The sequence below is a fragment of the Balaenoptera borealis genome, assembly GCF_965194805.1.
Source record: "Balaenoptera borealis genome assembly, chromosome: 1".
Taxonomy (NCBI): Eukaryota; Metazoa; Chordata; class Mammalia; order Artiodactyla; family Balaenopteridae; genus Balaenoptera; species Balaenoptera borealis.
In genome coordinates, this window is record NC_138860.1 from 35,428,517 (window position 1) to 35,572,695 (window position 144,179).

General features: G+C 43.6%; 4 protein-coding genes and 1 long non-coding RNA gene across 29 annotated transcripts; 3 read left to right on the top strand and 2 right to left on the bottom strand.

Moving 5' to 3' along the window:
* Positions 1 to 7,637: 7,637 nt before the first annotated feature.
* Positions 7,638 to 96,145, top strand: LOC309628449 (uncharacterized protein). Of its 25 annotated transcripts, none has more exons than XM_082391560.1 (10): positions 7,646 to 8,142; positions 20,362 to 20,405; positions 22,081 to 22,115; positions 22,514 to 22,616; positions 28,993 to 29,493; positions 32,616 to 32,788; positions 49,697 to 50,104; positions 51,002 to 51,105; positions 61,932 to 62,022; positions 95,874 to 96,145. In XM_082391560.1, exons 5-6 carry the CDS (start codon positions 29,026 to 29,028, stop codon positions 32,658 to 32,660), a joined length of 513 nt encoding a protein of 170 aa, XP_082247686.1. In that variant the 5' UTR covers positions 7,646 to 8,142; positions 20,362 to 20,405; positions 22,081 to 22,115; positions 22,514 to 22,616; positions 28,993 to 29,025; the 3' UTR covers positions 32,661 to 32,788; positions 49,697 to 50,104; positions 51,002 to 51,105; positions 61,932 to 62,022; positions 95,874 to 96,145. The 25 variants fall into 25 exon arrangements, 19 of the variants coding, with proteins under 19 accessions (XP_082247700.1, XP_082247696.1, XP_082247686.1 ...); XM_082391576.1 differs by lacking the exon at positions 95,874 to 96,145 and adding an exon at positions 92,461 to 94,113; XM_082391575.1 differs by lacking the exon at positions 95,874 to 96,145 and adding an exon at positions 67,698 to 74,826.
* On the bottom strand, positions 95,840 to 114,096 carry LOC309606328 (centrosomal protein of 78 kDa-like; the record flags this gene model as incomplete). Its single annotated transcript, XM_082343255.1, has 5 exons — positions 111,583 to 114,096; positions 110,347 to 110,391; positions 108,796 to 108,925; positions 96,609 to 96,656; positions 95,840 to 96,064 (listed from the first exon to the last, which is right to left on the bottom strand). The coding sequence occupies exons 1-5, from the start codon at positions 111,849 to 111,851 to the stop codon at positions 95,840 to 95,842; spliced, it is 717 nt and encodes a 238-aa protein (XP_082199381.1). The 5' UTR covers positions 111,852 to 114,096.
* LOC309628575 lies at positions 102,316 to 103,833 on the top strand. Its single transcript, XR_014244549.1, has 2 exons — positions 102,316 to 103,434; positions 103,742 to 103,833. It is a non-coding gene; the product is annotated as an uncharacterized lncRNA (long non-coding RNA).
* A 9,892-nt stretch (positions 114,097 to 123,988) lies between the features above and the next one.
* CHIT1 (chitinase 1) lies at positions 123,989 to 137,277 on the top strand. Its single transcript, XM_082391727.1, is given in 14 exon segments — positions 123,989 to 126,047; positions 128,287 to 128,488; positions 129,073 to 129,129; positions 130,501 to 130,666; positions 130,873 to 130,997; positions 131,669 to 131,742; positions 131,745 to 131,791; positions 133,751 to 133,781; positions 133,784 to 133,824; positions 133,828 to 133,935; positions 134,246 to 134,359; positions 135,665 to 135,791; positions 136,262 to 136,323; positions 136,327 to 137,277. Coding segments are annotated over 14 exon segments (1,359 nt in total). The 5' UTR covers positions 123,989 to 126,022; the 3' UTR covers positions 136,507 to 137,277.
* A 1-nt stretch (position 137,278) lies between these two features.
* LOC309628549 (transmembrane protein 80-like) lies at positions 137,279 to 141,104 on the bottom strand. Its single transcript, XM_082391712.1, has 2 exons — positions 139,842 to 141,104; positions 137,279 to 139,526 (listed from the first exon to the last, which is right to left on the bottom strand). The coding sequence occupies exons 1-2, from the start codon at positions 139,917 to 139,919 to the stop codon at positions 139,233 to 139,235; spliced, it is 372 nt and encodes a 123-aa protein (XP_082247838.1). The 5' UTR covers positions 139,920 to 141,104; the 3' UTR covers positions 137,279 to 139,232.
* Between the last annotated feature and the right edge of the window lie 3,075 nt (positions 141,105 to 144,179).

Sequence of the window (144,179 nt, forward strand, 5' to 3'; positions counted from 1 at the left end):
ATGGAAACAACACTGGCAAACATTGAAAAGGCTTTCAGTAGCTGGGATATGGTAGGCAGCTGTAGTTAAGCAAGCAGTCTTTAAAAGGTGCTGTGAACACAAGCCAGCAGGTAAAAATGAAAGCTGCACCCTTACCCTAGATTAGAGGTTTAAAAATTCCACTAGTCTTCACACTGGACAAGAGGTTGTCCAGTGAGTTTAGAATCTAAGAAGTTTCAAGGAAGTTAATTTACCTTTGATTTAGGTCATAAGTCCCCTGTGTGATTGCTGTACATGAATACATAGCTCTTTGTAATATTTTTTGGAAATTTGAGATTATCAAGATACCAATGTCCTGCCACATTAAGAGTATATTGTAGAGCTGAACTTTGAGTTACTGTGCAATTTTTTTTTCACGCTGTCATTTGTAATATGTTTTGTGAGAATCCTTGGGATTAAAGTTTTGGTTCCAAAAGAAAAAAAGAAAAGAAAAGAATCCGCCTGCCAATGCAGGGGACACGGGTTCAAGCCCTGGTCCGGGAAGATCCCACGTGCTGCAGATCAACTAAGCCCGTGGGCCACAACTACTGAGCCTGCGCTCTAGATCCTGGGAGCCAGAACTACTGAGCCCCCGTGCCACAAATACAGAAGCCCGCACGCAACGAAGACCCAATGCAGCAAAAAAAAAAAAAAAAAAAAAAAAAAAAAGACGATACTGGCCAGGTGATCAAGGGTAAAATCGTTTGTCATAAGTCCCGCTGATGGTCTGTATCCTTGATGTGACCTGAGGAGAATGGCATTTTTATCTCTGTCTGGATCTTCCACCCCAAACCCCACAACTCCAGACCAACCATAAGAAAACATCAGAAAACAAACAGACAAACAAATTGAGGGACAAAATACCTGACCAGTCCTCCTCAAAACTTTCAAGGTATCAAAACCCAGGGATGTCTGAGAAATGTCACAGCCCAGAGGAGACTGGGACAGAAAAAGGATGTTAGGGGAAAACTAGGGAAATTCTAATAAAGTGTGGACTTTAGTTAATAACAATGTATCCATCTTGGTTCCTTAGTTGGATAAACATGTCGTACTAAGGTACTAACGTGTTGGAAATAGGGGTGCTGGGTCAGGGTCCACGGCACTCTGTACACTCTGTACAGATCTTGGCAACTTTTTTGTAACTCTAAGCTATTCTAAAATTAAGTGAGTACTAAACAGAGATAAGAATGTTATTTCCCTGATTTGAACATGCCTGGGTTTCTTTTCATGGTCACATTTTTGCTATCTGGATGTGTCTTGGAATCAGTAGCAAAGGAGAGTTGCCAGCCCCTGGGAAGATGTGGGTGGTTTGCAGGTGGCTTGCTCTGGAGCTGAAGACCACGGTGGGAGGTCTGCAGCCTCGGGCTGCACTTAGAACCATGGGAGGGGATGGGCCAGCTCAGTTAGGGATGGAACCTATAAATAAAACTTTTTTCTTTTCCATTATTGCTTATCACAGGATATTGAATATAGTTCCCTGTGCTAGACAGTAGGACATTGTAGTTTATCCATCCTATATTTAATAGTTTGCATCTGCTAACCCCAAACTCCCAATCCAACCCTCCCTCACTCTTTCTCCCCCTTGGCAACCACAAGTCTGTTCTCTATGTCTGTGAGTCTGTTTTTGTTTCGTAGACGAGTTCATTTGTGTCGTATTTTAGATTTCACATATAAGTGAGATCATATGATATTTGTCTTTCTCTTCTGACTTACTTCACTTAGTATGATAATCTCTAGGTCCATCCACGTTGCTGCAAATAGCATTATTTCATTCTTTTTATGGCTGAATAATATTCCATTGTATATATGTACCACATCTTCTTTATCCATTCATCCATCAGTGGACATTTAGGTAGCTTCCATGTCTTGGATATTGTAAATAGTGCTGCAATGAACATTGGGGTGCATGTATCTTTTCTTTCTTTTTTCTTTCTTTCTTTCTTTCTTTCTCTCTTTCTTTCTTTCTTTCTTTCTTCCTTCCTTCTTTCCTTCCTTCCTTCCTTTCTTTCTTTCTTTCTTTCTTTCTTTCTTTCTTTCTTTCTTTCTTTCTTTCTTTCTTTCTCTTTCTCTCTTTCTTCTTTTTTTGTCACACGGCATGTGAGATCTTAGTTCCCTGACCAGAGATGGAACCCATGCCCCGTGCACTGGAAGTGTGGAGTCTTAACCACTGGACCACCAGGGAAATCCCAGGGGTGTATGTATAGTTTTGAATTAGAGTTTTCTCCGGATCTATGCCCAGGAGTGGAATTGCGGGACCCTATGGCAGCTGTATCTGTTCCTGCACGTCTCACATCAACCACCTGCACTCCAGTCCTTGCTCTCAACGTCATCTTCGGGGAACCCAACCTGCGACAGGGACCTTGACAAGAAGAAATGGCTCAGGGAAAAGCTACCTGCACAGGGAGGAGATAGAGGCCATCACCCCTGGGGTGCGGTGGGGAGAGTGGGCACAGAGATTTGTCATTTCACCCCCGATACTCATCTCAGCCCTCCTGGCTGCCCCACTCTAGGTCACCTCGGGATACAGAGGTGACCCGGTTAGAATCCCTGCCTGTGCAGGAATCTGGGGGCACCAGCGGGTCTGAATAATATTAGTGCAGGGTCTCCCCCGCGGCACTGGGGTTATTCAGGGCGGGTCATCCTCTGCTGAGGGCCCCTCCTGGGCACTGTGTGGGGTTTAGCAGCATCCCTGGCCGCACCCATTTGATTCCAGGGGCCCCTCCCCCCCAGTTGAGACAACCACAGATTTTCCCCACACATCACAGAAGAACTGGGTGAGGCGGGGGCGGGATGGCCCTGGGCAAGGACAGCTGTGTTGAAGCAACCAGCCTGGCCCAGGGCAAGGTCTGCCCCAATCCCGTCAGCGCCTGCATTTAGAACTGCCCCTTTCGTCTCCCACCTCCCCTGCCCTGCAGTGGTCTCCGAGACATCATCCCCATGTAATAAATCACACCTTCTCAGTTTACTGTTTGCTGCCCTCGCTAGAACGTGAGCTCTTTGAGGACAGGGATGCTGTTATGTCCCAGCACCTAGAAGAGTGTCTGCTGTGTAGTAGATGCTTCATAAATACTTGCTGAATAAAGGAGTTGAATAAAGGGATGAGTGGATGAATGAATGAAGGTTACAATGGAAGGAGGGGGGAGATTCCCTTTGTGGCTCTCGGGGGTTGGGAGATCAAGTGAAAGATCTGTCCTAAATAGGCTGACCAGCCTTCTGGGGTTCCCCGGGACTGAGGGTTTCCCCAGAGTTCCAGCACGCAAACCTGAGCGGTCCTGGGCAAACTGGGGGCGGGTGTTAGTCACCCTATCTAAACACAGTAACAATTCCAGCTGCAATAGCAATGGCCAATGACCTCTACGGTCTTATTGACCATGCACAGTTCTTTACCTGGCGGGGAAGGGTGGGCCGGGATTGGAATTCTGGTGATCCAGGGCGGGTGAGGGCACCCTCCGGGCTTTAGTAGGGGAGTCCAGGAAGGTTCTGGAGGAAGTGACAGTGACACAGGAGGGAGGGAGGAGTCTAAGGAAGAACGTCCCACATGACATCGTGTGCCAATGGCCCTGGGCCCAAGGTCACACCTGACCAGGGCTTGCTTTTTTTTTTTTCCTAATTTACTTTTCCCCACATGGATATGCAATTGTCCTAATGCCATTTATTGAAAACTCCTTAATTTCCCCACTTTCTGTCATATCAAGTTCTCATATATCTGTTTCTGGACCTTTATTCTATACCATAGAGCTATACGTCCCATCCTTGCACCACTAGGGCTGTTTCATCACTATAACTTTATTTTTTATTCATTTATTTTTTTTGGCCGTGCCGTGCGGCATGTAGGATCTTATTTCCCTGATCAGGGATTGAACCCGTGCCCCCTGCAGTGGAAGCTCGGAGTCTTAATCACTGGACCTCCAGGGAAGTCCCCAGGGCTTGCTTTGACATCCATCGAATGGTGGCAGATGGGCACGGGGAGCAGCTGTCTGTGAGCCATCCTGTGTAGAAATGCAGGGTGGAGGGGAGGACAGATGGAGCGGGAGGGGAAGAAACGGAGGAGGGAGGGAGGAAGGGCGGGCGAGAGACAGACAGAGCATGAAAGCTGAAAATAGCTCTTAGTGCCGGGAGCCTTGGAGCCGGAGCCTGGGAGCCAGGGTGACTGGCTCTCCTCCCTGGTGTGTGTGTGGGGGGGTGGCTCTGGGCTTCTCAGGCTGGGAATGGGGTGCACAGAGCAGGGACGGAGCAGGGACCCTTCTTTTTGGGACCTCATGGGCCATCCTCAGCTCACAAAGCTGAGCCACTCCTGGCCCTACGAGTGGGGGGCTTGTCCTCCCTGTCCCCTGGATCATAGCCCCTCACACACAACTTCCCTGTGTGTGTTCCCAGCAACCAAGAGAATCTGTTTTTAAAAGATTTGACTGTATGACATGAATCACAGCAAGATCCTTTTTGACCCAACTCCTAGAGAAATGGAAATAAAAACACAAATAAACAAATGGGACCTAATGAAACTTAAAAGCTTTTGCACAGCAAAGGAAACCATAAACAAGACCAAAAGACAACCCTCAGAATGGGAGAAAATATTTGCAAATGAAGCAACTGACAAAGGATTAATCTCCAAGATTTACAAGCAGCTCATGCAGCTCAATAACAAAAAAACAAACAACCCAATCCAAAAATGGGCAGAAGACCTAAATAGACATTTCTCCAAAGAAGATATACAGATGGCCTACAGACACATGAAAGAATGCTCAACGTCATTAATCATTAGAGAAATGCAAATCAAAACTACAATGAGATATCATCTCACACCGGTCAGAATGGCCATCATCAAAAAATCTAGAAACAATAAATGCTGGAGAGGGTGTGGAGGAAAGGGAACTCTCTTGCACTGTTGGTGGGAATGTAAATTGATACAGCCACTATGGAGAACAGTATGGAGGTTCCTTAAAAAACTACAAATAGAACTACCATACGATCCAGCAACCCCACTACTGGGCATATACCCTGAGAAAACCATAGTTCAAAAAGAGTCATGTACCAAAATGTTCATCGCAGCTCTATTTACAATAGCCAGGACATGGAAGCAACCTAAATGTCCATCGACAGATGAATGGATAAAGAAGATGTGGCACATATATACAATGGAATATTACTCAGCCATAAAAAGAAATGAAATGGAGGTATTTGTAATGAGGTGGATGGAGTTAGAGTCTGTCATACAGAGTGAAGTAAGTCAGAAAGAGAAAAACAAATACAGTATGCTAACACATATATACGGAATCTAAGGAAAAAAAAAAAAAGGCCATGAAGAACCTAGTGGCAAGAGGGGAATAAAGACACAGACCTACTAGAGAATGGACTTGAGGATATGGGGAGGGGGTGGGGCGAGATGTGACAGGGTGAGAGAGTGTCATGGACATATATACACTACCAAATGTAAAATAGATAGCTAGTGGGAAGCAGCCACTTAGCACAGGGAGATCAGCTCGGTGCTTTGTGACCACCTAGAGGGGTGGGATGGGGAGGGTGGGAGGGAGGGAGATGCAAGAGGGAAGAGATATGGGGAACATATTGTATATGTATAACTGATTAACTTTGTTATAAAGCAGAAGCTAACACACCATTGTAAGGCAATTATACTTCAATAAAGATGTTTAAAAAAAAAAAAGATTTGGGGGAGGGGGGTAAACATACAAACAAGAGCAGAATGGATACTTTTTCAGAATGTGAATGGCTCTGTGTAAGCCCACCCCCAGGATAACCACAGTCCTGACCTCTAACACCCTTGACGAGTCAGCCTTGGTCTGGGCTTGCGGACCCACGGAAGCTTCCTCATCCCCTCCTTCAGATCCCATCTCTCCCTCGGCATCTTTGTGAGAAGCACCCGGGGAAGTGGGACTTCTAGGCTGTACTGCTGCTAGAACTCCACCTGGGCTCCACCAGGCTCCAGCGCCCCGCCCTGTGCGCCTCTCTGACCCTGAGGCACCTCAACTGGTAGGAGCCGCATCCCCTTCCCTCCTGGGACTTGTGACACTTAAGGGAGACACCGAAAGGACAAGCCTTTGGCTCCCTGGCTGGCAAAGAGCAGGTACTCAATTGTCATAAGTGTCCGTATCAGTGAGGGTTCTCCAGACAAACAGAATCCATAGGGTGTGTGTGTGTATATACACACACACGTACATATGTACACGCATACAAAAATATACAGCTGTGTATATATGCAGTATGCATACATACATATACACATATAGTATATACAATACACACATACATACATACACACATATAAAATGCATAGTTTGTACATATACAGTATGTAAACATACGTATAACATATGCAATATACACACCTAGGTACATATATATCATACATATATACACACATACAAAGATATTTAGGTGTGTATATAGACAGTATATATACATACACATATAATATATGCAATACATACACGTACATACATATAGACACACATATACACCTACATATAAAAGCATATAGCATAAAAATAAATATGTACTGTATATATAAATTCATCATATATATACATATATCATATATATAAGATATATACACATACATATATACAATGTATACACACACATACACACCTATATGTAAATATGCGCATGTACATACACATATAATACATACGCAAATGTGTATATAATAGTATATACATATATACATATAATACCTAGAAACATATACACATACAGGTATACAACATATATACACATCTATATATAAATATACACTGTATACATACATACATACAGTGTACATATACTGTATATATACACACCCATATATCAATATATGGGTGTGTGTATATATACAGCATGTTCACATTTATAATATGTATACTATATATATATATACACATACATACATGTATACAATATATACACACAAATATATAGGCTTGTATGTATACTGTATATAGTACTTACACATATACTACAAACGCACGCAAATATAAACATATGTGTATACATATATATAATATGTATACACACATATACAAGTTAATAGGCTTGTATATATTCAGTATTTTTACATATATAGTTTTGTTTTAAGGAGTTGACTCATGTGACCGTGAGGCAGGCAAGTCAGGGCAGGACTCTGGGCTGGAGACACAGGGAAGAGCTGATGTCCCAAGGCCATTGGAGGAACAGTTCCCTCTTTCTAGGGAAATTCATTTTTCTCTCCAGTCCTTCAACTGATGGACGAGGCCCACCCACGCCACGGCATTGACAATCTCCTTTACGCAAAGTGGACCAATTTCAGTGTTCATCTCTTCTGAAAAATACCTTCCTGGCCACATCTGGAATAATGTTTGTGGTTGCCGGGGCCCCACGCAGTGCGCACATGAGATTAACCATCCCCGTGGCGATGATGACAATTTATTTTCTCTCTTGACCATTGTCACTACTATTCCAATTAAAATGACAGCGCCATGAGGGTAGGGCATTTCCTTTTCTGCCAGTACTGAGCGTCCAGGGTCTGGTGCCTAGCATAGGCTAAACACACGGCATTTTTGTGAACAGAAGCCGGGATTCCGGCTGTCATACTTAATGACGAATTATAGTCTTATTATTTGGGGGGGGGGTGGTCACAGTACGTCAAGGCGGGAGTCGAACCCGCCACCCCAGGCCCTGAGGGGTCTCCCCGGGTCCCCACTTCGGGCCGGTGGGGGTGGCCGGGGGGGAGCCAAAGACGTTCGTGCGTGCGTGCGTGAGAGCGGGCGAGTCCACGGGGACGGCGGCGCGTGCGCCGCGAGTGAGTGGTTCAGCCGGGCCTTGGCTCATTGTGCTCGCCTCACGCTGGCCCGAGTTGGCGGCAGCGCTGGAGGTCACGGGCCTGTGAGCACAAAGAGGGAGCCGGGGGCCAAACGGGAGCGCGGCGGCGGCGCCGGCTGAGGCCCAGGCCAGACCCCCTCCCCTCAGCCTCACGCCCGCCTGCCCGCCTGCCCCGCCCCCGCCGGCGGCGCCCCGCCCCTCCCCCAACCGCCAGGCTAGCCTGGTGCGGGGGCCGCGCGCGAAGACCTGGGGGAGAGGTTGGAGCTGAGGCTGGAGTCGCCCGTGGGGGCCGAGCCCGCCGTCTACCCGTGGCCGCTGCCGGTCTACGTAAGTGCCGCCCATCCCCTCTTCCCAGACCCCTGCCCCTCTTCCCTCACGGCGCGCGCTGAGCCCACCGAGAAACGGAGCGACTCGAGTCGCCAGACCCTCTTTGGGGTCCCCCTTCCCGCCCTGCCGTGGTTCTCCGCGGCCGTTTCCAGCCCCCGCGCGCAGGGTGGGCAGAGGGGAGCCGGGCCCGGCCGGGGGCACAGACTCGGCCGCGGGGACCCCGCGCTTCCGAGGGGCGCCCGAGCCGGGCTGCCGTTGGCTCTGTAGGGCTGGGGACCCCGGTTTCCCCGGGCCTGGACTGCCGGCGGGCTTGCCCTTCCGTACTTTATGATCTGACATGTAGGGTTTCTTTTTCCTGGTAGTTTATCCTTAGCGCTGTCAATGTGCTTAGCTTTTTTATTTTTGAGGACACCCTTTCCTCCCTCTCTCCAGTTTTTTGTGTTTTTGTTTTGTTTTGTTTTAGTTAGGCATTTTGTCCCTCTGATCTTGAGTGGGTGGGCTGGCTGGACCCTTGGAGAGGAGGCGTTGTCTCCCCTAATTTGAGTGGGTGGGCTGGCAGGCCCCTTGGAACGGAGGCATTGTGTCCCGTAATTTGAGTGGGTGGGCTGGCTGGACCCTTGGAGAGGAGGCATCCTGTCCCCTGATCTTGAGTGGCCTTTGGAAAATGACACGCTGAACGGAAATTTACACAGGCTTCCGGTGATTCCAGAAATGCAGGGTGTCTGGGCAGGTGGACGCCCGGCCTCTCGTCCCCCGTGGCGGCGTGGTGCGCGTGTTCTTGTCTCAGGGTTTACGCTTGGGCCCCGCAGCCCACCTTTGGGAGGGAAAGCGCAGCGGGCGCCTTGGGCCGGCGCCTTTGGGGCGCCCTTTCGTGCGCTCTGCTTGCGGGGGACCGGCCTCCAGGGGACCCGGCGGGGAAGCCTGCGCGACCCGCCCCTTGCGCGGGCTCCAGTGTGTGTCAATTTGTGGAAACTGTGTCGCGGCCGGGGGCGGGGGCGGGGGCGGGACGCTGGGACCGCCTGGGAGCCGTTGTTGACTCCGGTCCCCGGTTCTCCGCAGTTCTCCGAGGTCGGAGGGTTTCCAGCCCGCCACTGCGCACTGGCGCTTTCTATTTTTGCTCTTCCTGTGCCCGGAGGCGCGGCTGAGCCTGGGCTCTGGCTTTTTCGGTTGGGTAACTCTGGGTGGCCCGGGTGGGCGGCCTGAGCAGTGGGCAGGGCGGGGAGAGATCCCAGGGGTGGGAAACTGAAAGTGGGGAGAACCTTCAGAACTCCAGCTGATCCACTTGCCTCGCCTCCCCGCCCCTCTTACTGCACTTGTCATGTACGGGTTGGCTGGCCGGCGCATTTTTCAAAATGTAATAATTTGTTTATCCTTAGTAGCCGTGAAGCATAGTTCACTTGTAGTGCACAGTTGTAGGAGTTTTGACAGATGATCGCCGTCAGGTGGCAGAGCAATCGCGTCATCCCATTTGCTGCCCTTTGGCGCCAGCGCGCCTCTAGCCTCTTGGCCACTAATCTCCTCTCTGTCCCTAAGGTTTTGGCTTTTCCAGAAAGTCAGATAAATGGAACAACAGCATGTAGCTTTTTGATTCTGGCTGCTTTGGCTCAGCAAAACCTATGCGAGATTCATCCCTGGTTTGTTTGTTGTTGTTGTTGTTGTTTTAAATATTTATTTATTTCGTTATTTACTTAGCTGTGCCGGGTCTTAGTTGCGGCACATGGGATCTTCATTGCCGCGTGCAGTATGTTTTAGTTGTGGCGTGCGGGATCTAGTTCCCTGAGCAGGGGTGGACCCCGGGCCCCCTGCATTTGGAGCACGGAGTCTTAGCCACTGGACCACCAGGGAAGTCCGTCATCCCTGTTGTTGCGGGTATGAGAAGTCACTCCTTTTTCTTGATGTGTTGTATTCCATTTTCCGTTTGTCCATTTGCCTGCGGGTGGCAGGACTTGTGGGATGTTTCCAGTTTTGAGGGGATCAGGAATAAAGCTGCTGTAAACATCCCAGGGCAGGTTTCCATGTGAACTTGGGTTTTTACCTGACTCGAGAAAATACCCAGGAGTGGGACTGGGGTCTGTGCTAAGTGTATGTTTAACAACCCTTCTGCATCTTAGAAATTGGTATTTTTGAGTATTGGAAGAGTTTAGAAATCCACTGTGACCCAGCACCCAGGCACTTGAAACGAAGTTGAAAGTTCATCTGGAGATGGTCACGTTGTCCCCATCACTGTCTTTTATTCGAGGCAGAGCAAGGCCACAGATTTGTAACCCTTGTAAGGGAGGCGTCGTGTGCCCAGGCCTTGGCAGGACCTGGCTTTCTAGTGGTGGGCGGTTCTGAAGTGGAGAGTGTCTTTCCCTTGCTGGCCGGACCTCGCTTGGCAGAGTGCGGGGTGTGCTGCCTGCCTGGCCGGGCGCTCTTTCTGCCGGTCAGCAGCCGTTCCTGGTGTGTCTGTCCTACTACCAGGCAGGCGGTCAGGGGCCCTAGTGAAGTGCTCAGCGAGCCGCAGCCTTCCTAAAGCTTTGCGGGTAACGTCTGTTACCCTCCCATTTCCCTGCTGAGGAATTTTGCTTTCTCATGGGAAGTGAGGGGGCAGTACTTTATAAGAGTTCATATTTTGTGATGACTTGATGCTGAATACATTAAGAAAATGGGCTCCTTCCAGAAGCTTAACTTCTGAGAAGGTCAGATTACTCATGTGACCGCACGTTTGAAATGAGTGAGCTTGTACACAGAAGTTCAGCTGAGGTGTAGTGCCCCGTATATGGGATCAGCTGAGTTCCCAGAGGGTGGGGCTGCCAGATTTTCCCTGGGGGAGGTGTGGGTGGCTTCTCTGAGGAGGGGACACCTGCAGGAGGAAGTGCAAACAGCCACAACCACCTGTACGCGGAAATGTCCAGCCTCCAAAATGGGCTTTTGCGCAATTGACAAATAGGAGGGCGGGGTGCAGGGCGAGTTTTGTTCCTTCCGTGACTGAGAGTTCCCAGATATCCACTTATAGCTCACGGTGGCATTTCTAAAGCAGGATGGCCCTTCTTTTGGTGGGAAAACCGGGTCTCAGCTCAGGAGGAAGCAGGTGGTATCTTCGGCTGCCTGATGGCAGGGCAGGAGCCAGCGAGGGTGTGCAGTGGTCCTTCCCCTCCGTGACTCACTGAGGCTGTGGGCGTGGAGCGGCCCCAGCGTGACTGTCCCCTCCTGCTTCTGGCTTCCTCCTGAGAGCCCATGAGTCTCTGATGAATGCCCGCTGAGCAGTCACGCCCTTCACTCGACTGTGAGTAGTAGCTGAAGTGGGCGGCCGAGTGAGCCATCCCTCCCTGTGACTCAAAAAATATTTTCTGATCTGACCTCTGCTGGTGTGAGTCCTGCCTAATCTGAGCTCAGGTGGAAGGCAGGTTAACCCTTTGACGACTTTACGTGGGTGAAGTAGCCTCTTTAAAGAGGAAGGGATCACCGGAAAAGCCTGGTATTCCGTATGTACGTGGCTGTTAGCTTTCGTGCTTCGGTCCCTAACATCCAAATGCCCCTTGTATGCTCTGTTCCTGGTGGGAGGAGCCAGAGGCAGACGGCCCTTTGGATATTCACTAGGCAGGAGGTGGCAGAGCTGCAGGGGACCCGCCCCCAGTCTACCTCTAGGAGCTGCGTCCTTTTTTCCTTAATTAAATTAAACTTTTTATTTTGAGATGATCATAGATTCTTGCACAGACGTCAGAAATAAGTCGGATACATCCCACGTTCTCTTTACTCAGTTTCTCCCGATGGTGGCATCTTACAAAGCTACGCACCGATGTAATGATTTCATTGGCATTGGTACAATCAAGATACAGAGTGTTTGGTGTCCCTTTTGAATTCGGGGACCTGTAGGGTGCGACTGGCTGTGTCTGCGCATCCCTGGGTCCCGGGCCGGCGCACGTCTCCCAGGAAACCCCTCTCCTCCCTCTTTCTTTCTGCCGTGTCCTCCTCTCGTGGTCCTGGCGCTCTTCCCCAGTGCGTGCGCCTTGTCTCCCTGGCTGTGGGATGACAGTCCTGTTTCCTTCCTCCCACTCAGGGTGCTGCCTGGGGGCCTCTTTGGCATCTTCTCTGTCCCTTCAAGCTGTCCCTGCCGTTCCCACCAGCCGGGTCTCCTGCCGAGGCTGTTCACAGAGGACGTGCTGGGTGTCTGTGCGCGGTCCTCTGCAGCTCATGCGTGGCTCTGTAGTGCCTCCCTCACCGCCCGCCTTTCTCTTCCTTCCCGGACTCTCTCTCCCCACCCACGGCCGCTGTCGCGGTGCCTAGCCCGGGGCTCTGTTCCTCGGCGCCCCCGTGTGGGACCGGGCCCTCTTCCTGTCCATGGCGCCTGGCAGGGCTGCCGAGTCACAGGTTCCCGTGAGCTGCAGTTGGGAGGTCGGTGGCTGTGTGCTTCACTGAGTATTGACCTTGGATGACGATGCCTCCTCATCTCTGAGGGGCTTCCGTTTGAATCCCCTCAGTTAGTCATGGGGTGCGTGGCCGATGCCCGGAAAGCATGTCAGACTCACACCAGGTGCACAGGCAGCCGGTGTGTGAGAGAGGTTACCTCTGAGAACGCTGGTCCTTTGAAAACCTGACGCGTCTTTTCCCGGGTGGGGAAGGGGTTTTGCAGGCTGTGTGCTGGGGGGCGGGGGGCCGCCACGGGGTGGTGCCCACGGGGACGGCGGGAGTCGTGGGGCTCGGGGCGGGGAGCTCTCGGGAAGGATTTGCACATCGCGTGGTGGTGGTGACTCACATTTCCCCTGGTGTGCAGGTGGCTCCCTGGCGTCTGCTCTGTGCTCACCCTGCGCGCTGAGTGAGGCTCCCACCGGGGAGCAGGTGCTGGGGCCGCAGGACACGCTGGGCCCACACCTGGTCTGGGACAGACACTCGGTGAAGGGGCGGGACAAGGGGAGGAGGAGCCACGCTGGGTCTTGTGGGTTTTGTGTCTTTTTAAATAACAGCTTTGTTGAGATCGCATTCACACACCAGAGAACTCAGCCATATGAAGTGTACAATTTAATGGCTTTTACTATATTCACAGAGCTGTGCAGCCATCACCTCTAATTCCAGAACATTCCATCAGCGCAAAGGGCCCGCAGTCCCCTGCCCCAGCCCCTGATACTAGGAACCTCCTCTCTGTGTCTGTGGATCTGCCTGTTCTGGACGTTTCCCATCAATGGAATCACACACTGTGTGTCCTTCTGTGTCTGGCTTCTCTCACTGAGCATCGTGTTCTCAGGGTCCGTCCACGTTGTTGTGCGTGGCAGGGCTTCTCCCCTTTGTATGGCTGAGTGATGCTCCCGTGCATGTGGCCCAGGTCGTGGGGTCTCGAGGCCCCTGGAGAGGCGTTCGTTTGGCTTGGTCCTGGGGTGGGGTGACGCCAGTTGCACTGATACGGTGCTAACAGGACCCCTTGCTGGAGTGGGAGACAGCTGGAAGGCTGAGGGTGCGGCTCGCCTTGGCCTTTGAGACCGTGGGGTGGAGGCCATGCTGCCGCTTGTCGCTCGGGGAGCGCCAGGCGAGTCCTTCTCCAGCTGTGCCCCCTTGGAAGGGCCTCCTCCGTCCCTGGGCTTTCCCTCCCTTCCCTTCCCGGCCTCGGCCTCGGCCTCAGGCCAGACTGCTCTGTGGCAGTAAAGCATTTTCTTTGGTGAGGGCGACAAAAGTTCTGGTGGTGAACTTTTGGTCGTCGTGTTCCCCCGTCCCACCAGGGTCACTCCACGACGGCCCCTCCACGCGGACCCCCGGCGTCAGGCGCTCAGCACTTGCAGCGGCTCCTTGGGTGGCTGGGCGGCCTGGGCTCTTACGGGTGGGCTAGTTTGGGTTGAAGCAACTGAAATGGTCTTGTCACCCCTGGAGCCCCCGTGGCGCCCCGTCCTCCTGTGGACACACCCATGCCCGTCCTGCAGAAGGACGGCTGCCCGGACAGCAGGACGTCCCGGCCGGTCCTGGCTCTGCGCAGACTGGCTTCCGTGAGCTGCGGACCCAGGCGTGGAGCTCAGGGTCAGGGGCAGGTCTGGAAACGCTCCCGCAGGTGTGGCGGTAGGTGAGGTGGCACACGAGCCACGCGCGGCCCTCCTGGGAGCCACGTGATGAGTCAAAAGGAGGAGGCGAGGTACGTTTTCATAGCATTGTACGTAAGCGAGTACAGCTGAAACGCTACGTTTTCAACGTGCCATTTAAAGAGTTACTGAAGGGCACTTTTACTTTGTGTGTGTGCGCGTGCACGCTCTGTCTTAGAAATCCGCGTGCATCTTGTGCTCACAGCACATGTCACTGGAGTGGGCCAGCGCACACCATTGCCCCTCGTCCAGGTGGCCAGGGGCCGCTGTGGGCACAGTGAGGCTCTAGACCCCTCTTCCTCGTGGGGGCTCCTTCCTTGGACCCTGGTCATCGGGGCCCCTGTGTGCACAGCGGGTCCCACCCACCCGGGTCAGGGCCACGGGCCCACCGTGTCCTGCACCTTGTCCATGCCCTGGGAGCCACGGGCCCGCTCACTCTTCTCTCTTCCTCCTCTACCTGGACTTTGGCCTCATGGGGTCCCGGCAGCCCCTTCCTGTTTTCCCATGTTGACAGTTCCTTGCAGTGCCGGTCTCGCGGGCAGGGTTTTGCGACGCGGCTCGGTCCCGAGACCAGCCTGGTTTGTCGCCTGGCCCTGCGGGGAGAGGGCCGGGTCGGCGGTGGGAGGAGAGCCTCCTTCCTGGCTCTCTCCTTTGCATCGCTTTACCAGGCGGTTCCCCTCCTTGGCCTGGCTTGTCCTCCGGTACGGTCCTGGGGCCAGGCAGCACCCCCTTGCTGGGGGCCTGCGGACGTCCGGGGCGGACTGTGGACGGGACCCGTGTGATGCTCCACAGCCAGTCTCTCTGCCACCCCCGCCCCTGTGTGAGATGCACTCATTTTCAAGTGAAAACCTGTTCGCTTCTTGAATACTCAGGCCCACCGCAGGTGCTGGCCCTCCCCCTCCCCCTTCACCCCCTGCTCCCTCCCCTGGTGAGTGGGTGCTCCCCAGTGGGGCCGCAGGCTGAGAGGTGAGGCTGAGCGCCTTCGCTGGGCCTCGGGGCCCTCTGCTCACCCGCCTGGCTTTCCTCCCAGACGGAGAGCCTTCTGTGGATTTTCCAGTCTTCCAGCCAGATCTCTGCTCTCAAAGCCCTGCCACTGGGAGAGGCAGAGAGACAGCCGGCAGACCTCCCGCCATGTTCCATCTTCCCTGCCTTTGACTCTTCCCGCTGTGCTTCTCCACTTTGGGAAACAGTGCGTGCATCCCACCCTGGCCGCTCTGTCCCACTTGCCTTGGCCCCCACCCCAGGGCTCCGGAGGTGTGCAGAGCAGCGGGGAAGAAGACAGCGACCCCCAGCCCGCAGGCCGTGCCCCCTGCAGCCTGCTGGGGAGTGAGGACCGTGGACAGAGGCCCAGGGTGCTCCCCCTCGGCACCTCCTGGGCACTCGTGCCCTCAGCAGATGGTGATAGTGTGGTCCCTGCTTGCTTCAGGCCGGTGGTTCTCTGAGCGGGGCCCCTGGGCCAGCAGCTTCCCCACCAGCTGGAACTTGTTAGGAATGCGGGTTCCTGGGACCCAGACCTGCTGACTCTGAAAGTTTGCGGGTGGGCCCCAGAACTCCACTCTGACCAGGGATTCTGTTGCTCATCCCGCTGTGATGCCCCTGCCTTGGAGGCCCCCTGGGTCCCGGCGTCTTCCTGCTGCAAGTGGGAAGAGGAGGACGGAGTCCACGTCTTGTCTCCTCCCTAGTCTCTGCCCCCTGCCTCTCGCCGGGTCCTCCAGGGACGATGTCTCCAGATGTCGTGCCCCTGTCACCGTGAACCAGCCTGCGTGCTCAGGGGTGGGCCGTGCCCTGGCAGCGAGCACCCAGGAGGCCTCCTGTCCAGGCTCCTCACGCCGGGCGCAGGGCCTGCGGGGATGAGCGGGGGCAGAGCCAGGCCTGTGGGCGTCCAGATGGAGTTCCTGTTCCCACACCTGTCTTCACGGTCAAGGAGGAGGCAGGGGCCTGCCTAGTGGGACAGCCAGACTCCCCCGCCCCATGGGCGACCCCCGCCCTCACCTGAGCTGGGCAGGGGAGGGGAGCGGGCGGACGGGACGGGCTTGGTGGCGGCTCAGGCCTGATGACAGCTTCCGGCTTCCGCACAGGGTGCTTTTTCAGGCGGGAACGGTTGTGCTTATTGCGGTTGTTTTCCCAGGATCCCGGAGTGAGGCCGCCGGCTCTGTGGTGAGCAGCATTCCGCTAAGCCTGTGCGTGGCTTCCTGTGGAGGCTCTGACGCTGTTAATGAGAAGAGCCTGGGTTAGTCACTGACTCAGCAAGCAGCCAGCAGCGGGCCGGGGCTGTGGCTGGGACGGGGAGGCCGGGCGTCCTGTGCAGCGAGCCCAGGGCTGGCCTCAAACCCCGGAGTTCCAGGGCTCCCCCGGGGGAGGAGGTGTGGGTGCTCCTAAGCGCGGGCTTCTTCAGGGCTGTTCTCAGTCAGACCTTTCTGGGTCGGCTTCTGGCGTCACTCTGTTCGGAAAGCCTGTGAAGCAGAAGAAGAGACCACAGCCGAGAAGCTGTGAGAGCTTCTGAATCATCGATGGTGATCAGGGCATCTTAAATCATACGACTCAGGACGGTCGCTGGAAGCTGGCCAGTCCCTAAAGCAGCATCCTCAGATCGTAGGAGGCACGTCGTAAACTGTTTCCTTCTTTTCGTTCTGGTTGTAAAGCTTGGGAAAGCTTGAGTTCATCTCATCACAGATGAGACCACATTCCAGGCCCCTGTCTTCCCAGGTCAGCGTGATGCGGCCTGAGACGCGGTGGCTCAGCCAGGGCTGCGGCCCGCGTGCCGTGAGGGCCCCTGCTGCCCCTGCAGGAGGAGCGTCTCTGGGGCGCGTCCAGCCTCCTGGGGGGACCAAGGGAGGGAGCGCAGTCCGAGCCGGCACGGGCCTGCCACGCGGTGCACGCTCAGGCACACGCGCGTGCTCACGGGGTCCTTTCAGAGCGTGCACGCTGTTTTGTAACTCCACAGTGGTGACCGGAATGAGACTATCCTGGGTACTGTCACATCCTCCTGTGGCTCTAAGACTTGTTCTTACGGGCCGTGCTTGCAGGGTAGTGTATTGGCCTAAACGCAGACATGGATTTAGCAGCTTGAGACGATGCACACTGATGACCTCCCATGGTTTCTGAGGGCAGGGATTAAGAGCAGGCGGACCAGGGGATTCTGCCCGAGGGTCCCTCAGGAGGCTGCAGTAGAGGCTTCAGCGGGGGCTGCCCCATCCGAAGGCCGGACCGGGCGGGATGCCTGGCTTCCAGGAGGCCCCTCCCGTGGCTCCTCAGCACGTGGGCCCCCGCAGGGCTGCTGAGGCTCCTCAGTGCACGGGGGCCGGCTCCCCTCAGGAGGAGTGTGACGCAGGAGAGCGTTGGTGGAAAGTTCTAGACCCTCCTCCTCATGCTGTGACTACCTCAGCGCCTTGTACACTGTGCTGTGTGCGTTTGTCTCTGATCAGACCCTGCGGGACAGCGTGGCGTCTTCTCTGCTTTCAGTGGTTACAGGAGCCCAGGGAATTCAGGGCTGCCAGGACTGTCTGTCTGGACTCACTGGATGTTGTGGACCAGGAACAGAGTCTGTCGGCCACGTGAGTGTCTTAGATGCTCAGTATTTTCCTGCTGAGGTGGAGGTACTTTTAACAATACCTTGCATTTCCTCCTGTAGATTTTGTTGTTGTTTTTTGTTTGTTTTCGCCACGCCGTGCAGCTCGTGGGATCTTAGTTCCCCAACCAGGGATTGAACCTGGGCCCTCGGCAGTGAAAGCTCAGAGTCCTAACCACTGGACCGCCAGGGAAGTCCCTATTGTTGTTGTTGTTGTTGTTGATAGCTGTTTTGAGGTGTAATTCCCATACTCTTCACCTCATCCACCTAATACGTGCCGTTCCCTGCTTTGTAGTGTATTCATTGAGTGCAGTCGTCACTACTACCAATTTTAGAACATTCCATCACCCCGAGAGGAAACCCCATCCCCATTAGCATCCCTCCCATCCTCCTCCCCAGCCCCTGACAACCAGGAACCCACTGTCTGTCTCTGTGCACTTGTCTGTTCTGGACGTTTCCCATCAGTGGAATCACACCCTGTGTGTCCTTGTCCGTCTGGCTTCTCTCACTGAGCATCGTGTTCTCAGAGTCCATCCACGTTGTAGCGAGTGTCAGTGCTTCACTCTTTTTCATGGATGGATAATATTTCAGTGTGTGGAGGGACACATTTGTTTATTCGTTCATCTGTTGATGGACATTTGGGTGGTTTCCACCTTTTGGCGGTTGTGAACCACGCCTCTGTGAACATTAATTTTTGGGTTTTTGGTGTGGTTTTTTTTTTTGGCTGCGTTGGGTCTTCGTTGCTACACGCTGGCTTTCTCTAGTTGTGGTGAGTGGGGTCTAGTCTTTGTTGCAGTGCGCGGGCTTCTCATTGCGGTGGCTTCTCTTGTTGCGGAGCACAGGCTCTAGGCCCGCGGGCTTCAGTAGTCGCAGCACGTGGGCTCTGTAGTTGTGGGGCATGGGCTTCTTTGCTCCGCGGCATGTGGGATCTTCCCGGACCAGGGCTCGAACCTGTGTCGCCTGCATTGGCAGGCGGATTCTTAACCACTCCGCCACGAGGGAAGCCCAATGTTCAGGGTTTTGTGTGGACGAATATTCTCGTTTCTCTTGGGCAGACACCCAGGAGAGGAATTGCTGGGTCATTTGCTAACTGTTTAACCTTTGAGGAGCTGCCAGACTGTTTCCCAAACCCAGCCGTACTCACTGTTTTCTGCCGTTTGCCAGGAGTTCTTGGGGCCGATTGTTCCCATCAGTGGTTCTTCCCCAGGGTTTCTGGGTCAGCAGTGGCGCTGATGCTGCGGGTCGGTTCCCCCGTGTCGGGAACCACTGGTCTGCAGGGCTGTCCTGTGCTGGACCGCGTGTGCTCCATCTCCCGCCCCCGGCCTTGTCTACGTAATATGAGTTCAATGGATATTTACTGCTCCGTCCTTGGTAAGTTGGAGGATATTATTAAGAACGATAGAAGATTGTTTTTTTCCTTTGCCTTAAAAATAAGATTCTGGGCAAAAGGTCACATATCGTAATTCTATTTACAAACGTCCAGAACGGGCAAATCCACAGAAACAGAGAGTGGATTAGTGTTGTCAGGGGCTGAGGAGGGGATTGGGGCGCGTCTGCTAATGGGGTGATGGGATATTCTGGAACTAGATAGAGGTGATGGTTGCCCAGCTCTGAATGTATTAAAACCCACTGAACTGTATACTTGAAGCGGGGGCCCATTCTGTGTGAATTATATCTCAGTAGGGCTGCTGTTGCAAAGATGAGGCTTAGGACACAAAGGGTGTTTCTGGAGTTGTTTGACCTGTTAGGACCGCTGCGCCGTGGGGGGCCCTGTCCTGGGACCCTCCGGGCATCCGTGTCCTGGCCCGTAGGGGCTGGGCCCGCATTGCCGTCCTCCACTGTGAAGCGTGGAAATGGTGGCCAGGTCTGAGAGGGGCAGTCGCTGTCCCGGGGCAGGGCTGGCAGCTCTGGGCCTGACCATCTCACCTCCGGCTTCAGCCTGTGCTCTTCGTGGCCCCTCCTCTCGCTGTGCATCCTCTTCGAGGCCCCTCCTCACCGCGATAGGAACCTTCACCGGCGGGGCGGAGGTGCAGTCTGGAGTTACAGACCGTCCACACGATGCGTCGTCCTCACTTGGTTTCTGCGGGGTCTTGGGTTAGCTGGCTGCCAAGACCCCGGCGAAAGGCCAGAGCGACCCCCGACGTACTCCTTGGGGAAAGCGGTGAGGCCAGGAGAGCGCCGCTGTGGCCAGGAGGGAGGACCGCTGCTCGCCCGCTCCCGGTGGTTGCATGAGTGGTGTTTCCCCATTTAATAGATGGAAACCGAGGCCTGCGGTGGTTCAGGGACTCAGAGGCAGGCCTGTGGCTTCCAGGCTGCAGGAGCGCCCGGGGGAAGTCCTGCGGAAGGAGGGTCGGGGGCTTCGAGTCCATCCCAGTCCCTTCCCCGCAGCCCGCTGGGTGGCAGGGCGCTGCAGGAACAGGCGCTCCCTGAGCCAGCGTGTCCCACGTGGCAGGACATGGCCCCAGCGCTGTGGGTGGAGCTCTCTGGTGGGTCCCGTGGGTCGGGAAATGAGGCGGGGAGTCCCGGGGGCTGCAGCACCCGCCTCGTCTGGTCGCCCCCATCACCGGAGCGGGGAGGGACGGCTCTGAACCCTGTCCCGTTGTCTTTCAGGACAAACCTCACGATGCTGCTCACAAAATCAGCGAGACCATCCGGTGAGTGTGGTGCCTGCTGGGGTGGGGCCTCGGGGTGGGCCAGTCTTGAGTTCCCAGCAGCGCCCCAGCCGTGCGCTCCCCCATTCCTCCGTGCTGATCCGTGTCAGCATCGTCAGCATCGAGGAGGCTTGGGAAGTCAAGTCCTCTGAGTGTGACCCAGGACAGGTCTTGGTGCTTCGTGAGCTGGCTTCCTGTGGAAGAGGCTGGAAATCCTGAGTGGCCAGCTTCGCGAGGGACCCCTCCCCTCTCCCCTTATCATCTTGCTTTACTCTTCTCCCGTGGGGTTTGGTGTGACCTTTGGGTTTGGGCCGCTCTTCCCTCTGTGAGCCTGCCCCGTGCTGTGCAGAGGAGGCCGGGTGCCCGGGAGGCTGACCCGGGTGAGGTCTGGGAGGAGGGCCGCCTGCTGTGTTCTAGTGGGCTGTCTCGTCACGTGGGACCTGAGGGTCTGCGATGGCCTCCAGAGTGCCCTCGGGGGCCCATGAGCGGAATCCTGCAACCAACCGCTGTTGGCTTTAGAATGTTCCACGTGTGTGACCGTGGCCCTGGCATCTCACTGCATTGTGCCTTAAAATCCTTAGCTGTGTTGCCACTGCCTGGGCCACACGCCATTACATCTGCTTGAATCTGGGGCGGCCGGGCTGGTAACAGTACAAAAGGCTGTTTAGTACATAGGGGTGGTACTCCCCCCTCTCCGTCCTGTCCTTCCTTCTAGAGGCGAGCATTTATCAGTTTCTTCTGTATTGTTTCAGGTTATATGTATGTATATATTACTGTAGTATATTAGTATAAAATCTATCTTAGGGTTCTCCAGAGAAACAGACCCAGTGATGTCTGTGTATATGAGATTAATTTAAGCAACTGAGTCACACGACTTCAGGCTGGCGAGTCTGAAATATGCAGGACAGGCCAAGAGAGGCAGACCCAGGGAAGAGTTGATGTTGTAGCTCAAGTCTAAAGGCAGTCTGGAGGCAGAATTTTATGTATACACATACAGATGAATTCCGTATAATATAGTACAGAGGGGTTCTGTGTAGTTCACCCAACTTTCTCCAATGGTGATGTCTCACATAACTGTAATAGCAAAACCAGAAAATGGACATCGGCATAATCTACAGACTTTATTCACTGTGCATGTATGGTCACGTGTATGCACGCATGCATTCTTGTAACCTCCACCTCAAACAAGATGTAGATCGGTTTCATCCCCACAATATTTTTATCCCTCTTAAATACATAAATACAGATATCCTGGAGTTGGCAAGTGTTGTGAACTTAGGGAAGCAGTGTACTAAGGTGTTCATCAGAGAAGAGCTGGTGTCCAGTTTAGGTTGTCATCATCACTTCCTGATGTGAATCCCAAATTACTACTTTGGTTTTTTTCTAGTATTAACAAATTCCTGACATGAGGTGGATCTTTGACTTACGTAGCATCACTAGATGACCTCTAGTGCGCAGACATGTGCCAGGCCAGCTCCTCGGGCCTCTCTTTGTTTTGAGGGTGGTGGGACATCAACACCAGACTGAAGGTTGCCCAGATCTCTCCCAAACCCAGATTACCCCCCAACCCCTGTTTTTAACCACATCAAATGTATTTATTTAATACTTTGACTCATGCTTTTGGTTTTGATCTTCTTTTGAAAGATTGTTTTTCTCTTTTTCCCTTCTCTCCACATAGGAGGAAAAGAGACGTAGAGTTACATCCAGAGAATGGTAAGAATAATAAAGCTTTTTGTTCTGTGCAATATGTAATCTTGATGACTGAAATTACTTTTCTGAAATCTTTTAAAAAGAAGAACTTTATAGTGAGTTGAGAGGGTGAACATAGATAGCTTAAGGATGCTGGGTTTGCGGTCAGGTTATTAACCTTGTGATTCAGGTAGAATTATCTTACAAAGAATGAATTGGGGGTAACTGGCAGTTATCAGAACTAGATCTAAAAGTTGTATTAAATATTAAATGTTGAGGTAATATGTGCCTTTCAGGGCTCCTGAGATGAAGATTGATTTTTGGTGGGGGGGGTGTGGGTAGGAAGGAAGACCTTTTGAAAACTGCCTCCACGGGAGGAGTCTGTGAAAGTCATCCTTAGGGTGTGTGATTTTGCTTGACAGAGTTGCTGGACCGCTCCCTGCAGAAGAACCGGGAAGAGTAAGACCAGGAACACACGTGGAAGAAGAAGAAAGAGATGATAAAGTAAAGCCTGGTCACCTCCAGGTTTGTCACTTCCACCTTAATCTCAGAACCCATTTGGTTTTAGGAAGGGGGGTCAGGGTGTGGGGAGCGTGTAGGAACAGAATGACTTTTACTAATGATCAAAATGACCTTGGATTTAGCTCAAATGCTCTTCAAACTCATTTTTCTGCTGGTTCTCTATGTGGAAGGTGTGTTACGTGGCTCTGGTGATAGTAAATCAGCGGTAGGCCTGGAAGTCAGCTGGACCTCTGCTACTTGATCAGTCAGTCACAGAGCTTCAGTCTGTCCCCTCTCCTGCCTGCATCTCCTGCCCATGAGGTCTTTGTGAAGGTCTCATTTTCAAACACATGAGGTGCTAAAGTGCTCTAGTATCGTCCAGGTATAAAGTTGCATTCTTAACTGAGATCAGACCAGTTCTTTCCCCAGACCTCCAGCTCCTTTGTAAAATCAGAGTTTCAGGTTCTATGAAATACGGATGTACCCACTGAGCCCCCATGGGAGTTGGGGGGGGTAGGAGAAGGGATTGGGGATCTGTTACTGGAAGCGTTACCATTAGACAGCACTGCCCCATATGACAAGGGGCTGACATTGGTCGGGCACAGGTGGTAGAACAATAGCACATCCCTTTTGGTTTTATTAAGACGTTGATTAGAAGTTTCAGCTCAGCAGAGGGGCAGCACCCTGGGCAGGCACTGGGCCTCCACCATCTATGGATCCTCCCCTCCAGCACCCAGGCTAGGTACTCAGTTACCAGCAGCCCAGAGGGCAGGAACAGAGATCTGCCAGGCTGGCCTTCCCAGAGGGCAAGTGTAAGCAGCACAGCCAGGAATGTGAGCGACAGGCTTTGCTGGGTTGTCGAGAAGGAGGGCGACGTCTGGTTCGGAATGGCTGGAGTCAGCGCTAGCCTCCCCTCGGACACGTGCACTGGGCCCCCTGGTCTCAGGCTCACACAGGCCTCCAAAGCCCTTCCCTCGGGATGGCGCTCAGACCCTCCACCCAGCCCACCCTCCCGCCCCAAACACCAGCAGGTCAAGCACCACTCAGAGAAGGGGGCCTTTAAAGGGCTTTAGAAAACCTTAGAATCCGGATATGGAAGCTACTATGTTTCACTTCTGGCTGAGAGCTCTGCTCCCAGAGCACAGGATGGCAGACGGGGGCGAGATGGGAGGGTCTCGCTGTGACCCGGAGGCACTGCTGGCCTTTTCAGCCACATGCCTGCCTTCCTTGGAAATACATTTCATTAACAGCCAAAGGGAACACCCTGAGAAACAGGAGGAATTATTGGTTCGTTTCAACCCTTAGCAACAGGGAGTTTTCACCACTGTGTATTTCCTCTGCTCTCTGCAATGCGCTGGAACTTTCCTTTGGGCTAAATGAGCCTCAGCTGTCCACGGCACCCTACACACTTGGCGACTCCGCCTGACCCGGGAGTGCCCTGGGCCCCAGGGACAGGGTTCCTCCTTCCTGACCACCCCCTCGTGGGAGTGCTGAGGCCTGTCAGCCCCCAGCTCTGGGGGCTCAGCGTCCCCTCGGAAGTGACTGCGAGTCAAGCTCCCCACCGACCCCCTCCGCCCTGGTCTCCCTCCCGCCAGGGCCGCTTCGTGCGCGGTGCCGGTCGCCCCTCCTCAGGGGGGAGGAGACCCGCACCGACTCCGCTCCACTGACCTGCCGCTGCCCGTCCGGGACGTGGCCGAACAGCCAGTAGGTGTCGGGGAAGCCCCGAGGGCGGGCGCCCTCCCGCACCCTCACCACTTGGTGCTGCTCCGGGTGGAGCCCACGGCCCGGGTGGCAAGAGGCGCGACAGGGGTGGGAAGGAGACGGGGCCACGGGAAGCCCGGGCCGGGGCGCAGAGGCAGGAGGCGGCGAGGGGGGCCGGCCCAGCCGCGAAAACGGTGCCTCCGCCCCGCCCAGGCCCAAGCGGCCCTCAGACCTCCCTGCCGGCCCCAGGGCTCGGGGTGGGTGACGGGCGCGCCGAAGAAGCCGTCCCGCTCGAGCCGTCCAGAGAGGCTGGCCCAGGGGTTGTGCCTGTTCCCGGCATGGGGCGAGCACCGGGGCCTGAGGGTGTGGAGCCGTCCGGCTGCAGGTCACAGGCTTTGCCTGTCGGAAAGGAGGGCTGCGATGGGGCTGTGCCGACGGAAGGGGAGGTTGGAGCCGCCCACAGTCCCCGTTTGCCAGGCAGAGCTTCATGGCGGACCCTGTTCTCCGCAGCCGTGCGCAGCAGGGACTCCCAGGCCTGGCGAGTCTGCGCCCCACCCAGGGCCGCTGGGTTCCTGCGCGGCAGCCCGGCATCTCCTGCTGAGAAACCCCAGAGACTGTGCTCCGTCCCCCAAGCCCACCGCAGCGCTGCAGAGCCCAAGGGGACTGGGGCTTCACCCCAAACTTGAGGAAGCCACACCTGGGGGCCGCGGCACAAGCGCGGGTCCCACCTTCCCCGCAGGAGCAGACCCCGCGGAGGGTCTATCTTTTGGAAATAAATTTAGACTAACAGGTTTTACACACAGAATCTTAGAGCTGGGAAAAGTCCTTTGTGTCATTCATGTAGCTTCATAAGATTTTTTTTTAATGAAAGGATGGATTTCCTTGAGCAAGAGTGAATTTCCAGGAATGGGTCCCTGGATACCAAGGACTGTTTTGGGGAAGAAAGATGAATCTATTCTGTGAACGCCTTATAGAACTTATTCTATATTGTAGTTCTGTCTGGAAACACATGTACCGTTGATCTTTGTAGCAGCCCTTAACATCCTCAAGAGAATCTCTCATTTCCCCATTAGTACTTGTTATAGACTGAATATTTGGGTCCCCCCAGCGTTCACATGTTGACATCCTACCTCCAATGTGATGGTATTAGAAGGTGGGTCTTTTGGGAGGTGATTAGGATTTGATGAGGTCATCGGGATGGAGCCCTTATGATGAGATTCTTACCCTTGTGAGAGTCATGAGAGAGCTGGCTTTTTCTCTCTGCTCTCTGCCCTGTGAGAACACAATGAGAAGTGGACAGTCTGCAACCCGGAAGAGAGTCCTCACCAGAAGGCGATGATCCCGGCACCTAGATCTCAGACTTTCAGCCTCCAGGACTGAGAAATACATTTTTGTTGTTTACAAGCCCCCACCCAGCCCCGTTTATGGTACTTTGTGACAGCAGCCCAAACTGACTTAGCACTCTTTTCTTCAAGTAAATGGAAGAATTTGTGGAGCCCATCCATTTTACGATACAATTTCCCAAATAACCAAGATTCTCCCTGTACACTCTGATTTGTCAACTTTTTTATTTATCAAAATTGTTATAAAAAGTTTCCATATTTTTTCCTAATAAATTGTTTCCAATCCATGTTGTCACTATAATGGTTCTATGATATTAATAATTTGAGCCCCAATACCCTGCTTAAAATAATCATTTATTTGTGTTATGAATACGTTCAGGGTTCAAATGCAAAAGTTTTAAAAGGATATACTGTGTAAAACATCTATGTCATCCCTCTGAAGGAAGGAAGGAGGGAAGAAAGGAAGGAAGGAAGGAAAAAACATTGAATTTGCCCTCAGTTTAGCTGCCACTTCCTAAGGGAAGCCCTTTCCAACTCCAGACCCCCAGGCATCACAAATAAGCTCTCGTGGGACACTGTCCATACTGTTGCACGTCATGTTTCCTGAAAAGCTGATTCTGAGACAAGGACAGACTTTCAGGAAGTTTCTTGGGGTGTGTATTTTGGGATAAACATAGAATTACCGTATGACTCAGCAATTCCACTCCTAAATCATTAAAAACAAACACTCAAACAAATCTGCATACACACATGTTTATAGCAGCACTATTCACAATAGAAAAATCATGGAAATAACCCAAATGTCCATCAATGGATGAATGAATAAACAAATTGTGGTATATACCTACAGTGGAATAGTAATTCAGTCATAAAAAGGAATGGAGCAATTAAATATCAAACAATTACACGGCCAAAAACATTTTTTTAAGAAATGAAATACTAATACATATTACAGTGTGGATGACTTGCAAACATCATGGTAAGTGAAAGATGCCAGACACAAAGGTCACACATTGCATGATTCCATTTATCTGAAATCTCCAGAATAAGTAAATCCATAGAGAAAGAAAGCAGATTGGTGGTCTCCAGGGCCTGGTAGAGCGAAGTAGTATCTTCTTAATGGGTACAGAGTTTCCTTTTGGGGTGATAAAAATGTCTGTGGGAAGAAAAAATTTTTTAATTGGAAAATGATTGATTAAAAACAGAAGTCTGTGGGGTATTTCTTGGTACTGCCTTTCCCAATTTCGATAGTAAATGGTCAAGTGCACAGTAAATGGTCAAGTACAGCAGCCATGGTTTGAGAAAGAAATGATGACCAGGGCTCAGAACACTCACTCAGGGACGAGGGTGAGGGTCACCCCACCAAGTAAGCCATCCATTTTAGCAGAGATATTATCCAAGGATGAGGGGACTTGAGAATGGATAGCACAGGAGGGAGACAATGACTATCAGTTGTGGCCTTGAGGCCACCTACAGTAACAGAGGCTATAGTTCCACCCACTGACCCTCCTTTCACTAGTAGTTCACCTCAACTCACCCTCTCCCCTAAAAACTATCCATGGAAACTATGAAAGAGTTGTTTCCAGAACTTATGCAAAGACATTGATCCAAGTAAAGGCAACAAAAGCAAAAATAAACAAGTGGGGCTATATCCAACTAAAAAGCACAACAAAGGAAACCAACAACAAAATGAAAAGGCAACCTACCGAATGGGAGAAAATGTTTACATATCATATATCCTATAAGTGGTTAGTATTCAAATTATATGAAGAACTCATACAAAAAAAATAGAAAAAATATCCAACTAAGAAATGGGCAGAGAGTCTGAATAGACATTTTTACCAAGAAGATACAGAGATGGACAGCAGATAATTAAAAAGACACCTAAAATCACTAATCAGCAGAGAAATGCAAATCAAACCACCAAGAGATGTCACCTCATACCTGTTAGAATGGCTAATATCAAAAAGACAGGAACTAACAAGTGTTGGCAAGGGTGTGGAGAAAAGGGAAGCCTGTGCACTGTTGGTAGGAATGTAAATTGTTGCAGCCACTATGGAAAACAGTATGGAGGTCCTCAAAAACTTAAAAATAGAACTATCATACGATCCAGCAATTCCACTACTTGGTATTTGTATGAAGGAAACAGAAACTCTAATTCAAAATGAAATCTGTACCCCCATATTCATTGCAGCATTATTTACAATAGCCAAGACTTGGAAACCCCTGTGTTCATCGATGGATAAATGGATAAAAGACATTAGGCATATATATATATATATGCCAAATTATTTATATATATATATATATAAAATTCAGCCATGAGAAAGAAACAAATCCTGCCATTTGTGACAACATGAATGGCCCGTGAGGGCGTTATGCTAGGTAAAATATGTCAGACAGAGAAAGAAAAATCCTGTATGATCTCACTTTATACGGAATTTTAAAAAAAGCTCATAGATACATAGACTGGTGGTTACCAGAGGCAGGGGGTGGAGGGTGGGTGAAATGGGTAAAGGTGGTCAATATGTACAAACTGGCAGTTATAAAATAAGTCCTGGGGATGTGACTATAGTTAATACCATATTGCATATTTAAAAGTTGCTAAGAGAGTAGATCTTAAAAGTCCTCATCACAAGAAAAAAAGATTTCTACCATGTATGGTAATGGATGTTAACTAGACATACTGTGGTGATCATTTTTTAAATTGAAGTATAGTGGATTTACAGTATTATACTGTAATAACAATATATTAGAACACAGTGATTCAATATTTTTATAGATTATACTCCATTTAAAGTTATTATAAAACATTGGCTGTCCTTATAGCTTATTTATTTTATGCATAGTAGTTTGTGCCTCTTAATCCCCTCCCCTACCCCTATCTTGCCCCTCCCCCCCTTTCCTCTACCCACTGGTAACCACTGCTTTGATGTCTATATCTGTGAGTTCATTTCCTTTCTGTTACATTTATTCTTTATTTTTTAGATTCCACATACGAGTGATAACATACCGTATTTGTCTTTCTCTGTTTGACTTATTTCAGTAAGCATAATAGTGTTGCAGCAGAAATAGAAATGAAGTTTTTCCTCTCCTGAAAATAAGGAAAGTAAAGGAGACAGTGAACAGGCTAGAGAAGACACATAAACTGGCCTGAAAGGGTTAATCGATCCTAGTTTTATTTAAACTGTTACTAATCTGTAGTGTCTGTAACTAGATTTATCTTTCACAAAGCTAAATTACATTTTGTTCCTATCACTCCCTAGCTGTCTATGTAAATGACATCCTGCATCTGGTGCTTAAGCTCCCTGCCCTCTCTTGTAGCAAATCACCCTGTGTAGCTGTTTGCATTTCAGGAAGCAGATAGCAGGCAGATAACGCCGAGGCAAATGAACCCAGTTACCGGTCCGCCGGACCCAATTACCGGACTGCCTGACGCCAGCGATGCCGGTTTTGAAATAAGGCAAGAAGAAGAAGAATGCAGGACTTTTACCACTTTGCTCCTTATTATGACTCCCTGGACTGCGGTGGCCGCCCGAGGGGCGGGGACGCCAGCCGGGGCCTCCAGGCGTGTGTGGGCATCTTGTCTGCAGCCAGCGTCCCCGAGGCCGCGCTCGGCCCGTAATCACTCAGTGAAGCTGCGCCGCGACAGCGCGGCCGACTTTTTCTGGCACTGTGAGGACCTGTGCGCATTGCAGGATTCGGTGCCTCTGCCCGCCGTGCGCGCCTCCCTGCGGGATGGCCTGCTGGACTTCAACGCCGACCGCCTCCGCGGGGTGGACTGGGCGCCGCCCCTGAGCACCCTCTGCCCCCTATCTGTATCCAGAGCTTCTTCCAGCCACGGCTTGGCAAGACGGGTTTGTAGTTCCCGCTTCCGGGGGCTCTCGTGTGGGCGCTGCGAAGCGGGGTTTTAGATGGTGCAAGGTGGAGGGTGGGCACTAGAACCGGTGCCCAGTGCCCGGGTATGCGTGCACTAGATGGGGCGTGCGGCCTAGGACTCCTGCCGGCTCGGTGACCTCGGCCGAGTGCCTTAAGGCTTCTAGGTCTCAGTGTTCTCATCTGTAGCATGGGCTGAACAGGACTCACACTCTGTGGCGGTTACAAGGTCGCATTCTGTTAATGCTTGTAGACTCTACAATGTAGAACACTTAGCGCAGTTTGGAGCATCGTTAATTGTTCCACAGATGTTACCTGGTCTGTTGAACGACTTTGCCTGGTACACGCCAAAGCGTTTAGGAAATGGATATATCCCAGCTTCATTTCCTTTCCATTGAAACAGGGCTCAGGAAAAAAAAAACTTCTTTTCAATAGTCGTATCATATAGTGGAAAGAGCACCGGTGTGAAGGCAGCTTAGGGTTTGAATTCCAGGGCTTATGCTCTCTGTGGCCTGGGCAGGTTACTTTTGAACTGCAATCCCCACACTTGTAAAATGACATGAAAAACCACTCTTTCTGTGGGTTCTTAGAATTAATTAAGCAGGTTATGTGTGTGAAGTATCCTGGCACTTGAATGAGTTGTCAGAACCAAGGGCTGCTGGAGACGATGCTTCTGCCCTAGGTAATCTCCCCTTCTACTGGGCGGCAGGTAAACACAAGCACAGTAGTCAGTGCTCTGGAAGAAGTGAGATCTGGTGCTACAGAGCACAGAATCTTTTTTTTTTAATTTAATTTTTATTTTATATTGGAGGATAGTTGATTTACAATATTGTGTTAGTTTCAGGTGTACAGCAAAGTGATTCAAAGTGATTCCGTTATACATATATGCATTCTTTTTCAGATTCTTTTCCCATACAGGTTGCTACAGGATATGGAGTAGAGTTACTTGTGCTATGCAGTAGGTCCTTGTTGATTATCTATTTTATATAGAGTCGTGTGTATATGTTAATCCCAAACTCCTAATGTATCCCTCCCCCCCACCTTTCCCCTTTGCAGAGCACAGAATCTTGGAAGGGAAAGTTCAGGGTAGGCTTCTTGGAGGAGGTGCCATCCTTTCTAAGGATATGTAGAAGCTCCTGGGGTGGCAGGAGGGAGCAGTGTGTGTCAAAGTTTGAGAAATATAAGAAAATATGGCAAAACTAAGGTACAGGACTGGAACTCAGGGTTTGGGAAGGAAATGAGAGTTGATACTGGAAACCTAGTGGGGCCCAACAGAAAGGGGCCTTCTTTGTCCTGTCAGAAGTTTAGATGTTTATCCTGAAGGCTGTGGGAAACCCTAAAGAACAGTGAGATGGACTTCTGGTTTAGAGACTCACTTGGACCTCCACGTGGAAGGCACTTGATTGGGTGCAGGGTGAATTGTAATCTAAGGGTCCCACTTACGTTATAAAAGGTTGGACTGGATTTTGCAGATCCGAGAGGGAATGGGTGGGGCCTGGTGACCAGTTAGAAAAGGGAGGGCAGCAAGTATGGGTGACAGTTTACAGCTGCATCTTTTTGTGAGATACAGAGCACAGTACGAAGGGATTGGCTGGGGGGAGAGGATCTTACTTCATCTTCAGTGCTTTAGAGGGGCCTGGTAGACAGGTCTGGGCCCAAGGTACAGATCTGGGCTTTTTGGGAGGACAGGTGTTTGATGGCATGGGAGAGACTTAGGTTACCCACAAGAAGATCCAAAGAATCATAGGTCTGAGGGCTTTTAAAATGGGTATATTGAGGATGTTTATAAGCTGAAAGAAAGTAGCCAGCAGAGAAAGGGTGTGAAGATCTAGGAGAGGAAATGATTGTTCGTTTGTTTTCAAAAAGCTGAATACTTATCGTGTGCCTGGCCCTTTTCTAGGATCTGGGGTTCTCGCCATGTGTTATCTCTTCTGCAAGGACAGTTCAACTCATCCCCTGGTGAAGAGAAGTCAGATTATTCTTTGCATCCCATTCAGGTGTAGGAACTGTTCTGTATCTCTGAAGGGACTTTACTTAACCAGGGTAATAAGTTCGAAATCAAAAGAAATTAGAGCTGGAAGGGACCTTTAAGGCCACTGTACTTAATTTTGCCTAATATTTTATATTGATTGTAAGAAAAATTTATTGCAGAGCCCATTCTCTTCCGAGTTCCTTCACTGAACTTTCTTTGTGTCTTTCATCCAGTAGGTCTAGCTTGTAGATATTGGCCTCCTCCTAAATTTGCTTCTTCATTCACATTACATTTTGCCTGGACTATGGCAGAAGCTCCTGGGTGGTTTCGCTGCCCCTGGACTCAGTTCCTCTAAGTTCATCTGCCTACTCGGGTTGAGTGATCTTCTAACATGAAAAGATACGCCTAAAATAATGCTGCTAATGGCTTGCCCACACAGAGTTAGTGCATACTAGCCGCTCAGAGTGTGCTCTGCACAGAGGCGTGTAGTCTGAACTGTGCTCTGCCAAGCCTCCTGGGGCTCTTTGGCCCTGAGGAAGGAGAGCTTTTTGTGGTCACTCCCTTTATCTAATTGTTCCTGCAGCAGCGGGGCAGCTTTTTCTAAGCAGCGGAGGCACCCTTACGCAGCCAGTGGTAGCCCCAGGGCTCATCACCTGTGGGATACAAGCCATGCTGTCTCCCAGGCTTGATTCGACCAACATCTCTATTTTCTGTCCCTTCTCACACTTGGACCCCTGGCGTTTAGTTATCCCCACCTGCAGTATTTACAGTGCGCAGCAGGTGTCAGGCTTGAGTGTCTTTGCACAGGTGCTCCCTCTGCAGTTAATGCACCTCCTCCTAACTCTGCATAGCCTCATCTTTCTCTATTGTACTTCAGGGTTATCATGAAGCCGTCACTTAGATATAACTTTTTGCCTCCATAGGAACCTCTGTGCATAAAGTTTATGGTTCTTTATCTCATGTGATTGAAAAATTTGAGTTTATACATGGCCCTCCTTAATGAGGCTTTAAGGGCAGGAGTCGTTTCTAATCCTTAGCACAGAGCACATGCTTTTTTTTGTTTTTAGATGCTTTTTAACGATGATAAAATGTATGGTTTAAATCACTCATTTTACAATAATTTTGCTTTAGGTTCTGACAGAAATAAAGTCTCCAGAAGTTGTGTTCCTGCAATAAGAAGTAAAGATGTGACCTTCCAGTTGTGTAAAGCTCTTAAATGCTGTGTAAGTGCGGCGGGTGCGCTAAGGAACCTGGAGCTAAATGGGCTAGTTCTGAGAGAGAGAGACTTAACTACATTAAAAAAGGTAAGCCTTCATTGTGTCCTGCCGACATTTAATAGTTGCTTTTATGGCAAACTAAACGGGTAAAATTTTAAACTGTTAAAGGGATTAAAGGGATTGAATAAATAAATTAAAGGGATTGAATAAATCGGCCACTTTGGGGCACCTGTGTCTTGCGAAATGTCCAATTGGAGATGGAGGTTTAGAAAGTGAGTTTCAGTCTTGTTTAAGTCTCTTCCCATCAGACTGGTCTTGTGATTTCCTACACACCATGTTACTTCCTGTCTACCTTTTCTTGGTGTTGTTCATGCCTGGATTGTCTCCTGTACCTGCTCAAACCTTGGTCCATTCTCATTTGTACCATGGAAGTTTGTCATGCCGGATACTGTCAGAACTAATTTTACTTAAGTTTGTGTTAAGCTGCAAAGCACACATTTTCTATATTTTCTGTTTTTTGTGTTTGTTTATATTTTTATGGTTTCTCTTCAAGAAATATTATGAGAAGGGAAATAGGAAGATGTAAAGAGCAAAAAAGTCATCATTCTCTTTAAATTGTTAGAACATCTATCTGCAATCATAATTAAAATGCACTGTGGTATGTGTTTAAAAAGGAAATATATGTAGTGTCCCATAGGAGCAGCAAAGTCGGTGGTGTCAGTGGGGGTGTGTCATGGAAGTAATCACAAAGCAGGTGACTGTTGGTTGGGGTCCTGAAACATTAGTGTGTGTTCCCTGTGTCCAGTAGTGGTCTGGAGGGGTCAGGAAGCCTACCTTTCAATTTGAGGGAACAGAGGGTTTGAGGTCCTCTCTCTTCTATTGCTCTAGTGTACTGCATAGCAGCTAATAAAATACTGGGTTTATAGTTCATATTTAAATCACTGATTGATCATCAAGATTGGGATGTATCATTGGAAATGAAAATAGGAAGAGTCTTATGCTTTTTAGGTTTTTCTTTTTTTCCTATGTCTCAGAAGGCTCTTTGACAGGGGACTTTTTATTCTCCCATACAATTCCATGAATACTTTTACCCTGGCACTTATTTTAATGGCATTTTCAATTTATAAATGTCTTTGAAACACATAAACTATTTGAGGGTAATGACCATGGCCATTGGTGGCACATCTTAAATGTGCATCGTGTTAATTTTTGAGTGTCATGTGGTCTACCATCAGTGCTTCCCTCTTTCACCCAGTTTTCTTCCGCATTTCCTTCTCCAAATTTGTCTCATTTTTCTACTTTCCGTTTTGCTTCTCTATTCTTGCTTTCTCTTTCCCATTGCATGTGTCATTCTTCTTCTTCTTCTCCTTCTGACTTCATTATTATGGCCAACCGAAACCTTTTCTAGTATGTTCTCTATCTTTCTTGCCTCTTCATTGCCATCCACAAACTCTTACAGAATATTCGTGGTTGACTCCCTTACTTCCTAGCATACCTATGTACTTCATGATCATTTTAGAACATTGAAAAGGGTTGGAATTTTTAAAAATAGGTGATTATAATCAGTCTTCTTTCACCTCTGGCATAAGACTCTTCTTCCTCAATCTGACCATTCTCAAATCTAGAAGTACTCCAGCTCATTGGTCTTCCTTACCGCCATGTCTAGGCCAAAGAACTTGTGAAACCTTAGCCCTGTTTAATACTAGAATTTATCAAAACATAAGAGAGCTAATTCTGCCTAAGGGCACCGAAGAAGAATAAAGATGCCACAGATAAACGTTTTAGTCCATATTTATAATGGACTCTTAAGTGCCTAGTTGAGTGCTAACCATTAACTCACTTGAACAGCAGGGAGCTCATGACAGAAACTAACATGTTAATTGTATAGACACTTCACTTCACCATTCCTCAATGTAGCTGATAAACTGCATCCAGTTAGCTTAAATAACATGAATGATGAATTTCCCTGTGTATATAAATTGGGAGTTTCTAAAGTTATCTTTTTCCCTTTGTACAACTACTGACTGCCACCTCGCTTGGTCACTGCAATAGAAAATGACGACTAAGAAACACGTTGTCTCAATATCAGTGGACATAATGTCCTAGTATTCTATAAAAATCTCAAAATTCTTAATCTAAAAGATATATCTGGGCTTCCCTGGTGGCGCAGTGGTTGAGAATCTGCCTGCCAATGCAGGGGACACGGGTTCAAGTCCTGGTCTGGGAAGATCCCACATGCCGTGGAGCAACTGGGCCCGTGAGCCACAACTACTGAGCCTGCGCGTCTGGAGCCTGTGTTCTGCAACAAGAGAGACCGCGATAGTGAGAGGCCTGTGCACCGCGATGAAGAGTGGCCCCTGCTCGCCGCAACTAGAGAAAGCCCTCGCACAGAAACGAAGACCCAACACAGCTAAAAATAAATAAATAAATAAATAAATAAATTTATTTAAAAAAGAGATCTATCTGCCAATATCTTATATCCTTATCCTTTGTTAATATAAATATCCAATCTGTGAAGGTCTCAGTTTCCTTACTTAGAATATGAGGTGGATAGATTTGCTAATATCTAGGGACCTTTCCAATTTTAATATTCCCTGGTTATAAGGTCTGAGCCAAATACAATGGCTCCCTTAATCATTAACCTCACTCATGATGAAAGTTATCAGCAAGTTCTACTTGTAAGTGATCAAACATTCATATCCATATATATTGTAGCACTTTGACTTTTACAGAACTCAAAGTAACACAACATAGTTACATTCATAGACTTAAGGTCACTGTGGTATACTTCACAATTTTTCTTTTCCCTAGGAAGGAAATGTAGATCCCTAGGAAGGGATTTCTATCTCTGCCTTTCAGTAAAGGAAGCCTTTTATGATCTCTTGGATCCTAAAAATGGGTAGGGTTTTGGCAGGTGGAGCTTAGGAGAGACCTTCCAGGTGGCAGGGACAACATGAGAAAGGGCAGAAGGAAGAATGGATTTTGAGAAGGACTTGTTATCTTACATGATGAGAGCAGCGTTTCACAATCTCTGTCCTGAGGAACACTGGTTTTAGATGATGTTGATGTAGTTACAAGACAGAAGCATTTGGGAAGAGCCGTACTCTACATGCCGACATGAAATTCAAGTTTCACTTTGTTACATTACATACTCTGAAAAGTTTTGGAGGAAGGAATTGATTTCATTTTTTTAATTCAGTCTTACTCACACTTACTTGACAAACCTATATTCAGCTGATGGGACTGTATTTTGTGAAAGGCCAATCGGAGAAATGCTGAGATGGAGCTTAGGATATTTCTGTGTTGGGACAGGCATGTGATTATTTTTCTTATAATTCTTTACTGTTTGTCCTAACAATTGTTACTTTGCAGGATTTTTTTTTTTTTTTACATCTTTATTGGAGTATAATTGCTTTACAGTGTTGTGTTAGGTTCTGCTGTATAACAAAGTGAATCAGCTATATGTATACATATATCCCCAGGTTTCAGTTTTAAGCCTTCTGTTTTTACCTGAGTCATTGGGCCTCTTAGAAAGCTCAACAATTCAGGGGTCTTCATCTCTTATGTCGTTTCCAGAAGCTCCTGGCACTTACCACTATTTCCTCTTGATTCTTTTCCTCCGGCTTCAAACTTCTTACGATTATGAGCTGATTGTCTTCTCAGCCTCTAGTGTCAAAACCAGCTACCTCGCTCATCTTCATTGTCTCAGTTACAAGGTGCAATATTTCTCATGTTTATATGTGTCAAAATATAAGTCAGGGATTGATACATAGCATATGCGTAATAAAAATTGTATTTCCATTTTTTCTTTGTTCAAAGGTATCCAAACACTGGCCAAGTTCTTAAATTGAAAGTAGAGTGATCTAATTTATTCAGCTCGTCCAACCATCAATACTGAATATTTGTCTTTTTTCTTACACATATTTCTTGTATTCCAATCGTGACATTCTAGAGCACAGTGAGCACATTTATAACTTATTACTGCATTACTACCTTGGCTATTCCTTGGCCAAAATTTACTTCATACAACTGACAGCCTAATTAACCTACTAGAGTTTTTTTTAATGTATGCATACAAACAATGAACACCAATTGCATTGCTAATAACTGAATTTTTACATCTCTATGCACCCATGTATCCAACACCAGGTCAAGATATTTTAAAATATTTCTAACACCCTACAAGGTTCTCTGTTACTTCTTTCTGTTCCATACTCCCCCAGGGCAACACCCAAGCTGACCTCTATCACCATATATGACATACATGGAAACACACAGTGTGTATTCTTTGGTATCTGGCCTTTGGTTACATATCATTATATCAGTAGTTTATTCTTTTATTGTGTTTTCCTGATTTTTTAAACCTAGACATTCATACAGTGTCAAAGTACCACTGATTTCTTAATATTATTATGCTGACCTCCATCTTCAGGGACTTTCCACAGTCTTCCATGTGTCTTTCCACCTACTTTCTCTTCCGTCTAATTATGTTTCATTTAACCCACCTCAGCCAGCCTTTCCCCCATATTCCCCAACACGTAACACTCCTGTGTTCAGCCAGTTTTGTTCCCTATTCCATAAGCCCTCTGTGCCATTCCTGACACTGTGCCTGTTCCCTGCCCGGAAGGCCTGTTCCCTCTATATACTTGTTCAAGACTCAGTTTAAATGCTGCCTGTTCTAAGAAGTCTTCTCAGAAGAAGCCAGTGCTTTTTGGAATCCTTCTTTAATGAAATCCCATAGCAAGTGTAATCTGTCCTCCCTGATCTGGTAATTAATTATCCATTGTTCCTATCATATAGTGTTTGTTTTTCTTATGTGCTGTTATTATTTATTGAAGCAGATTATAGTGACTTGAACCAGGAACTGGGTCATTTTCCTCTTCATTTTAGTGCAAGTTTCTGTGATATGAAGTTAAACTCTTTTTCCCTCACTTCCCATTCACCCTCAGCACTTGTTAAACATAAAGTACAAGTGAAACATATTGGTTAACAGGTTTTTGTGGTCCTTGATTCTGGTCCCTAGAGCTAAGCTGCACTTCTGTCGTGCTAATTTGACTGATTCCTTATTGTCACATAACTCAGGAATTAACTAAATCATTACAAATTTAGATACATATAAGATATTGTAAGAAACCCAGTGGATGTCACAAGTTGAGGCCTGTAGGAAAGTGTTGTATGAGGCCTAGTTCGGTGGGGCTCACACAGTGCTCGATCCTTCCGATATTCCATTGTAAGTAAGAAAGAGGTATGCAAATATATGCTTAATATTTAACAATGTTGATAAAAAAGAGAAGAGAGAAAGGGATGACAGGTACTTTGAGGGCTTTTTGGAATTCATGAACAATTATGATTGGATGGGGAAAAAGAAAAACCGAGGTCTAACCTCCCACAGTGAGCTCAGGAAAGAGAGAAGGGCTCATCTCGTATGCAGGTAGGGAGGTTTGACGTACAGACACTTAGAAAACCTCAACAATCTGAGCAGTGTTGGCAAGAGGCAAACTAAAGGGCTAATGAAAGTCTGCAAAAGTCTCACACAAAGAGCTTTGGCATGGTGTTCATCATGTAGCTAATCCTAACATGCAGACATTTATGAGAGTAAAGTCAGGTCTTTGCCAGAGTGGGTTCCTTATTTGGGCAACTGGGTCAAAGGAAGAAAGGCATATGTAGGCTGCCAGAGTAAATAAGGAGAGGAAAAACAAAAAGAACGAGACATACCATTCATCAGTGATTTCCCCCCAATATTCTTAGCCTCCACCTTATCTCCATCTTACTGGTAACACAGGAACTAGACTGAACAATCAGGTAAAAGGTCTCTACAGAAACGGAGGTAATACAGAAAATAAAACATAAAATTGTAAATTTTCTTCCTAGGGGTAATTGAGATGATAGTTCAGTAATAACATAAGATCAGTTGAAGTCTAAAGAAATTTTAGAAAACCTGGATAAAGTAAGAAAACATCTGTTCGCTGGCATCAGAATGTTAGAGAGACACCAAGACACGTGGGCCAAGTTCTGGAGAGAAGGGAAACACAAACGCAAGCTAGACATTTGGTGCAGCTTTTCTCCTTGGGGTATTTGCTGATTCAAATCTTACAGCCTAGGAGCTGAAAAGCCAAGGAGATCAAAAGACTCTAACCACAGAAGCCAAACGGCAAGAGCTCAAGCTAAAGGCAACAACTAAAGGAATGACAAGCTAAGTGTATCTTTAGTCTCGCAGGGCTGCAGGAACCATTACATTTAAAGCCTAACAAATACAAGGGTAGTTGGGAATAGGGAGAATCCAAACGTTCACATGGTAATCCCAAAGGGCAACATCCGTAGAGGAAGGACAAGACAGAAATAGACAAACCTTCACACAGACTGAAAAACAGCTTCGAAAGAGCTCAAACTGAGAATGGACTAAGGTTACCAGTCCCTATAGTGACTGTCTGCCATGGGCAAAAGGAAATCTTTTCAAGAGAAAGATAACAACATCCAGAATGTGGAGGTATCTTTATAGTTTCCTAAAATAAGTTAAACCCAATTTTAATATAAAAAATAATTTGACATACCAGGAAAAAGACAAAATTATCAAAAGCTCAAAAAAAAAAAAAGAAAGAAAGAAAAAAGACAATATAAATAGACACAGGAGGACAAGAGTTAGCAGGCCTTTGTTAAAAAAAACAACAACAAAACAACTATGATTAAACAAAGAAGATATACACATGGCAAATAAGCGTATGAAAAGATGCTACACATTCCATGTCATCAGTGAATTTTAAATTAGAACAATAATGAGATACCACTACACACCTATTCAAATGGCTAAAATCCCCAAACTGAAATACCCAAGTTGGTGATGATGCAGAACAATTGGAATTCTCATTTGTAGCTAGCGGGGTACTTGGCAGTTTCTTACAAAACTAAACGTACTTTTACCATACAGTGATCTAGTAATCATGCTCTTTGGTATTTACCCATAGGAACTGAAAAGTTATGTCCGCATAAAAACCTGCACATGGATGTTTATAACAGTTTCTTGCATAATTGCCAAAACTTGAAATCAACCAAGATGTTTTTCAATAGGTGAATGGATGAACAAACTATGGTATATCCGTACAAAGGAATAGCATTCAGCAATAAAAAGAAAAGGCTATGAAGCCATGAAAAGACATGGAAGAAGCTTAAATGCCTATTGCTAAGTGAAGAAAAGCCAATCTGCAAAGGCTACATGCATATTATATGATTGCAGCTATTTGAAATTTAGGAAAAGGCAAAGTGTGGAGACAGTCAAAAGATCAGTGGTTGCCAGAGGTTGTGGGGAGGGAGAAAAGGATGGGTGAAGCCCGGAATTTTAATGGCAGAGAAATTCCTGTGTATGGTTCTGTAATGGTGGATACAGGTTATTGCACATTTGTCAAAAATCATATAATGTACAAAACAAAGAGTGAAGTCTAAAGTAAAGCATGGACATTAGTTAGTAATAATGTATCAATATTGGTTCATTAACTATAACAAATATATTATGCTATGCTAATGTAAGGTGTTAGTAATAGGGGAAACTGGGTAGAGAGCTAAGGAGGTATGAGAACTCTCTTCTTTCTGCTTAATTTTTCTGTAAACCAGAAACTGCTCCAAAATAGTCTATAAATTTAAAAAACAAATCTAGACCTGCATACAAAACTTGCATGTAAATCCAACCACAGCAGTATTATTCTTAAGAGCCCCAAAGTGGAACTAACCCAAATGGCCATTTACTGTGAATGGATAAATGAAACACAGTAATATCCACACCATGGAATATTATACAGCCATAAAAAGAAATCAAGTACTGATACATGCTACAACATAGATGAACCTTGAAAACATGCTAAGTAATTGTATGATTCCATTTGTATGCAATGTCCAGACTAGGCAAATCTGTAGAGACAAAGTATATTAGTGGCTGCCTAAGGTTTGGAGAAGTGGGGGAGTGAGTGACTTATAATAGATTCTTTTTCTTTGGGGGGGTGGATGAAAGTTTTACAATTGATTGTGGTGGTAGATGCATAACACATTAAATTGTACACTTTAAATAATATGGAAAGTAAATTATATCTCAATGAAACTATTATTTAAAATTATGATTAATGTCTTCAAAAAGGACAACATATACAATTTAAGCAAAAATTATCTGCGAAGTACAACCAAGGGAAAGTTCTGGAATTAAAAAAGCTGAAATTAAACACTCAGAAGATCAGTTTAGCAGTACCTTAGTCAAACAAAAGAAAGTATTACAAATGTCAATTAAAAAATAACTACACTAAAATTTCGAGGGAGAAGCATGGAAAACAGAGAAATAAGTACATAAGACATATGGAGTATATGTAAAACACTGTGTCTAGCCAGGCCCAAGTCTCACAGCCTAGGGAGGAGACACACTGCCTACCTGAATCACAAGGACTTCTCCAAAGGAAAAATGAGGTTCTGATGCCAGAAGTGGAAGGAATGAATTGCAAAGAAAACGAACAATGGTACACTGTAATCTAGATATACATCCGTAAATACATAGGTTCCCTGGGGTTGTGATCTGGTACAAACAATAAAAAAATGATGAGACTCATAGTAGAGGCTGCTAGCTTCTGCTGAGGAAAATGTCCAGGGAAGAAGAGTTGATTTATTTAGTTCTTTTTTTAGAGTCCACATATAAGTGACATCATGCACTATTTGTCTTTGTCTTATTTCACTTAGCATAGTGTCCTCCAGTTTTATCCATGTTGTCTTAAATGATAGGATTTTCTTCTTTTTTAAGGTTGAATAATATTCCATTGCATATATATACCATATTTCCCTTATCCCATAATCTACTATGGACACTTAGATTGTTTCCATACCTTGGCTCTTGTGAATAATGCTACAATGAACATGGGAATACAGATATCTCTTCAAATAATGATGATGTTTCCTTTGGATATATACTCAGAAGTGGGAGGGAGGAAGAGCTTATGACACAAATTGACCATGTGTAAATAAAAGATGTTGTAGGAATGAAAAAGTCTGAACACCTAGGAAGAAAGGGGGAGCATGGAGTATTTGGAAAGGACATTGTTCAAGGTCATACATAGTTTAAAATTATGACATTTCAGTGAGCCCGTATGCATGAAGGCTTGCTTATATTTCGGGATTTGAATGCAGTGCAAAGAAGTGTTGCTAAATTTTCGATCAACATAAAAAAAAACGGTGGAAATGTTTTTTCTTTTATTATTAAACTGCAGGAAAGGCAAACCTTATAAGCATCCTGAGGCCCAGTAGAATTTTCCCTGATGATAATGGTAATTTAGGAGATGAAGAAGGATCCAAGGCCATAGAACAATTTTGAAAGCAAAATAAGACTGCTGAGTCTTCACCCAGTGTATGAGATTAAGTTTTAATGGCATATGATGAAGTGGCCATGACACAGCCGGCAGAGCTCGTTGAGTTGTTGAAAATGGCTCTTGAAGCTACAGGAAATGGACAGTAGACATAGAAAAAGAACAAGGTAAATCCAAAAGAGTGGAAGGACAAAATTAATCAAGAGAAAAGTCAAAAATAGAGAAGAAAAGCAGTAAACTTGACAAATAAAACCAAAACGTTGTCCTTTAGAAAGACCAGGAAAATAAGCAATATTTGGCAAGTATGATAGAGATGGGACTAGCTATAAAACAGAGAGAATTTTTTTTTAATTACAAAAGAATACTGTGCTAGCTTTATACCAACACATTTGAAAATCTGGACAAAATGGCTGATTACTGATAAGTTATATGCAGCCAATATTTACTTCTATTTTGAGTAGAGACTACAAGTAGCTTTATCAAAATAGAAAATATAATCAAAGATATACACCTTAGAAAGACATCAGTCATTTTCCAATGTATTAAGAAAGCTAGAAGAGTCCTAATACAAAAAGCAGATATGGAAAATTTACCCAAAAAGTAACTAGAAATACATATCTTTTAAGATCTTAAGTTCTACCCCATATTAGCAAAAAGATTCCAGCAATATATTTTTAAAAAGTCATTATGATCAAGAGGGATTTATCACCATAAAGCAGATTTTTTAAAGTAGGGGAAAGTTGGAACGAAGAAAGAAATGTCCGTATCGAATATCAAAACACACTCCAAATTTCAGTAGTTTAAAAAAATCTAATGAGCTATAACAGTACACTAGTATATTATTAAAGCAGAATACGAACCCATGTATATATGAGAAATAAAATATAGGGTAAGTAAAGTACAGGCTGTCCTCACTGTGGAACTACAAAAATGATCATCCAAGCTGAACTGTGCAAAGTTGATCTTAATGATCGATGGGGAAAGTATTATTGTTCTGTGACCTTAAAATTTTTCTGACAAAAACACTAGAAACTTTCTTGTTGGTTGTGAAGTTATAGATAGACGTAAAAAATTAGTAAACCTTCAATTTAGTGCAACCTAAAACATTAGAAATATTGAGAATTAACATGTTTTATTCCATTGTAAAAAACTTATGAGACTTCTAGTTTTGAGTCCAGCATGGAAGGAGCTTGGAAGTTGCCACTCTGTCCTCAAAGGTAAATGTCTGAACACACTGAAAAATCAACAGTTCTTCTTAGATTCATTAGAGAAGTGAGGTGACAGGAAAAATCACCGTGCCCCAAATTGTAGAGGCAGATGGCAGATACAGAGAATAACAACTTACTGGGACAGATACCCAAGAGCAGAAATCTCTGTGGAAAGCAATAGTGAGGTAGGAAAACCTGAACTGTATTTGACGGATTTCTGGAGGCTTGTGTGGAAAAGTCTGTGAGGTAAAAAACTCCAGGGAAGCCCCTATCCTTTTGTGAGTTTTGTCTCTTGAGCTCTACCAGTTTGTGACTACCAGGTGAAGATCAAAGGAAAATCCCCTTGGAATTCTGGCAGGGGGAGGGTGAAAGGAGCAATTTTGAAATACACCAGAGCATTCTGCTATGCTTCATAAGGCCTGCCCTCAGGAGAAACTGTTTTACCAGAGGCCTAACCTATGGGGTTTTGTCAGAGCCTAACTGACCTGGGGGAAGGGAAATATCCTACCCTGACCCCTGCCAGCCATTGTGTTTCATCTAAGGTGAGGGAAAATACTGAGAGGCACTTGTGACATTCATAGCTGAGGAGCACATGCTCATTACCAGACTGAGACCTAATCATAAGACTATGCAATGCTTCTATAACACCACATCACTAAAGGACTATGTACTGCAGTGAATTTCACCAGTACATCATGTCTGGATTTTCAAGGAAGAGAAAAGTGAATCATATAAAATGCTTGATTAAAACCAGAAATGGCAGAAAAAGAGTGGAATGTAAAAAAGGAACAAAGAACAATGGCAATAAATATGAAACAGTAACAAATATGGTAGATATTAAGTCAATGATATCAATAATCATTTTAAATACCAATGGTATAAATACACGAATTAAAAGACAGAGATTGTCACAGAGGATCGATAAATAAGATCCAAATATAAGAAATCTACTTTAAGTATGAAGGCACATACAGCTTAAAAGTAAAGGGTTGGGGAAAGCTACATCATGCTAACACTAATTAAAAGAAAGTTTGAGAAGCTGTATCAATTTCAGGCCAAGCAGAGTTAAGAGCAGAGACAATTATCAGGCACAAAGAGGGCATTATCATTCCATAATGATAAAGGGGTCAACTCTCCAAGAAGACATAACAACTCTTTTTTTTTTTTTTTTTTTAATGGCTGTGTTGGGTCTTCATTTCTATGCGAGGGCTTTCTACAGTTGCGGCAAGCGGGGACCACTCTTCATCGCGGTGCGCGGGCCTCTCACTATCGCGGCCTCTCTTGCTGCAGAGCACAGGCTCCAGACGCGCAGGCTCAGTAATTGTGGCTCACGGGCCCAGTTGCTCCGCGGCATGTGGGATCTTCCCAGACCAGGGCTCGAACCCGCGTCCCCTGCATTGGCAGGCAGACTCTCAACCACTGCGCCACCAGGGAAGCCCAACAATTTCTTAATGTTTATGTGCCTAATACCGAAGCATCAAAATTCGTGACACAACAACTGATAGAACTTCAAGGAGAAAGAGATAAATCCACTATCATAGTTGGAGATTTCTACACCCCTCTATCATAAATGGACAAATCCATCAGGCAGAAAATCAGTACAGACAAAGCTGAATTCAACAACACCGTCGACCAAACGGATAGAATAAACATCTGCAGACTACTTCATCCAACAACAGCAGAATACACATTGTCTCAAGCTCACATGAAGTATACACTAAGAACACATTCTGGGCCATAAAACACACTCTAATAAATTTGAAACATCAGAAATCATATAAAGTCTGTTCTCAGACTGCAGTGAGGTCAAACTGGAAATCAATAACAAAAACAAAGCTGGAAAATTCCAACTTGAAGATTAAATGGTTCTATTCTAAGCAATACATGGATTTTGCTGTCTGTATGTGAACTGAGTAACATGCACAGTGAGCAATGACCTACAGACTTTCAAAGAAGGGACCTGATTGTTCACTGACCATGATACACATCTGTTATATCCCGGGTGATCTGTGGAGTTAAGAACTAGCTGTGAAGTTTGTATTTTCTGCCCTTCCTCACAGTTAATATGGCAGTAACTGAAATTTGATTGTTTTGTTGTGGTCCTGGGATTGTTTAACTAAATCATGGCAACTGAAATTCATGCATGGGTAAACTGTTCAGAGCGAGGACTGCATGTGTAGCATACATTTGGTAATATTCCATTGCAAGAAACAAATACCTAGAAGAATGTAAAATAGGATGAGAAATCATACTCTTGTTATGAGAAAGTCTGTCCCTAAGCAGAACATGAAACTGAGATATCATAAAGAAAAAGGAGAGTTGATTTGACTTCATAAAAATTAAAGAATTCTTCACGGCAAAAGGCAACCCAAACATAAAAATAACTGACAAACTGGGAAATGTAATATAAACATTTGACCGTGGTTTTGGCCAACAACTCCTTTTCTGCACAATAGTATGGGAGGGGAACTCTCAGTGAGCCAAACCTCATGAATCAATAGATGAGAGGTTAGACTAAAGTTCTCATATGGTGTGGATTTAATTTTATGGAATGCAAAGTACCTTCCAACAGAAAATGTGGAGTATTACCAGTCTTATCCAGATCCTTGGCAATGCAAGTAGAGAAACCTTGAGTAACTGTGTGATAGATGAATCTCTTTTCTGTTCTATAAGAGAAGGAGAACAATTAACAGAATGTCTATTTCTCCAGGGCAGAATTCCAATATTGTCTCTGTACCACTGAGCTTTGCAAAACATCGAAACGCACAGTCTTTAGCAAATCACTCTTAAACTATCAAGAGGGAAAGAAATGGAAAGGCTAATGAACGTGCCAATTACCTTTGTAGCCCTGACTGTTGAAAATAGCGATGATGGGAAATATGTGATGCCACGTATGTGAAACTTAAAGAGCACAGATATTCAAATGGAGTAGAGTAGGGAAGAATGTCTCTGATAACCCACCCAAGTTGAATTATTTATAGTCTCAACTGGGAAATGTTGATTAAGAAATGAGAGGAAACAGGCAAGAGCAGCCCCTGAAATTGTGCCTAAATACCTCCAGTATTCCTAAGGAATCCCGCGGACAACTGTGTCAGAGCGGAGCTGACAAATGGAGTATAGTAAGCGCAGAGGTCATGGCCTTGTCAGCCAGCATACGGAGAGCATTACTGATCCTCAGCAAATCATTACTGATACTCAGGAAAATGTACTGCGACTGGGTCTAAAACCTGACTGGAATTTTCCATAGATGTGTGATACTGGAGATGGGTTTGCAGCTGCACTTGCCAAATCACCTTTGCAAAGCACAGGAGGCCACAGCCAGAGGAGCAAAGGCTGCTCTGCTCTTTCTCAAGCAGAAAAGGATTTTAGAAGTGCCCCAGTTCTGTCCCACAAAGGATGGGGATAGCAGATTACGAAGTAGTGATTAGTACAATATCTGTGATCCCTCGGCTAATTTCCGTCTTGAAGCTGGGATATAAAGACTCAGGTGTTGGGTGATGAGCCACAAGCCCTCTGAACAGGTGCTTAATCAGGAGTGGATAGGAAGAATTCAGACCTGGGCATCTGGCATCTGGTTCCAGCCCTTTTTCTGGCAGGTTGCCTTTAGACATGTCCCTGACACCTTTGCATCTGTAGCTTTTCGTTGTTGTTGTCTGGTTGTTTAAATACGTAAAATGGCGATAACACTATTTGGTGGCATATTTTATTTTAAAAAGCCTTCCGTTACTCCGTGCACATCAAACAGTAAATGCTTTCTCTTAGTAAACCCGCATAACAATTTTCTGAACTCTTCTGCTCTGGGCAAGATTCATGAATACACAAGGCAAATAAAGTGAAAGAGGAGACAGTACATAGTGTTGTATTCAATTGGGTCTTGATACCTAAGTGTGACTCTTAACCGAGGATTATGCAGTAGTTAAGGACACAGATTAAAGTTGTTTACAGTGTGTCCTAAAGTCTCACTGCCAGAATTTCAGTCTCTACTCTGGAAATTGTAGACCTGAGACAAATTACTTCCCTAAACTTCATTTCCTGCATCTGAGAAAGATGATAGTATCTACTTTGTAGTAGATTGAATAATACCGTTGCCCCCAAATAGCCACATTCTAATCCCCAGAATCTGTGAATGTCACCTTAAACGGCAGAAGGGACTTTGCCAGTGGGATGAAAGTAAGGGTCTTGGGATGGGGAGATTCTGCTGGACTACCTGGATGGGCCCAACTGTAACCACTGGTGTTCTCGTAAGAGAGAGGCAGAGGGAGTTTTTACTCCAAAGAGAATGTGATGATGAAATTGGGGTTGGATTGATGTGGCCAGAAGTCAAGGAATGCTGGCAATGAAACAGTTTCTCCCTTAGAACCTCTAGAAGGAGGATGGATGGCCCTGTCAACTCCTGGTTTCAGCCCAGGGAAACTGGTTTTGGACCTCTGTCTTGCAGAACCATAAGAAAATAAGTGTGTTTTGTTTTAAGCAAGCACATTTGCAGTAATTTGCTACAGCAGCCATAGGGAACTAATGTGTACCTCATAGGAACTATTTCTCCAATTAAAATGTGTGACTGGAAACACACTTAGTGGCATGTCTGACACACGGTAGGTATGCTACTGTAGGTCGTTCTTGGAAACTGAAGCCTTGGTTTTGAGGGATCATCAAAACCAGTACAATGGTTGCCATGTTTCTCCTTGTTCATCCTTGTGACAAACCTGTAGAGAGAGCTCCATCCTTTCCCACAGGATGCCCACCCCTAGTACTTAGAGGGAAGAGGTTATGTCTCACTTAAGGCACCTTCTTCTTTTCCTTTCTACTTTTTTTTTTTTTCATTAATCTTCATCCAACTGGCCTTTCTAAATTTTAAAGAAAACAAAACCATTTCTCAATGGATTCAGATACTACCCCAAGTTAATATTCCAACCAAGTTCTTGTTCTTCCGGGTCACATCACCAGAAATTTCTGGGCCTAAATCCTGTCTAGTTTCTAGGATCACTCATTTTCTCATTTCTCCCTTCTCCTTTTAGTTCAGAGTCTTGTCAATTTAGTTGCTTCCCTAAACACAACTTATAATAAGGGGACACAGCAAAGTGATGAAAGTCTAGACGGTCTGGTTTTAATCCTGGGTTTTTGCCACCTACTTACTGTGTGACATTAGACAAGCTATTCATCCTCTCTGGGTCTCAGTTTCCTCCAAAAAAAGGTGAATATTATGAATAATACCTACCTATAGGGTTGCCATTATGAGGATTAAGTGAGTTAATATTTGCTAAGCACTTAGAATAGTACTTGTTATAGTCTAAGCACTACAATTGTGCTTGTTAAGAATAATAAATGCAATTCCAAGCATATAAGTTACTCAACTTTCTGTCATAACTTTGAGATATTTATTTGGTGAAATCAATAAAATCATGTTTCAAGGGAAACAGAAAAGTATTTTTGAGAGATTGTTCATGTGGCTAGCTTAGATATTTCACCACAGTCAGTGTTTCCAAGTTTCTATACAACAGCCTGGGCGAGTCCTGTAGCAAACTAGAAACTGCTGGAGCTCGTGTTTTGAACCCTTTATCTCAATGTCCCCCCCAGCCCCAACCAATCCCCATATCTGTAGACATAAACTTTCATTTGTCCTCTGTCTTGTGAAAACCTACTTCTAAGAAACTCTCTGATCTCCAACTTAGTGTGAATTTAAGGCAAAAGTACTATTTACCTCAGAGAGACAACTTTTCAAGAGTGGTTTTGTTTGGTTTGGTCTTTCTGTCTCTCCCAGCCCCTTAGCCTTGGACAAATCCAGGAGATACGTATTATGGCTCTACCACTTAGCACCTGTGGGATTCTCCGAGCCTCGGTTTTCCTACCTGGGAGGGGCATCTGAAAACCATCTGGATTTCAACCAGTACTCCAGGTAATTCTGAAGCAGGTAGTCCTTATTCCATATTGAGCCAAATACACTGGTCTAGGCCATCAGTGAGATCTCACCAAGGGCCTCATGTGTCTTGTAAGATTAAAAATTTTGTATGGCACTACTTCAGGCTAAAACTCTGGTTAGTAATAAGCAGGGTATTTTCCCTGCATGTGTCTCTCAATAATTAGAGAAAGTTCCTGTCCTGGGACTGCTGAGAGGACCACGCCCAGGTCTGTCTCAGGTAAAGTATGAACTGCTGGTCAGGCAGCCTCACTACATCACATCAACCTGGGTTCACGGCAGTGACTGGCTCAGGGAGGGCCTGGGCAGTCTCATAACAGTCAAGGGCTGTTTCTAGATCTCTAAAAAGAAAATATTTAGGACAAGAAAGACATGCATCCATGAGTCTGAAATTCTCAAATCTTCCCCAAGCCACCTTCTAATTCTTGAGAGACATGCAGGGAAAATACCCTGCTTATTACTAACCAGAGTTAACCCAGGACTGAGCAAAACTTAAATAGTTAATATAACTTCTTGGTTTTCAACCCTTGTTGTCAACCTGTAGATAAAACACAGGACCGGGCTTCCCTGGTGGCGCAGTGGTTGAGAGTCTGCCTGCCAATGCAGGGGACACGGGTTTGAGCCCTGGTCCGGGAGGATCCCACATGCCGCGGAGCCACAGCTGCTGAGCCTGCGCGTCTGGAGCTTGTGCTCTGCAACGGGAGAGGCCGCGACAGTGGGAGGCCCGCGCACCGCGATGAAGAGTGGCCCCCGCTTGCCGCAGCTGGAGAAAGCCCTTGCACAGAAACGAAGACACAACACAGCCAAAAATAAATAAATTAATTAATTTAAAAAATTAAAAAAAACCAAACAAACAAAAAAAACAAAACACAGGACCATTTGCTGTGATTGCATAAGAAAATGTAAATGGGATCAGCACAGACAAACGAAACAAACATGGTATTGACAGAAGGTGAGCTGTACAAGGCGAGAGGAAAGACAGAGAGCTGTGGGGACACAAATAGTCTCAGGCAGAAAGAAAATGAAGAGATTAGGGGGAAAGTTGATACCATAAGAAAGTTGAGAGTATAGCTTATATACCAGAGCTAATATTTCTTGAGAGCTTCTGGGTGTTGGATACTAAAGGCTGCAAATGCCTTATATTATTTGCATCGTCATGAGCAACTCCGTGCGATGGGTATCATCCATTTCCTCGGTTTACAGGTGAGGAAACAGAGGCCCAGGAAGGTTATATGAATTACTCAGGATTGCAGAGCTAATTAACTGAGGAAGAAAGCTTCCAAGCCATGTGGTCCATGTCCAGATCCAGTGCTTTTAGCTACCGTGCTACCACTTCGCCCATCAATAAAGCTAGCAAAACTCCATGAAGTTACAAAAGAGAAGCAGCATGAGTAATGACATGAATATTATGTATTGGAAAAGAAGAGTGATGAGTAGTAGTGGGGGCAGGAGTTTATCTTCCTCCTTTATGTTAGGGTGTTAAAATGGATCTAAAATGGATATAGCAGGATAAATATAATGTTTAGAATTATGGGGGTGACATTGAAGTAGCGAAAACCTGTCTCTGGAGAGGGGAACTGGGGTTAGACGGGTTGAATTTCAGTATTATTTGAGTTGCTATCATGTTCATGTATTATTTTCATAAAAAATACTTTATTTAGAAATAGCTTCAACTGTGTAAATGCATCAAAACATGAAATTCAAAATTATCTTTAAATCTCTCATACATTTGTTAAATGCTTGCCTTATCAGGATCGTTCTTATCAGCTTTGAAGGCCATTTTTTAAAAATAAAAAGCCAAGAAGTATGAGTTTTTAAAATTAAAAATTGTCCCTGATAATATTGCCAGGCACCCCAGAGAGAAGGTGTGGAACTATTAGAAGCAACCTGGATATCAACCCTGCTTCTGGGAGGCAGTTCTGACTACAAGGGCAGGAGATTCTCTGAAGCCAGGTAGCAGGAGTTTGTTTTTTATTTTAACATTTTATTGGAGTATAGTTGCTTTACAATGGTGTGTTAGTTTCTCGTTTATAACAAAGTGAATCAGCTATACATATACATATATCCCCATATCCCCTCCCTTTTGCGTCTCCCTCCCACCCTCCCTATCCCACCCCTCTAGGTGGTCAGAAAACCCTAAGCTGATCTCCCTGTGCTATGCGGCTGCTTCCCACTAGCTATCTGTTTTACATTTGGGAGTGTATATATGTCCATGCCACTCTCTCGCTTTGTCCCAGCTTCCCCTTCCCCCTCCCCGTGTCCTCAAGTCCATTCTCTACGTCTGCGTCTTTATTCCTGTCCTGTCCCAGCAATCTCACTACTGGGCATATACCCTGAGAAAACCATAATTCAAAAAGGGTCATGTACCACAGTGTTCATTGCTGCTCTATTTATAATAGCCAGGACATGGAAGCAATCTAAGTGTCCATCGACAGATGAATGGATAAAGAAGATGTGGCACATATACACAATGGAATATTACTCAACCATAAAAAGAAATGAAATTGAGTTATTTGTAGTGAGGTAGATGCACCTAGAGTCTGTCGTACAGAGTGAAGTAAGTCAGAAAGAGAAAAACAAATACCATATGCTAACACGTATATATGGAATCTAAAAAAAATCAAAACAGAAAAGGTTCGGGAACAGGAGTTTTGATCCTCTGGAACCGTAACAAACAACTTAGAGTAAATGAATCAGGAGCCTGGGTGCCTGGAGGAGTCTGGAAGCCTCTCTGTGATGGTGTTCTTTGTTTTTACAGGTCTAATCTCATAAATGTTGCACTAGGCTCAGTGCTGTGCATTTTTAGGCTGTTATATTTTTCCACCTGTGTACTTCATAAAAGTAAGCACTTTTATGCTCCCTTTAAAAAGGGGATCTCCCATTTGAATTGCCAAGTGAAAGCTTTAGAAGGAATTCATTAAGCATACATATATGTGCAGTATCTCCATCTGTCATTGAAGTGAGTATGAATGTATGTATATCTATCTATCTATCTATCTATCTATCTATCTATCTATCTATCTATCTATCATCTATCAATCATTATCTCCCTGTTTACCTATCTGTATCAGTCTGCTTAGGCTGCTATAACAAAATATCATAGACTGAGTGTCTTGAACAACAGTCGTTTCACACAGTTCTGGAGTCTGGGAAGTCCAAGATCAAGGCAAATCCAGTTCCTGGTGAGTCCTCCTTTTTTGGCTTGTAGAGGGCCACCTTCTTGCTGTCTCTTCACATGGTGGAGAGGGAAAGCTCTGGTGTATCTTCCTCTTCTTATAAGAGCTAATTACATCATGGCAGCTTCACCCTCATGACCTCTTCTAAACCTAATTACCTCCTGAAGGCTCCACCTCCTAATTCCATCATACATAAGAGGATAGGGTTTCAACATATGAATTTGGTTGGGGGGGGGGGCACAGAAATTCAGTCCTTAACTTTATCTATCTATCTATCTATCTATCTATCTATCTATCTATCTATCTATCTGTGTATCTATCTCTCTCTCTATCTCTGTATCTATCTATCTATCTATCTATCTATCTATCTATCTATCTATGTTTCTCTCTCTCTCTCTCTCTCTCTCTATCTCTGTATCTATCTGTCTGTCTATGTATCTATCTATATCTATCTCTCTATGTCTCTGTCTATCTGTCTGTCTATCTATCTATCTCTCTGTCTATCTATCTCTACCTATCTATCTGTCTATCTCTCTATCTGTGTATCTATCTATCTATCTGTGTGTCTATCTAACTGTCTATCTCTCCATCTCTCTATCTATCTATCTGTGTATTTATCTATCTCTCTATCTTTCTCTGTGTTTCTCTCTATCTCTCTATCTATCATCTATGTATCTATCTATCTATGTATCTGTCTATCTATATCTACCTGTCTATCCATCTATCCTTATGTATAGAACAGTAACAGAGGCTTGTAAGTCACTTCTCTACATTATTTTATCCTTCCAAAACTCTTGAGAGGTCAATAGGCCATAGGAAAAGCACTGAGTTCAATGAAACACTTGAAGGTTGAATTAACAGTTTGTGATCACTCAGTCAATAAATGGTGATGCAGGGAATTCTACACACATCTCCTCTGTCCTCCTTTCCTCCTTCCCTCCTACTTGCTGACTCTATTCCAGCCACATTATTTACTAATTCTTCCCTGAGGACACTGGCATCCTTCCTCTGGGCCTTGCAGAGGTTATTCCCATGATCTGGAATGCTTTTCCCTCAGATGTCTGACTCATCTGCCTCCCTCTAGACTGTTCAAATTCCACCTTCCCAGTAAGACTTATCCTGTCTACCGTTTACGTTGAAAGTCTTGCTCCTCTCTGCCCACAATCTCACCTCACCATATACTGCTTAATCTCCATAGCGTTTATTCCTGGCGAACCTACCAGATAATGTACATGGGTTTCTGTTCTCCCTTCCAACTGGAAGATAGGCTGCACAGACTCAGGAATTTTGCCATTATTAAACCTAGTGGAGGCCCAGTAGAACTCTAGGGCCAGCCAGAACTGGGCACAATTGTCACTCTTGTGATTTGATATTTTAGTGGGTTAGCTCAGAGCCAAGCCAGTTATTAAAGAGGATCTTTTCTGCTATTTTAAGCAACATGGTACATTTGAGGTCAACTTAAATTTTCAGTAATTACAGAGCAGGTATGAACTCTTCCTTCGTTTTTCTAGACACATGAACCTGGATGCCAAATCTGTCCTCTCTGTGTGTAAAGGGAATATGTGAAGTTGACTGGCCTAAGTCTCAATTGAATAAAAAGATGCCCCAAAAGACATTTCAACATTTTCGAAAAGTACAATCATTAAGTGTGGTTCCTTTTCACACATCAGGGATTCTCTAGCCTCCAGTGTGGTCGGAGTGGTGAGGGGACAGAGAGACATATAGAGAAGTCAGGGTGAGTAACCCCATCTCTCCCTCCTCTGGACCTTAGTTCCTCCTGATTGTCACTTGTTACACTGAAAACAGATTTCAGGAGTCAGCACATGCAGCCATAATGTGTGCCTAATTCCACATCCCAGTCACTGGGACACAAAATTTTGGTGTCTTAAGTCTGGCTCACACATCACCACTCACATATGTCAGTTCTTCCTCTACAGCTGAGTCAGTGAGTAAAGACACATAAACAGAAGCAGATTAATATGAACAAGGTTTTATTGACATATATATATGTACATAAAGCTGGGAAAGAGAAGGGCCCATTGAGGCAAATGCATAGGGGGAAGGGAAGCATCTGAAAACAGCAGTGGGCATCCTGCCAGTTCCAAGTCTAGGGAAAACTGGCCAGGAGCTTGGGTCCGCCAAGTTAACAGTCAAGCCAGGGATGGCACAGTGGATGATACAGCCAGCTCTCTTCCATTCTCCTAACTGGAACTTCTCAAGTCTGGTGTAGTTCTGAAGTGAGCTCATATGCTCCTCACCCTCCAACACACACACACACACACACACACACACACACACACACTCTTGCACACCCCTGAGGTGTGGTCCTCCGGCTTGCTGTAGGAAGAGAGGAGGTTAAGTTTCACTTAAAGGGGCTGAGCCGCTTTCCAGTGAGGCAAAGTCCATTCATGGTGACACACAGTTTGCAGAATAAGATCTGCTCTTCATTTGTTGAGTTTCTTCATAGCAGAAAGGAATTAGCTGATGGCTCCTATGAAGCCCTGGGCAGGTTATGAGGCTGCCAGACTCCTATGAGCACAGGCACAGCTGCCCTGACCAGGAGCCTCCAAACACAATGCTGGCTCGTCTAAGTCAGAGGGGTGTCCTGACTCGGGGACCCCAGTGTTCTTCCTGAGAGTGGAGCTTCCTCTCTAAATACGGATGGTGCTATCTCCCATGGCACCACCTGGGTTTTGACCGGGGGTGGGGGGCAGGTGCTTTGTATGAATGTGGCACCAGAAGTGTATCCAGTCACAGCAGGTGTGGTGCTGTCCCCCATGCCCCCCCACCCCAGTTCTCAGCACAGATGGGTTCCAAGTCTGATGGCAGTTATTGACACAGGGCCTCCCAGCACCAGTGATGCTGTGCCCTCCATCCACACCACCTGTGTATTGGCCAGGTGGGTCCCAGTTGTAAGCGGGAATACCAGGTCCTTCAGTCATGGGCATGATGTTGTTCCCTCCTAGATGGCCACCACCTGGATTGTGGGCAGGTGGGCCCCTTGTGTTTGGAAATAAGGTAGAACTAGAAGTGTGTTGAAACCCACGGGTGGTAAGCACACTTGCAACTCCAATAGATGTGGTGTGCTCTGTTAGAAGGTGGAAACTGACATGTCCCTTGAGACAGATTTCTTCTCCTTGGTGATGGAACTTTTAAAAGTAGATTTTCTACGTCCAGATGGGCCCTGTGTGCAGTGACGGCAAGTGGAAACACTAGGGCCTCCCATCGTGGGGATGGTGTTGTCCCCTGCCATCACCGTACCACCTGTATTCAGCCCAGGTAGGCCCCAGGTATTTGGATTTAAGGTGGAATCAGGTATGTTCCCAAATGCTGGGATGGTGCCTGCCCCTCCTACTGCAGCAGCCTTGCCGTGGTCAGGTAGATGGCAGGTTGTCTGGCCCGAAGTAGGAACAGAAGCGGTGCTGAGTGCCCCACTTAGTCCTGCCCCAAAGTTAAGTGGTCTGGATGCCTCTGAATGAGTGAGGCCTGGGGCTGACACACCGACTCCAAGGCTCCCACTGGCCGTAGGGGCTGCAGGTCCCCTGAACAGTGGGCCCGGTGTGGTATCGGCAAAGAGCGAGCTACTGTCCCCAGTACTGGGCATCCTGGTGGCAACTCCAAAGCCAGTAGCAACGGACACAGCCCTGGGGAGAATGCCTGGGTTGTCGCCAAAGGCCGGCTGCGTGTTGCTGGTGGTGGCGAATAGGGAAGCTGGCAAATCTGACTGCATGATGCTGACTCGTGGTGGCTAGGCTGCAGGAGCGACTAGGACTTTATCTTGTGCTGAGGCTGCTGGGTTTCCCAATAGAAAATTATCGTTAGGCCTCTGCCCATCGTTGGCCCCCCAATGTGGCCTGAGACGGGAGACCTGGGTCTAAGGAAGCTTGAAGTGTTGGTCTATCTGTTGGCCGGTGTTGCAGGTAAATGAGTCGAGGCATGGGCTGAGGCATTGCTACCACTGGGTGGTGTGTTCCCAGAACTAGGAACAGCCCTGTGAAATGCCTATTGCTTCTGCCTGGAGACAGGGGCAGACTGGAAAATGACAGCCTGGGAAGGAGGTGTGGTGTCCATAGGTACAGTGTCAGAGCTGCTGCCTGCTGAAGCACTGGTGACAGCCGAAGCCGTAAATGGGGGGCTGGGGAAAGCAGGAGCCGAATGGAAAATGACAGCCTGGGAAGGAGGTGTAGTGTCCATAGGTACAGTGTCAGAGCTGCTGCCTGCTGAAGCACCGGTGACGGCCGAAGCCGTAAATGGGGGGCTGGGGAAAGCAGGAGCCGAATGGAAAATGACAGCCTGGGAAGGAGGTGTAGTGTCCATAGGTACAGTGTCAGAGCTGCTGCCTGCTGAAGCATTGGTGACGGATGAAGCTGTAAATGGGGGGCTGGGGAAAACAGGAGCCGAATGGAAAATGGCAGCCTGGGAAGGAGGTGTAGTGTCCATAGGTACAGTGTCAGAGCTGCTGCCTGCTGAAGCATTGGTGACGGCCGAAGCCGTAAATGGGGGGCTGGGGAAAACAGGAGCCGAATGGAAAATGGCAGCCTGGGAAGGAGGTGTGGTGTCCATAGGTTCAGTGTCAGAGCTGCTGCCTGATGAAGCACTGGTGACAGCCGAAGCCATAAATGGGGATCTGGGGAAAACAGGAGCCGAAGCTGTAGATGGGGGGCTGGGGAAAACAGGACCTGAAGCCATAAATGGGGGGCTGGGGAAAACAGGAGCTGAAGCTGTAAATGGGCGTCTGGAGAAAACAGGAGCACCAGGGAGAGAGGCCCTCTGCTGCCCATCAGAGGTCCCAAACATGGGCTGAGGGTTGGTTTGGGGGCCAAAGGGATGGTTAAAAATTGGGGTGGCACAGGGGACCATCAGCACAGGTGGGGTGATGGACACTGGTACCCCTGCAGGGTGCCTCTGCTCCACCCTGAAACCTGGGGGAGACCTAACAATGACAGCTTGGGAAGGGGCAGTAGTGTCCGTGTAGACACTAGGCTGCAAGGTCAAACTTCCAGATGCCGTGACCATGCTGGTGGAAGGGATTGCCACAGAAGTCATGGGCTGCCCAGTTAAAATAGGGGGATTGATGGTAGGGACTGGAAGAGGGGTAGGTAAGTATAAAGGAGGGGTAGAATCTACACAGATGGGTGTTGGGGGTTCTTTTTCATGGGACGGTGGCTGGACCTTCCTTATATTCTTGGGGATCTTTTTCCAGCGACACTGAATGTTCTTCTCCAAGGTGCCTGGGTTTTTGGCAGCAGCTAAGCACAGAAGCTTAGGAGGAGGGGGCAGCTCACCTCGATCCCATGTCAGTGCCTCGTTCCCCGACGGGGGCGACCTCAGCCTTGGCAGCGGCAGAAAAAGCGGCAGGGGAATCTTCCGCTTCCAGGGCCTACTGCTGGTAGATAGCAGGGAAGAGGAGCTTCTTGCTGGGATGCGTGAAGACTCTTCACGCTGCAGCTCCTTCCCAGACATCGGTGAGCCTGGTGATTTGGGCCGGTGGTCTTCACCCAGCGCTTTTTTTGTTGGCTTCTCCAGCAGCAGGGAGCAGCATGCGGTTGGGGCAGAGGACACCATGGCATGGGATGGGACCTTCACCTCCCTCTTCTCACCTCCTTCCCAGGCTGTCATTTTGCATTCTGCCCCTGTTTTCCCCAGCCCCCCTCTCCTCAGTGGGAGGTGACTGGATGGTACCAGCTTCCTGACGTTGACTCCCTGCTCAGGGCAGATGGCAGGCGCTGGAGCAGCAGGGTGGTCCCGGTCAGATGTGGCAGCCTCCCAGGAAGGCAAAACCAGCGGGTGATAGCCCACCGGGGCCCCACGGCGGGGCGGGCGGCGGGGCCGGCGGCGGTGGCGGAGCCAGGTACGAAATTTGCATAGTAAATTGCCCATGTAGGACCGGTTGTGCGCCAAGCGATCCGAGAACAGAGTGAAACTGGGAGAGCTTCTCCTTAGCTTCACCTCCTCTCAAGGTCTAGCACGCACTGGACACTGGATGGCTCAGCCTGGCGCTTGTGACATGTCCATTGTACCCGTCACAGAGAAAGGGTGGGCGGGGCAAGGGGTGGGGCGGGGGGCGCATGCAAGCCCAGCCCGTGGAGAAACCCCGGCCCAAAGGCAAAGGGCGGGGCCCCAGAGCCCGACCCCTTCTGGACTTTCTAGTGGCTGGGACTTCTCGCTGTGGGTGACAGGTGTTTGGCACCGGATGGGCCACCATGCGGAGACTGTTGGGGACTGTGGAAGCCTTCTCCTGCAGAGCTCACCCTGCCTGGGCACCGGCTCTGCAGGCCCCTCAGCCCTGTGTATGTATCGGCCAGCGCTTCCCCCACAAGGGGCCCAGGGGCCAGAGCCTGTTCAGAGCTGAGTGCAGGAGGCACCCAGAGCTTGCCAGGCTGTGGCCAGCCTCCTCCAGGGACCTCCCCAGCTTCTCTGCGAGGCCTGATGACGGGAGCACCTTCTCCAGGGCTGCTCAGCTGCCAACATCACCATGAGCCAGGTGGCGAAGGTTTCTGAGCAGGGGATGCAGAGCCCTGACCCGACTGGATGCTGCACCCCACGATGTCCCTTCCTGGCAGATAGGTTCTTTCTTCACTTCTTTTTCGAAATTTGGCAAAACAACATTTAAACCTTCGACTGTTCTTCAGGGTATACAGATGGTAGTGGCTTAGCCGGGATTCGAAGCAAGCCTGTGTGATTCCAGAGCTCGTGCTCTGGACTGTGGCGCCTCCTTATCATATATGCTTCATGTGTTGCTTTTTTTTTTTTTTCTTGTGGCCCTTATGGTACTTAGCCCTAAGTGCCATACGTGTGATGAACACGTACACTGCCCTGTAGGAGGTCTTCTTTTGTTCAACGCATGAATTGCTCATCCACCACACTGGGTTCTAGTCTCAGAAGATACAGGTCAGGGAGCACCAGTTGTCAGCATAGCAGCACCCCACATTTCTAATTGAGGCTTGCAGCCCAGATTTTCCCTTTGGTCTAGTTTGAAGGATCCAGATATGTAAAGCTTATATTCTAGATAAATCATGGGCTATCCGGAAAGAAATTCACCAGTAAGTTATTCCAGTTTCTCTGGCCTTCCTGGAGTATATCCAGTAAGGCATCTCATTCATGTCTGGAAAGCAAATATATCATTTATTGCAACTTCATCGTGGAGCGACGTATTGGTTTAAAGTACGATCAACACAATTTGGTCATTGTGAGTATGCCAGCTGGGTCCACTGTTTACTACACATATGTAACTCTAGCGATTCTTATGCCCAAAAGAGGAGACATACTCTTGGGTGTCTAGGGCAAGGGAAACATGTGTTGTTATTCAGGAGCTGGAAGCTTCAGCATGACAGGAAAGACTTGAAAAATCCTGGTCTACACATCACTTTACCTTGTTTGAAACTTGTTTCTTTGGCTTGCTTCATTGGAGTGTTTTCTCTCTCCTGGGGCTGACATTGTGTGTTCTGTATCACGCATGTGACATGTAGAAGTTTCGGAACCCAGAGTCATATAGATGAGTAAAAATTTATTTATATATTTTAGTTTAAAATCTATTGAAAATAACACTGGGCATAATTCATATATTCCAAAATTAGTTTGACCCTCTGCCCATGAGATTCTTTTTATGATATGTGACAGCTAATTTGGACTTCCATCCCCAATAAACTTTGAGGTTTGAGGACACAAAAGGTTTTGCTCAGACCTAAATTCTGTCTGAAAAAAAGGGGTAAATATTATAAGCCCTTTCTAACCTCTCCAGGAGCAGAAATGATTTACAGCTGTGGCATTGAACCATAATTCCTTGATCTCATTTGAGAAGAGTTCAGTAAGAAACAATGTCCTGATTTTTGTTTGTTTTGTTTGTTCCCTGTTTTCTTGTTTTGCTTACCAACAATCCATTGTAATTCATGAGTTTGTATGGCAGCAGGCTGAGTGTTCCCTGGAGCTCATTACATGAACTTTTGTTCCTAAAATGATTTTTGTCCCCTTGTTTTCAGCCCCTCTTCTTTCCTCTGCCCTTGACTATAACCAGAGCTCAGCAAAAGCTGACTGGCTTTGTGCAGACCCTACTTAGGGTAGTCTTTTCTTAATTATTTTATTCATGGCTCCTCCATTTCATTGTTTGCCTTCTCAAAATGTGTTGAAATCTTTCTGTGGTTGATGACTTCCACAATGTCTTGGCTTTTATTGGTTGCTTAATTTTGGTATTTCTGCAGTTTTATTTAAATATGGTTTCAGGAGGAACAGAAAGTAAAGGTTTCCTAGTCTGCCATCTTGAGCTGAAAATCCCTGTTGATTTTAGCATCCAATGTTCCCATTGAAAAAAACCCAACCTTGGCATTAATAGATGTAACACTCAAGATTTCAGCTTTTCTTGAGCAATCACTAAGGATTTAATATGTGGTCATTTCTAATGGGAAAATAATAACTATCTCATGGAGTTGATTTGAGGATTAAATTAGATAATGAACATGAAAATGCTTTGTAAGGTTTAAAAATCTATAAAAATGTTTTGTGTTATTATTTGATTTGTTGCTATTTCAACTTTAGCTGACAGTTGTTTATGACCTTGCTTATGTACGAAAATGCCTTCTGGTTTATTGTTTGGAAAGCCAGAATATATTTTTCAATAGCTGAATGGAAATGGCATCATTTGTGAAGGTTAAGGGTGAAGGCATAAATGTTTCTTGACACCTATCACTTTACAATGTTTTCAGGAACTAATTGACTCATGTATTCCTCTTCCAAATTTTGCTGAGGACCTCCTACCAGCCAGATGCCTTCCATCAGGTGTTGGAAAGCATTTTCTGGATTTTAAATGTCTTAGGCTTTGTGGGCCATATACAGTTTCTGTAGCTTCTCCTCCCCTTTTTTCTTCAACAACCTTTCGAAACGTGAGAACCATTATTAGCTCCCAGTCACACAGATCCAGGCTGAGCGCCTGATTTGATTTGTGGCCAGTATTTGCTGATCCCGGCTCTGCGTCCTCACTGAGGAGGAGGCGCATTTTTGAGTAAATCACTTCTTTGAATCAACTGTTGGTCTTCTGGGGCTTGTCCTTATTCTCCTACACTCTCTAATCAATATGGCATCCAGAGAGATCCTATTAAAACAGGTCAGATCATGTCACCCAAGTCTCTTCAATGGCTTCTTCACAGGAAAAGCAAAGTCCTCAAAGTGCCTCCACAGCCCTAGAAATCTGGGCCTCTGTTTCCTCTCTGACTGTTTCCTTCTCCTCTCCACTTTGCTCCCTCTGTTTTCCACACACTGACATCCTTTCTGCTCCTTGAATACTCCAAACCCACTCTTGCCTCATTGCCCTTCCATATTACTGTTCCCTATGCTTGTACTATTCACTTCCCAGATATGCACCTTGCTCCCTCTCACAACCTTAAGTTCCCTCTTAAATTTTATCTTCCCCAGAAAGCCCTCATTGATCACTTACTTTCAGATCGCAGCCTCCTCCTACCAGCTAACAATCTCCATCTCCCTTCCCTGCTTGCTGTTTTTCTCCAGCACTTACCTGATATACTAGTTATTCTACCCATTTATTTAATTTTTATTTACATATTTAAACTTATGATTTTATATTTGCTTCTTTACTTTTGTCTCTCCCCTCAGCTCGAGAGAGGCTATATTCATCTGTGTTGATCACTGCTGTGTTTCCTGAACATGCCTATAAAACATACTGAAGAAGGGTGCCTGAAATTTGGTAAGGGATCAATCAATTTTCTTGGCTGAATGAAGAAATATGTTCATAAATTAATGAACAAATCTCTGGGGTTTCTGAATTAAGGACTAATGGGGAGAGGAAGGCAAAGGGTTGGGACAGGGTACTGCAAGAAGTAGTATTTGGAGTACTCTGATAGCTATCCTAATAGATACGATTTTGTTCATTTAAGTAGTTTTAATGAGAGAGCTGGGAACTAGGGACACACAGCATCAAGAGTTTTATAATGCATTCTGTAGAGTTCTTTTTAAGTGTGTACAGATATCATCATTGAAAATATATGCATGCATATACACCTCAGTTACTTTATTTAGTGCTTTACAAGAGCCCCTCAGTGAAGGGGTAGTAGCAACTATCAGTATCCTTCCTTTATGATGAGCTTAGTTTATTCAAAGTTACATCATAATTTATTGGTAACTGAGAAACTAGACTTAGTTATTGAGTAGACCCTCCCTAGAAACCTATGACGTTAATAAAACCAACAAAAATTTGTTCAGTTTCCAATGATACACACACTACAGACTCAATTACGGGCCATCCATTTTAATGAAGGGAAGAAGTGATTTAACAAATACAGAGCAAACAGAATATTAAGTTTTGTCCTCCATTAATATTAGTAACGGATAAAGTAGGCTCCAGCGCCTTCAAGATAGCTTGAGACCATCATCTCTGTGTCATGGGCAGGGGAAGTTCAGCCAGGATGTCTTTCTCTGTCACTGAGAAAAATTTCCATAATATATAATGATACTTACTGAAACAGATATGGGGCATTTGGGTAATTAGGAATCCGTTAGCATATTTTTCCGGAAGCCTTGACTACAACATGAAGAAAGCAGATTTGGACACTTTCAGCTATGAAGAAGTTGTTTGGGTATTCATCTTTATGCCAAATGAAATAAGCTTATTTCATCTCTGCAGCTTCCCATATACCATTTTCCAACCTCTGTTTTGTGTTTGGAAAGACTTTTAGAAATTAAAAATCAAGTTAAAAAGTGAGTGACAACTTAAATGGTATATGGAATATTTTGCTGACTTACAGGAGCATGCAGAATTAAATATGACCCAGTTGAAATGTTAATTTTATTTCAATATGTATGTTGGGGTGGAGTCTTCAAGGTGCCAGAAAACAAGAATTCACCCATCCTGTTTGGAACTGCAGCACACACACACCTTCAGTTACCAGTTCTGTTCATTCCACAGAATCATCTTGAGAATACATACTGTGTTTTATGTACCTGGTATATATCTCAATTAGTTTGAAGAATTTCCCAGATACCTGTTAATATGTAGTTCTCCAATTCCAATCTTGCCACGTCCTGTACCAGTGACACAGCACATAGGAATTTTATTTCTCTTTCTTTCTCTGGGTTGTTCAGAACCCAACAAAAGAACAATGGAATGGCATCAAAGAGATCAGGGTTCTTGACCCAGATTTACCATAAAATAATTGTGTCCTCTTGGGAAAATTATAGTTATTCTAGGCCCCTTTCCTTTTCTTTACTTTGACAGAGCTGCACTAGATGACCTCAAATAACATTGCACTCTTTCAGTCGTAGCTTAGATGTTATTGGTTTTCTGAAACAAATGAAGACAATGACACATGAAGCTGTGCAACATCTCTGTGACTATGTTTTCTTAGAGTTGCCTCCATTTTACAGATGATGAGATGGCTGAGCCCAGAAGTAGATGTTTTGACCAGAAGTTCCAGAGTAAATGGAACTAAACCACAAGTTTCCTTTTTTCCTGATGCTCACTTAGCCAAAACATAGGCTTCTGAATATTAAGCTGTAAAGCATATTATCAGTATACTTTAAAAGAAGCTGTTCTTCTAGGATTTCCAATTAATAGCAGGAGGTTTTGAAATTCTTAAAAGATCGTCTAATTTTGTGAAATTTACAGCTCTATTTTCCTGTCAAGTAAGTTGTATTAGTGCCAGACAATCATCTGAGCTTCTGGATGCTTCTCTGAACCTCTTGAATTTTTCTTCTTGCTATCTGAAATTCATGCCAGATAAGCCTTTTTGTAGAGAGTATGTACAGACTTGTCTATTTTCATCTAAGAAAGCGATGCAGTGAGTCAGGATGGAGGTTAAGCCCTCATTCTCAGAGTGGTATTGAGCTCCTGGTGAGATATAATCATCATTTCCTCAGAATCGAAAAGCAGTTATCTCAAGTTTTTAATGCCATTAACTATTTATACATTTACGTATAATACATATATTTATTGTACCTACGAGGTGTGTTCTCTTCGGGAAGTACAAAGCTATTTGAGACATAGGTTGTTCATTTTTTTGTTTTACCACAAATACTGTGACCCTTTGAGCAGGAAGGTCTATATTTTACTAACATTTAGAACAAGCAGCTAACATGGTGTCTAAGATGTAGTCAATAAATATGAAATAGATAAATGAACACATTTTTAAGGAAGGGCCAGGACATGAACAAATAGAAAATTTTCATGTTCAGTCACAAAGCCACAACAGGCATAAAAATGATACAGACAACAAGTGCTACGGTCATTCAAAGAAGGCATAGAATAGATACAACAAGGATCTCCTCTATGGCACAGGGAACTATACTCAATATTTTGTAATAACTTATAAGGGAAAACAATCTGAAAACGGAATCACTGTGCTGTACACCTGAAACTGACACGACATTGTAAATCAACTATACTTCAATTAAAAAACAAACAAACAGACAACAACAACCAAAAAAACCCAAAGAGATCATAGAAGTTCTTATGAGATTCCATAAGAGAAGAGAAGACAAATGAGGACAGGAGAGAAGGCTTTTGAATCAGTTCAGAGGAGCAGTCACAGAGGAACTAGTCTTTGACCTGAACTTGAGATTAAGATTAAGATGAATTAATCTTAATTAATTAAGATTGCAACACAGGGATATTACAGATGAAGGTAATCACATAAACTTACTATACTGAAACTTGCAGAGGTTATGAGTGTTGTTCAAGATCCCAGCGCAAGTGCATTGTGGAATCAGAATTTTAAGTGAGGCCTAATGAACTAAAAACAAACACAAAAACAAGCCCTTCCTGTGATAACCACGTTGCCTTTGAAGTCTTTTTTTTGATGGGTTGGTAGAAACTGGTTCCAGTGTTTTGCACAACTGTACAGTGTTTCTTGCAGGAATGACTAGTTCTGTCCCCCCGCGGCCCCCCACCCCCGAGTTGATCCTCAAAGTTTCCTTTAGAATGGACTTGCTAAAATGCAGACATGCAAGTATTCATGACGCCTGTGTCTAATCATTTCTCCTGCCATTGCCTACTTCACTTCTGGATTATATGAACAATTCACTGTCTTCATTTATGCTTTTCCCTCCTCCAAGAATTCCTTTCTCCCTATGGGGCATCTGGGAAACCCACTTCATTTTTCAAAACTCAATTTACATATTATGTCTTTTGTGCACTCTTCTTTTTAGTGTTGTGATCACACACTCCTTTTTGCTACCCTTGCACTTCTGCATGCCTGATTGTTGCACTCGCTACACTGTATTGTGACGGTATTTTTCACATATCTCTGTGTTCAAGGAATGTTCTGGGCAACATTCCTTGGGGCCAGGGACTACCTTTTCTCATCTATTGATGCTGCCTTAGCATGTTACTTGTTGTGAAGTAGTTAGTTATAAAAATGAGATTTGAATAAATTAAAAATTGTTATGTACATATTACTTATTATCACTTTACAGATATAACAGGAAAAAATATTAATGTTGGTGCTGAAAGTTCACTTCTAGTAAATGGTGGTGGTACTTGACTCTACTTATAATATTTTCCCCACTATTTTATATCTTTCTACCTGATAGCTCTTCTTTATTTCCATCTATGTTTCTTTATCGCTAAACCAAGAAAAGCAGGTATGAGGGTAGGGCTAGGCCATACTTGGCTGGAATAGTAAAGAAATTGTGCGGGGTTTTGGTGAGAAAATCCTGAAGCATACAGGTCTGCATCTTCCCTTTGAGGCATGTGGAGGGGTCTGCTTCTAAAGAGTTTTATTAGCAACTAATCAAGATGCTTTTGCACAAGGCTCCTGATTAGCTGTTGGTATACTGAGAGTGAATCAGAGTTAGCGTAGTTTCTGATTTCTTTTACATTGTCAATGTGGATGATCATTTTTTACTGCTGGGGGTGGTGGTGGTGGGGAGTGAGGGAATGTTCCTTTCCTGCTCCTGATGTTTCAGTCCTGTCAAGAGAGCTCTTAGGGACATTTCAGCCCTGCTTCTTTACTGACTCTGCCCCAGGGTGATCAAGTGTCTTATATAGAAAGCTTGAAAAGAATTAAGTGAGCATGCTTGCCTTGACTAATTCTGTTCTCTCCCTTGAGAGTGTGAGTGAGTGTCTTCTGTTTCTCTCATTCTGCGTATTACTAGTTAGTAAATCTCCCCAATTCTGGGGTTCTGTTATGTGATCATTTCATTGAAACTGGATTCACTTGAAACCCTCAAGCCAGGGTTCTCAACAGTAACAGGAGTATTCGGCCCTCCGTCTTTTCTCTTTTCTCTTATTTCCTAATTTATTCCAAACCAAATGGAATTAAGGCATTGTACTTGCTGGAAGGTAATTAAAAGACCCTAACATTTGGTGCATTACCTGGGAACACTGAGAAATAAAAAGAAAGGAGCAGACATTTTGGAGAGGAAAATGTCCATGTGGAAAATATTTTGGTACTGCCAAGGAAGGTAGTCTAGTGCCTTGGTCTTTAATGTATGGTGGGAAGTTGAGACCTTTGACTGTTTGAAAATATTTAGGTTTGTGCAGTAAACTGCTGAAGCCTAGAAAAGGTTTAATGCATGCTGTATAAGTGTCCTCCGTGCTTGCTGGGAGACTAATTAACTTGGAGGCTTAACACAATAGAAATTTACTATCTCACAGTTGTAGAGGCCAGAAGTGTGATATCAAGGTGTCAGCAAGGCTGCTCTCCCTACAGATGCTCTAGGGGAGATTCTATCCCTGCCTCTTTCAGCTTCTGGTGGTTGCCAGCTTCCTTGGCTTGAGGCCACATCACTCAGTTTTTGTCTCTGTCTTCACATCACCCCCTTTCTGTGTCTGTATCTTCTCTTTTTTCTGTCTCAAATGTCCCTCTGCCCTTCTTGTATAATAAGGACAATTGTCATTCTATTTAGGACCCATCCAGATAATATAGGATGGAAATCCCATCTCAAGATCCTTAATGAAATTTGCAAAACCTTTTTTTTCAAACGAGGTAACAGTCAAGGATTAGGACATGGATATATCCTTTTGGGGGCCACCATCTAACCCACTATACCAGACGTAAGATACTTTGATTTTGGCTGATGGCTGCAGCTTATGGCGTGGGAGAGTGGCTGTTTCTTTAGAGCCACTTAAGGTAAAAGTCTGACATAAAAAAAGGGGCGTTAGGGAGTTGTAGATGACTGAGCAATACCTGGAGCGGAATGAATAAGGCACCTGGAGGGTCTTTAGTATACAGAGACCTTTACCTGGCACTTGACTTGAGAGTGTGCAGGAGTTTACAGGGCAGGAAAGTCTCAGGCTGCCGTCCACCTTGCCTTACTCTTCAGGTACAGTTTTTCCCAAGCAGGCTTGACTGAGACAAAGACTCAATTGTAAGGAAAACATGTTTTGTAGAACTTGTTGGCATTGACACATATGGTCTACCGTAGGCTCAAGTGACTCCCTTTGCATGTGGACCCAAGCTGACACTGGATTTGTCCATTATGTTGGAGAAAGAAATGTTCTCTTAAAGGCAGCCGCCTTTGGTCTATGCAGTTCCATAGCAGGAGGCAGTGAAAATGGCCATGGCGGCATAGGACTGTCATATCTACGCATCAGAACTGGAGGTGTAATGTCACTCGACAGAAGCCATAATCAGTTCAGTACTGCAGTGTGAACCACAAGGTCATCAAGGAGGAAGGATAACTCAAGAGTCCATGTGCGACAGATGCTCAGGGCTGTGCACTGCACATGGCAAATTCATCAGGCTTCAAAGATTCCTCCTGGTTCGAAGTTTGCAGGTCAGAAATTTCAAATAAATGGCATAGACTAATGGACATCCTAGTGAGGCTAAAGCGAAAGAGACTTTATCTTTCTCTCAAATGCCATTGAGTTTCTGCTATGTTCTTTGGTCAAATTCTGTACTGGATTCTGGGAACAAAAATGTGCCTAGTTTCACTCTTCTAGGAGTGGGGGATTGGCTTGTTTTTGAGATTGTTTTTAAATTCTGGGGATAGTGCTGTAAAATCAAATTGTATCTTAGTAACTCTTTAGACTCTTTAAAAGCATGGTTCATGAGAGACTTGATAAACTGATAAAACAGCCAAGGCCCTGAGAGACCCACACCCGTGTCAGTGAGAGAAGTCCAAGCTACAGATACTGAAGGAGCCCTCAGTCCCATTCAGGCAATGAAAGCCCTGTCACTGAGAATGAACCAAATGTACATTTGGGAGGATTGTTTATGGACATTTAGGACTTTGGATTTTTAACACACAGTAACAAGGAAACTTGATTTCAAAACTGGACTTTAATACTTTGGGACCTTAATTCATAAGAGCGTTTAATGTGTGCCCTTTTAATTTCTCTGTGAAGAACTTAATACTGGCAAAGGTGTACTTTCAAATTTGCAACATTTCTATGATTTCTGAATTGTATTACTGGATGCTTTTATGTATTTAACCTTAGTGTGTCATTTAACCTCATCAACTTTCTGTGGTTAGCTGTGCTGTGGATGGCTGGTAGAACAAAGAGTTGTTTCTGATCATTGGATATGAGTAGCCCTGGAGTTAGCTTAAATTAATGCAATTTCTCACCCATATCAGAGACTTCTGGGATGAAACTCTAAGTTGTCCACCAGCAGTTCCCGGAGGCCACTCAAATGAGTAGCCCTATAAAAGTGTGAGCAGGACTGTCCTGATAAAGGTCTATTCTTTTTCCTGAAGGGAGAGCGATATTCCGTTAATTACAGGCTTAAAGGCATAGTTGAGTGGGTTAAGAGATTGAAAAAAACAGGGAAGCATTAGTGACAATTTCCCTTCTCCTTCTTAATGGTACCTCCATATGAAGGGAATTTGATTAGTATAACTTTTAACCTCCCTGCTCTTAGGTTCACTGACACTGGCTGGGTGAGGTGACCTACTTGACTGGCAAAGTTAGGAAGAGTAACTGGCCATGCTTTGCTAAGCTCTTCTTTCCTTCATCTTGGGAGTGAGTCTGGTGATAGAGAGACAAAAGTTCTCTGCTCCACTGTGGACATGAGTTTGGTAGACCCTTTCACATGGGTTTGCCTGGAACCAACTTGCTGCAACAAAGTGGGTAAGTCTGGATAATTCTAGAATTCAGTTGACAGACTCACTTGGCTGTCTCATGAAGCCCCTTTTTCCATCATAGGCTCTAACAGTAAAAAGTGACATAATGTGTGGGCTCCAGTGCAAAATGAAAATATAGTGCCTCTTGTTCAAACTGCAAAGAAAAAGTGTTGTTGAAAGTATTTGCACTGGGGTGCATAGTGTCCTCCCCAAATTCATGTTCACCAGGAACCTGTGAATGTGCCCAAGTAAATTCTTTTTTCAGATAGAATCGAGATAAGATGACATCATACTAGATGAGGGTGAGCCCTAAATGGGTTCTATGGGTTGTTCTCTCTTCTCTTTTTCATATATGTCATCTTTTTCAGCAGAAGTGTTTGGCTAATATTGGGAAGTGACACGAGTAAGAAAGTATATGATAAGATTCCTTGGACATTCTTGTTTCTTAAAAAACAACTGCTTTCTTTCTGTGTTAGAAGTAAGTTCCGATTCAAATGGAAAGCATGGCCTCCCGGAGCTGTTAACACCTTCACTTAGTCTTGGATGTGACCAGTAGCACAGAATTCTGGTGGAACTCAGTAAGACTCCAAATGGGTACCAAATAAGCATGTCATGGAAAGCACACCATAAGCAGGGTGAAAACTAGATGTGAATGGGGCAGCAGGAATGGTGGCAGTCACACATATTGCACGTCTCCTCTGCTCATGCGTATATTTTATTGTCCCATAAACTTTACTTACGAAACGTAAGTTCAAAGATAAAATCATTAAGAATTTCAAGACAGCAATAGCAGAGCATGAAAGCAAGCAAGCGTGGGGCCCTTCTGAGCATGGTTCATGCGGGACTTGATCAACTGGTAAAAGAGCCAAGGCTCTGAGATACCCACACCATGTCAGTGACAGGAGTCCAAGCTAGAGATATTGAAGGAGCCCCCAATGCCACTCAGGCACTGAAAGCCCTGTCACTGAGAATGAACCAAAATGTAAATTTAGGAGGATAATTTATGGACATTTAGGACTTTGGATTTTTAACCCACAATAACAAGAAAACTTCATTTCAAAAGAAAGTGTGAGGTCTTCAAGTTTGCTTTGGTTATTGAGGGTCCTTTGTGGTTACATATCAATTTTGGAGTCGTTTCTTCTATTTCTGCAAAAATAGGGGATTTTGATAGGCATTGCATTAAATCTGTAGATAGTTTTGTGTAATATGGACATTTTAACAATAGTTCATGAACATGAGATGTCTTTCCATTTATTTATGTCTTCCTTAATTTCTTTCAGTAACACTGTAGTTTTCAGCGTACAAGTCTTTCATGTCTTTGGTTAAGCTTATTCCTAAGTATTTTATTCTTTTTGATGCTATTGTAAATGGAATTGTTCTCCTAATTTCTTTTTCGGATTGTTCATTGTTAATGTGCAGAAATGCAAGTGATGCGTATATGTTGATTTCATATTCTGCAAACAAACTTTGCTAAGTTGTTTTATTAGTTCTAATAAATTTTTTGTGAAATATTTAGCATTTTCTACACCTTTTTCAATAGCTTCCCTTTCAGCATAAGTGTATCCTTCAATCTAGGGGACATTTTGATCTCCATCTTAGGCTTTCATCTTATTTCTCAACTTATTCAGAGTCTTAGTTGGTTAGTGTTCTCCTTATTGTTTGCCACTTTGGAGAATCCAACAAAATGTTCTACTCAAGGTGAGACCTCTTTTCTCTTCCACCTCTGAACCTGAATATCACTTATTACTTACTTCATTCTCTTAGAACTTAGCATTCCAAGTTTCAATGGTGATCTTTCTTAAAGGAGGTCAATATGCTCACCAAATTCAAGACCTCTGGTGAGTTGTGTCAAGTGTGTAGGAATCATATTAACTTCTTGGCTGTTAGCACCCCTGGAAACATTTCTAAAGTGGCGTTTGAGCTTGATATTCAGGTTTATTGGACACCGCATTAAATAGTTTACCAGAATAAGAGTAGGCTGGTCTTTCCTAAAGCAGAGTTTATCCAAGGGTGACCTTGTAGCCACCTGCATCAGGCTCATCCCCGTTGAGTCACTGAGTGCCCTCAACCCCCCTAAACTGTAAACTCCTTATAGACAAGAATTATGTTTTATAGCTCTTGTTCCCCTTCCCTATACCTAAACATGCCTGGAATAGAAGGTGCCTCTACGAACAGGTGTTGCTTTATTTTAAACTATATTAAGTACATGTATATGTTCATTTCCCTGTGGGAAAGGAGGCTACATTCCACAGGATGCAAATATCAAGCCTTTAAACTTCCTTGAACCCATAGATATATAAATAGTTGCATAACTATCCTCCCTCTATACAACTCTAAGATGATCATATCAAAGTATGGTCATTAATTGTGTTTCATTGCAAACAGATAATAAGCAAAGTGAAAGGAACTTCTTCCACCAAAGTAAAGGCCAAAGGTCAAAAAGTCAAATTAATATGGGATTTGTTATTATTCTAAATAGTAAAGAACACTGACAAGAAATATCACAGTGCTGGTTGCTATTATCATCTTTTCATTTTCCATTACAGTTGTTTATATTATCTTCATGGGATGTCACTGAAGTTATCAAGGTTTTTTAATAGTCAAATTAAAAAGCGAAATCCCTTGAAATGCCAATACAAGGAAAAATGAGTCAGAACATGAAAAAATGTTTTAGACAAGTTGACAACATATATTCTTTGCTCATTTCTCTTTTTGAGACAAGTTCCATCTTATTCACACCCACATGTACAATAGACTGAATAAAATACAACCCCATCACTCGATGGTGATAAAAAAAGGAAAGACAAGCTGGTTCCAGAAAATTCCTCTATTTATTCCTAGTGTCTTGTTGCATCTGGCAAAAAAGAGCATTTTGAAATATTCTCTAAAGTTTTGTATTTTATTTTATAATAATTTGCTTATTTATCTCAATGTAAATATTAAAAACGAATGAGAAATATTTTAACATTTGGCATTTGACTATTCCTATCTATTTCCTTAATGTTTCCTTTGCCTCGTATGATGATGTTTTGGGATAGACAGCACATACCACTCTCATACTCCCCAGACTCTACAGCCCCATACACACGCAAAATAGCTCATGGGGATGTGTTAACATACACTTGGTTGAGGCAGGAAGGCTGTAGAATACATCGTTTTTACACCTTAACATTCTAAGTGTTTTTGGAAAGTAACCCTAGTTTGAGTGCAAGATCCATCGATTTATCAAATGCATTTCAGGTATACCTAGGTATGTCCAGTCAAATGGTAAGGCTATATTACTGGGAGACTATTTACATAAGCAAGTGAAAAGACATCAGTGAAAGAATATATTATAACCAAGAGTCAGATATAATACGTCAGTCAAATAGAATGTAGATCCCAGAAACATATCCACACATATAAGGACAATTGATTTTTCAACAGAGGTGCAAAGCCAGTTTTGAGCAGAAAGGATAGTCTTCCTGACAAATGGTGCTGGAAACATATAGCACACGGATATTGTGCATAGATAGCCATATGCAAAAGTATGACCTTTGATCCCTACTTCACACCATATAAAGAATTAACTAAATGTAGATCAAAACATAAATCTCTAAAACTTGGACAGAATCTTTTTGACCTTTGTTTAAGCGAAGATTTCCTAGAGATGACACCAAAAACAAGATCCATAAATGAAAAAAAGTGATAAATCGGGCTTCATCTTTGGAAGCCATTATTAATAAAAGAAAAGCCACAGGTTGGAAGAAAATATGTACAAATTATATACCTGAAAAGACTTGTGTCTCTAACACGTATAGAACTCTCAAAACTCAGTAATTAGAAAATTTTTTAAAAATTAACAATATGGGTAAAATATTTAAAAAGAGATCCTGCCAAGGAGGTGTATGGATGCAAATAAGCACATGAAGTTGCTCAATGTAATGAATTATTATCTAAATGAAAATGAAAGCCCCAGGAGATGCCACTACACACCTATTGAATGGCTAAAATTAGAAAAGTCCAAGCACACCAAGTATTGGTGAGGCAGTGTAGGAACTGGAAGTCTTTTGCACTGCTAGTGGGAAGGAAAATGGTACAGTCACTTCAGTCAACAGTTTGGCTGTTTCTTTATAAGTTGAACATACACCTACCGTATGATCCAGCCTTTCTGCACCTAGATATTTATGCAAGAAAAATGAAAGCATATGTTCATACAAAGACTTGTACGTGGATCATCATAGCATGTTTATTTTTAATAGACAGAATTGTAACAACCTCGAGCACCCATCAACAGGCGAATGAATAAACATACTGTGGTATACTCATACAGTGAAACACTACTCAGCAAAACAAAGTGATAAACTATTGATACCCACAAAAATATGAGTTACTCTCAAAATAATTACATTGAGTGAAAGAAGCCAGATAAAAGAGTCCTCACTGTGTGAATCCATTTATATAAATTTCTAGAAAACTGCAAACACATCTCTAACGATAGAAAGCATATCAGTGGTCACTTGGGGGTGTGGAAGGGTGGAATGTGAGGGGAAAAAAGGGGCTTTATGAATGAGGCATAAAAACACTTGCAAGTGATGGATATGTTCCTTTTCTTGATTGTGTTGGCAGTTCCATGGGTATATGCATATTTCAGAACTTAAATTGTGTTCTTTAAGTATGTGCAGTGTACTCTGTGTCCATTCTATTTAACAGAGCCATTACAAAAAGGCTAAGAACAGACGTTTGTCTCAACAAATAAATGTAGCAAAGAACAGAAAAGTCAAGCACAGTATGATCGCTGTCAGTTGAATTTTCCTATAGTTTATTTCCCTCAAAAAATATATCCCAGTTCTTAAAAGAGATGGGACTCTTAATAAAAGGTAAAAAAAAAAAAACCGGAAAAGCCATCAGCAGGGTGAGCTCCAGCTACTTTTCAATTGTGAGACCCTAGGTGCACGGTGCAGACATGCTAGGATGTTTGTTCTTCCTGCCCAATATTTTAGAGAGGATATTAAACACCCCCGTTAAATGCCTGCAAGTGATGGCCAGAGTGGAGTTTGGAGAATGATGGCTGTGATCTTTAATATGGTTGTGCCTTTGTAAAGAGTCTCACTCAGAATTTCCAGGGTAATTTTGGAGTCAACTTTTTTTTGTTTTTTGGATGATATATATGTCTAACTCACCTCAAGAATATATCCACGTAGACTTGAAGTTAGGGACCAGCTGGTGTAAATTTGTGTGGTTATCTCCTGACCTAACCTTTTAGCTTCTCTTTGTTCCTTGACTGTAGTTAAGCTTCATCTTGCCTCAGGGCCTTTGTATTTGCTGTTCCCATGTTTTGGAAATATTATTTCCAGAAAAATTGTCCATAAATGATTCCTTTCTATTCTTTGGCACTCATCTCTTAAAGATATTTTTTCCTTGATTGTCCTACTAGCCTAACTTAGTCCCAATTTATCAGATTACCTTACTTCTTTCACAGAATGATAATAAAAACAAATATTATCTTTGGTGTCTCTTTGTATTTAGATGAACTTCTTCCCAAAGAACTCAAGTCCCACAATGACAGAGGTTGTTACCTTTCTTATCCCTTATTCTGTTTCTTAGAACTGTGCCTGGCATGTAGTAATCACTCGAGGCCTGTTGACTGTGTAAAGAATATGTGAGTAGATGAACAGATTTGGAGTTATTTGAGGTCACTCTTAATGATGGCTGGTGTTGGTGATTAAATTAAAATTGTAGGTTTTAGAGTTGGAAGTGATCTTGCTGAGTCTCACAGCTATGGCAAAACTCTCCCTACTGTAGCATCCCTGACAGATGATCAAGTCTGAGCTTGAATAACTGTATATGAAAGACCCTAGCCAGGGCAACCTCCTAGCTTTCTTCCAAGCAGGTCACAGCCTTCCGTGGGAGTTTGCTCCCTATTATTCAGCTGTAATTAGGAGAAAACGGTTTGATTTACCCAGAATCATCTTCTCTCAGTCTCCTTGTTCTAGTTCCTAGAGAATAGACAGGATAGAGTTTCCTCTAAATTACATCCTTTGGGTTTGCATTCCTGCTTGTAACAAAATCAGCACCGTGCTATGGCAAAATTCCCCTTGATTGTCTGCCACTTGTTGCTACATTGCTTGTTAGTGTTTAGAAATAATTTGTGTTAATGTTCCACATTATAATTGATGGAGTACAGAAATAAAAGAGATCTCGGGGTTATGTCAGAGGCAATCAGACAGATATTTTAACTTACCCTTTTAATGCATTTAATGCTGACACTGTGAGGAATTGAGCGGTATAGTCACCGCGTTATTGCCATTGCTGAAAAAATGTATTTATGGTGAAATTTATGGTAATTTTGAAAGCATTAGCTGATGGAGGAATTGTCAGCTACATCTTAGAGCTCTGAGCATTTCTCAAAAAGTTGTGATACGAAACACCTCGGCCTTTTCTTGTATTTCTGTTATGTTCAGCTACTTCACAAAAAGCATTCTTCATATTCCTGAAATAATGATGGGCTTAGTTGAGATTCTTTTGGGTCCTAAGGGAACAATATGTGTGCATAATAGTGTCGAGTTACACAGAGCCTGGATGTTTGGCTCCAGACTGAAAGCCCCATGGAGTCGTTTTTTCACATCTGTTCACCAATGTGTATGAATGGGAGAAAACCAAAGTTCTGGTTTGTTCGATCAAGGGGAGCCACACTCCTTTTACTTTTGCTGTGACAAACAAGTAAAAAGGTGTAAAATATCTGAAAAGAGCCTTTTCGTGTTTGGTAGAACGCTTAAGTGGGATGTAGAGAATATACAACAAAAAGAAAAGCAAGTGAGTACTGCTGGCAAACTTTTTCAAGGACAGCTAACAAAATAATAATAGTAGTAACAAAAATAGTAAGATTGATTTTAAAAGCCTTAAGAGTGGCATGGATTCCTAAGCACTCTACCTGTATTAACTCCACGCCACAGCTCTGTAAAATGGGTGAGGTTATTAAGCCCTTGTTTTTTCGAAGAGGAAGGGAAACACAAAGAAGTAACACTCCTGAAGTCCCACCACTAATAAGTGGTGGAGCTGGGGAAAAAAGATCCAGGCAAATTAATTTCAGAGTTAGTGCTCTTAACCAGTAGGTTATGTCCCACAGGTAATATTTGCACATTTTGAAATCACTTTACAAATACTATTTTTACCCCTAAAGTACACGGGGAATACCCAGGGAAATTGGCATTATAATTATTTTTATATCTTTGCCAATAATCTGATAACTTTTGGCAGTTCAGTATCCTTCCCCAACTTCGTAAAAATTCAACCTACAATCCAAAACAATAAGGGCTAGTGAAAATAAATGTCTTGTAAATCCAGTTCTAGAGAGCAACTAAAGGGGCTTCCCTGGTGGCACGGTGGTTAAGAATCTGCCTGCCAATGCAGGGGACACAGGTTCGAGCCCTGGTCTGGGAAGATCCTACATGCCGCGGAGCAACAGGGCCCGTGAGCCACAACTACTGAGCCTGCGCATCTGCAGCCTGTGCCCTGCAACGGGAGGGGCCGCGATAGTGAAAGGCCCGCGCACCGCGATGAGGAGTGGCCCACGCTTGCCACAACTAGAGAAAGCCCTCGCACAGAAATGAAGACGCAACACAGCCATAAATAAATAAATAAATAAATAAAATAAAGTAGCTATTAATTTAAAAAAAAAGAGAGAGCAACTGAAAACTAAGGACCCCAAGGATGTAAAAGAGAAAGCAAAAGAAAAGAAGAGACAAGAAGCCCAAACCTTATGATTAAGCTCCACGTTGTTAGGTAAAGGGGCATTTAATTAATGCTTCTTTAATACCTTGTGCACAGAGGCATGGCTCTACAGAAGCCAAGGAGTCTCCTTTTCATCACTGATTCATGGTATGCTTCTGGCAGGGTCACTTCCTTCTTTGAGCCTCAAAGCTTTTCATCAAGACAGTGAGGGAATTGGAACAAGGTTAGCTCTCACAAGCCAGCTCTCATGTTCTCTCATGTTACCTGTGAGTCTAGGTAAGTGCCGAATGTCTTTAACATGACAGATCATATTTTTTCTTAACCATTTCTCTTCTCCTGATTTTTACATACTTTCTAATACATAGTAGAATAGTAGAAAAGAAAAAATACCACACTGAAAAGTAACTGATACACTAACTTTCCATTCTCATTTCACTGCCAATTCAGCCAAAAGCCTTCTGTAGAATTCTGATGCAGACCATGAAAACACACTGTAAGTGTTCCAAAGTCTTTTCCATATTTGGTAGTCCTGTGATTTCCATTGGCAGAACTATCTTGGACTGTCATCTGAAAATCTATCAAAAAGAAATTAAGTAATAGGAATTCATATCAATGATATTGGAGAAAGAAATCCTTGAACTTATCTTACTGTGTGAACCTTCATCCATGTGCAAAATCAACAAGAAAGGTTAAACTTTAAAGGCAACATAGTCCCATGAATAGAAGGGAGAACATAACACAAATAATATACAATGCTAACATTATGTACATACACATATATAAAAGTGGTCTTGAAATATATTCCCAGATATTAATTGGATTAAAGTTTGGGGCAATAAAGCATTTTTTCTCATAGAGAACATTATTCTGTAAGGCACATACAGGCACACATATCTGCTCTGTTGGCCTCTCACAGTTTCAGCTGATTCCAGTCATGTCCCCAGTTCATTTCCCCATATATTTATTCTCGGATTAGTGATTTTTGAACAGGTGTTCATCTCTTTAGAAATACCTGTGCCATGACCGCAGAGTACTCAGATTTCTTTTTGGCATTTGGTGGCATATGATGTGGAAAGTGACGAGTTGTATGACAGGAGAGGTACAAGGTGAACCTTAGAGTAAGTAAGACTTTATGCATAGTTCTTAATCCCAAAAGGAAAAGAGAAGGATAGCAGCGAAAGTCATTGGAATAAAGGACCTATCAGATGAATCAGCATTAGGATAATTCATTGGTTACCGACTGTCCAGTCGTTTTAGGTTATAAAGTATTCCTGAGTGACTGCGTCACTTTATGAAAGGATCTACCTAACTATAGCTTTCTTTTGCTGGAGTTAGTTTATATGGCAATAATATGCTTAGAGAATGGCAATTGTGAATTCCCGTCTTCCCCAAATTGAAGACACTCGTTAAGGTACAAGTTTCCCCAAGACTGCAAATGATTTATCTGTACTATACTGACTGAGACTGTGTCTTACCATTCTTGTTTGTTAAAGGAGATAACAAGGCTAACTTTGAGTAGAGTAATAGCAAGATACTTAGAAAATACTTTCAGGTTAAGTTTTGTATACAAAGTTCAGTGGTTACCCACCAAAAGGAAATCAGCTCATTTAGTATTGCAGGAAATGCCTTCATACTTTTTCATTGCCACTAAAGGAATTTAAAACACCTGTTGGATATATTCCCTCCTAGAATGCCATTTGTACACTTATTCCTAATAGGACCTGTTATTTTAAATGCAAACTCATATTAGAAGGCTCAGAATTGATACTCAGTATTTTTAGTGATCACATGGTTTAGGGTTCTCAGATTTGGGCTCAGACTTGCATTTCAAGCATTGCAATCTGGGCTTGTTAAATGATTTCCTTGCAACCAGGAAAAATTGTTTATCTGAATCTAAAGTCCAATTAAAGAAATGTGATAGTGGTGATAGTGGTTGATGAAGCAGACTAGCATAGCAGCTAGGGCAATTATGGACAAGTTACATTTAACCTCTCTGTGCCTCAGTGTCTTCCTCTGAAACTGAGTTTCTTCATCAATGGTGATAAATATTGGTAACCAATCTGACAGAGTTATTGTAAGAAATGAAGGAGTTCACAAATTTCCTAAAGGCTTAATGTTTGGCTTGTCATTACTAAATGCTGGTAATTATTAGTAAAACAATACCCCTCTATTATTTATTATATCAAAATAATAATGGTAAGGGCCTGTTATTTTAGTAGTTCTATTTTTTGGTCATATAGTTTAGACTAACTCATATTGTTTAAATGTGAAACCAAGAAGAAAAACAGTTTTGTTTTGTTTTTTTCACCTGGTCAAGGAACCCAAATCACCTAATTCAGAAATGTTTCTAACTTGGCATCTGCTTTGAATCTGTCACAGCCAGAGAAAGTTTATTGTCTCAGAAAGTGACAGCCTTGTATTTGTGTAGCATAAAAAAGAAGATACATGCTAGATAAGATATAGACCCCTTATCATAGTCATGCCACATAGAGTGCAAAACTATTCCTGCTGGGTTCAAACATTGTGATCCAGAGCCTGCCATTGCCTATTATCAGGAGCAGGAAAGCGTAAGAACCGTATGTGTTTGCCCTTAAGTTGGTCTACAACACAGATACTGTCAATCAGCCTCTGATAGTACCCTCCCCGTGGACAACCTTCTGTGCTCTTTTGAGCATGCTCAGATGGAGTCTACCATCAGTGTGGTGGGAGTTCACTTCGCTTCAAGTGTGTCCATGTTGAAGGGTGAAATGAACAAATACTAACCAAATCTGTGGCTGTCCAAACTAGGAAAATAGTTAAAGAATCAGGACATGAATCAAGCAAATACTCATTTGGCATCAACCCAATAAAAAAGCTTCTTGGTGAGAAAAAAGTTGCCAAAGATGAAAGCCCAGAATAGTGCTACTTTAGCCTAACCACAGTGTCAAAGCAAATAACACACATACACACAAACGCAAGAGGAAGCCCTCTTCACACTAATGCCCCAAAGTCCTTTATGGGTCTTCAAACTGAGCAGATTAGGTAGGTTGATGGTTGTCCTTTATGGACTGGGTCCACCTAACAAGACTGCTTACTAACAGAATATCTCTGTTTTGTCATTTAATAGACATCCCAAACTTAATATACCTTGCAATCAAATACACACATAGTCACTCATGCTTTTCCTGTAGACTTTCCAAAGCAGAAAAGGGCAGCTCCATTCTTCCTGGTGCTCAGTTACAAAATGTGATTCATCTTTGACTTTTTCCTTTCTCTCTCCTTTCACATCCAATACAGAAGCAAAATGTGTCGGCCCTATCTTTGAGATAGAACCAGAATTTGACAGTTTCTCGATTTTTCCACTATTATCTCTCAGGATTAAGATTTCGTTGTCTGTCATCTTAATTATTATCCCTCTGAAATGTGTCCTTAACACAGTGGCCGGAGAACCCTTTGAGAATCTAAGTCAGAAGAATTATGTGACTTCAGTGTCTTCCTCTTCATTATAGTTGAAGCTGAAGTTCTTAAAATGCTGGAAAGTTGCTACATGATTACCCTCCACATTATGTATTTGATCTCATCTCCTCTACTCCTTGCTCACTCTTTTCCAAACACCTTATACTCTTTAGTCCTTGATGTTCAACAAGTATAGTAGGCAGACATTTTCACTTGCTGTTCCCTTTACCTGAATTGCTGTTCTCTTTACTATCTACAGTACTTATCCACTCACTTTTATTTTTTCACACACACACACTGTATTTTATTTTTACAAGAGATAAATAGACTGACACCAAGCATTGTACATGGATGACCACAACAAAAGCAACAATGATTGCAATTGCCACACATGAAACACACTCATACTATGTCATAATATTGACATTCAGTCCAGTAATCCTCCACTGTAACAGCTCCTTTACTTTGCAGTGAAAATTGATTTGTATATTCTTTGCCTCTGAGTCCTTGTGGGATGTTTTTTTTTTAAATTCAAACAGAAAGTCATGGGGCTTCCCTGGTGGCGCAGTGGTTGAGGGTCTGCCTTCCAGTGCGGGGGACGCGGGTTCGGGCCCTGGTCTGGGAGGATCCCGCGTGCCGTGGAGCGGCTGGGCCCGTGAGCCACAACTACTGAGCCTGTGCGTCTGGAGCCTGTGCTCCGCGACAGGAGAGGCCGCAATGGTGAGGGGCCCGCGCACCGCGATGAGGAGTGGCCCCCACTTGCTGCAACTAGAGAAAGCCCTCGCACAGAAATGAAGACCCAACACAGCCATAAATAAATAAATAAATAAAATTAAAAAAAAAAAGTTAAGGATGTACCTCACATATCTTATAAAAAAAAAAACAGAAAGTCACAAAAATTATACTCATCCTCATCAGTTCACTCAGTCCCATGTAATTTTTTTTTTTTTCATCTTGCTCTTTTGTTAGCACTTTTATGAGCTCGTCAGTTTTTCATTAGAGTTCTGAAAATGCTTATTCATTCAGTTCAGTAGTACAGTCAGTTACCAGAAACCTGTACTTGTCAGAGTCTTTTCCATGAATTTCTTGAAGATGAAACCCTTTTATAGGAACATATTTGCAAAAGCCTCAGAGTACACCCAGAACTGTCTGTAAATGACAAAAGACTTAAAAATGACCACGGTTAAAGATTTGATGAAAGTTCATAATAATGCAGTTGACAAGAAAATTAGTTATTTCTGAGATACACATTTTAAAGTAATAACTAGGATTATGACTTATAACATTATACCAGAACATATAAGATTTTTAGAAATTTCATGTAATGTCTGAAACATTTATATTAACATATTTCCATACAAATAATCCAATGAAAGTTTAGTATTAGTTGTTTTGTTTGTTTTATTATAATGCAGGTTCTTATTAGTCATCAATTTTATACACACCAGTGTATACATGTCAATCCCAATCGCCCAATTCAACACACCACCATCCCCACCCCACCGCAGTTTTCCCCCCTTGGTGTCCATATGTCCGTTCTCTACATCTGTGTCTCAACTTCTGCCCTGCAAACCGGCTCATCTGTACCATTTTTCTAGGTTCCACATACATGCGTTACTATACAATATTTGTTTTTCTCTTTCTGACTTACTTCACTCTGTATGACAGTCTCTAGATCCATCCACGTCTCAACAAATGACTCAATTTCGTTCCTTTTTATGGCTGAGTAATATTCCATTGTATATATGTACCACAACTTCTTTATCCATTCGTCTGTTGATGGGCATTTAGGTTGCTTCCATGACCTGGCTATTGTAAATAGTGCTGCAATGAACATTCGGGTGCATGTGTCTTTTTGAATTACGGTTTTCTCTGGGTATATGCCCAGTAGTGGGATTGCTGGATCATATGGTAATTCTATTTTTAGTTTTTGAAGGAACCTCCATATTGTTCTCCATAGTGGCTGTATCAATTTACATTCCCACCAACAGTGCAAGAGGGTTCCCTTTTCTCCACACCCTCTCCAGCATTTGTTGTTTGTAGATTTTCTGATGATGCCCATTCTAACTGGTGTGAGGTGATACCTCATTGTAGTTTTGATTTGCATTTCTCTAATAATTAGTGATGTTGAGCAGCTTTTCATCTGCTTCGTGGCCGTCTGTAGGTCTTCTTTGGAGAAATGTCTATTTAGGTCTTCTGCCCATTTTTGGGTTGGGGTGTTTGTTTCTTTAATATTGAACTGAATGAGCTGTTTATCTATTTTGGAGATTAATCCTTTGTCCGTTGATTCGTTTGCAAATATTTTCTCCCATTCTGAGGGTTGTCTTTTTGTCTTGTTTATGGTTTCCTTTGCTGTGCAAAAGCTTTGAAATTTCATTAGGTGCCATTTGTTTATTTTTGTTTTTATTTCCATTACTCTAGGAGGTGGATCCAAAAAGATCTTGCTGTGATTTATGTCAAAGAGTGTTCTTCCTATGTTTTCCTCTAAGAGTTTTATAGTGTCCAGTCTTACATTTAGGTCTCTAATCCATTTTGAGTTTATTTTTGTGTATGGTGTTAGGGAGTGTTCTAATTTCATTCTTTTACATGTAGCTGTCTAGTTTTCCCAGCACCACTTATTGAAGAGACTGTCTTTTCTCCATTGTATATCTTTGCCTCCTTTGTCATAGATTAGTTGACCATAGGTGCGTGGGTTTATCTCTGGGCTTTCTATCTTGTTCCATTGATCTATGTTTCTGTTTTTGTGCCAGTACCATATTGTCTTGATTACTGTAGCTTTGTAGTATTCCACTCACTTTTTTAGGTCTTTTCTCAAATATCACCGTCTCCATTATGAGGCCTTGCTTGGATTCCCTGTAATAACCTGCAGCCCCACTAATACACACTACCTCCTTAGAAGCCTCCCTTCTGCTGTAGAATCTGTTGAATGAATGAATGGAGTGGGCTATGTCTAATTTCCAAAAAAATAAACATCAGCCGTAAACACTTGTTGAGAGACGGGTTCAGGGTATAAAGAAGAAAAGAAGTGTAAATTCAGGCCTTACAGTTCACTATCCATTCCCTCAGGGTTCTGCTATGGTGTATCTTTGAATAAAAAGCACAATTTGATAAGACTAATTAACAGTTTAAATTCGTTAGACTCCCAAACCTTTTATAGTAGAAATGTGATAAGAATTGTGTCAGAGATTCTCAACAAAATGTTAACAAGTTGACGCCACAAAAGTATAAAAACAATTATATACCATGACCAAATGGGATTTGTGTCAGGTAAGTAAGGCTGGTTCAACATTGGAAAATTAATTAATATAATCCATCCAAGACAAAAAAAAAACATATAAATACATGCGGAAGAAGCATTTGACAAAATCCAGTGTGTACTCATGAGAAAAACTCTCAGTAAACTAGGAATAGAGAGGGACTTTCTTAACTTGATAAATACGATCTACAAAAAAACCAATAGCTAACATCAAACTTACTGGAGAGAAACTCAATGCTTTCCCACTAAGATTAAGCACAAGGCAAGGATGTTCTCCTTTATTATAACTTTTCAGTATTGTGCTGTAAGTCCTTGCTAATGCAATAAGGCAAGAAAAGGAAATAAACGGTGTACAGATTGAGAAGGAAGACATAAAGCTGTCTTTGTTCACAGGTGACATGATCATCTATGTAGAAAATCTTAAAGAGTTGACACAAAACTCCTGTAACTAGTAAGTGATTATAGCAAGGTTGCAGGATCCAAGGTTAATATACAAAAGGCAATTGCTTTCCTATATACCAATAATGAGCAAGTGGAATAGGTTGAAAAAAAACCCCACACTATTTACAATAGCACTGCCAAAAATGTAATACTTCAGTATAAATCTAATAAAATAAGTACAACCTCTATAGGAGGAAAACTACACAACCATGATGAATGAAGTCAAAGAATAACTAAATAAATGGAGAGATATTGCATGTTCATGAATAGGAAGACTCGGTATTATCAAAATGTCAGTTCTTTCCGACTTAATCTATAGAAATTCTGTGCGATCCCAATCAAAATCTCAGCAAGTTATTTTATGGGTATTGGCAAACTGATTCTAAAGTCCATATGAAGAGGCAAGAGACCCAGAATAGCTATCACCTCATTGAAGAAGGACAAAGTTGAAGGGATGACACTACCCAGCTTGAGGACTTATTATGAAGGTGCAGTAATCAAGACAGGGTGGTATTGGTGAAAGAACAAATAGATCAATGGAACAGAATAAAGAGCCCCAAAATACACCCACATAAATACAGTCAACTGATCTTTGGCAAAAGAACAAAGGCAATCCAATGGAGCAAAGATCGTCTTTTCATCAAATAGTGCTGAAACAACTGGATGTCCATAGTAAAAAAAAAAAAAAAAAAAAAAAAACTAGACACAGACTTTATATCCTTCATAAAAATTAAGTCAAAATGAACCACAGACCTAAATGTAAAACACAAAACTGTAAAACTCCCAGAAGATAACATAGGAGAAAACCTAGATGACTTTGGGTATGGCAGTGACTTTTAAAATATAACACCAAAGGCACAATCCATGAAAGAAAGAATTGATAAGCTAGACTTCATTAAAATAGAAAATTTCTGCTCTGTGAAAATCACTATCAAGATAATGAAAAGACAAGCCACAGAGTCGGAGAAAACATTCGTAAAAGACGCATCTTGGGCTTCCCTGGTGGCGCAGTGGTTGAGAGTCTGCCTGCCGATGCAGGGGACACGGGTTCGAGCCCTGGTCTGGGAGGATCCCACATGCCGTGGAGCAATTGGGCCCGTGAACCACAACTACTGAGCCTGCGCGTCTGGAGCGTGTGCTCCGCAACAAGAGAGGCCGCGAGAGTGAGAGGCCCGCGCACCGCGATGAAGAGTGGCCCCTGCTCGCCGCAACTGGAGAAAGCCCTCGCACAGAAACGAACACCCAACACAGCCAAAAATAAATAAATAAATAAATAAATTTATTTAAAAAAAAAAAAAAAAAGACGCATCTTGTTAGGATAAAGTGGCAACTTGCAAGCTTCTTACATGTGCAACTGGTGTAATTTATTTTGGTATGTAGTGTGAGGTACAGACTTTAGTTTTCAATGGGTGTGTACTTTTCTAGGCATCAGTTTTAAAGATTATAACTTGACTTTATCACAATCAAACTTCCCAGACATACTTAGAACTATTTGTGGATATTCTTTTCTGTTTAATTTGTATATGTGTTCATTCATGTAGCAATGCTACAATGTTTGAATTGTAGTGGCTTTATAGTTAAGTTATATAGCTGCCTGCTAATTAACAGATACTCAACTTCTAATAAAACTTATGACTTGTACCTGAATGCCTCCAGATTATGTTCTTCAATCAGACTCTTTACTATTCACTCAATATAAATTCAGAGCTGATATACATTAAAAACTGAACTAAGGTGGCTAACATTTTTTAGTTTTCATCTATATTCCTAGATTTAAAATCTGAGAAAGTAATAGAGTGCAACATTTTAAAAAACCTCTAATGACTCACATTTTGTATCTCTAATTAAAACAGAATACCCTGTGGAATATCTTTGCATCATTTACCCGGTTTCATTAATTCTGGCTGCTGAAGTTAATTTAAATTCACTCTGGTAAAATGAGAGCTCAGTATAAGCTTTTAGCATACTCAGTGAGACTTACAAATAGTCATCTGCTAGGTGGTAAACAGTAAACAGTCTTGTTTATTGCAAATAATCTTAGCCAATAAATGTTATTTATGCTCCATTTAAGAATAAAGATGTTAATCTGAGATCACAAAACGATCTTTTTGTTAAAGCTAAAAGCAATTCTGCTTTGATTAGTTGCAAATGCAAATATTACCCAACTTCTTTCTCCTTCTTTGATAGTTGTATAGAAATAAAACTAAACATAAGAATGTAAGCCAAACCCACTACAAATGAAACTGCACTACAGGCCCAGTATCTTCAGTGATTTCTAGATGATTTCTATGCTCAAACCTTCATTCTATCCTCTCTTCCTAAACAGAATTGGTTTTTTTTCTTGTTTTGTTTTTTGGTTTTGAGTCACTTTTATTACACAAGGGATTCATATTCTTTATAGAGAAATCAAGTAATCAAATAATCCAAAAATAGATTAAAAAACAGCCATAATTCCACCTCTCAGATATATTATCACTGTATCTATTTTATAGTATAGCTTTCATATATATATTTTTAACATCTTCATTGGAGTATAATTGCTTTACCATGTTGTGTTAGTCTCTGCTGTATAACAGTGCATCAGCTATACGTATATATATATCCCCATATCCCCTCCTTTTTACGTCTCCCTCCCACCCTCCCTATCCCACCCCTCTAGGTGGTCACCAAGCCCCGAGCTGATCTCCCTGTGCTATTTGACTGCTTCCCACTAGCTATCTAGTTTACATTTGGTAGTGTATGTATGTCCATGCCACTCTCTCACTTCGTCCCAGCTTCCCCTTCTCTCTCCCCATGTCCCTAAACAGAATTTTAAGAAGATAGCCAAGATAAAATGAGAAACTGATTTAGACTTAGGTCCCAAATTTACAGCTTCAATGATTTAGGAAAATTTCTTGACAGCTATACTGAGCCTCAGTTTTCACATTTGTAAAAGGGTGAGGATTAAAAAAACTGATACTTCTGGAAATGCCTGTCATTCTGATTGGATATTTTTTAAATGTTAACTGAAATTTAAATGTATAAATTATAAAAAGAAGATGACAAAAAGGCCTATTATCATTTTATTACCCAGATAAACCCTGGTGGTCCACTGATAGGAGAAGGGGCTTCTCTAAGTAGTTTTCTTCATCCTGATTTCTGGACATTCCCTTCTTTAATCTGCTTTTGGAGGCAGCGGGGGACATTTTGGCAAGTTTTATTCAATTTCTTTATGCCTTGCTTTTAGGAAAGAAGAATAGTAGCTGTGCTGAGCTCTGCCAGGTCAGATAGAAGTTTGGAGTATTCTTTTTCTCTCTTGTAGACAGCCACTGTCATTTGGTAAGCCATAAGCCTTTCTTTGCTTTGACTGTGGTTAGTGTGTTTGCTGGATTTCTAAAATATATTTTTAGTGTTTACTTGTTTAGATTGAAAAGATTGGGCTATATTTTTAAAAGTTTATCCCTTCATTTTGGAAGGCCTTTTAAGTTGTGATATTGCATGCAAGAGAGCTAACAGAATTCTGGACTCCATATTTTCGTTTTTACCTTTTTTTTTTTTTTTTTCTCAGACTTTCAACCAACAATGGCTAAGAATGAAAGGAACTCAGACCGAAATATTTTTTTCCCTTGTAAAGCACAGAGAATATGGGAAAAAATGAAATTGAGAAATTGTTCTGCTCTCTTCCTCCTCCTTTTTGGTCAGTTACCTTAGTCATCCACCTCACTTTGTATTTCTAGCCTGGCTTCAGAAAGACCTGAATTTGATGAACTACACACTGTTGGAGTAGTAGATTGCTAGAAGGAACCAAGATCCAGACAACCTTCAATGGTGGCTTCATGGAATTATATTCAAGAAGGATGGTCCAGCCAATTTCCTCACTTCCATTGTGAAAGGAGTTCCCTATTCCTAAGAAAATGGACCTATGTCCGACTGACACAGAAGATGGAGATTTATCCCAGTGCATTTATATATGTATATATATTAAAATTATCTATATTTATATATATATATATAATGCCTAATGGAAATATCTCAGATGGTCTATTTTGTGTTTTTTCTTTAATTTTACTTATAAAATTGTGACCATTTTTTAACTCAAAAGAGGAGAACCTTAAAAATTAATTAAAAAGACATTCTCACTAGTCTAAGGTTCAGAGTGACTTGGCAGAGAAAATTGCTGAATGGTTAGATAACAGTGCTGGTATGCTTGGCTATTGTAACACTACATTTGAGTTTCTCTTCCTTGGAATTACAAGAACTATATGACTCAAGAGAAAGATTGATAATTAGGAATATTCTGCTTGCTTTTTATATAGCCAAATGAAGAACATTTTGATTAATTATTTGGAGGTCATAGGAAGGAACCTTCATGATCTAACTTTTGAACAAGTAGTGTTGCAACACAAAGCTATGACTTCAAATTAAAAAGGAAATTTGAAATGACCTATTTCTTTTGGCATCTCAATCCAGATATCTGTCAGTAAAATGAGTCACTTTTCAGTCAAATGGGTGATCAGCCATATAATTTTTTATTGGGAAGCTGAAAGACACCATTGCCAAACAGAGCATCTGCAGTGTTAACATCTATATTTGAGCATCTTTCGTTTTCCCAAGGGGTGCAGGTGAGAAGAAGGAAGGCAGAGAAATGCACTTGAATAAAGCTTTTCAAGATGGATAGAACAGAGAGCATTCCCAGAGGCAGGTCAAGTTCAACACAAGAACAACTCTCTCAGTGCTTTCACAACTAGTTAACTCAGCTCTCAAATCAGTAACTCAGCTCTCAAATCAGTGCTGAAATCAAGCAGAAGGTTGTTAATATTGATACGGTTAACATACATCAAATAGGATTACTGAATTTTCTGAATCCAAAAGTTCTCCACAGTGTTGACATTTCCTCACTGAACTCCCAGGATTGTTTGGTTTCAAAGGCTGTTGGGCTCAAGACGCATTTTGTTTTAAATAATCCTTCATAAAAAGTTCAGCTTTCAGTCTAATATGATTGAAACCCAGCTTGAGTGTGTTTTATAATTCACTGAACTGGAAAGACTATGGGCATTGAATTATTCAAAACATGGTAGGCAAAGGAGTGATATGTGGGGAGGAGGTGATCAAAGAAATCAGTGAGACTTGATATGTCATGTTATCTCATTTTATTTAGCTTTTAGAACTCTTCCAAATATTAGAGGAAAGAAATCAATATCAATTTTCACCTGTCACGTTCCACACTTCAATTATTAATGAATGTCAAATTTGACCACAGTTTTCTGTACCACCTGCTCTGCAATAATATTTCTGAGCCTTTATTAAAAATGTAAAATTGTCATTGAATTTCCAAATATGATTCTGCAGTGGCTAATTCAGCTTGTTTTATTAATAAGCAAGTTCTGATGAGTAATACTAATTTAATACGCCTGCACGTAAGGTTAAAGTGTAAATTATTCCTGCCGAAGGTGATGAGATATGACTGCGATGCGGTGGTAGGGCACTCACCTTCCTGAACGAACCCTGCAAGCACACAGTTCTTGGGAGAAACCAGTACTTCATATAGTAGCAAATCTGATATTATTTTGCATGTCTCCTGTAGCAGTGGAATGCACACACACACACACACACACACACACACACACACACACACACAAACATGATCACGGGTGAAAAAATACACATGCGCACCTTAGATGCTTGCATTAATTTCTGAATATAGTTCTCCGGAAAGAAAAAGCTTTACTGATGATTTGTATTTTTATAGTTTATTACTTTATCCATACTAAAACACTTCATGAAATCACTTACTGTTTTGTTGTCCATGGAATCCTTTCAATTTTGAGATGCTAAATAGAAATCGAAATAATGATTATAGTCCTTGGCCATGAAAGACTTAAGTTACAGAGAGCCCGGTGACTGGAGGTCAGAGCTGCCACGGAATTATTCCCTGCTCCAGAGACCATTAGAATATCACTGTGTACCCACTTAAGGATAGAATGCTGCTATTGAGAAACTAGCTCTCTTTTATTTATGCTAAAAGGAGAGAACAGTAGGGGACCTTGGCTGTGTGAGTGTATGAAACTTTCTCTGTTTTGTACAATAAGCAAAAACTATACATGAAATAGCCTCGGGCCTTTTGTCTTTTGTACCCAGCTCTTTCCTGTATTGCTCCTGATCAATTACACTTAAATCAACAAGAGTTGCTTGAACATTTTGACAGTTATGTTCCCCATACCCTGAAGCATTTTTAAAGGGTTACTGAGATAAAGCTATTTCAAAGAATACTCCCTCCAAATGTTTTCAGGGTGGCATCAATGAAAGTAACTTAGAGGAAGAAAACTCCACCTTGAGTTCCTGGCCTACCACTCTAAGGCCAGGCAAGCATAAACCTTCATAGCAAAACCTAAGTTTGCTCCCACTTGAGAATTTGGTTTCCGTGGTCTTATATGAAAAGTATATGGAGACTTTAATTCCCTATAAGCCCTTTCCAAAGAGTAAATACAGTTCATCATTCGTAAGAGATGATGAAAATTACAATTTTGTTGAATAAGTGGAATATATATTATATATAATATATATTTTTTTAATATATATATAAAATATATAAAGTTATTATTCAGAGTCCTAAAACATGGATTTTTCTTACTTACCAAGAAGGAACGGTAACTTGATCTCTAAACACAATAAAGCACCTGGTCATAGCAGAATCATAACAAATATTTGATATCAGAATGAATTCACTCTTCAGGTGTAAAGAGGGAATACCTTCAGCTTTCCTCTTTCTTGTACCCCATTATTACATCCTGGACAGAGGGGATTTTTCTTGATTTTAATCTAAAGGAGAAATGTTCACTTTTGTTAAGATGGAAATTGACAACCTCAGTAGGCAGAGGCACTGTTTTTATTTGGCTGAATTCCTGTTTCTAGTGATAATTCAAGGTGTAATAGGGTTTTCTCTGCCACTCCAGAATCTGAAAATGATAAGCATCTCACCAGAGTTTCAGGACGGCCCGTTACCTATTCTGTGGAAAGGGTATTCAAAGTACCATGCTTCATCAGTGTCTTCTTTGACTTATTCATCAATGGACAACTACTGAGTTAAGACAGTGTCTTATCCTTGCTTCAAAAAAACAAAAACAAAAAACCCCCACAAACACAAAAAAGCTGTTAACGATGAAAACTTACTATGCCAGGCCTTAGTATGGCCTGACTTGGAAATTTAGTTTCAGAGGCTTTTGTGAATATACCAAGGAAAGAGGACCTAGGTGTATCTTATTCCCACAGGCTGCCAATAAATATTTGCTTAATGGAGAAAAAATTAATATATAGTACAGGAGAGAACCTGACAGATGCTTAACATTATTGAGTGATAGCAATGCCCAAACTCATCTGTGAGCAAACACTATGAAAGTATCCTCCTAAGGATAAACTGATTACAAATAAGAAGTGAACATTCAATTATGGAGATACTTTCAGTTTCAGCTCTGATATGCAAAAAGCTTGGAAGTTGTCACTGTATCTTGTCCTTACAAGATAATGCTGTACAAAATGAAAATCAATGACTTTTCTCAGACATGATTAATAAAACATGTAACTATGAAAGAATTTTAAAACTGTAATTATGTATGTGTATATATGTGTCTCTGAAAAATCTGTGTCAAAGAAAACTGAGGCTATCAGTATAAACTCATTTAACTTCTATCTCTTCTTACCTTTATTTCCTCCCAAACTTACCAGTATCCATCCAACTCGAAGGATACAAGTGATTTTTATATACTGTGCAAGGTTTTTTTCTTATTCCTATGTCCATGTTTCCCCAGTTCTCTAAATTATTATCGACATCTTCAGGATCTCCTTCATCGGTTCCTTCATTTCAACATATAAAATATAAATACTTCTCATTCTGAAAAGTTCTTTTTTGCTAATTATTTTCTCTTTTCATCCAAACTCCTTCAGAGTAGCCTATTCCCACTGTCTTCACTAGCCCCACCTGGCCTCCACAGGCAGCCCTACACCCTCAATTTATCGCCATCTGGCTTTCTTGTCCACCACTTCAATGAACTGCTCTAAGGTCACTGGGGACCTAACTGCCCAAATCCAATGGACACTTACATTCTCTGAAGGATGACACTGTCATCTACTTCCTCCTTCTTGAAACTCTATCTCCTCTCTCCTTCCCAGAATTCTTTCTCTGCTTATTACTTAAACGTTGTCAGTACTCACAATTCTCTGAAATCTCATCCATTTTCATGATTTTAATGACTGCTAAGTGCTGATGACATTGAAATTTTTATCTTTCCATGTCTTCACGTGCAGGTCCAGTTATCTACCAGTTTGTCTCCTGAATTCTACAGGTGCTTTAAAATTCTACATGTCCAGAACTAAAGTCTTTTCCCCAATTCAGTTCTTTATCCCCTATTTCCAAACTCAATGATACCACCACCCAACCTTAGTCACACAGATGGGGGTTCAGCCTCCGCCTCCTACTTCTTCCTTACTTCCCAAGATCAAGTCTTGCTTGTAATTTCCTAAATACAATTAGAACTTATTTCCTCCCTTCATCTATACCTTATTTCAGACCCCTTTCTTCTTGCTATTACCTGGTCTAGAAGTTACCAAATTGCTGTTTGCTGGAAGCAGTTGTTAGACACTTCTATTAAAAAAGGACTCTAGAGTCAAATAGCTTTGAGGATGGCTGTGTACCATACACCTGCTGTGACGATCCAGAATGAACATTAGCCTACAGCAGCCCCGAGAAGCTGTGCAGTAAAGAAACCTGATTACCTTTACTTAAGCCAGGTTCTCCCTTCTGCCGGCCTATAAACCTTGCAGTAGGGACAGGAGAGGAGGTGGCAGCGTGAAAGTCCCACTCGAAAATAAAAAACACTGCTCCTCAGAAGAGTGGGGCATAATTGTCTCCAGGCTTCTTCAGATTCCTCATCCATACTGACGTCAGTGGTCTAAAATGCCACCTGAACTTGTCCTTTCCATTCTTAGCTGTTTTCTGAGGAAACCAGCTCCACGCACATGGATGGCTAAGACCCGCTCTCCTCCTCCTCGCTGCCTCCTTTAGAGGCGCTTGCCACTGCCTGGTGACACTGCACTGATGCTCCAGAGCCTGTGCCTGTGGCTCCGTAACACACCCCTCGCACACTCACGGCTCTGGACTTCCGCTGTCCTCTCTGCCTTGAGTGTCCTTCTCTTCACCGGCTGACTCACCAGTTTTTCACGAGTCCTTTAAGACTTAGCTTAGGGACTGCCTCTTTCGATGACTTTTCTTTGCCTCACAGCTCCCCCTCTTCTTCCACAAACACTGATGAAACGCCCTGAATATGTCCGTCACAGCAGCATGTCACGTGCAGGATGAGACATCTGCTGTGTGTCTTCCCCTCTCACTCCACTGCTAAAGGGCCAACGCTACATCTTGCTCATTGTTTCGCTCCTCTAACACTCAATCCATGACTAATGAACTAACTAGTACTGTAGTAGCCCTCTTAGTAACAATCAGGCAGGAACTTCTAGAAGAAATCTGACACTCCAGCTCTTCTCTGATCTCACCTTTCAGTCTGAATGAACTAAAGACTTATCTGTACACATTTTACCAGGGAGACATAATTTAATCCAGAGATGTGTCATCACATACTCTTACATACTCTGCCGTTTAAAAATTCGGCTCACGATGGGGGAAGGAGACAGGTGTGCTTTCTGATAGCCCCACTCTTTTTCACCTCTAGTGCTCACTGGCTTCTCTCTCGGTGCCTTCCTTAAACCCTTCCTCTCGTAACAAGGAAACAGGATAACAAAGTAATTAAGAGCCTGGGTTCTGCCTATCTGTGAAACAGAAACATAACCAAGGACATAGAGAATAGACTGGTGGTTGCCAAGGGGGAGGGGGTGGGAGAGGGTTGGATTGGGAGTTTGGGATTAGCAGATGCAAACTGGTGTATATACAGGATGGATAAACAAAAAGGTCCTACATGGGACTTCCCTGGTGGCACGGTGGTTAAGAATACGCCTGCCAATGCAGGGGACACGGGTTCGAGCCCTGGTCTGGGAAGATCCCACATGCCAGAGAGCAACTAAGCCTGATGCCACAACTACTGAAGTCCATGCACCTAGAGCCCGTGCTCTGCAACACGAGAAGCCACCACATTGAGAAGCCTGCGCACCGCAACTAGAGAAAGCCCGCGTGCAGCAACGAAGGCCCAACGCAGCCAAAAATAAAAAAATAAATAAATACATTTATTAAAAAAAAAGTGGATGTATTTAAAAAAAACCAAAAAGTTCCTACTGTAGAGCACAGGGAACTATATTCTATATTCTGTGATAAACCGTAATGGAAAAGAATATGAAAAAGAATGTATATAAATGTATAACTGAGTCACTTTCCTGTACAGCAGTAACTAACACACATTGTAATTCAACTATACGTCAATAAAAAATAAAATTTAAAAAAATTGCCATAAAAATCATCACATAAGGGGGACTTCCCTGGTGGTCCAGTGGTTAAGACTTCGCCTTCCAATGGAGGGGGTGAGAGTTTGATTCCTGGTCGGGGAGCTAAGATCCCACATGCCTTGTGGCCATAAACCAAAATATAAACCAGAAGCAATACTGTAACAAATGCAATAAACACTTTAAAAATGGTCGACATCAAAAAAAATCTTTAAAGAAAATAATCACATAAATCAGAAACAAATGAAACATAATAAAGTCCGTACATTTAAAAAAAAAAAGAGCATGGGTTCGGGACAAATTGCAGCTTACCACTTACTTATAGCTGTGTAATTCTTGGCAACTCACATAATGTCTCCTCCGACTCCTCATCTATAAAATGGGGATGGTAATAGTTCCCAACCTCATAGCGTTGCTGTAATCCATAAACACGGTTAAGTGCCTTGGTAAATGTTTGAGGCTCTCTGGTTATTGTGAATTAAAATACGTGGCTTCTGGCCATGTGATTTATAATAGTTTGACATTTAACCAAATGGTAAAACTGTTCCATTTATTATTCCCATCTCTTTTTACACCTTACCCTGTTTTGTTGTTTATGTTTTCTCCCACCACAGAGTGCTAGTTCCAGGAGAGTAAAGGCTTTATTTTGTTCACTGCTGAAAGCAATGGCACCCAGAAAAGTACTGTACATATGAAGACCTCAGAAAACACTAGCTGAATGAATGGTGCAAAGTGTCACAAGGAAAAATACACCAAAACTATCATTATAATAAAAAAGTATAGATAAATCTTTCTCTAATGGCTTCCAGTCAAGTAATTGAAAACACCATATGCTATAATAAAAACATAAGTAGTTTATTAAAATTTGAAGGCAAAAACATAATTTTAAAAGATTTAGTCCTATGTTAGGGGTGATAGAGTATGGATGCTTTCTTAAAATTCACAATCAGATCCAAGAGTATCACTTTCAGAATGTTCTAGTAGACTGAGTTTACTTTTAGTTGTCTTTGATGAAACAGTCACTATTCTACTCTCTTTCTTAACAGAAATGTGTTTTTTCAAAGACTCACTTTTAATTGCTTTATTAACCAAAGAATTCTTTTGCCCAATTCCTTTGCTTTTCTGCTTTACAGGTGAGTCAGAGCAGGAATGCAGGTCCTTCCCAGGTTGTTTCTTAGCAGAGTATTTTTTGGTATATTCACCTGCTTTGCTCATTTTCTCTGAAGAAGACCTGCTATTTCTAGATAATTCCTCCTCTTTTCTTTGACTTCCAGTTCCAGAAATGACATCTGCTGAAGGGAGAACATGTTCTAGCAATGAAATCTTCAAAAGACTCCTGCCGCTGCTCTGTGACTGGGACCCCTAGGTTGTCTTTGGAAGTTTCTAAGGCCTCCTGAGTAGAGACTGGGACATGGAAGGAGTCGAGAGGCAAAGGAAGCCCAGCATCACCTGTAATTTTCTGAAACTGGAGGGAAAGACAAAAGACAAGACAAAAATTTAGTGATGAACAAAGCCAACCATTAAAAAGTAGAGTTCAAAACTTCAATGTTATTCTGTGATCTTATTATTAACACAGTAATTGATTATTCAGAAGATTTCAGAGCCAGTTTTTTTCTAATTATATCTTGCCAAGTGATTCTCAACTTAACCTAGCTATATCCAAGGCTATGTCCGCTACATTTTCAGACTTTGGTGACTGGGGTAGTTATTACCCATTTCCTTTCCCTCACTAAAAATGAAACCCTACTCTGTAAGAAAATTAATTTCTTTTCTATCCTCCAGGCACATGTAAACAGTATATTGTTTGTGACCAGACTGTGTTCTCAAGCTGTCAGTTCCCAAGACCAGTCTGAGATTGGCTGAGGTGGGTGAAGGGGGCTCTAAGTAAGACTAGAGGAAAAGCTGATATGTTTCCCCTCCCATTCCCATGACCAGGTGAGTCACTATAATATCTTACGTATTAGCTATGTCAAGATTACTTATTTTAAAAATTCTGTCAATATGTGTACCTTCATTAGTGTTCCTTCATTGTAAGCTGACTGCATACAAATAGAAACCTAGATAAAATATGAATAGAATAGACATTTATACAATTTAAAATTTGGAATATTTTCTGTAATGTTTTCTTTCTTCATTCAGGAGAGTTTGCTTTAACTCATAAATTTTCTAAAGAACTTCCAGTTTTCTTATGTACAACAATACAGTATCATGAAATGGGCCCACATTTACTAATCTCAGATTTGGAGAGGACTCCACAGTCCTCTAGCTCCCGAGCATGTGAACTATTAGAGACTGACCATTATTATTTTCTCTCTGACTTGGTCATTTCCTTTTTGCTAATCACTCTTAGAATCATTAAGTGCTGTCCTGTCCACTTACTTGGAGATTTTGCGTTTGTACTGGGGCACTCTGCTTTGATTCTGATTTTTCTTCTTCAAGTGCCTTCTTTTCTTCTTTAGGTGGACTACTAACAGTAGAATTCATCTGGGGACGACCTAGTAAATGAAAATCTGACTGATCTATACCAGCCATTGTGGCCAGCTGCCCAAGCCTGGACCAGAGGAGGAAAGGAGAAAAGACAAAGGTTATTATAATCACATAAGAGCAGTTTAGATTTCCCCGGACCTACAATCATGAAATACTTCTAAAATCTTAAAAGCCAACATCCTACTCCAGACTACAAGCCTCTCTCTCCCCCAAATTCTCAGCCCTTTCCAGATTCATCCTCTAGGAGACATCCCACTGTCTCACTAGCAGCTTCAACATGTACCACCCCGTCCACTGCCTGTCACACCTCCACTCCCACACTTCTTTACCACCTTTCCTCCAGTTTCCAAGAATGTGTTTGTTCCTTCCTTCCCAACACCAATTCATTCACTGACAAAACACCACTCCATCAACTATCAATCTCCACTTCCCTCTTTCAGCAAAATTGCTCCCGGTTGAGAATCACTGACCTATATCTTCCCTGAAGATTAATAATAATTTTTATGTCTAAGACAAAAATAATTTTAATGCAAACTTATCAAACAAGCAAAATAAATGAAAGATAGGAAAATTCTTATCCATTCCCGAATATTTTCAATGAAAACTGCCTTCAATTTAGTCTTTACAAAAAACTATACCTACTAATTACTCTATCTACAGGTTACTCTTTTATAATGGGCTCCCCACTCTACCAAGGCAGGCTCCCCTATTTGCATTTCTTAATAAATTTAATTCCTCATTTTAAAACGTCAACTATATTACCTATAATTCCCCTAAATTTGGCTAAATATGGCCACGTAAGTGATGAAAATTGCTCCAGTTCCTCAGCAAACTACCATTATAGTCTCAAAGAGAAGAACGCCATGAAGAGAAATGAACTAACCCAGCATCTTTAAGGAGATCCAAGAAAGCATGGAACTTCTGAAAAGAATTCTCAGTGCTGCCCAAAACACCTTCATCATCCAGGATCATGCTTGTCAATGAGTGGGCATGAAGGCCTTCAGACAAAGAGAAATTTATATTTCTTAACTGGGCATTTTCATGTTCCAGCTATAAAAGAAGACTGAAAATGTCTGACATGCTTTTTTCTCATTGTCATCAAAAGTAGTCTTGTCTAGTTTCAAGGAACAAAAGGAAAACACTCAAAATGTAATTAATCTGTAATTAACCTAACTCTCCACCAGTAAAGACAGAGACCATATCACATAATAACCAAAACCCCCAGGCACCCAACAAAGTTTCCTATATAACAGGTGGTATATAAATAAACCAAAGTTATCGTTTTATTAATGACCTTTCACAAAAGATCACATTTCTAACTGGTTAAATTCATAATGAAGCCTCATTCCACATTAGAAAATTACCTGCTTTAAGTTTCCCTTAAATTAGAAAGTGAATTATAGAATCTGATTTGAACAAAACATATTACAACTCTGCTGAATGTTAAGAATTAACTTTAGTGAGCAAAATATCTAATGCTTACGTTTAAAAGTCCTAAATCATACCCAACCCAATTTATTAAATGTACGATCACCAATATTTTCTTTTGCTTCTTGAAAATATTCACTCCCGTGCACTCTTCCCCTTCCACTCATCACCTATGCACTTAAAACCCCCTATAAGCTCAACTCTAGTATTTCTCAGAAAGACTGTTATGTTCATGATGCCCCTTTTGCCTTATATAAGCAGATGCTCAACATTTATTGAATGAGTGTCCGCCAATCCAATGGATGCACTTTGAAAAATTCCTCCCTACGTTCAACCTATGATAAAGTATATTTAGATGGAACTTTTTAGATTATGCCCTGCTTTCATGCACATTACCTAATGTAATTCTTATAGTATATATTTTTATCTTGCATTGCATTCGTACAAGTTTTCCAATGTCTTAAATTTATTTAAATGATTCACTTTCCTAATTCATTGCCAGGAGAGTCTACTGTATATACAGTATATGCACAAAAAGTGCTTTTTTGAATCAAAGAATCATGAACAGAAAATAAGCTAGTGTCATATGAAAGCACACACACACACACAACGAGATTTTCACATTTTTAAAAACATGCTTTCTGGAATATAGATCATATGATCACTAAATACCAGTAAATGCAAAAGTCCATATGATACAACCAATTTGCAACATATTACAGTTTTAAAGTTTACAAACTATGTGTATATGGCTTAAAATCAAATCAAAATAAAACGAAAACACTCTCAAAAGTATAAGAAATTGTTTGCCTCATTGACTCATTTATCAACCTTAAGTCTTATTACTCTTTCCTCCTTTAACTGCTTTAGGCACTCCTCCAGTTTTTCCTAAACAAACAGAGTAAATATTATAACTAATTCGTAGTATAATATCCAAAAGCCTTTCCAGCTATAGGACTCATGAGGATTTAGGGGCAGAGCCAGAAGTGAACTCAGGTTTTAGTCTGCTACTGGTAATATCATACCATGCTAGTGAAATGAATTATCAAAATCTATCAAATTAGCATAGTAAAGATTTATTTAAATTCCACTTTTTCCAACATAAATTTGTGGCAGCCCACCATAAAAGGCATATGCGTATAACATAGCAAGTCAGAAATAAATAGTTAAGACCAAGAAAGAAAACTTCTATTTTTATTTGTGGGTCTCTTTATAGTAGGAAGTCCTATTAATGAACATGCTTAATATACCTGAATTGCATAATTGCAGATTCAAAAGCATTTTTTAAAAAGTAATCACTTTTAAAGCAATTTACAGTCAAGCACTGTTCCTGGAGTTCCCTGGGCATTAAATAATCTAATCATCAAAACCCTAAGAGGGGGGCTTCCCTGGTGGCGCAGTGGCGCAGTGGCTAAGAATCCGCCTGCCAGTGCAGGGGACACGGGTTCGAGCCCTGGTCCGGGAAGATCCTACGTGCCGCGGAGCAACTAAGCCCGTGCGCCACGACCACTGAGCCTACGCTCTAGAGCCCCTGTGTCACAACCACTGAAGCCTGCGTGCCTAGAGCCCGTGCTCCGCAACAAGAGAAAACACCGCAATGAGAAGCCCGCACACCACTACGAAGAGTAGCCCCCGCTCGACGCAACTAGAGAAAGCCCGTGAGCAGTATCAAACACCAAGCGCAGCCAAAAATAAATAAACAAAATTAATTTATTAAAAAAAAAACCCTACGAGGAAAGAACAATCACTAACTCCATGTTATTTTACAGATGAGGGAAACGGAGGCAGAGAAGTAAAGTAGAGCAGCACAGCCAAGGTGACACCACTAAGTAGCAGAGCCACACTGTGGACTCAGGAAGCTGGGTGCCGTTCCTGTTCACGGAGGTGGTAGTCTTCCCACTCACCAAGGTCAATCAAATAAAATGAACACTGATAAGCTCTCTTAGGAGTTTTAGGAACTAAGACACTTCGGTCCTTGAAGTGGGGACACTGCTTGCAATAGGCAGAATTCTAACAGAGCCCCTAAGACTCCTACTTACTGAAGTACACAAACCTTCCACTTAAACAATCAAACCCTAAATCTGGGTGCTGTAGTGAAGGGATTTTGCAGACGGAATTAAGATTCAAAATCAGTTGATTTTTTAAGATAGGGAGATTATTCTAGGTGGATGTGACCTACTCAGGCACCCCATGAAAAGGACTTGAACTCTTCCTGAATTGAAGTACAAAAGGGACAAGAGGGAGACTCTCCATTGCTGGCTCTGAAGAAGTCCAATGCTGCGGCAGGGAAGGCAAGCGAGAGGCCTCTAGGAGCTGAGACCGTCCCCCGACTGACAGCCAGCAAGGAAATGGGGACCTCTGTCCTGCAACTGCAGAATCTGAATTATGCCAACAAGCCAAAGAAGCTTGGAGGCATTCTTTCCCAGAGCCTCTGGATGCTAACACAACCAGACTGACATCTTGATTTCAGCTCTGTGACCCACACAAACTATGGTGAACATCCAACCTTTGGGGCTCAATGTTTACACTTAAATTTCACGTGCTTTAACACTCTCAAGAGGGAATCCACATGTTCCCGTGTGTATCTGAGCAGGAAACCCAGTCACGCTGTGCCTGGACTTCTGACCTGCAGAACTGTGAGCTAGTCAAATAGGTATTGTTTTCAGTCAGTGAGAGTGTAGTAAAAGAATTAATATTCTACTCAACCTCCAGGTTCGTGGACAAAATAAACGATTGTCATTGTTTCGGGCCACTGTTTCGGGGTGGTTTCTTATGCAGCGATAAACAGTCAGAATACCTATACTTATGAAAACAGTAAGGTATATTTATACATTTTAACTGCTTTGAACAATCACTTAAAGAATGAGGAACTCTATTATATGCCATCATTGGGAGAGGAACTGGTATCACTTTCTGGAGAGTAGCTTTTGGTACCTAACAACAATCCTACATCAGGAGTTTACCCTAAGAAAATTAAAGATGTGGGCAAAGATTTATCTACCAACATGATGTCATAAGATTGTTTATAACCAAACCCTAGAAGAAAGCTAAGAGCCTCCAAATTGGGATTGGTTTCAATAAAAATAGCTCACCGTATGAAGGAATGCGCTGTGAAGCCACTAAGAAAAGAATGACAAGAGGTCTCAACCAGAGTTAATGAATGGGCTTCAGGAGTTCTACATTCAAAATATATCTGTGCGTTTCTCCTGGGAGATGATGCATAAGCTTAATCAAATTCTCTGATGTAGAAGAGTATTTAGTGACATGGCAAAATATTTTTGATACTTTTTTAAGACAAAAGAGCAGATTAGGTGTGTGTACATGCAGAGGTGGCTTTTATTTCCTTCAATAAGTTGTTCACTGTTTTCAAAGATTTGCTCAATGAACATATATTTTTATATTCAGAACATGTTTAAAAAATTGAGAGTCTAAGAACTTCAGATTCTTTAATGTTTCATTACTAAAGCCAGTCAAGTTTTCAATGGGGAAAAAGGGGAAAAAATTGCAAAATTCCTCTACTTTTAGTATAATGGTTTAATCAATCTTCTAAAACTGATTTCAAAGAAATTCTAAGCAAATAAGCAAACAAACAAAATATCCTCACCACAGTCAGAGGAAAGTAGACTAAAATTCCTGACTGGTTCTAAATAGCACATCAAAGTGCAATTACATGAAATAGTTTCTCCCTCTAACGGAGGGAATTAGAACACAGTGTGAAATTTTTGTGAAAAAGTGTACCCTCCTCCTACAAAGTATTAGTAATTCATGTCCCTTACATGGAAATATGGAACCAAAAAAGTAAAATTGCTTGATATTCTATTACTTAAGTAAGACTAATGATAAGGCTTTGGAATAATTTTCCTTCCTGTCATCTGCTCTCCTTCATCCCTTCTGTACACTGGCTAGGGTGACTTTTCTGGGACAAAGCTCCCATCACATTGGATATCAGATTTTATGTTCAACTTTTCTCCATTTAACATTGAAATCAATCATTTCTCATATAATCAGGGGATTCATAACCTTGATTTTTTTTTTTGTGGGCTACAAAATATTCCACTGAGTGGGTTTACTGGTTAACCATTTTACACATTTAAATTCTTGCCAACTTTTCAGTATTATAAGACAAAATAACTGTTTTTATGCATGAAGGTTTTTTCCATATTGAGAAAACCATTCTTACAATAAATCCATAAAAATGAGTTTGAGATCAAAGCAAATGAATATTTTTAAGGCTCTGAGGTACCTATCTCCAAACTTCTTTCCAAAAGAGTTCTGAGATTTTATACTGCCATCAGCGATGTATCACTTGGTATATAACCTCTACTATAACTGTTGGCTTACTTCCTCACCTAGAGTGCAAGTTATTTGAAGATAGGGGGTGTATTTTATTAAGTGTTTATCCCCAGCACCTGTGCCTAGCACAACGTAGCTGGTCGATAAATAATTGCTTAATAAGGAAAATCCTTACCAATACAAGATGTACGTGTGTGAAAGACAGACTGTGTGTTTTTCTCTAACTGGATAGATGAAAACTTGTCATCTTCTTTAATGTGCAATTTTTTGCTTATAATTAGTAATTAAATTTCTCTTTTAGATTATATTGTAAAAGTTCAGATTCTCTGAGGCAAATGGGTCTGGCACTACCCGTTAGCTAGATAACCTTGGACAAGTTCTATAACTCTAGGCCTCAACTTCCTCATCTATAAAATGGAGATAAGCTCCCATATCACAGAGCTCTTGTGAGGATTACATGAGTTAAATCACATATGAAATTAGAAGAGTGCTTGGTACACAGCATATGTTCAATTAATGCTGAATGAATGAACATGTGAACGCAAGCAGTAGTGAAGGGCTTAAAATAAAATAGTCTCATCCCACTCCCACATCCAGCACTCAAGAAGCGACCGATTCTGTATGCAGGTTTTTTTTTTTAATTAATTAATTAATTTATTTTTGGCTGTGTTGGGTCCTCGTTTCTGTGCGAGGGCTTTCTCTAGTTGCGGCAAGCGGGGGCCACTCTTCATCGCGGTGCGCGGGCCTCTCACTATCGCGGCCTCTCTTGTTGCGGAGCACAGGCTCCAGACGCGCAGGCTCAGTAGCTGTGGCTCACGGGCCTAGTTGCTCCGCGGCATATGGGATCCTCCCAGACCAGGGCTGGAACCCGTGTCCCCTGCATTAGCACGCAGATTCTCAACCACTGTGCCACCAGGGAAGCCCCTGTACGCAGGTTTTTAATTGTAAAATACGATATGTGTACTGAGAAGTGCACAGGACAAAACTGTCAATGTGACAAATCAAAAGAGAATACTTACATAACCACTACTCGAATCTGAAAGTATTGATACTTGTCAGCATCTCAAAAACCCCCCATATCGTTTTCTCATCACAAGCTCCTTCCCTCTTCCCGGTTAAACACCATCCTCATTTCTCGACAATCATTTCCTTTAACCTGCATGCATCCCTAACAAAAGAGTTTAGTTTTGTCAAAATCTAACTTTATGTAGAGGATCATAGTATATGAAGTCTTTTCTAACTTATTTCTTTCACTCAACATTGGTTTAAAAAATTCATCCACATTGCAGCCTGTAGCTCTAGTTCATTCAGTTTTATTGCTTGATAGTTTTCCCACTGTACGAATACACATAATTTATTTAATTTTTGACTCTTAATGGATATTTGGTTTGTTTTCAGTTTGTGCTAATGCAAATCATGGACAGGAATCCTGCTGTACCGGTTATTCTGGTGCATTTACACAGGGCGGGGGTGAGAGCTGCTGGGTCACAGGCTATTTATATACCTTCAGTTGATGGAGAGTGCTAAATGCTTTCCAAAGTAGTTGTGTCGATTTATACTCCAGTATAAGCAGGGTAGAAGATTCCCATAGTACTCCAGGTCTACAATACCTGATACTACCAGACTTTATGTATTTGTCAATTTGATTGGCATGAAGTTTCATTGGTTTTGACTCACTTTTCTCTTATTACTTAATGAAGTCGTACACTTTTCTGTGTTTACTGGCTGTTTGGATTTCCTTTTTTATGAGGTTTACGTCAACAATTGTTATTTTTTATTCTTATTTTTTTAATTACTATTTATTTATTTTTGGCTGTGTTGGGTCTTCGTTGCTGCATGCAGGCTTTCTCTAGTTGCAGCGAGTGGGGGCTACACTTCATTGCAGTGGCTTCTCTTGTCGTGGAGCACAAGATCTAGGCGCGCGGGGTTCAGTAGCTGTGGCACGTGGGCTCAGTAGTTGTGGCTCACAGGCTCTAGAGCGCAGGCTCCGTACTTGTGGCGCACGGGCTTCGTTGCTCCGTGGCATGTGGGAATCTTCCTGGACTAGGGCTCGAACCTGTGTCCCCTGCCTTGGCAGGCACATTCTTAACCACTGCACCACCAGGGAGGTCCAACTATTGTTATTTTGAATTCTTCTCCATTTCCAAGTAATACTCTTACATGACTATTTTCTGACTAAATTTGAGGCATTATCTGTTCACTTTCTGATTTACTAAGTAAGGGTTTAGTTCCTTTACACTCTTTCCTATGTCCACACTGCTCAGTAAAGTTATGTCATCATTAGTTATTCCACTGCTCATGATCTCTTTGACTTGTAGTGATATACTTAAAAACCTACATTGTTGATCCACTATAAACTCTCTCAACGTCACGCTTTGTAAAATGAGGACATTCATACCATCTTCCCTTTTTTCTACCTCCTGTCTACCTTCCAAACCTAGCTTTTACGTTGTCAAAGTTGAAATTTATATTTTGTTCTATGTGCAGTTAAGTCTTCTGTTATTTGAGAGTCAGTAGGGAGTAAGGTTTAAGAGAACAGGCAGAGAACCTAAACTCAAAGCCTCGATCCAACCCTAAGTTCCGTACAGCCTGGGCAAGTTCCTTCCCTGTCTTAGCATCCTTTTCTCAAAAGTGGGAATGATATTAGCACCAACCTCATAAGGCTATTCAGAGGATTAAATGAGTTAATATATGCAAAAACACTTAGAGCCTAACATATACTAAGTACATACTAGTACACAATACATTTCAGTACATACCAAGTTAATACTAATACATACTAAGTATAGTTTAGGTTAGTTATTTGTTATTACATGCAAGTTGACAATAAAAGCAGCAAACCAAGACAGTATTGCCATTATTACAATTAAATTAATATTGCCCACTACAGATGTACTGTGTCTTTGTGTATAGACTACACCTCGTTCCATACTGTGTCAGTGTCACTGCCCTTGTGCAGGGTGACCACATACCCCAAGCCACCTTGGGCTGTTCCAGTTTATACCTGTTGTCCTGATATTACAGCATTAGAGTGCCTCCTTACACTATTGAAGTGTAAGGAGTTTGGACAAGTTCTGGTTTGGACAACAAATTAGATAAGTGGTCATTACCCCTGTGTGTCACTGAAAACGGGGGCATCTATAGTGTCAAGTTTAAGTGGATTTTTCTCTTCCTCACCAATAGTAGGTTAAAAATCAACCATAGTTTAGTTTGCTTCATGTTTATGTCAGTATAGCCTTTTCTCCTCTGGAGTTCAAGTTCCTTCTCCTCTTCCTCTCCCTCCTCCCTTCCAACAGTGCCTAATACCTAGTAAGTACAATATGCCTCAAGGTGTTTCTAAGCTCTCAATCACACAATCAATAGAAGCCTCTCCAATCTAGACTAGCTGCTCTCTGCACTGAATCCCCTATTACCTTCCTTCTTGGTTTATTGCCTCATTTTGCTGGATTATTTTTATAAATAGCTTAAGGTGTAGCACAGGAGGTAAATTTTTCAAATTTCTTTGTGTACAAAATATCTCATTCAGCCTCCACTTATGACTAATAGTTTGGCTGGATACAAAACCCTAGGGTGAAAACTATGTGCTGGAAAAATTTGGAGATATCTTTCTAATGCCTTCCAGCATCCATGGTGCTGATGACAACTATGATAAAGTCAGATTTTAACTTTTTTTTTTAGGTGACCAGTATTTTTCTCTCTGGAATGAATGTATCCTCTCAGTATTTTATTCTATTTTAATTTATTTTTTCAGTATTTTAAAGTTTCACAATGCAGTGTGCCTAGGTATGAGTCTATTCTTGTTCATCTTGCTCAAAACTTGAGTAACTATTTTCAATCTGAGGCCTGATGTCTACTTTCAGCTGTGGGGAATTTTGTTGCCCTTTGACAGCTTTCCTCCATTTTTTGTCTGGGTCTGGAGTTTCTAATAGTAACATGTTGGATCTCCCAGATGCAGCCTCTCTAACATATTGCTATCACATTTTCCATTGTGTCATTCTTTTTTATATACTGAGAAATTTTTTAAATTCCTACTGAATGTGTTTCAGCAACCATATTTTCATTTCCAAGACACCTCTCTTGCTTTCTGACCATTCTCTTTTTAATTAACACCCTAGTCTTATTTTATAGTTGCTAGCTCTTTTTAAACCTCTCTCAGGATACTAATTAGGGTTTTTGCTTAAATTATTTTGTTCCCTAAATTGTCCCCGGTCCTACCAGGATATGTTTTCACTCTTTTTCCCCCTCTCTCGTGTTGTAAGCTTTACTCAACTATCAGGCAAATGACAGTTATTTTCTATTTAAGAATGAGCGCAGAAAGCTCCCTGAAGTCAACGATTGATTGGCTTCTTATGCAGGAAGAAGTGGGGAGTGACTGTAATAGGATCCCCCCCAAACACTCTTTTCTAGGGTGTAAAAACTCACACTAGCTGCCCTAGTTCTCCCCAGTTTCACTGTTTTCAAAATGAAATCATCTCATTTCAGGAGCGTGAGGGCGGGGCTGGGAGTCCACTCCTCCAAACACAACCCTTCAATGAGCTCCCCTATTTCAGTCACACTTTTAACTAAATCTACCCTCTCTCCTACATGCGCATCTGAGCATGGGGTTACTTCTGCAGGTGGGGTCAGAATCCTCCTCAGTTGCAGGTGGTCCCTGTGCATATTCTAGGTGATGCTTTTCCTCTGTTCTACTGCTTCAGTTTCACACTCTTCCACTTGTCTTCTGCCTTTCAAAACTATGTTGAAATCTCTTGACTGTTGTTGGCTTATGTACTTAAACACTTTGATACCATCCTTGTAGTGTCTTGTCAAAACGGAGAAGAGCTACAAGGGTTCTCAGTGCATTCTGAATCTGCTATTCTGTGGTCCCAGTGTTTAAAGTTCTTGGTCTTCCCCAGTCTATCACTGCTTTTAGAAATACAATCTCCTGATCTACTCATGAAGGAAATGAATACAACGCATCTAAAATGACAAGGAATGCGGCTTAGATGTTCTAGGGTCTTGTCGTACTCTGCAATTTACTAAGAAACCACTTATGTGCTACAAATTGTAGGTGCTCATTTATAGAACGAAAGGCGGTAACTCTACATGAACTATAGATTTCTCCTACTGTAACATTTCATAATTTTCTAAGTTTTCTTAAAATTTCTCTATATTATCATTAATTTTAATTAAAAACATAAAAATCTAACTTTCTCTTTTGAAAATCAAAGAGTAATTACCATAGTCCTACAATAAGGGGATAATTAGTTCTGAAACCTGTCAAGTTTCATGTTTCATACGAAAAGAGAATCATATTAAATAATTTCAAAAAATTAAACATGGACTTTGTAGCACAAAGACAAGGTTCCCCCAAATGGTATTCCCTTATTTACTAGAAATGTTCAGCTCTGCATTAAAGTTGAAATAAAACAAATATATTATTTTTGAGGTGCAAAAGTTTCTCATGAAAATCAATTTTTCTTTTCTGTCTGTAGAAACAAAAGTATGGAATCACATTAGATGTCGGGTTTATTAGGGAATATAATGTAGCTTCTTGATGTTTTTTATTTTAGGAAAGGAGAATATTAACATCAAAACTTTTTTCAACCTTACTTTTATTTAAAATGAGGCCATATTTTCCTCTTATAAAAAGAGAGTTCAACTAGAACTGTCAATTTTCTCATTTGTAAAACAAGAGCACTGAATCAGCTGACTATATTCATTCAGAACTCAATTTCTTTATCTTATGATCACTAAGGTTCTCCCTAAATCGAATATACTAAGGTTCTAAGGAAAGGAAACTATATTACTAACGACATGTTTTGATTTTTATTTCTTAGAGTTCAAATGTCCACCATTCACCTTGGTGTAAGCTTAAGGAACCATTCAAGGGGATACAATGCAGATGGGAGGAGAAAACAGAACCCTCACTCAAGCTGTGCAGTGTTGCAATCAGGCTTCCATTTGAAAAATAATCTTCTCTATAGCTTTAAAGTGATAACTTTGTACCTGCAATGCTTCTTGTTTCAAACTGATTTTCTCTGGCTCTTCCTGAACACTTTCTGAGGAATCTTCGACCTCTTCAATTTCTGAGGAGGAAGGACTCTCTACTGTCACAGTACAGGAAATTCTGATGGACCTGAGTGTCACAAGAAGATAGGAAACCACAGAGTTGTTAAACTGAAGTGCAAAGAAAGAAGACAAGATTGTATAAAAGATAACACAAGCCAGATACCAAATATCCACATATTAGAGGACATTTAACAAAAGTGATCTGAGGTATCATTATTTATAAATGTCTCTCACTGCTCCTTAGTCTAAAACAGGCAATGACTAAGTAAAAGTACAGTAACTTATTTTTGCTGTGTTACTGTACAGACCTCTGTTGTACATGGTTAGGATTAGTAATGGGAATTGCCCATATTATTTTATTAAGTTTCTTTCACAGAAGCCAAGTGAAGAGCCAAGGTAAACATTTTTTCTCAGATCAACTTTATACTGCAAATGAAAAATGTATTCTTTACCATCAGACGAAAACAGTCTGGAAGAAAATGTAGTTTTTTGGAGGAAAATACATCAGTAAAGGGACTGATGAATAATCAGAAAGTCAACATATCTAAGCTGTGAATAACAGACGTTTGAATTTTAAAAAATAAATCACATACACATACACAACTAAAACTGACCCATCAAAAATTTCATCTTCTCGTCACCCGTAAGCCAAAACTAGGGTAAGAGTAATACAATTCTCCTGTCAAGCGTCACTGCCACTGCAATGTTGTTCCATAGGACATTTCCAAACATTTAAAAACTGACCTGGCCACAACCCCATAAAAGTCTACAGATCATACAGAAGTGTGCTGGGATTATATAACTACGCAGAAGACAAGTCACTAGGACATCATTTTCACAACAAGCAGCAAAACTGCAGCATAGGAAATTCCCAACAGGAGAACGAGGCGCACACCCCTCCCTCTGGGCATGCAAGGGCAGGACTGACACCCAAGGTGCTCTTCTCTCAATCTCAGCAGTGGTGCCTTTCACAGAGCAACTATGCAGTCTCCCAAGACCACTGGGAAGGAGAATCTGATACTGACAGTATTAGCTTGCCATGAGGCCATAAGCGAGGGAATGTGTGTGGCCTTGGTGAGAGAGCAGAGGTTTGGGAGATGTTGCTTTATATTGGCTTTCATATCAGGAAGTTGTACATATAGCCTGCAAACAACATTTCTTGAAAACATATGAACATTCTTGAGTATGACAGCTCCATGTGAGGGGTCAGCAATGGCAGTCAGGTTTGTGTCACTGGGTAACAGCTGATTTGTGGACTGAAGAACAGGCTTCCTTGTTTACAGACATAACCACAAGGCTGCCAGTTGTGTGCAAAATCCACACAACTACACAGTTGCATTGGGAGAGCGACCAGACAAGTTTTACATGGATTTATTTCAGAGAGGGAAATGCTTCTTTTAAGGCTCTGTCAGTTTAAAAAGCAAAAAGAATGACCACCCACCTTTCCCAATTCGACCCCTACATGTCATAAATATGATAGCTACATACCTGCACCTGACTACATACATCACGAGTTTGATGAATGGAAAGCCCCTAAAAGGATATCAACAAAATGAAGTTAGATCTTGATGTAAATACATCACCAGTTAAATCCAGTTAATACAACTATTTAGTATTATGTACAGTATCCATACAGAATTGTGTATAAAAATAAATAAGCTCAAAAGAAGGACCTGGAGGGCTCTGCTACAGAGAAAACTGAACAGAATTCAGCCGACTGGCTTAGTGATAACTCTCTGAACTGCTGAGAGGCCCCTTCAGTTCCTATGTTCAGGATGGTTGAGATTTCAGTCTCACTTCTTTAAATGGTGATATTAATCGTTCTCTAATTTACCACTCTGTGTGATGAGGATGGACCTGAGATTAAGTGTCTCACCAAGAAGATAGGAAACCACAGAGTTGTTAAACTCAAGTGCAAAGACTGGGGATTCAACACTATAGTTTATGCAACAGCAATTCACATTACCATTTGCAAAAAATTAGTTGGTTGTCCAATAGGGATTATAAACATTCATTTAACATGAGCTACTGAACAGATACTTTTACACAGTAACTCCTTCAAGTACTATTTAAAATCAATTCTCTTTGTTTTCTGAAGCAATTGTTAACCCCCAATTTCATGAATACTATCAAGTAAGTCACTTGAAAATCATCTAGAGCAATCTATTTCACTTAGCAAGCCTAAAGCTATAATTCAACAATTTTATTGACTGTTCTATGACAAAAATTACTATGAACAGCTATCCCCTGGATAAGTAATCAGCTAAAGCTAGTTTGACTCACTAAATCTGATTTACTGAGTTAATAAGCCAGTTGATTTAGAATAGGTCTAATGCAGATTTCTCATCCATTCTGCATTAAACTACTTCCCATGCCTAAAATGTCTTTTTTCCCATTCGTACATATCCAAATTCCTACTTCTGTGCTGTAGGGCTTGGCTCAACTACACCTGCCTTTAGTGAAACTTTTCTCACCTACACAATTGGAGATAATTTTAGTCTCCTCATGACTCCCACGGGGTTACCTCTGTTGTGACACTTGAGAAACAACTTGAAACTCCCAATTACTTTCTGTTTTTCTTCCTTAGAGGGCTCATTAGGCAGAAGCCATGTGTGAGTTATCTTTTTTCCTCTATAGAAAGCACCAGACACCACCCACGTAATAGAAGTTCCAAAATAAAGAATTCTGAACGACTGAAAAAGACAGGGAATGCAAACACATTACCTGTTGCTTTTTGCACGTTCTGCAGTACGCCATGGCAGGAAACCAGACACACCAGGTGGTAGAGGTTCAGGACCATAACATTCTTTACCAGCAGAGTGTTTCCTTCCATTAATTACAGGTTTCTTTGTGGCCAATCCTATGTTTGACAAAGCACGAAAGAAGGAATCAAGATGCACCAAAGGGGGCTTCCGTGGTGGCGCAGTGGTTGAGAATCTGCCTGCTAATGCAGGGGGCACGGGTTCGAGCCCTGGTCTGGGAAGATCCCACATGCCGCGGAGCAACTAGGCCCGTGAGCCACAACTACTGAGCCTGCGCGTCTGGAGCCTGTGCTCCGCAACAGGAGAGGCCACGATAGTGAGAGGCCCGCGCACCGCGATGAAGAGTGGTCCCGCTTGCTGCAGCTAGAGAAAGCCCTCGCACAGAAACGAAGACCCAACACAGCCAAATAAATAAATAAATAAATAAATAAATAAATAAATATGCACCAAAGGTCTACAGAGCAACTCTCAAACGTGTACAGTTTGAAAGGAATCAAACAGGCACTGGACAATGATGCCAAGGCCATTAAAAAAAGGATCGTTTTGTAAAAAGGTTTTACATAAGCCAGCATTTTTTAAAAATATAAGTTCTCTACAGTAACAAGTTATTTTAACTAAAACAAAAGTATTGAGATGTGCAGAAATGGAAAAATAAATTTTTTAAAAATCCCAAAGTATGATACATTTTATGTATCATACAGAAACACTCAAGTTTATTGAATCTTAGAACACCTTTGGCATTTCTGAATCTCAAGGATAGCGAAACACAGGTACACCCATGACTTCTGCCAAACAGAATCTTCAGAATTGGACCAAAATTTCAATTTAAGATGAATTTTTCTATGTAAAAACAGTAAAAGTTATAAGACTGCAAGTTGCTGGGTGGTAGGTGAGTCAATGTTACTCTCCTATATGCCTGTCAACCTTCACTGCCCCTTTGATGTCATATAGAAAACACACAAAAAAACAAATGAAACCCACTGGATAAAAGAGTGAAATGTGGAGACTTATCGTATATTTCAGTAGTAAAGAGGCAAGTATCTTTATATGAAATATTTGGTTGCAAAAACTAGACCTACGTGTTAATATTTTATTTAGAACAAGCCATATATTAAAATTCACATTTAAATATTTAATTTGAATTTACTGAAAACAAACATCATAGGTTAAAATGGTTATATTTATCCTTCAAATCTACTATATTTCATGTTATTTTATTTATTTATTTTAATAGATCTTTATTGGAGTATAATTGCTTCACAATTCTGCGTTAGTTTCTGTTGCACAACAAAGCGAATCAGCCATATGCATACACATGTCCCCATATCCCCTCCCTCTTGAGCCTCCCTCCCACCCTCCCTATCCCACCCCTCTAGGTCATCGCAAAGCACCGAGCTGATCTCCCTGTGCTATGCTGCTGCTTTCTACTACATTTTAGCAGCATTAGAATGGAGTGTAAAATAGAGTGTATGTGGTAATATAGGATAACTATTTCGTAGAGTGTAGCTTATTGATAATCACCACATGATCCTGTGTGATTTAACATGCCTCTTAAAAATATATAGGAGCTCAGTTCATTTTGTGCTATTTTATTTTGTTTTTTAACTTAATTACCCTCCAAAAAAAATGTCTGTATGCATGTGGTTTGTATGTGTATACCCTTCCTTTACTTTCAGAAACTAATGCAAATACACTTGTATTAAAAATTTTTTTAATTACACCTTTCGTGTTAGGAGATAAAAAAAATTTTCTAATAAAAGTTCCCATCTTTTTTAGGCATACATAATTACAATATAAATGTGACACAATTCACACCATTATCTTACCCCTATACTCACCTGGATCTAAGTATATACCCAGCTATTGATTTGGCTTACCTCTATGTCTCCAAATAACTGAGGCAAATACAAAAAATAGCCCAAGAAATAAAATTACTCTTAAAATAGCTCAATGAGCTTGTATACTTCAGTTACATTTCCACTTTGTTTAATCATGCTAAATAAAAAAAAATTTTTTTAATTGTTTTATTCTCATTCCATGATGCCGTATTATATACCACCAGGTACTAATATTACAGAATTCCTAATATGTTTTACATATACATGTTTTATTCATGTATATTTCCATTTCTAATATTATAGCAAAAGGCAACTTAGCTATTTTAAGAATGCTTTACAGATCATAAATTTTTAATGATAATATGTAATTAGTGTGATACCACAAATCTTAACTTCTTTGTATGTACTATTTGATTATTAAAATATCACTGTCTTGAAATAACAATTGGCAGACAAATCATAAGCTTTTTTTTTGACTTCATAAACACTCTTAACACCTTCTATTTAATACACTATTGTCCAAGCAAGTTGATTAATGGAGAATCAAAAACATACATCTTTAAGTAGAAAAAGAAAAGTTGTATTTATGAAGATGTTTACAATAGTTTATTTTAGGTTATTTCTAATTTTTCACCAATTTAAAAAATGGACCAACCTTCTGAATCCAATGTTAAAAAGTATAACTATGAATTTTATGAATCATAAAATTTAAATTTAGTATGAAAAGATAAGAATGGCAAATTATATTGAAGCTATGTGGAATTATGTTTATAGACAACAGGAAGAGAAAATAAAAATGTAAACAATGGGAGGAACCAAATTGGTGGAGTAGAAGGATGTGCTCTCACTCCCTCTTGCAAGAACACCGGAATCACAACTAGCTGCTGGACGGTCATCAACAGGAAGACACTGGAACGCACCAAAAAGGATACCCCGCATCCAAAGACAAAGGAGAAGTCAAAATGATACGGTAGGAGGGGCGTAATCAGAGTAAAATCAAATCCCATAACTGGTTGGGGGGTGACTCACAGACTGGCGAACACTTATACCACAGAAGTCCACCCACTGGAGTGAAGGTTCTGAGCCCCACATCGGGTCTCCCAACCTGGGGGTCCGGCAATGGGAGGAGGAATTCATAGAGAATCAGACTTTGAAGCCTAGTGGGAATTGATTGCGGGACTGGAGGAAAAAAAGACCCCACTCTTGGAGGACGCACACAAAATAGTGTGCACATCGGGACCCAGGGGAAGAAGCAGTGACCCTGGGGGAGACTGGACCAGACCTACCTGCTAGTGTTGGAGGGTCTCCTGCAGAGGCAGGAGGTGGTTCTGTTTCACCATGGGGACAGGGACCCTGGCAGTGGAAGTTCTGGGAAGTACTCCTTGGTGTGAGCCCTCCCAGAGTCTGTTATTAGCCCCACCAAAGAGCGCATGTAGGCTCCAGTGTTGGGTTGCCTCAGGCAAAACAACCAACAGGGAGGGAACCAAGCCCCACCCATCAACAGTCAAGTGGATTAAAGTTTTACTGAGTTCTGACCACCACAGCAACAGTCAGCTCTACCCACCATCAGAGCCTCCCATCAGGCTTCTTAGAAAGCCTCAACCACCAGAGGGCAGACAGCAGAAGCAAGAAAAACTATAATCCTGCAGCCTCTGGAACAAAAACCACATTCACAGAAAGACAGACAAGATGAAAAGGCAGAGATCTATACACCAGATGAAGGAACAAGATAAAACCCCAGAAAAACAACTCAATGAAGTGGAGATAGGCAACCTTCCAGAAAAAGAATTCAGAATAATAATGGTGAAGATGATCCTGGACCTTGGAATAAGAATGGAGGCAAAGATCCAGAAGATGCAAGAAATGTTTAACAAAGACCTAGAAGATTTAAAGAACAAACAGAGATGAACAATACAATAACTGAAATGAAAACTACACTAGAAGGAATCAATAGCAGAATAACTGAGGCAGAAGAACGGATAAGTGACCTGGAAGACAGAATGGTGGAATTCACTGCTATGGAACAGACTAAAGAAAAAAGAATGAAAAGAAATGAAGACAGCCTAAGAGACCTCTGGTGCAACATTAAACGCAACAACATTCACATTATAGGGGTCCCAGAAGGAGAAGAGAGAGAGAGAAAGGACCAGAGAAAATATTTGAAGAGATTATAGTCGAAAATTTCCCTAACAGGGGAAAGGAAATAGCCACCCAAGTCTAGGAAGCGCAGCGAGTCCCATACAGGATAAACCCAAGGAGAAACACGCTGAGACACATAGTAATCAAATTGGCAAAAATTAAAGACAAGAAAAATTTTTGGAAGCAGCAAGGGAAAAACGACAAATAACATACAAGGGAACTCCCATAAGGTTAACAGCTGATTTCTCAGCAGAAGCTCTACAAGCCAGAAGGGAGTGGCATGATATACTTAAAGTGATGAAAGGGAAGAAGCTACAACCAAGATTACTCTACCCGGCAAGGATCTCATTCAGATTTGATGGAGAAATCAAAAGCTTTACAGACAAGCAAAAGCTAAGAGAATTCAGCACCACCAAACCAGCTCTACAACAAATGCTAAAGGAACTTCTCTAAGTGGGAAACACAAGAGAAGAAAAGGACCTACAAAAACAAACCCAAAACAATTAAGAAAATGGTCATAGGAACATACATATCGATAATTACCTTAAACGTGAATGGATTAAATGCTCCAACCAAAAGACACAGGCTTGCTGAATGGATATAAAAACAAGACCCATCTATATGCTGTCTACAAGAGACCCACTTCAGACCTAGGGACACATACAGACTGAAAGTGAGGGGATGGAAAAAGATAGTCCATGCAAATGGAAATCAAAAGAAAACAGGAGTAGCTATACTCATATCAGATACAATAGACTTTAAAATAAAGAATGTTACAAGAGACAAGGAAGGACACTACATAATGATCAAGGGATCAATCCAAGAAGAAGATATAACAATTATAAATATATATGCACCCAACATAGGAGCACCTGAACACATAAGGCAACTGCTAACAGCTATAAAAGAGGAAATCGACAGTAATACAATAATAGTGGGGGACTTTAACACCTCACTTACACCAATGGACAGATCATCCAAAATGAAAATAAATAAGGAAACAGAAGCTTTAAATGACACAATAGACCAGATAGACTTAATTGATATTTATAGGACATTCCATCCAAAAACAGCATATTACACTTTCTTCTCAAGTGCGCATGGAACACTCTCCAGGATAGATCACATCTTGGGTCACAAATCAAGCCTCAGTAAATTTAAGAAAATTGAAATCATATCAAGCATCTTTTCTGACCACAACGCTATGAGATTAGAAATGAATTACAGGGAAAAAAACATAAAAAAACACAAACACATGGAGGCTAAACAATACGTTACTAAATAACCAAGAGATCACTGAAGAAATCAAAGAGGAAATCAAAAAATACCTAGAGACAAATGACAATGAAAACACAACGATCCAAAACCTATGGGATGCAGCAAAAGCAGTTCTAAGAGGGAAGTTTATAGCTATACAAACCTACTTAAAGAAACAAGAAAAATCTCAAGTAAACAATCTAACCTTACACCTAAAGGAACTAGAGAAAGAAAAACAAACAAAACCCAAAGTTAGCAGAAGGAAAGAAATCATAAAGATCAGAGTGGAAATAAATGAAATAGAAACAAAACAATAGCAAAGATCAATAAAACTAAAAGCTGGTTCTTTGAGAAGATAAACAAAATTGATAAGCCATTAGCCAGACTCATCAAGAAAAAGAGGGAGAGGACGCAAATCAATAAAATTAGAAATGAAAAAGGAGAAGTTACAAAAGACACCGCAGAAATACAAAGCATCCTAAGAGACTACTACAAGCAACTCTATGCCAATAAAATGGACAACCTGGAAGAAATGGACAAATTCTTAGAAAGGTATAACCTTCCAAGACTGAACCAGGAAGAAGCAGAAAATATGAACAGACCAATCACAGGTAATGAAATTGAAACCATGATTAAAAATCTTCCAACAAACAAAAGTCCAGGACCAGATGGCTTCACAGGTGAATTCTATCAAACATTTAGAGAAGAGCTAACACCCATCCTTCTCAAACTCTTCCAAAAAATTGCAGAGGAAGGAACACTCCCAAACTCATTCTATGAGGCCACCATCACCCTGATACCAAAACCAGACAAAGATACTACAAAAAAAGAAAATTACAGACCAATATCACTGATGAATATAGATGCAAAAATCCTCAACAAAATACTAGCAAACAGAATCCAACAACACATTAAAAGGATCATACACCATGATCAAGTGGGATTTATCCCAGGGATGCAAGGATTCTTCCATATACGCAAATCAATCAATGTGATACACCATATTAACAAATTGAAGAATAAAAACCATATGATCATCTCAATAGATGCAGAAAAAGCTTTTGACAAAATTCAACACCCATTTATGATAAAAACTCTCCAGAAAGTGGGAATAGAGGGAACCTACCTCAACATAATAAAGGCCATATATGACATCATTCTCAATGGTGAAAAACTGAAAGCATTTCCTCTAAGATCAGGAACAAGACAAGGATGTCCACTCTAACCACTATTATTCAACATAGTTTTGGAAGTCCTAGCCATGGCAATCAGCAAAGAAAAAGAAATAAAAGGAATACAAATTGGTAAAGAAGTAAAACTGTCACTGTTTGCAGATGTCACGATACTATACATAGAGAAACCTAAAGACGCCACCACAAAACTACTAGAAGTAATCAATGAATGTGGTAAAGTTGCAGGATACAAATTTGATACATAGAAATCTCTTGCATTCCTATACACTAATGATGAAAAATCTGAAAGAGAAATTAAGGAAACACTCCCATTTACCATTGCAACAAAAAGAATAAAATACCTAGGAATAAACCTACCTAGGGAGACAAAAGACCTGTATGCAGAAAACTATAAGACACTGATGAAAGAAATTAAAGATGATACCAACAGATGGAGAGATATACCATGTTCTTGGATTGGAAGAATCAATATTGTGAAAATGACTATACTACCCGAGGCAATCTATAGATTCAATGTAATCCCTATCAAATTACCAGTGGCATTTTTTATGGAACTAGAACAAAAAATCTTAAAATTTGTATGGAGACAAAAAAGACCCCGAATAGCCAAAGCAGTCTTGAGGGAATAAAACGGAGCTGGAGGAATCAGACTCCCTGACTTCAGACTATACTACAAAGCTACAGTAATCAAGACAATATGTTACTGGCACAAAAACAGAAACATAGATCAATGGAACAAGATAGAAAGCCCAGAGATAAACCCACGCACCTATGGTCAACTAATCTATGACAAAGGAGGCAAGGATATACGATGGAGAAAAGACAGTCTCTTCAATAAGTGGTGCTGGGAAAACCGGACAGCTACATGTAAAAGAATGAAATTAGAACACTCCCTAACACCATACACAAAAATAAACTCAAAATGGATTAGAGACCTAAATGTAAGACTGGACACTATAAAACTCTTAGAGGAAAACATAGGAAGAACACTCTTTGACATAAATCACAGCAAGATCTTTTTTGATCCACCTCCTAGAGTAAAGGAAATAAAAACAAAAATAAACAAATGGGACCTAATGAAACTTCAAGCTTTTGCACAGCAAAGGAAACCATAAACAAGACGAAAAGACAACCCTCTGAATGGGAGAAAATATTTGCAAAAGAATCAACAGACAAAGGATTAATCTCCAAAATATATAAACAGCTCATGCAGCTCAATATTTAAAAAACAAACAACCCAATCCAAAAATGCACAGAAGAGCTACATAGACATTTCTCCAAAGAAGACATACAGATGGCCAAGAAGCACATGAATAGCTGCTCAACATCACTAATTATTAGAGAAATGCAAATCAAAACTACAATGAGGTATCACCTCACACCAGTTAGAATGGGCATCATCAGAAAATCTACAAACAACAAATGCTGGAGAGGATGTGGAGAAAAGGGAACCCCCTTGCACTGTTGGTGGGAATGTAAATTGATACAGCCCCTATGGAGAACAGTATGGAGGTTCCTTGAAAAGCTAAAAATAGAATTACCATATGATCCAGCAATCCCACTACTGGGCATATACCCAGAGAAAACCATAATTCAAAAAGACACATGCACCCCAATATTCATTGTAGCACTGTTTACAATAGCCAGGTCATGGAAGCAACCTAAATGCCCATCGACAGATGAATGGATAAAGAAGTTGTGGTACATATATACAATGGAATATTACTCAGTCATAAAAAGGAACGAAATTGGGTCATTTGTTGAGACGTGGTTGGATCTAGAGACTTTCATACAGAGTGAAGTTAAGTCAGAAAGAGAAAAACAATATTGTATATTAACGCATATATGTGGAACCTAGAAAAATGGTACAGATGAACCAGTTCGCAGGGCAGAAATTGAGACACAGATGTAGAGAACAAACGTATGGACACCAAGGGGGGCAAGCGGCAGGGGGGCGGGGGTGGTGGTGTGATGAATTGGGCGTTTGGGATTGACATGTATACACTGATGTGTATAAAATTGATGACCAATAAGAACCTGCTGTATAAAAAAATAAATTAAATAAAATTCAAAAATTCAAAAAATAATGAGCTATATACACAAAGCTTTGGCAATGCTAATTAAAGAAAAAAAAAGAAAGGAAAACTCAAATGCCTAGAAATGGGAAGGAGAATTATAAACAAGTATATATGGGCACAATGTACAATGAGTCTTGCTGGACCAAGCCCAGCTCAGTTCAGAGCCTGTGATAGCGCATCCCATGATGATATTGGGGAGCTCACGGGAGAGGAAGCTGATACTTATAGAGTCCCTCAGTCAGCAGGCAGTGAGTAGGTGGAAGCACCCGAAATAGAAGCCTGTGCACCGCCCCTGAGTGGGAGATGAGATTTCATATTAATGGGGCAATGGGCCAGAGCCAAGATGCTCCCAAAAGGAGCCTTTTTTGACCAGCCTTCCTTGCTAGGCTCTCCAGAGGCCAGGTGGAACCCATCTCAGGGGGACCAGCAGACCCTGGCCCAAGGCCCCAAGCTAAAGTCCACTGCCCTTGCACATTTAAAGCCTTGAGTAATGAGGAATCTCAACTTCAACACGTTTGGGGGAAGATAGAAAAGGCTCAGGGCCCATTGTGGGGATGGAAAATTCTCCCTGCCACTGAGAAAAGGTTGAAGCGTGAGTGATTCTCAAGGGGATTTGCATTTTGAGAAATGACCCCAGTGAGAAGCAGTACTTTACTTAACCTTGTAGGCTGCAAGCTCCACAGGCACAGGGGCTGTGAATTCATCTCAGGGTCCCCAGTGCCTGGCACAGTGCTTGTTATCTAGAAGGTGTACAGCAAACAGGTAGACTAAATTTTTTAAAATAGTAAAAGTAAAAAAGTAAAAGTAATGTGTGCTCATCATTAACAGTCAGAACATAATTGTTTGAGGTTAGAAAATCAGAAGCCCTCACTGCCACTCACTCTGGTTTCTCCAAGTTCCTTTTTTCTTCTGTTTGTTTGATCTATCTTTCATGTAGGGACTCTTTCCTCAAATGTCTGGTGATCCTGCATTTCTTCCATCTGCAATAGTGAGTCATCGCTACTGGAAGATCCAGGGGCTTGGTGGCTTTTTATCTAAAGGCCCCCACTTTGGGGTGATGGGATAGGGACATGGCTATTCCATTCAAGATGTCATTTGAGTTTCAGTAGTCTGAGTTTTGGTAACTTTTCTCTTAGGCTGGTTTGTTTTCCTGAGAGGAGTTAATGCTCTGCTTAGGGCTCTAGTGGAGGGAAGGGCTGGTTGGTCTGACCATCCCAGAGACTTTCAGAGACTTTCATTTAATTCCCCTGTCATCAGTCTCAGTCTTCAGTCTGGCATCCCCCTCACCCCATTCCCCTCCACTCTCTGCTGGGCAACGTGTTCCCAAATCTACAGTCACTCTGGTTCATCTTGTGTTTTATGGGGATGGAGAAGAAGATCTGGGGGTCTAAACAGTTCACTCATACCTACTGTTGTCAGCTTCACTCCACTTCACAATTTTCTGCTAACTCCTGTGCCTTTCCAGGGTGCCTTGGCATGAATCCCCTGCTTCCTGTACATTCCCCACCTGCTGGCTGAGGTTTCAGCTTTTTCAGGTCTGCTGAGTGAGTTCCACTTGTTCATTCTGTTTCATCTTCCAAACAGCTGTTGATATCTCTCATCTATTTTGGTCCCCTCTTCCATTTACTTCGTCCTAGTTGATTTATACCATTTTAATCCTTTAACTGCTATTTTGAGGGGGTTTCAGAAGAGAGTGGAGATAAACACCTGTGTTCAATCTACCATGTGCAATGGGTACACTGTGCTTTTTCCTTTTAACAATATATTGAGAAGGTGTTTATTTCTTTGTAATTGGGTATAGAATTCCGGGCTCCAATAGGCAACACATAAATCTATTTTAAGTTTATGTTGCTTAATGCTGAAAAGTATACAATGAACATTATTTTACACTAATAATTATGTGTAGCTATAAAGGAGAGAAGAATAGAAGGAGAGAGAGAAAGAGAGTGAGAAAGAGAGAAGGAAGGAGGAAGAGGAAAGAGGTCTACATGGAATGTCAGGCTCTGAAGGAGGGAGTGGGGGAGAAGCTCAGGGAAATGAATGGGCTGTAGTTCTGGCCTTGGCCCATACTACCTAGATCCAATCCTCGCCTCTCATTTCTGGTACCCACTGAATGCCAACTGCCTCAGACTCAAACCTGTTGTTATTTGTGAGAAAAGCAGCTTCCACTGGGATGTGGTCTACTAGGATCAGGAAACAAGCTGACGTTTGGACAGGCAAGGCCACAACCTACATGGCCAGAGAGGGCTCAGTGTGCCCTTTCTTGCCAGAGGGTGGGGGGGGGGGCTCCCAGATGTGCGTTTCAGCATGACTGAAGGCCATAGTGGCCAGCATCCACAAGGTCCACCCCTGCCTGGGGCTCAGGCCCATCAGAAGATGCCCAGATAGGAAAGGGAAGAGCCTGGGAACCTTCACTCCAGCTCTGGCTCCTCTTTTATCCAGCTTTGGGCAAGTTTGCAAGAAACAGAAGCTTTGGCTTCTGTTTCTTCAACTGCAATATGGGAGAATAGCTTCTGCTAATAGTTAAGAGGTTTTATGGGGAGGTTTGCACTTCTCACATCAACCAGATACTTTCTGAGCACTTGACATTGAGTGGTGAGAGGACTGAGGAAACAACATTCAATAATAAACTCAATATTTTCAGATATTTGTTGATGACTATTCTATGTACTGGCCACTGGGGTTGTCAGTGCACAGTAGTGGACAAACAGACATGGTTCCCACTCTTGGGGCTTCCAGTCTAGTGAGAGAGACACACATTCAATTCATAAACTCACAAAATAAGTACATAATTTCAAATTAGGATAAGGGCTAGGAAGGAAAAGAGCATTCTGCTTCAGGAGAGAGTAGCAGGAATGAGGTAGTCAGGGGGAAAGAAAAGAAACAGCTGCATAAACCAAGGTAGTGATGCTAATGGTGGGGCTACTGGGCACGGTGGAGACCCCAGATGATTGGGGGCAGGTCAGCACTTAGAGTGACTCAGAATCGTGGACACCACAATGCAGGGTCCTTTTGGTGACATGAAGCCGAGTCAGAAAAGCTCAAAGCTGACAGGTCAGCTATGTGTACGGGAGTAGGGGGCAAGATAAGGAGGCCACCTGTCTCCCTGGAGAAGCCTCTCAAAGTCTCCTGGTTTTCACTTCCCACCTTCACCCTTCCCCTTCTGCCCACATCCCAAGACCTGAGGCAGCTCTATAGACCTCAGGTGATTCTGAACAGGCTCCTTGGCAGGATCCCTAAGTGAAAGAGAAAGCAAGGACACAGGGACTGTCCATCTGGGCACAGAGCTCTGACCGCCTCAGAGACCTCACAGAGGTTACCAGAGCCCCGATCTCTGACACCAACAGAGACTGGGCAGAAGTGTCAGGGCCGGGCAGCCCCAGGAATAAGAGCAGTCAGCAGGCAGTGCATTCATAACCATCCTCTGAGGACTTCTCCTTACAGATGAAGAAACTGGAGTTCAAAGAAATCGAGGAACGTGCTCGAGGTTACACAGATAGTAAATGACAGAGTTCGGATTCAAACCCAGGCAACTTGACTCCAGAGTCTGCTGCCACTGGACGTTCCCACTCAGCCATGCAGGCCACTCATATTAAAGCCTAGGACCAAAGAGCAGATCCCCTAGAAGCTCAGAGTTTTGCCAGGACCTTGGAGTTCATGTATGCACTGGCTACTGTCTGCATACAGAATAAGTAACATGTCCCAGTAGGTCCTGCAGTGGCTGAATGCTGCCCCCTCCCCCAATATCTCCACCCAGCACCTCAGAATGTGACCTTACTTGAATAAGGGTCTATGCAGATGTAATTAAGGTGGGAATCTCAAGATGAGATCACCCTGGGTGGGCCCTAAATCCAATGACAGGGGTCTTTATATGAGGCAGAAAAGAAGACATGCAAAGACACAGAGGAAAAAGCCTTGTGAGAATGGAGACAGACATCGGAGTGATGCTGCCACAGACCAAGGAACACCAGAAGCCATCAGAAGATGGAAGAGACAAGGAAACATTCTTCCCTAGAAATTTTGGAGGAAGCATGGCCCTGCCAATACCTCGATTTCAGACTTCGGCCTCCTGAACTGTGAGGTAATAAATCCTGCTTCTTTAAGCCGCCTAGTTTGAGGTTATTTGTTACAGCAGCCACAGGACACTGATAGAGGTCCCTCTGATTCTTCATAAGAAACACAGGCATTTAAAAATATTACTAAGCTCATAGTTGCTATTTATCATTATGTATTTTTCTCAATGGATATAAAATATTACTATCACATGGATAGTAATAAAAACATTACTATTGTAAAATATAGATTATACTTGCAACACTATCATCTTACAGAGAGATTACCTAAATTTCAGAGAGGGCCGTGGTAAAGCAAGCAGGCAGGCTGGTCTGGAAGCCTGCTTCCCTGACTCATGAGGTGTTTCTCTTCCTCCAAAGCCTGGGGCTGCTCGTGGTCCTCACCAGCCCACACAGAGAAAATCAGAATCAACCTTGCCCAGCAGAAGGTTTAGAAACACTTCCCTCTTCCTTCCCTTTGCCTCCTGGCTTGGCAATGATAAAAGCCCAGGTTACACCCTGTGATTGTTCCAGAAAACCAAGCATTGCTAAAGGGCATTGTGTCGGGTGTCCCCAGTCCGTGCTACTTGGCACCCTAGACCTCCATACCACATCCCCTGCCCCCTGTGCCCTCCCACTGCCCCTGTCTGACTTCAACACCCTGGCTGTGGTGGGACAGGGAGGCCTGATAAAAGGAGGGCAGGACCTGGATAGCTGGTTGCGTGGGCTGGAGTCTGTCACTGAGCCAGCACCGTGGTGTGGTCTGTAGCCTGGGCAGGTGAGTGGGTGCTGTCAGGGAGTATGGGCTGGGCCCCGGGAGCTGTGGGGAAGTGGGGATGTGTACGTGAAATGGTTCCTTGGTGCTGTTTGTAAGGAAGCAGAAGCTTTCAGGAGAACTTTGGAGGGTCATTCCATTTCTCCGTCTGCTGCCAGGCTTGCAGTTCCTGTGGGTTCCCCCCGAGGTCTTTCAGCCCAAGAGGCTTTGTGTTGCAAGGAAAAGCTTTTCTCAACAGGCTGAAAATGACTTTTCTTCCTGTTTTGGAAGCCCAGAGTCAGTGAACCCCTCGGCATTGGGTGGTTTTGTCTTTGCTATGTTCTGAGGCCCCCTACTTTCCAGGGGTGCCCACTGCCAAGGAATTCTTCCCCACCCTGAAGCTGGTTGCCCTGCAAAGCGCAGCCTGGGAGCCATGACCCTGGGTGCCCTTACAAATTTTCATGCAGGTTTTATTAGGTTAATGGGAAAATCCAAGGTCACCAGAGAGGTGAAATAAATACTTTTAAAGGAGTCCCACTGAGCCCTAGGTCTCCAAGGATATTGGTAACTCAGCCAGCCTCTTGTGGGGTGTGGCAGGAAAGCAGCAAAAAGTAGTCAATTGTGGCTGTGAGCAGAAGTACAGAGACCTCACCTAGAGATGAACTCTCTGGCCTAGCCCTTCCAAATTGGCTCTTTTCATCCTGAGGACAGGTTTTCTGCTTATTTCAAAAGAGAAACTTTCTCTCTAAAAAGCTTAAAAGTCAGTGGTTTTCCTAGAATCTTCCTAAATCCACACTGCCCTCTACTGATGTTCTAGAGAGGGAGCAGTCTCAGCTCATGGAAATTTCCATCAGCTCTGGGACTAGCCCAGGCCAGGTAGGGGCCCCTGCTGTCTGGCCTGGGTAAAGGGATGGACACAGTGCCCTCCTGGGTCACTTGTGGGCAGAGGAAGCTGGATTTGTAGGAAACTGTCCTGAGCCCACCCCCATCCCTGACCACTTCTCGCTCCTGCGCTTCAATAGCCATAGAGGGCTGGGAAAGTAAGAATGACATCTTAACCTCTGCCTTCTCTTTTGTGCTGCTCAGGTTTGATGGTTCTGCTGACGATCCAGTGGGGTAAGTGGTGCCCTTCTTGAAGCTAGCCCTGGGTTCCCTCAGCCCCATTCCCTGGGCTCTGCTACCCTCTCCCATTCACTCCCCTAACATTTACGCCCACCTCAAGAGCTCTTACCAGATTTCAGTGGGTTCTCGCCTCCAAAGCTCAGGCCCCTGCAAGTGTCCTTGTCCCCATAATGGCCTTGCCATTCCTTCTTCTGGGAAGGGTCTAGCCTCCTAACCCACTAGCTGAACTCCTGTGTGTCCGTGGGGCCAGCTTAAATGTCAACCTCTCTCTGTTCTTTCCTGAGGTCACTTGCTCCAACCTCTGTGCTCTCATAGCACTGGAACACATTTTACAGTATATATCACAGTGTTTCTAATTACTGGCTTAGGTGTCTCCCCTACCACCAGTAGGGGCGCTCTGACCTACTGGAAGTAAGAAACCTAAGTCTTCTCCAGCTCCATGTCCTAGCCCCTTGGCTCAGCAAGGACAACACACTCTTTCCGTGTCTGTTGAACTGATTGCATGTGGAGCTTGGGAGAGCCAGGAGGGATCCTTCTTGTGCAAGACAAGAGAGAACTCTCTGGGTGATGTTTAGCAACTTGGACTCCTGGGTTCCCTTCCTATCCCACACCACTCCCTGTACTCAGACCCTCATCCTGAGCCTGGGCTGTGGCACTAGACACACATTTCCCCTCTTCATCTCACAGGAGGGGACAGCCAGGTCCAGAGAAATAGCAAACATGGGGAAGAGAGAAAAGTTGAAGATTTCCTCAAAAGCTTTAATCCAAGCTACTTCTGGGCATATGGTGTGCTATGGTATGGGATGGTATATATTTATAATAATAGAATTTTGTGTGGGCTAAGGGTTAATGTATGCAAAGCACTTAGAACAGAGCTTACTTTCTGCCAGCACTGTTCTGAGTGTTTCACATACATTAACTCTTCATTCACACAGTAGTCCTTAAGATAGGAACAATCATCATTCCCATTTTATGAAGGAGAAAGCTGAATTATCTGGCTAAAAATTTGCAGAGTTGGGATTTCAACCCAGGCATGAAATTCCAAAGTCCCTGCTGTTAACCACTAGACTTTGTTGCCTCTATAGTACAAATATTCATGCACAATATTCAATATGCTATGGCAGGATATGATACAAAATAAAAAGAGCCTCCTGGCTCCTTTCTAGATGGTCCCAGGGATGTGTTCGCTGGGTTAATCCCCTGTTTCCTTCTTTTGCTTTGGGGAGTTCACCAATCCTCCTTCTATGTCACTCAGGCAACGCCCCAGTCCCATCAGCAAACTTCACTCCCGGGTGACCTCTAGTTAGGGCCAGTGACTACCCAAGAGCTTTGACTCCTCCTTCTGAGAGCCATCCATGGGCCCAGGGGTGTCTCAGCCAGCCCTTCATGCTCTGGGTTCCTACACACTCTCCTATAGCCACTTTGCACTGCTCTCCCTCCTCATCCTCTCACTGGCCACATGGGGGCTGGAGGAGGGTGCAGAGAGACCCTGTCTGTGCAAAAGGAAATCCTAGTGTCTAGACCATGACCACAGACATGCTCCAGTCCAAACTCATCATTCTGCCAAGTCCCTGGCATAAAATGCTGGTGTGTGCAAACCACATGATCATAGTCTGCAAGGCTGGAAGAGCCCTCAGAGACCACACTGTCATTTTCAGATGGGGACCCCTAAGCCAAGGCTAAAGAGAAGATCAGCCCAAAGTACACTTCTGGCAGCTGCAGGGATGAAGCTGCAGGCCTTTGTGTTCTGGTGTTCTGGTCAACTTTGCACAGTGCTGCCCTTGGTGGGAGCCATCACTGCTAGACAAGCCCCCACCTGGGAGGAGAGGCCCTACACACAAAGCCATTCTACAGGGTGTGAGGATGACAGAAACAAGCTGCCTTTTCCTAGAGAAAATATTCTCCTTGTTAGAACCTTGTCAGTGATATTAAACCAATTCTCTACAAGGGATAATAGTATATAAATGCAAACCTCTTTAAAGCAAGACTAAAGAAACATAAACCCAGGCTGTAACTGGGGCCTCCTCTCTGCCACTTTATATATTTGTATTTTAATTAACATTCTGAAGTATTCCAAGCTGTGATTTGAAAGTTCTGCCTCCCTGCCTCCAGCAGATGAAGGGCCATGTTTAACGTCTTCTGGCATGACATAAGTTCTGCCTCTGGGCAGAGGAGGCCAGTCCACAGCAGGCCCTTCTGATTGCCATTTCTTTTCTTTGCCCCAACTTGCCAGGCTCTGCGGCAAAACTGGTCTGCTACTTCACTAACTGGGCCCAGTACAGACAGGGGGCTGTTCGCTTCTTGCCCAAGGATGTGGACCCCAATCTGTGCACCCACCTCATATGTGCCTTTGCTGGCATGAACAATCACCAGCTCAGCTCCATAGCGTGGAATGATGAGACACTCTACAAGGAATTCAACATCTTGAAAAAGATGTGAGCTGCAGTGGAGGAGGTGGGGATGGGAGGTGGAGAAGACAGGCGCCTCCTCTCAAAGCCAGAAACCTTCTCCATTACTGCAGTCTGGCTGCAGACCCGCTGTGTGGCTTTGGGCAAGTCTCATCACTTCTCTGGGCTTTCCCGTGCTTATGTGGAAGAGGTGGGGGTAGATAGTGACTCCTTAAGTGCCCTTCCAGTTTAGGTCTAAGTGGAATCCGGACTGTGAAACTGTTTCCCTCTACTGGGAATGAGTGCCCTTCTTTCTCCCAAAATCTATCTATCCTTCAGCTCAAGTGTTATCACTACCTTAATACAGCCTCTCTGAAGATCTGTTCTGATCTCTTGCTTTCTGAATTCCTTGAGTGTATGGCTCCCCAGCCAGATAAGAAGTCCTCAAAGGTAGGAACGTGTCTTTTCTTTCCCAATCTAGAGCTTCCCTGGTACAGAATCTGAACATAGGGATTTATATATCCCCTACCTCACCCCACCAGCCCTGCCAGCCTCCTTGCTTCCTTGTTAGTGAGGTGAGCCCCCCCAGGACCTGGCTGGATAAATTCTGGCATTTCTCTTTTCTTTCCCAGGAATCCCAAGCTGAAGACGTTGCAGGCCACTGGGGGCTGGAGCTTCGGCACTCAGAAGTGAGCTGTCTGTGGGCACCAATGTGGCAGGGCCCCTAGTGGGGAACTGGCTCACTGGCCAGAGAGACCCCCAGTCAGGGAATCAGCCAGGCAGAGGTGTAGCCAGGGTGAGGGGGAGTGGGAGAGAAGAGTGGACTCTGGGGGCTGACCTTCCTTCTGACTTCTTGGTACCTCATCAGGAAGCAGTGGAGTGGGCTTAGCTCCAGGCCGTTATACATCCAGTCTTGCTTTAAATGCAGCACAGAGAGTCTGACCTCTTTCCAGGCCTCAGTCTCTTCCTCCATGAAATGTGTAAAGGGAGGGTCTCAACTAATCCCAGACAACATATAATGTCTATATTTTCTGAGCTCTGGAACAGTATGTCTGAGAATTTTTGTTCCCCTTCTGGGTGTCAAAGGCAGTCTGCGAGATTGAGCTTGGATGCCAGAATATTGACATTTCCAGGACATTTTTGATGATTTATGGAGATAATGGAATGGTATATTTGGAACCATACTTTTCCTAGAAAGTCCTAACTATAAGGTCCCCAAAATTCTAAACCAGTCTTTCTAATACTTTTTTGGATCATGAGCCTTTTTGAGAACCTGATGAAATTTATGACTCCCCTTCCCAAAACACTGCTTATACACAGATTTTTCACTGAAATTCAGGATTCTTAGCCTGGGGTTCCCAGGCATACAAACCCCACTTAAGAACTGATGCTATTAGCTAAATTAAAAAATAAATTAAAATAGAAACAGTCTATAAAACTCAAGACCCCCAAGAAGTCCAGGGACTTCTTGAGAAAGTAAGATGTGGGGAGGTTGTTCTTGGGGCACCTCAGAAATTGTAAAGAACTCTGGACTAGTAATAGTAATAACAATAACACAAAGCACTCTACAAATGTGAGTTAGAAGAATAGTAACCATGTTAACCTGCCAGGGAAGTAGAACAGCAGACCCCCAAGATTACCCAGATCCTCACTAAACTGCCGTGCTTCTCTTCCTCTTCATCTTAGAAACTGATTCCTCTTCTTTTTTCAATCTCCTTGCTGGGTTGACAGCCAGCTCTGATTCAGGTTAGAACAAATCCCTGGGCAGGGATGTGGCAGTAAGCTTCTGGAGGGAATTTTGGGAAGCAGAGCTCCTAGTGAGTCAGTGTGCCCCTGGTGATGTCAATGTTTGGGGGCACTTCTACATTGTCCCTTTCCCTTAGCCAGGCCCATAACCCACCTGCAAATATCCCAGCAGTCTCTGAAGCAGCCCTTCTTGTTCCCTTCTGGCCTAGACAGCCGAGCACCAATATCCTGAGAAGTTTCTCACTTGCCTCTGAGGGAGCATGACCCACTGTCCTGTGTAAGACAGGCCCACACTGCCTTTTATCAACCCATAGGTTCATGGATATGGTGGCTATAACCAATAATCAACAGTCCTTTGTCAACTCAGCCATCAGGTTTCTGTGCAAATATGGCGTTGATGGTCTCGACCTTGACTGGGAGTACGCAGGAAGCCAGGGGAGCCCTCCATCAGATAAGCAGTGCTTCATAGCCCTGGTGCAGGTACAGCTGGGTGAGATAGGGAAGACCTAGTTAGCCAGGGGGCCGCATAGGTACTGCTCTGCCCCCAGGCTCAGCTGCTTCATGTGTCTGCATAGCACAGACCAGCCCTGTGGTCAGTTTTCAGGCTCCTGTGTGGGAACATCTGCTTGGAGCTCACAGGGCTGCCTGTTCCCCGCCTGTGTGTTCACTCTGAGCTGCCCCTGCAGGACCTGGCCAATGCCTTTCAGCAGGAAGCCCAGGCCTCAGGGAAGGCACACCTCCTGCCGAGCACAGCTGTCCCAGCAGGGCCACACTGCACAAAAGCTGGATATGAGGGGGACAAAATTGCTCTGTGAGTCTCAGGCAGATGGCATGGACCCTGTGTTCTCTGCAGGGGAAAGAGACCAAGGGCAGGCTGAGCTTCCCCCAGAATGGAGCAGGGGCTTGCCTGCACCACCAGCAGACCTAAGGAGGGTTTCCTTAGCACATTTGCTACTCCATCACTCCAGAGTCCCTCTCTTTGGAGCCTTGCCCTTTTCCTTAAGAATTCAGTCTTAAAGTGAAATACCCCTGGAGGAGGAAAGAGGGAAGCACTTAGCATCTCTGAGAGAATGAGTTCCCACCCCAAGCCTACTGAATAAGAGCCTGTACCTGAATGAGATTCCCAAGTGATATATGTACACAACTAAAGTTTGAGAAATGCTAAGCTAGATTTCCCTTCAAAATAGCAAAATAGCAAGAGGTGTCCTTGAGTGGACTCTGTCCTGAGGGTGCTAAGGGGACAGCTGGGAGGAGGACGCTGAAGACGTGAGCTGCCAAGAATGAGAATGGCCAGGATGACGGGGGCCACCGGAGGTGTTGCCTATGCTGCTGCGTCTCCCAGAGCAAGAAGGGAGCCCGCCCCCACCATGCAGGTCTCTCCCCAGGCCACACACTGCGTGTGAGGGGACGGAGGAGCAAGGAAGGGGGAGGGCTCCACCCTGCTCACTAGCCCCTCACTCTCTCTTCCCATGCCTCATGCAGGAAACTGGAGTTCCTCAGCTTCATGGCCTATGACATCCATGGCTCTTGGGAAAAGAACACAGGGCATAACAGCCCCCCCATGAGAGACAGGGAGAGACTGGGGCCATGGCCGAATTCAATGTGGTAAGGGGCAGGACGCCCCTGGCACAGGCCCTTGCCAGTGGCCCTTTTTGAGCCTCAAAGAACCTAATGGAAGGGAAAAGCAGGATACCAAGCAGGGCATGGAGAAGCCAGGATTTTTTTGTTTCTTTCGTGTTTGTTTTATTTTCCTATTCCATGTCACTGCTGAGGAGAAACCTCACTTCTGTGTAGCATCTCGGCTGATATTAGACACAGCCAACCAATCTAGCAACATCAAACAAACAAGTGACTAATTGGGAGGCTGTCTTTGAGCTCAAGTTTCCAGCCAAAATGGCTCCTGCTCCCTTCATACACCCTCAGCCCCATTTCCTTCAAGATAATGGGTAACTTTTGCTCCTTGGCACTGAATGTCCTTCTGGAAAGAGGTGAGAGCTTTCCCAAGTTGATAACATCTCAGGGGATGTCACTCAGGGCAGAACCCCCCTACGCCACCCCAGTCCCTGGAAAGGGCAGGCTTGGTTGTAGACTGGGGTGGGTGGAGGTTTACTGCCCAGCTCTTCCTCATTGAGTAGGCTAGACATTTTTTTATAAGCCCATTCTATATTTTAAAAGTCAAGATTGACCATATCATTTCTCCTTCTTAACAAACAACAATAACAAAAAGCCCTAAATTAAAATGTTTGTTAATTTTGGGGAGTCCACATCTTTGTGTTTCAGCTGGGTGGAACATCTAGGACTTCCGTGGCTCTTTCACAAATAAAGTGCACTTCTTCAGGCACTTGAGCCGAGCATCTAAACCTCACATTGCACCTGGTTCCTCCACCCTCATCTGGGAAACTGTGTGGGTCCCAGGGGAAGCCAGCCAAGTCAAGTGGGGAGACATACAAAGACATTCAGCTGAGAGGTGAGGGGGTTGAACTCCCACTGGCACAGTGCTCTCCAAGCTGTGTGCCCTGGATCCATGTGGGGGAAGGGAGGCCTTTATCCTCCTACAAAGAGGCCTTCTACTCTCTATACTATGTGCCCTGCATGTTGCTTCTGGCCAGAGGGGTGACTTTTCCAAATTTGCACAAAAATGCCACAGAACTTAGCAGGGTGCTCTGACCTCTGCCCTCAGAAAGCTCCAGTCTGATCAAAGATAAATCATATGGACCAGCAAAAAGAAATACACGTAAATCAATACAGTGAAAATACCTAAGTGCTAAGAGGTTGCAGGGTAACTAGAAAACCTGGACTCAAACAGGGTGGATTCTTGGGGAAAGTGAGCCTACCATCCTGGTTTGAGGGAAGAGTCTTCATTACTTGTTTATTCCACAGAGTTGTATTGGGTACCTCCTCATGTCACAGGCCTGGGGGTGTCATGTCAAGTAATACATGATGGGGGAAGGTCTTGTGCAGAGGCGGTGAAGAAGCCCTGTGCTCATTTGTTCTTTCTATTTGCACATCTTAGTGTCAAGCATTGTTCTAGGCACTGGGGTTACAGAGATAAATAAAATTCCCTGCTCTTGTACTGAGGGTGAAACAACAGTGATGGTAATGATCACGATCATAGCTCCCCTTTATTGCACTATGTTAGACTTATACATGCATTATATCTTTTAATTCTCACAATGCCTTTAGTGACAAATATTTTTATCATTTCCATTTTATGGACAGGAAGCTCGAGGCTCAGCAAGATCAAATAAGTTGCTGAGTAAGGCAGAGATCTTTGTTTACTGAGGTATCCCAAGCGTCTAGGACAGTGCCTGGCACACAGCTGGCCTTCAGTAAATATTTACTGAGTCAATGACTGTTTGACTCCAGAGCCCATGCTCTTGGCTATAGGGCCATGCAGCTTCAATCACTGTGGTTCAGGGTCTAAGAGAGGATCTAAAGAAGATGGGGCAGGGTTGGAACACTAGTAAAGGCTCATGAAACTCCTCTGGAGCCCCCAGGCTTGGATGATCTGAACCAGTCTAAAGGCAAAGAAAATTAGCCCTGACATTGCTCCTTCACCACCAGGACTCTGCCATGCAACGGTGGCTGCAGAAAGGGACCCTGCCAGCAAACTGATCTTTGGCATGCCCACCTATGGATGATCCTTTACCCTGGCCTCTTTGTTGGACACTGGAGTGGGGGCCCAAGCCACGGGGCCTGGAACTCCTGGCCCCTTCACCAAAGAGGGAGGACTCCTGGCTTACTATGAAGTAGGAAAACCCACAGCCACCCCGAGTATTGTGCAGAGCAGGGGCTTCTTCTCCCATAATTTCTGAATGAGGATGCTAGGCACAGTGAATTCTGGTCGGGTAAATTCCATCCCATGCCTGTCATCTTGGATTTATCCTTAAGCCCAGGTGCCTCATTGAATCAACAGTTCTAGGTCACTCAGTCTAGAACTTCCTAGAATCTCCAAGCTTCTCAGATGGGAATTTTTCAGTCTCTAGTCTCCTCATGACAGGGAGAAGATGCTTGCAGTGCCTCCCACCTCCTTCCCAGCTCTGCCCTCTGCTCCTCCAGGTCTGCTCTTGGAAGGGGGCTGCTGAGCACAGAATCAAGGACCAGAAGGTGCCCTATGCCTTTCAGAGCAACCAGTGGGTGGGTTTTGATGATGTGGAGAGCTGCAAAATCAAGGTGAGGTTCAGCCCTGCTGGGAAGGTGTGGTCCTGTGTGGGCCCAAGGCCTGTCAATAACATTCAATGACAGCATTCAGAACCTCTTCAAGGAGAAATATCCCAGCATTTCACAGATCTCCATGTGATAGCATTTTATACCATTATCACCTACTGGTTAAGAAAAGACACAATGGCAAAAAAATTGCTCTACATTGAGTATCTCTCTTGAAAGTATTTGTATTTTATTAAACACAAATTCTACAGACATATAAGAGGAGAAATACATACAGTAAGGCATATCATTTTATTCAGTCCGTTGACAATATTTGGTGCATGTTCAAATTATAGATCCTTTGATTTACTTATATGACACCCCCTCAATTCCTGCCTCAAAACTTGAGTGTGTTTACCTGTTTCCATGTCTCTCTCCCCAGTGAGGTCATTGGCACCTGCAGAGGGACCTGTATTTGCTCATCTGCTTATCTCTTGTCAGTTATGGAGGGCAGACAGTGGCAGGTTCTTCTGGAGGTGTAGACAAAGTGCTCTGGAGGATTGAGGAGGCAGCATGATCCTGGCTGGGGGAGATGAGAGAAGGCATCATGGTGGAAGGGATTTTGAGAAAGTCTTAAAGCAGAGAAGATGGGCCTTCTGGGGAGGAAAGCACAGGAGAAAGACTTGATGGAGAGGAAAGGGGAAGCTAGCCTCTGAGAGCAAGTTGTACGGTAGCTGGAACCCTGAGTGGGGACTGGTGTAGAAAGGGAGGTAGCTGGGAGGGAGATTGGGGCCATCAAGGGTTCCGACCACCCCTACCCTGTAACCCCAGCCTCACGCCAGAGGTGAGCCATGGCCTCCGGCAGGGCTAGGGCCAGGGAAGCCCACTCGGAGGGGACACACAGCCATACCTTAAAGAAGCCTCAGGGAACTGGTGGAGGTGAGAAGGCCCTCAGGGTGGACAAAGACATGAAGACAGGGAATTGATTCAGATCTCTGGGGAAGTTAGTCGTTCCCTATGGTAACTGAACTCATTACAATCAGCAGACAGTACCCCAAACACAATAGCTCAGCCCAGAAAATGCTGGGAAGTTAAGGCTTCCAACCTAAGGAAGGTCACACATCCATGTACTCCTCACACCTCCACCCTCATGCCCACCCCTGGCCATGTTTATGTCAGGGCAGGGAGATTCCAGAATGAATCATGCCCAGCAAGGATCAGAACTCATGGGTGCTGGAGAAAAGAGGTCCCTGCCTGGATGAGGAAACCGGCTCTGGGGCTGCTGGCCGGGCTTCCCTGGGCTCCTCCACCCCCATCTCGCTCCTCAAACAGGTCAGCTATCTGAAGCAGACGGGACTGGGTGGGGTCATGGTTTGGACACTGGACATGGACAACTTTGCTGGTTTCTTCTGCAACCAGGGCCGATACCCCCTCATCAAGATGCTGCGGCTGGAGCTGAGTGAGTATGGGGCCAGGGCACCTCAGGTACTGGCTTCTTCTGAGGAAATTCTTCTGAGGATTCTCTTTTCACACTCTTCTTCCTCTTTCTGATTGTACCAATGCCTGCCCAGGGTGTTGGTAACCAGGGTTTCCCTCCAGAGGGCCCTCAGCCTCTCTTCTCAAGGCCTGCACTCAGCCTTCATTGTGAGACCCCGCTGGCCCTCACCATTACTTGGTTGGTCTTTGCAGATGGTAGATAGCCATTCACTGCCTATGACACTTGTAGCCCCGGTGTTTTCTCTTGAGCTGTGCTCCAGCTGTAGGTGTGGCTGTTGTCTGGCTGTCCTCTGCCTTGGGTGTCTGACTATGCCCTGCCTGTAAGGTATGGGGTGTTGAGCTGCTGCTGCCTATGGTTGCTGCCTGTGTGCTTGGCCTATGGGTTTGGGATCTTTTGGAGGAGCCTTGGTTGAATCATCACTGTTTTCCCAGGTCTTCCATATATGTCTTCAGGCCCCCCAGAGCCTGAAACTCCTGCACCAGGCCAGCCCTCTTAACTTGAGCATGGCTCCAGCCTCAGACAAGACACATTCTGCCAGGGCAAAGCTGACGGGCTCTACCCCAACCCTCTGGACTGGTCCAGCTACTACAGTTGTACAGGGGGGTGGTTGTTCCAGCAAAGCTGCCTGAGGAGCCTGGTGTTCCGCTCCTCTTGCAAATGCTGCACCTGGAGTTGAGTCTCCAAGGCCCCTTTGACCCCAGCACCTGGGCAAGGGCCCAGGACCACTCCATAGCCCGCCTCCCCAGCTCTCCCTGGCAGCTGCAATCTGGCTTCTTGTGTCTTTCCATATCCAAGCTTTCTGTTCTCAGCCTTGGTTTCCTCTTGTTCTGCTCTTCCTGGGCTGCCTATTTTACTTGAAAAATAAATCTTTGGTTTGCACCCCACTGCCCCCAGATGTGGTGGCTTACAGAGGCTCTCTAAGCACTCTGTTAGTTCAAAAACTACCCTGAGGAAGGTAGGGAGCCAAGAGGGGAGGGCGACATAAGGCATGACTAGGTCAGAGCCAGGTGAGAAGGCGGTCCATTCAGGGTGTGTCGGGCTCTGCACCAGGTCTCGCCTTGAAGACTCCACTTTCCAGTGGGCAGCTTCCAGGGCACAGATGACCACATCTGGGGCATGGCCCTGGATCTGACACATTCTTCATTGGCTCAGAACCCCTTGGAGAGAGAACTTTTCCTGGTGACCTCCATTCAGGTGTTATTCCCAAGATACTCACTAGATGGCAGCAGAGAAGAGTTTTTCCCCTGCCTTAAGGGCTCCGCTCATGGCCACTCTGCATTAAAATGAGAATCCAGACCCCCTGCTACTAAGCGCTCATTTGACAGATGAGGCAGGGATACTTATTACCCTCCTTTAACAGGTATTTAAACTGAAGACCTATTCTAACCCAGTTCTGAGACCAGAACCAAGGCCTAAATGGGCCAATATGGGCCAGAAGGGCATGCACATACAGAGTAATCCAAACAGTTCCTGAAGCTTTGAGTTGAATCTTAGTCAATTTGAAGAAAATCTGCACATAATCTAATGGTCCAGCTTGCCATGCACTCACCCAAAGCTGGTTTTTTGGGTGGGACTCGGGCAGCTGGGGATGGGGACAAGTGGGGAGAGAGATGAGCTGGCCCTTCGCATGAGTACAAGCAGCACCAGATCCCTCTAGCAGTGACTTCCCCTCTACACCCTGCCTGTCCTCAAGCCTTTTGAAATCTGCTCTTCTTCAGTCCAGAGCACAGGTCTGCTTTTGCCCATGTTCCTTCCTCTGAGGTCTCAGCTGAGACTTGTCTCTGCTCAGAATGGAGTCTAGGATGGAAGTCTCCTTATGGCAGGGGCTGCAGGAGGCTTAGTGCCAGACAGCTGCAGAACCAACTTCCGGCCCCACCACCTACTAGCTGTGTGACTTTAGGCAAAGAAATGGAGGCTCAGTGTCCTCATCCGGCAGCTGGGGACAGCCTCCTCCTGTCAGGGTGGGTGAGGATTAGGGGAAGTAAGTGCGTGTTAGCTGGGTCCAGCGTGATCAGCACCACCTCTCACTAACCTTCTCGCTGGGCTCTCTGCTTCCTGTACCTCCCTCATCCAGTGCAACCTCCACACTGTGACCAGCTTGATCTCTCTAAATAGGAATCTAACCCTGTCATTTCCCATGCCTAAGAACTACCAACAGCTTCCTCCCGCCTAAAGAATAAAGTCTCTGTCATCAGCACAGTGTCAAGACACTTTATCAGGCCCAGTCTCTTCTGCTCTCATTCCTATCATCCAACCCCAGTTCAGGTGCCAGGTACCCCAGCTGTTGGTACTAACCTCAGCCACGCCAGCTTCTCATGTGGGACCCCCAGATGTCCACCGTCACTCTTATGAGGTTTGAGCCCCTGTCCCAAAGCAAATACTATTGTGTACTTTAGACAAGACTGTCTCCCTTTATCCACCTGTCTGCCCTACCCACCCACCCCCAACTTTATAACCTAGGTGATGTACCCTTGTATGGAGTAGGCTTTTGAAGTCAAGTGCAAATATTGCCTGGATTGTTAGGTTTGCTTCGCTTTGAGCAATATAGTGTTTTTTTGAGGTAGAGAAGCTTCTTTATTTAAAAATACTGTGAAGAGAGAATATCCAGATGCTCAAACACAACATTACTCCAGACGTAGAAAATGTGAAATTGAGACCAAGGGAAGTCACTAGAAAACATCGGCGCAGACTCCTTCCAGGAGCACTTGCAGAGGGCCTGGGAGCCGGACAGCACCCCTACTGGGGACTCTCCAGTTCTCCTCCCTCCCCTCTGCGCTGGGGCTTCCAGGTCACCTTTGCCTTTCTCCAGAATTCCCCAAGGGAAAGGTGTCACGGCTGAGGAGAAACCCCCCAGCCCCGAGCTGCCTGGCCTTTGGCAGGTGCCTCCTGTGCACGGCAGAGTGCACCACTTGCCCGGAGCTCGGCCCGCAGAGCAGGACCCCTGGTCCCTGTGCCACCCCGAAGCAGCAGGGAGAGCAGAGACAGCCGATCCCTGTCTGAGAGGGAGGTGCCACGGACACCGCGAGGGCACTGGCCTGGCTGCCTGCTTTCCGAAGGCCTCGTCCCCCTCTGCACCCTGGATGTCGGTGGCTGCTGAAGCCAGATCCCCAACAGCCAGAGACGTCCCCATGATTCCCCGCAGACCGGCCGGGACAGCCCCACCCCTGCTTCTGTCACACCCAGCCCCTGCCCAGCACCTTGTTCTGCCCTGGCTCCCAACCCCACCTCAGCCTCATAGACCCTCCACACCATCTGACCCTCTAACAAACACCGAGGCAGGTCAGCACGAAGATGTCCTTCCCGCTCACCAACTGTCAGCGGGGGAGGTGACGGCTGGGGCACAGTCTGGCTCTGAGGAGGGTCTCCTGTCCAGGGTTGTCCCGCGGGCCGGGCACCGCCTACCTAGCTGTCGAAGGCGGCGATGGCCACCGCCTGCAGGACGGCCTCCAGGCCGTGGAACGCGAAGAGCATGGCGCTGAGGGCCGAGTTGGCCCACAGCACCAGGGTCTGCCAGAGCAGGAAGTAGATGGACAGCAGGGCACCGCCCACCGTGAGGACCAGGCTGGCGGCCAGCGGTACCTCGGCTTCCATCAGGTTGCCCTTGGTGCCGAAGTATAACCGAATTGCTTCCAGCATCCCCATCAGAAAGAGCAGAGTCAGGTCGAGGACCAGGTAACTGTGAGGATAAGTGAAAACCTGATTTTTTTTTTAAATTTTATTTATTTATTTATTTATTTATTTATGGCTGTGTTGGGTCTTCGTTTCCGTGTGAGGGCTTTCTCTAGTTGCGGCAAGCGGGAGCCACTCTTCATCGTGGTGAGCGGGCCTCTCACTATCGCGGCCTCTCTTGTTGCGGAGCACAGGCTCCAGACGCGCAGGCTCAGTAGTTGTGGCTCACGGGCCTAGTTGCTCCGCGGCATGTGGGATCTTCCCAGACCAGGGCTCGAACCCGTGTCCCCTGCATTGGCAGGCAGACTCTCAACCATTGCGCCACCAGGGAAGCCGGAAAACCTGACTTTTATATACGGCCAGCAGGAGCGTAGCTAGGAAATAGAGGGCATAGTACGTTCCACTCAGATAGAGCAGCATCTGAAGAGGGAGTGATGAGAGCTGGCCAGCGGTTAAGGACTCTCAGGCCCAGCAAATGACCCTGCCCGAGGGCACCCACCTGGGGAGGGTGGACAGGAGGGGTTGCTCTGCCACCTGTCCAGAGGCCCTGCAAACACGTGGGTCCAGCCCAGGCACCTTAGGGTGGCCACGGAGACCCGGCCAACGGCCCCCTGCCTGGCTTCCTTTGACACCCCTCCTGGTGTCACCACACCTGGCAGGGCTCCTGTGGGCTCCGGGGTGGGGCTGGGGCTTACCCCCAGGGGACATCCTAGCCTGGAGCAAGAGGACCGGGCACATCGTTGGTGACTGCAGGCAGGACGGCCTCGGCACCCCAGGCTTCCTCAGGTGGCATCACCCTGACCTAGGTCCCGGTTATAACACTGAGAGCAAAAAGTGACCTTTTTCACTTTCTTCAAAGAAAATGTCTTTCTCTCTTTTGGGGGGCAGTTAAATACCCACTAGCAACTTTCCTGAGCTCTGAACACTTCGTATTTGTTTATGCTGAAACAAGTCTGTAAGTTTTCCAAGTGAGGGGTTTTCGTGTTCCTGCCCCTCAGGGCCCGGAGGGAGTCAGGCAGCCATCCCTCGGCGTGGGGCTGAGCAGGAGGCACCAGTGGAGGAGGTTATATCAACTCTCTCCACCTGTTAGTGGACGCCCTTCCCACTCAGGTGGAATGACTACTCAAAACTTATAGGGAAGGTGGGGCTAGGGGCTGGGGGCTTAAAGCAGTAAAAAGCAGGAGCCAAGAGCCGACTTCAGGTGCCTGGGAGGTCTGGGTCTTGGGCTGACGGAGGGCCACAGGGATGCAGCAGCGGGATACCACCGTGGAGGAAGCTCTACCTCGCCGCGAGGCCGCCATTTTGCCGCGCCCCGCCCCGTGCCCCTGAGCAATATAGTTTGTAAAGGAATTTTGGGTCACTTATGCTTTAGTGGCTTAGTCCATGAATGTCTGGCCACTCTCTCTAACAGCAATGACCACTTTCAGCCCCATAGAGGAGAAGTTCCTCTGGTCTTCTCTCTGAGCAGACTCAGAGCATGCACCACCATGTCTAATATACCTGCTGGAACACCAGGCAAATCCTCAACCCCCACCCCACCCGAGGACCCAGCTCTCCTGGTGGGCCCACAGTCCCCTGCTCTGACATCATCCACTTCTTAATGTACCACACCTTACCTGGAGCCATGGGAACTGAAGCGCTGTTGTCTTTATTTTGTTTCAATTATGAAATCTACCACATGGGCAAAAGAGTGTTTAAAAAAATACGTATGTTCAGTGTCTCCCAGGAATCCATCACGGGAGTAAGGAAACAACACTACCAGCAACTTTGAAGTTACTCATGTGTCCCTCCCTAGTCCCACACCCTTCTAGCTAGACTTTGGTTAGTCATTCCCTCTTTTTTCTTATAGTTTTACCAACCGTGTGTATGTTCCTAAACAAGATACTATTTAGTCTAGTCTGTTTTGAAACTTAAATAAATAGAAACATACTGTGTGGTACCTTCTGTGGCCCACTTCTTATGCTCCACAGAGCTGTAACCCACTCATCTTCACTGCTGTACAGTATTCCATCATATGTGTATACCACAATTTATACATTCTGCTATTAATAGGCATTTGGGTTGCTTCCAGCTTTTGGCTAATGTGGACAATATTGCTATGAACACTCTTGAGCATGACTGTTGGTAAGTATGTGTAGAATTTGTCCAAGAGTGGACTTGATAGGACGTGGGGCATATGCAAATTCAGTTTTACTAGGTGCAGGCAAATATTTTTCCAAAGTGGTCGTACAGGTTTTCCCTCCCATTGCAAAGTTCACACTGCATTCCATCCCTACCTTTACTACACTATACTTTATACCAACCCAAGAGGTGCAAAATGGTATTTCATTATGGTTTAAACTTGCATTTCCATAATTACTCATTATTTTAGCATCTTTTCCTGTGTCATAAGCTATTTGTGTTCTTTTGTGAATAGAGTGAGTGTGCCTTGCCCATTTTTCTGTTGGGTTGTTTGTCTCTTTCTTATTGAAATGTAGGAGTTCTTTACATATTCTGAACACAAATCCTTTGATAGTTACAAGTTTGGCTATATTTTCTCCTAGTTTGAGGTTTGGCTTTTCATTCTTTTTAAGTGTTGTTTAATGTAATCTTATACCCTTTATTGTTTGTGCTTCCTGTGTCTTGTTTAAGAAATCTTTCTTTAGTCCGAGGTCAGAAAGATATTTTCCTAGATTGTCATTTAAAATTTTTATAGTTCTTTTTCTTTACATCTTTAATCCTTCTGAAACTGACATTTGAGTATGCTGTGAGGTAGGATCCAAAATAATTTTTTTTCCATTTGGATAACCAGTTTTCCCAGAACCATTTATTGCATAATCTATCATTTTCATTTTGATACTAATAAATCAGGTTTCTATCTATGCATGGGTATCTTTCTCTGCCTTGATCTATTTTTTTACCCCTGCCACAGTAACTCACAGACTTAATTACTAAAGCTTTACAATATGTCTTGGTATATGGGAGGGTAAAATCCTTCTATTATGTTTTCTGTTTCAGGAATGTCTTGGCTATTATTCTTAGCTCTTACTTTTCCATGTACATGTTAGAATCCTTTTGCCAAGTTCCATTAAAAATTCTGTTTAGGTTTTGACAAGAACTGCATTGAATATATAGGTCAATTTGGGGAGAATTGACATTTTTATGATATTGAGTCTCCCATTCTAAAAACATGGTATATCTCTTTATGTAGTTATTTCTTCTAAAACATATCTTAATAAAATTTTGTAATTTTCTTCTTAAAGATCTCATACATCTCTTATGATACTTATTCCTAGATTTTAAATTTTTGATAAATTTTATCCTTTTTAAAAATTAAATTTTGGACTTCCCTGGTGGTGCAGTGGTTGAGAATCCGCCTGCCAATGCAGGGGACACGGGTTTGAGCCCTGGTCCGGGAAGATCCCACATGCCAAGGAGCAACTAAGCCCATGCGCCACAACTACTGAGCCTGCGCTCTAGAACCTGCGAGCCACAACTACTGAGCCCGTGTGCCACAACTCCTGAAGCCCACGTGCCTAGAGCCCGTGCTCCGCAACAAGAGAAGCCACCGCAATGAGAAGCCCACGCACTGCAACGAAGAGTAGCCCCCTGCTCGCCATAACTAGAGAAAGCCTGCACCCAGCAACGAAAACCCAATGCAGCCAAAAAATAAAGAAATTTATTTAAAAAAAAAATTAAATTTTTTCACTAATTATTGCTAGTGTATAATAATGTCATTGATGTTTGGATATCAGTGTTGTACCCAGAAACTTTTCCAACCCTTTTATTAATTTCAGTAATTATTCTGCAGAAAGTTCCATGTAGACAATCATATCATCTCCATTAATGTTTTGTTTCTTACATTCCAAACCTTATGACTTTTTTTTCTTGTTGACTGTCCAGTACAGTGGTGAATGAAAACAGTAGCAGTGGGCATCTTTATCTTGTTTCTGGCCAGAAAGGAGATGTTTGCAACATTCATCCTTAAGTATGCTATTTATTGTAGGGTTCTCGTAGATGCCTTTTATAAGACAAAGGGAGTTTCCTTCTATTCCTAGTTTGCTGAGAGTTTTCAAGAGAAGGTCTGTGATGCAAAATAAATGAGTCACCAGTATGAAATGTACAGTGTCAATAACTATGTAATATCTTTGTATGTTGACATATCATAACTAGAATTATCATGGTGATCATTTTGAAATGTATGGGAATATCGAATCACTATGTCATATAACAGGAACTAACTTAGTGTTGTAAGTCAATTATACTTCAGAAACACACAAACAAACTCATAGAAAAAGAGATCCGATTTGTGGTTACCAGAGGCAGGGATGGGGGGAGAGGGAATAGGATGAAGACAGCCAAAAGGTATAATCTTCCAATTATAAGATAAATAAGTACTGGGGGTGTAATGAACAACATAATACATATAATTAATGCTGCTGAATGTTATATATGAAAGTTAAGAGACTAAATCCTGAGTTCTTATCACAAGGAAAATATTTTTTCTATTTCTTTAATTTTATATCTATATGAGATGATGGATATTCACTAAACTTACTATGATAATCATTTCATGATGTAAGTCAAATCATTATGTTGTACACCTTAAACTTATGCAGTGCTGTATATCAATTATATCTCGTAAAACTGGAAGAAAAAAATCTGAGGAATAAAGTTGAAACATTGTAAAGCTCTAGAAAA

What these genes read in the sequence shown, in the direction of transcription:
- LOC309628449 (XM_082391574.1), top strand. Translation starts at nt 29,026, where the DNA reads ATGAACCCAGTTACCGGTCCGCCGGACCCAATTACCGGACTGCCTGAC. An exon ending in GCCACGGCTTGGCAAGACGG is followed by an intron (nt 29,494 to 32,615) that starts GTTTGTAGTTCC and finishes ATTTTGCTTTAG; the next exon opens with GTTCTGACAGAAATAAAGTC.
- LOC309628549 (XM_082391712.1), bottom strand. Translation starts at nt 139,919, where the DNA reads ATGCTGCTCTATCTGAGTGGAACGTACTATGCCCTCTATTTCCTAGCT. An exon ending in TGGCCGTATATAAAAGTCAG is followed by an intron (nt 139,527 to 139,841) that starts GTTTTCCGGCTT and finishes AAAAAAAATCAG; the next exon opens with GTTTTCACTTATCCTCACAG.